Source organism: Gossypium arboreum, chromosome 3, assembly GCF_025698485.1.
Source record: "Gossypium arboreum isolate Shixiya-1 chromosome 3, ASM2569848v2, whole genome shotgun sequence".
NCBI classification, from domain to species: domain Eukaryota; kingdom Viridiplantae; phylum Streptophyta; class Magnoliopsida; order Malvales; family Malvaceae; genus Gossypium; species Gossypium arboreum.
Window position 1 is genome coordinate 8,204,354 of NC_069072.1, and position 144,179 is coordinate 8,348,532.

The 144,179-nt window shown below is 31.9% G+C and overlaps 11 protein-coding genes and 1 long non-coding RNA gene across 15 annotated transcripts; 5 read left to right on the plus strand and 7 right to left on the minus strand.

The window, feature by feature from the left end:
- The first annotated feature begins 10,258 nt into the window (after positions 1–10,258).
- LOC108476095 (reticulon-like protein B17) lies at positions 10,259–12,458 on the plus strand. Its single transcript, XM_017778174.2, has 7 exons — positions 10,259–10,947; positions 11,041–11,194; positions 11,294–11,504; positions 11,620–11,689; positions 11,787–11,852; positions 11,941–12,063; positions 12,155–12,458. Exons 1-7 carry the CDS (start codon positions 10,389–10,391, stop codon positions 12,292–12,294), a joined length of 1,323 nt encoding a protein of 440 aa, XP_017633663.1. The 5' UTR covers positions 10,259–10,388; the 3' UTR covers positions 12,295–12,458.
- A 123-nt stretch (positions 12,459–12,581) lies between these two features.
- On the minus strand, positions 12,582–15,189 carry LOC108476098 (protein NUCLEAR FUSION DEFECTIVE 6, mitochondrial). 2 transcript variants are annotated; one of them, XM_017778179.2, is made up of 3 exons: positions 14,898–15,189; positions 14,686–14,807; positions 12,582–12,791 (listed from the first exon to the last, which is right to left on the minus strand). In XM_017778179.2, the coding sequence occupies exons 1-3, from the start codon at positions 15,041–15,043 to the stop codon at positions 12,784–12,786; spliced, it is 276 nt and encodes a 91-aa protein (XP_017633668.1). In that variant the 5' UTR covers positions 15,044–15,189; the 3' UTR covers positions 12,582–12,783. The 2 variants fall into 2 exon arrangements, with proteins under 2 accessions (XP_017633668.1, XP_017633667.1); XM_017778178.2 differs by lacking the exon at positions 12,582–12,791 and adding an exon at positions 13,247–13,680.
- A 76-nt stretch (positions 15,190–15,265) lies between these two features.
- On the plus strand, positions 15,266–17,815 carry LOC108476096 (nuclear cap-binding protein subunit 2). The gene is made up of 8 exons (XM_017778177.2): positions 15,266–15,442; positions 15,544–15,767; positions 15,860–15,998; positions 16,178–16,211; positions 16,459–16,569; positions 17,136–17,189; positions 17,278–17,384; positions 17,466–17,815. The coding sequence occupies exons 1-8, from the start codon at positions 15,425–15,427 to the stop codon at positions 17,538–17,540; spliced, it is 762 nt and encodes a 253-aa protein (XP_017633666.1). The 5' UTR covers positions 15,266–15,424; the 3' UTR covers positions 17,541–17,815.
- A 2,747-nt stretch (positions 17,816–20,562) lies between these two features.
- Positions 20,563–25,524, minus strand: LOC108474464 (uncharacterized). 2 transcript variants are annotated; one of them, XM_017776394.2, is made up of 16 exons: positions 25,190–25,524; positions 24,998–25,109; positions 24,853–24,880; positions 24,560–24,658; positions 24,358–24,427; positions 24,210–24,244; positions 24,028–24,102; positions 23,842–23,937; positions 23,097–23,160; positions 22,762–22,815; positions 22,478–22,563; positions 22,333–22,393; positions 22,175–22,239; positions 21,982–22,087; positions 21,259–21,347; positions 20,563–21,003 (listed from the first exon to the last, which is right to left on the minus strand). In XM_017776394.2, the coding sequence occupies exons 1-16, from the start codon at positions 25,343–25,345 to the stop codon at positions 20,841–20,843; spliced, it is 1,359 nt and encodes a 452-aa protein (XP_017631883.1). In that variant the 5' UTR covers positions 25,346–25,524; the 3' UTR covers positions 20,563–20,840. The 2 variants fall into 2 exon arrangements, with proteins under 2 accessions (XP_017631883.1, XP_052881455.1); XM_053025495.1 differs by having other exon boundaries at positions 24,998–25,114; positions 25,190–25,329.
- Positions 25,525–30,483: 4,959 nt separating this feature from the next.
- Positions 30,484–31,440, plus strand: LOC128290254 (uncharacterized). The gene is made up of 2 exons (XR_008279929.1): positions 30,484–30,607; positions 31,250–31,440. It is a non-coding gene; the product is annotated as an uncharacterized LOC128290254 (long non-coding RNA).
- Positions 31,441–34,927: 3,487 nt separating this feature from the next.
- On the minus strand, positions 34,928–35,982 carry LOC108475526 (protein E6-like). Its single transcript, XM_017777497.2, has one exon. It carries the CDS (start codon positions 35,903–35,905, stop codon positions 35,138–35,140), a length of 768 nt encoding a protein of 255 aa, XP_017632986.1. The 5' UTR covers positions 35,906–35,982; the 3' UTR covers positions 34,928–35,137.
- A 16,720-nt stretch (positions 35,983–52,702) lies between these two features.
- Positions 52,703–56,897, plus strand: LOC108476421 (receptor-like protein kinase HSL1). Its single transcript, XM_017778641.2, has 2 exons — positions 52,703–55,604; positions 55,790–56,897. Exons 1-2 carry the CDS (start codon positions 52,958–52,960, stop codon positions 56,182–56,184), a joined length of 3,042 nt encoding a protein of 1,013 aa, XP_017634130.1. The 5' UTR covers positions 52,703–52,957; the 3' UTR covers positions 56,185–56,897.
- Positions 56,898–59,161: 2,264 nt separating this feature from the next.
- LOC108461309 (uncharacterized) lies at positions 59,162–60,328 on the minus strand. The gene has a single exon (XM_017761113.2). The coding sequence runs from the start codon at positions 60,015–60,017 to the stop codon at positions 59,325–59,327; it is 693 nt and encodes a 230-aa protein (XP_017616602.1). The 5' UTR covers positions 60,018–60,328; the 3' UTR covers positions 59,162–59,324.
- A 2,967-nt stretch (positions 60,329–63,295) lies between these two features.
- On the minus strand, positions 63,296–64,399 carry LOC128290537 (zinc finger protein NUTCRACKER-like). Its single transcript, XM_053026228.1, has 2 exons — positions 64,395–64,399; positions 63,296–64,172 (listed from the first exon to the last, which is right to left on the minus strand). Exons 1-2 carry the CDS (start codon positions 64,397–64,399, stop codon positions 63,296–63,298), a joined length of 882 nt encoding a protein of 293 aa, XP_052882188.1.
- An 820-nt stretch (positions 64,400–65,219) lies between these two features.
- On the minus strand, positions 65,220–67,014 carry LOC108463066 (zinc finger protein NUTCRACKER-like). The gene is given in 4 exon segments (XM_053025496.1): positions 65,220–66,017; positions 66,020–66,174; positions 66,397–66,793; positions 66,887–67,014. Coding segments are annotated over 4 exon segments (1,386 nt in total). The 5' UTR covers positions 67,002–67,014; the 3' UTR covers positions 65,220–65,298.
- A 30,158-nt stretch (positions 67,015–97,172) lies between these two features.
- On the minus strand, positions 97,173–98,112 carry LOC108462087 (glutaredoxin-C9-like). Its single transcript, XM_017762085.1, has 2 exons — positions 98,003–98,112; positions 97,173–97,596 (listed from the first exon to the last, which is right to left on the minus strand). The coding sequence occupies exons 1-2, from the start codon at positions 98,110–98,112 to the stop codon at positions 97,173–97,175; spliced, it is 534 nt and encodes a 177-aa protein (XP_017617574.1).
- Positions 98,113–120,226: 22,114 nt separating this feature from the next.
- LOC108461123 (prohibitin-1, mitochondrial) lies at positions 120,227–124,120 on the plus strand. 2 transcript variants are annotated; one of them, XM_017760831.2, is made up of 6 exons: positions 120,227–120,413; positions 121,261–121,448; positions 121,711–121,827; positions 122,627–122,797; positions 122,887–123,099; positions 123,435–124,120. In XM_017760831.2, the coding sequence occupies exons 2-6, from the start codon at positions 121,272–121,274 to the stop codon at positions 123,624–123,626; spliced, it is 870 nt and encodes a 289-aa protein (XP_017616320.1). In that variant the 5' UTR covers positions 120,227–120,413; positions 121,261–121,271; the 3' UTR covers positions 123,627–124,120. The 2 variants fall into 2 exon arrangements, with proteins under 2 accessions (XP_017616320.1, XP_017616319.1); XM_017760830.2 differs by having other exon boundaries at positions 120,228–120,417.
- Positions 124,121–144,179: the final 20,059 nt, after the last annotated feature.

Consider the following 144,179-nt stretch of genomic DNA (forward strand, 5'->3'; position numbering starts at 1 on the left):
CAACCTTTGTGTCAAATATTTCCATACTTTTCTTTCATACACTTGTGAGCTTCATTGTTATTCTAGTAGCTCAAGTGTTTTTCTTTGTAATTGAGCTTAATTTGCAAAAACTTTGATTTTATAAAGATTATTTCTTTGTTTTCTTCTTTGTATCTCTTTAAGAGGGTTTGTATCTTAAGGTTTGGATAGAAATATTAAGAGAGTTTGTAAGGTTAAGCCTTGTCCTCAAAAGTTATCAAATTAGTGAATTTGGAAAAATCCTAGTTGTGAAAAGCTAAGGTAATGGAGTAGGCAATTGGGGCTGAGCCACTCTAAATTCTTATGTTCAATTTTCTATCTTTTCTCTCTAGCGTTGACAAAACTTTTAAAAGTCAATTCACCCCCTCTTGGCAATTTTGATTTGATTATTTGAGCTAACAATTGGTATCAAAACTAGTCTATTTTAGACGGTTTAACAACCAAAGAGGAGATCCTTAAGGTAGCTCAACATTCAGACAATCAATCTCCAACCAAAGAGGATATCCTTAAGGTAGCTCAACATTCAGACAATCAATCTCCAAAAGATAGTGTTTACATCTGATTTAGTTTTTTTTGGAGAATCACAATCCATCTCCAAGCCTCCTTACTTCAACGGTGTCAACTACTCTTATTGGAAGAGAAGAATGATGTTATTCATACAAGCGAATGATCTTACCGAATGGGATATCATCATGGACGGCCCTCCATACCTCTTAAGCAAAAAAGAGTGGAATAAGGAAGATAAAAGAAGTATTCAGTTGAATGCCAAGGCTATGCACACCTTATTTTTTGCACTTGGCCCAGAAGAATATAGTAGAGTTTCATCTTGTTTCAATGCTAATAAAATATGGGATAAGCTCGAAGTCAGACATGAAGGTACCAGCCAAGTAAAAAAGTCTAAGGTTGACATTCTTAAATTAAATTATGAAACCTTCAAAATGAAACCCAAGGAAGATATCAAGGCGATGTTTGATCGATTTCCTATCATCAATAATAGATTAAAGTCTTATGGGAAGACATATCCAAATGAAGAGGTGGTAAGGAAGATGCTTCGAAGCTTGTTTAAATCATGGGAAGCCAAAGTAATTACAATTGAAGAAACAAAGAATTCAGAAACATTGACTTTGGATGAGCTCATCGGTTCTTTGCTTACACATGAGGTGAGGCTTAATGAAAAGGTTGAAGAAGCCAAAATTGAGAAGAAAAAGGTTGGTGTTGCTATTAAATCCACCACAAATAAATATAGTGAATCAAGTGAAGAGGTGGATGAAAACAAAGAATGGTCATGTTTGCTAGGAGATTCAAGAAGTTTATGAGGTCCAATAGAAGGAGAAATTTCCAAAAGAATGAAGGACTCAAGCTTGACTCTGTTGGGAAATGTACCCGTATTATGGTAAACATGTAATTATTTTCTATATATTTGAATGATGAATAAATAAATAAAGTTAATTTCACATTTCACTATTATGTCTTTTGTATTTATGTCTTTTATATTTTGCATGCATAGCAAAATTTTTACAAGCAAATATTAGCTTATTGATTGTCTAAAGTTCAAAGTAAAGATAAGCGGCATTATAAAAAACGTTTACATTGCGAGAAAGACAATTTACTTCAATAGATAATCTAAATGAGCCCATAATCCCGTAAAAGAATCAAAGTGAGCATTTGATTCAAATACTGAGAAGGATTATTATGTCATCTACAGTTCCAATTTGGGAGATGGCTACTTGGCTATCGGAATAGTTGACTTCATGAGCAGAGACATAGATGTATTCATTGGTAGAATGGTACATTAGAATGGACCCAAGATGAATTAATTCTAGATTCGTTTGTGATTTAATTCACTTGTGATGTTCATGGTGTGATTTACCTAAATCTTGAGTTAATCACTGATCATACATATGCAACTCGTGTGTTTTGATATAAGTGGAAGCTTATGCTCTAAAGATGATCAAGCCCATAGCCGGTATGTTGGGTACATAACTTGTGTATGGCATGACTTGACTAGCAAAAGTGAATTTCATAACTCAATTAAAGAGTTAATGATATCCTTTCATTGGCATTGTGTGGATTGATAAATATGGAGCGTGGTAACGGGTTGCTCGTTTGAGAACGAGCAATTTATCACAGCCATTTGTTGACAGTGATCATATTAATTATTAAGAAGACGCAATTGTGACAATGAGACAAAATATGATTGTATTGAGTGAATGGATTTAACTCAAAGGAATCAAGGATATCATATAAGGGTAATACACACATAACAAGGTCATTGGACAAAATAGTTGGATAAATTACTTTCGTAAAGAGTATACAATAAGGAGTTTTCAATCACGGTACTTCTTGTGGATAGACTCTATGATTAAGTAATTGTGAATTATCGAAACGATGCTTCTGGACATAATTGTAATCACTAGAACCTAATTGTATATTTCTAATTGGTCCATCCGCTAGCTCAACAAAAGCTCGATCGAACTGCATTTGAATCAAAAGAAAATTCTACCGCTTTGAGAATAAATTAATTGAGTAAATTTATTTAATGTGAAATTAAATTAGGTGGTCATAAGAATTCAACTAGAGAATTTGATTAAAGAATTTTCTTGAAAACTTAATTTGGAAAATCTAATTGATTTTTGGAAAAATTAATTTTTGGAAAAATTAATTTTGATCAAGTAAAATTAAATTAATCAAATCAATTAAAATTAATATGATATTTTTGGAAGTTAATTTTCAAGTCAGACAATTGACCCAATGGGTAATTGAACTTGAAAATTAGATCTAAGATCGTAAATTGGGCCCGGGAGCCCAAAATCGAAACTAATACCCAAAAACTGGTAGAACCGAGCTCGGTATGTGAAACTGGACCAATAGTCCAACTGGTGGCTAGACCGGACCAGTCGGGTTGTCATTGACTCAAACTGAACCAACTCGGGGTGTCATAAGGGTGTCGCACCTGCACCACCGGACATGGCGGTGCCGGTGGCTGCAACGGCAGTGTCTCAGTGGCTGGCGATGGTTGATCATCAATGGTTGAGCAGTGGAAGAGTTACACTCGTATTAGGACTCTACTAAAGAATTTAATTTTAGATTAATTATTCCAAAAATAATAGTATTTTATTAATTTAATATTAAAGTGATTATCTTAATATTAAATTCAATTTAATATTTATATTGCAGATAAACATTATTCTATTAATTTAATACGGTTTAATATTAAATTTAATATTAAAGTGATTAAGTTTAATTATAGTTGAACACCCCAAACTTTCCCTCTATAAAAAGAGCATTAGATCATTGTTTACACTTGAATTCAAGAGAAAGTTGTAGAGAAAAAAATTCTCTAAAGAGATTATTCCAAAAAAATTCTAAAGATATTTTTTTATTTACAGCTTGACCCAAATGTTTAGAGAAATTGTAAAATTACCCACTGGTAATTTTTGTGAAAATTTTTCTGATTCAAAGCGAGCCCACACTATGTGAGCTTGAGGGTAGCAGAGAAGACTACTCGATCGAAGTGCTCATCCTAGACAAATCGAAAAGGTATAATTTTGATTAAGTGCTTATTACTTTAGATATCATAACTAAAATCTTGTTTTGAAAAAAAATTTAAATCTCTGGTTTTTCCCAAATTTATTTTCCGCTACGTTTTTCCAACAGAATCTACCAAGGAGAAGGATCCTATCATATGCTATTAATGCAAGAAGCTAGGACACATCAAGTTCAATTGTCCCCAATAGAAAAAAAAGGGATCAATCAAACAAAAGCTCAAGGCTCATGTTACTACTTAGAGTGATGAGGATTGAAGATCAAGAAATAGTCAACCTTTACCTTATGGCCATTGATGATATTAAGTTATCTTCTAACTTGTCTAATTCAATTTCTTATTTATTTGATGAGTTACAAGATGCTTATGATAAATTGAGTTTGGAGTTTAAAATTATGGTTTCAAAATTTAAGAAAAATGTTTCAAAATTAAAAGATGAAATAGTTCACTCTTCAAAACCAATCATGAACTTGAATGTAAAATTCATGATATGCAAGCTATCATAAATAATTTTGAGAAAAAGAACCCAGACTTGCATAATTTGCTTTCAAAAGTTCATGATGATAATCAAAAGCAACTTGAGTTACTTAAGAGCGAAAAAGCTCACTTTAACAAAGTTTTTCCAAAAAGGTTTGAAAAAGGAGAAATTCCAAACAAAACTTTGTTAAAAATAACTTTAATCACTATAAACATAGAGGTCCCTTAAGGTTTTATAAAGGAAAAATTGTTAAAAGTATATGGGTCCCTAAAGGACTTAGTGTTACTGTAACACCCCTTAGCCCGTCTAGAATCATGGCGTATAATGCTTAGCCAAAGAGACCAGCTAACTGACTAGGGCGTTACCAGCAAGTTCAAAAATTTCGACTCAACTTAAATATTTAGAAAACAGTTTTGATTATTTCCTTTCTTTGTTGAATTCTATAAATCTTCTTTCATTCCATGACACATTTTTAGTAAAATCATTAGGGATTATAAAGGAAAACTCTATTATCCATTTGTAGCACTGATATGGCATATACATATAACTGGTAAAATTTATAATCAACCTTTCTTAGAAGGTAAGCATCCATTATCAGAGTAAAGGGGTAATTCCTTTGAAACAGAAACGATATAGACAAAGAAATTACAAATGTTTATTACAGAAAAGATTTATACGCCACCTGCTAAAATTTCCATGCATAATACAAAAATGGACAAATGGCTCACTCGCAAACGTAGCTCTAGCGTAGTTCCCTTCTACTGATCTTCTTCTACAACAAAACGCCTGAGAAAGAAAAGTAACGGAGTAAGTTTATTTGAACTTAGTGAGTTCCAAATAAACACAAAATGAATACAAGAACACTAATAATCCTTAAGCAACAATACTCATGAGAAAAATAGACGTTTTTGTAAGACTCGATCTTACAGACACAATACGTCGATTTATCAACCGCGGCCTTTAATAGTAACACTTCACCAATTTAAACATAACACCCATAATGTCCTTGTTAAATTGAACATGTGTTCTCCCACAAGGTCAGGCCGTGATCTGTCAGTCTTTTTTGCAATATAGATGACTTATCGGAGGCATCACAAATAGATTTTTTCCTATGTTTTCGCATATCACAAGTTGACTGGTACTAGGCTCGTGCAACAAAAAGGGTACTTTACATCGACAATGATCATACTCACTCATACACATTGGTTGACTACACACATAACCAGACACAATGCATTGACCCATTTAGAGGAAAGACAACTTACCGTACCCAACCCACATATTATAGAATTTTCATAACTCAAAAGAAGTAAGAAGGAACTTATCAGCAACTTTAAAATATAATATACTCAACTAGTCATTTGCCTCAATTTCTAGGACATTTACTAGCTTATTGAGCTAAATAAAAAACAATTATAATGATTAGACTGTTTTCCTACTATAATTTAATTATGCATACACTACTGCAAAAACGTAAATTCCATCGATGTCATCCTAAGGGTTTTCTAGGAATTACCAATAAGCTGGTACTTATCAATGGCATTTTACTAGCTACTAGAAACCTTTCTCGTCTTTTTTAGCGAAGACAACTTAAAAATTTCCAAACACATAAGGAAGAACTCAGAGAAAAACAAAGGCGAAACATGTTGATTATCGACATCCTTATATAGCACAGACAGCAGGGACAAAGCTTAGTGGAAGGGTCAGAAAATCCTACTATAGCCATGTAACCTGAGAATAGACTTGCCTAATCATCTACCAAACATAACTACTACCACTAATCAGTTTAGTAAGTAATAAAACGTTACTTGTACACTAAAACAAGTCAACTAAACAAGTCATTCAATTACCTAAACACATCAAGTTTACATCAACAGTATTCTAGTTCAAATTTAACTAGGTCTCAACTAAACTCTATTAAGCAGTTATTTTCTTACTAAAATACGAAAAAAAAATTCTAGTGCCAAAAACTTGACCGCCTCTGAACATACTAATGTCTAGAGTGTAATTCCAACAACTAAATTTAACAGTTAGGCTATTTCCACAAGTATACAAGTCAAGTTGTAATATGGTTTATACAAAAAATATAGAAATACTTTAAGGATCATACCCAAGAGAGGCGAATACTAAATTAATTATAACTTCGACGTTAATAGATCTAATTAATATTTTAATTAAATTTTATTATGATAAAACATAAAGAGAGAAAAATTTTATTAAAGAAAAATATATAAATTACATTAAAAGAAAAAAATAAAAACTAATTTGTTGAGTCAATCAACTAGTCGTTAACTTAGTAAGATATCTCGATCTTCTACTAAACTAATGAGTCAGCAAGAACTACTTACCTCTCAACCTCACAGCTCAGTCCAGATTAAGGTAAGGTGTTCATGGGTAAGCAATACCAATTTTGGGTTCATTCCCACTTAGATGACTTCTTAAGGTTGTCAAGCCTAGGGTTTAAGTTCTTTCTATCCTAACCAGCTGATCCGCTAAGAACCCTATATAGGAATTAATTACTTCCACGTCCACTCGCTAATCCCCCATAAGTGGATTAGTTCCCTATGGATCTCATAAACAAAATAAACTTGATTAAAATGATGAACATGAAAAGTAGATCAAGAATATGGGTTTAAGAGAAATCTTAATTTGTATTGAATATTGAAAACACATAAATCCACAAAGAGTTGATGAATCCACAAGTTGGATTCTCTGAAGAACAAGAATGAAAATAAATTTGAATTACAAATAGAAATCCTAACTACAAAAGAAACTAAAAACTGAAAACTAAATAAAAGATTCAACCTAAACTAGAATAAAAGATTAATGATATAAAAAAGATGTTTATAAAGTGTTCAGTGAAGCCTATTTATAGATTTAGGGTTAATTGACATCTATTGACCTAATTTAGTTGGCACTTCCTCGTTAAAGTTTGTTATGCAGACCAAAATGCCCTCAACTCATTAATTCTTCATGTCAAGGCAGTGTCGTGACATCCATATGTCACGACACTGGTGGCAATTTACAGGCTCAGGCTTGGATTCAGGGTTGTGTCACACATACATAGTATGTCATCCACTCAAGATTTAGGTATGCCACACTATGAACGTCACGAGTGAATAAATCCACAAACAGATTCAAGATCTATTCTGCTTGGGTCCTGTCTGATGTATTATCAGCTACATCTATATCTCTATCTTTTGGAAGTAATACGCTCTGATACCTAAGACAAGGCATCTCTCCAATTGGACTTGATAGATAATGCATCTCAAGTCCAAAAATAATATTAACAGTTCATAAGTCTAATATTGAAATAATGATAATAATAATTGTAACTATAACCCACATTGTCTTTATTTAAAGTGTCCAAAAATCATAAAACCACCTACTCGAATGTTATACCTTGGATGGATCAACGCTTGTCCACTTCACACTCCTTAAATATACTACTAGCCTGTGAATTTTAGGGAACGAGTGTGAGCTTTTCCAAGCTCAATGAATGTTTGAAATTACCGCAAAGCATACACAATAATATAAGTTAAGCAAGAGCATACTAAGGCACATTCACAACCATATACTCATGAAATCAAAATAATGTATTCATGTTTCATTGTCTCACAAGTTTAGCATATACTCTCACATGCATTTACACACAGCATAACTCATGTATATATATATATATATATATATATAATTCAAATAATGATAATTTGGCAGCTTGAAATTATAAAACATAAAAGTAGATTTTATCACCACACATTAGATAAATAAATTTCCATCACACTAATGACTTAAAGAGTCTAGCATGTCATATCAATGTAGCATAAAGCTAAACACTCTCCAACACACCAACATGTCCCGATGAATGGAGCATAGCCCGACATTCACTAATCTCTCTAACATTTCCCAGGGCCTCAATGCCTATATCACATAACACAAAGGTGAGTACTCACAATCTTATGATATGTCAACTATATCCAACGATTTCAAGATATCACAAGGCCAAAATATTCATCATTACACATATTTAATTATTGTTTTAATGTATATAACCTCTATTCGTATTCATTAATTCACATCACAATCTCATACACAATGCATGCTTATCGAATTCGCATTTAATCACTTTAAGTGCCACAATAATGCTCATTAAGCAATCAAATCTCAAATCTCATATGTGCACGTTAAAAACAGTATATCCCATATTAAATTCACATATTTTCACATATTACCTGTTGTAATAGCATCACACAACACAATCCAACTTACTGAGGCATAACTTTTTGACACAAGCAACAAGTTTAGAAAAGACTTACTTTCAGAACTTAGGATAGGGACTTAGGCTAATATTAAGCTCTCAATTAACACTACAAATCACGCATACCAACAACGACTCCGGGCACTCACTGATCAAATTTCCACTTACTAGCTAAAGGCTTAAACAAGCTTTTCCTTGCCTTTAGACTTGCTCATAGTGACTCTCGATTGATCCAGCACTTTGCACACATAACAAATGCATTTTAAACTCATTAAAAATAGCATTGAATACAACCAAACAGCAAAGAAAACATAATTCAAGCCTTTCATTTCTCAATATCGAAAATAGCTAGCTTCACCAAAATTGAAGTTTTGACATTCTAATCTTGTTTCTAATCCTTAATTTTGAGTTCAAACATCCTAAATATCATTTAATTTCATATCTAAACCATTAATTTTACCTAAATCTATGGTTCTAAAATTTTCGAAAAATTGAAGCTATCAAGATAATGTAAAAAGGGAAAATGTTTGATTCTTAAATATCCGGCTATGAATTATCAAATTGAAGTGAAATACCTTCTAATTAGGTTAGAATGAATCAAAAATCACTTTAAAAATGCAGGTTTACTCAAGATTTCGTGATTTGCCATTTTTGAATCCAAGCTTGCTTTAAAAATATTAAATCTAAATAAATCTTCATACAATCTTTTAAAACTTAATTTGAATTAACAACACTCTTTATTTAATCCTAAAAGTCATAATATTACCTTAATTTGATGAAAATGATAATTTACAACTCTAATTCGGGGTTTAAACTTAAGAAAAACAAAAATAAAATTGGGGAAAAAACGTGATTTTCTTTTAAAATTGGGGGTTATTTTGGTGTTTGGGAGGTTACTAAATCTAAAAGGATAAGTCAATTTCGAAAGAACTCTCTAATTTAGGTTTAGGGAAAATTTGAATGAGTTTAGGTTTTAAGAAGGAAGAAGACGGTGGTAGACTCCATGTAGAAATCTAATTTTCAAAAATTGCTCAAGTTTACCCTTTTGGTCACTCATTGTTTCTTTCCTTTTTCAATCAAGTCCTAACTCAATTAAAACCCACTATTTTCAAATTAGACCTCGTAATTAAATTTCATTTTAAGTCAATTAATAAAATAAAAATCTGATTATACTATTTTGATATCTCAACTAATTATTTATGACCATAATTTTGGTATCCGACTTGAACCCTCGATTTAATAACCCGATTCTACTACCTCGAAACTACTAGGCTAAATTTTGAGATGTGACACTAACATATTTTTTAGGATTAAATCATTATTTGAGACCTGAAAGGCATAGATTTGACCAAGGGCGAAACCAGAGGGCTGGTAAGGCCCCGACCCCCCTAAAATGAAAAAAAATCATTTAGGCCTTTTGAAATTTTTAAAATTTTAAATCAGTAAAAGTAAAATTACACTTTAGCCCCCCTTAAAATGATAAAAATTTGATTTAATCCTTTAAAAATTTTAAAGATAGAGACTATTAAAATAATGAAATTGTATTTCTACTATCATAAAAATTACAATTTAATTTTGGCCCTTAAAAAAGTTTTCTAAATTCACTCTTAAATTTGAACTGGCTCACGAGCGCCTCTAAATAGAATCTAATCTAAAATTGATTGAAATTTAATTTTGACTCCTAAAAAATTTTCTAACTTCATCCTTGAATTTGATCTAACCCACGAGCATAGAAGCCAATCTAAAATTGATTGAAATCCAAAATAAGGAGGCCCAAAAGATGGAGTTATATATGGTTATGGACATTGGCCTTGACCGGTAAAAAGGAAAAGTCGGTTTATTTAACCGTTGCAAGAGTGGAGGTCCCATTTCCTTTTGTTAAATAAAAATCCAAAAGAGAACTCAAATCCCTCCCTTTTCTCCAACGGCTATTTCCATTTCTTAAATAATTTTGGCCCCAAAGTCTCAATCAAAACCCCCTCTCCAGCACTACCTCCAACATCATCTTCCTCTTTTAATTCTCCTAAATTATCTCTCGCTGACTCCCCCCGGAAATCTTGCTTGCAATTAATTCCAGCTTTGCTATCAAAATGGAACCAAGTTCGACCCCACCTTCACACCGCTCAAACCCCATTTCTCACACTAAATCTGCTTCACGTCTAGCAAGAATCGGCTACTCTGTTGTTGAATCCGGAGAACGAGAAAGACCCACCATCCCCCATCTTTCTTTGGACCACATTTCGCCTTCCCCCAAGAAACTAACTACTCCAGCTTCGCCCTCCCCTCTTTCTCTCCGATCATCTACCAACTCTCTGCCTCTCCAAGAACTTTTGCTTCTCTCCCCTGCATCTCCTCTGAGGAGATCAAGAACCCGACTCGCCGATAGGCTCGAAATGGTGGAGGAAGTTGGTGCGGCGGAGCTAGGTGGTGGTTCTCGTAGGAAATGCAAAAGCAGGGCTTCTCAGACGGGTGTTTTGGGATGTGGGACCCCTAGGAACAGTAGAAGGTCGAGGAGGAGAATGGAGATGGAGTTAAGAGAAGATAGGGATTTGGTTTTGGGAGAGGAGATGGGGAAACCAAGGAAAAGGCGGCATAGTGGGAAATCAAAGAAGGAGAAACTCAGTCTGGTCCCTGCTCTTCCTTCTTCAAGTATGCATTATGTTTTTTTCTATGTAATCTTGTTTTTGGCTCTCTTTTTTACCTTATTCTTGATCTTTCGTTGATTTTTTTTAATGGTTCTAGAAGCCGATGATTGTGAAAAATGTAATCTTGATCGAATGGGGGAGATGATTAGTGATCTGGTTATGTGGAGGGATGTTGCAAAATCAAGTCTTTGGTTTGGATTTGGATGTTTATGTTTCTTATCCTCTTGCTTTACCAAAGGTGTTACTTTTAGGTAATATGCCAATGGCCACCTGCTTTTGATCTTCCATTGATTTTCACTTTGGAGTTCTACACTTTTACCTAACTCTCATATTGTTGTTCATGTCTGTAGCATTTTCTCGGTGATATCTCATATTGGTCTTTTGTGTTTGGGGGTTTCCTTCTTCTCCAACTCCATATATCAAAATGTTGACAAGATGAATGAGTTCAAGCTAAAGGAAGAAGATTTTCTCAGACCAGCTAAACTGATTCTTCCAGCTACAAATTTTGCAATTTCAAAGATGAGAAAACTCTTCTCTGGGGAACCATCCATGACCCTCAAGGTGATCCACCAAAGTTCAAATGTCATTCCAAGACTTAGGGTTAGGATGATGATGATAACAAAATGGGAGAAGGTTATATGAGGCATGCTTCTTTTTTTTTTTTTTCTGCCTGCAGGTAGCTCCATTGCTCCTCCTTGGAGCTGAGTATGGCCACATTATAACCCTGAGGAGACTATGTGCATTTGGTATATATACCCAAACTATCTCCCAATGCATCTTTATTAATGAAGTTTGTGTTTACCTAAAAATTCTGAAGTGGAATCATTGTTTGCTTTGGAGCAGGATTTTTCATCAGCTTCTCCGTGCCAAAACTGTACTCTCGCTACTCTGGTCTGATAAACAAAAAGGGTATACAGTAATAACCTCTCAAAATACTTGAATATTTGTTTTTTGGTATCTGCGAATTAGTTATGGAAGTGAATTTGTGGGTGTGCAGCTGAGTACATGAAAGAATGGGGCATGGAAACATGGGGAGCTTGCTCTCATAAAAAGCTTGTGGCAGCTTCAGCAGCAACAGCCTTTTGGAATCTCTCTAGTATTAAAACCCGTATTTTTTCTGGTAAGTTGAATATAACAGTGACCTTGGGTACGATTTTTTGATATCTCTTCTTCACCCTTGCATTGGCTAACTTAAATTATTTGTCTCGCAGCATTCATAGCTATGGTGATAATCCGGTATTGCCGGCAACATCTAGTGCAAGACTCGGTTGAAGTGGAGGCCGAAGAAGTGGAACGAGAGCTGTCACAGAAGGCCTTGGTGGTAGCAGGAGAGGAATCAAAGAAAAACTAATTTGGTTTTTTTCCCTTGTCCTAACACAAATAAACTACTGTGATAATGTTGGATTCTTTTTAATAGGCTGATCAGATTTTTAACAGAATAAAAACAATAAACACCAACAAGATGTTTGATTTTGACATGTATAATAGAGAAGGAATTTGTTTCTTTTGTTCTCCTTTGATCATCTACATGTTCATGCCATTGACACTTGGGCTTGCAAGGTGGTGATTTTACTTAATTTGGCAGAGATTAGCCTCTAAATGAAAACTGGCATTGAAATGATTAAATAACACTGCTAATTCATCCAAAACACAATCATTTTTCTCAAAATATATATTTTATGGAACAAACAACAGATCAAAGTCCCATGACCAGGTGGGGTTGCAGTTGTAGTCGGAAGAAGATTTTACTAAAATGTTTGAGAACAAAGTTATACAGTAAAATTGACAAGATAACAAGAATATCTCCTCTCAGCTGGAATTGTCATACATTAAGTGGATATTACAGCCCTAAGAAGAAGAAGAAATTGTGTCAGTACTGTCAAAGAAGTCTTTGTTTTTCCTTGAGCAGAAAAGAAAAGTTACATCAGCTTTGACACCATATGAGGTCCATAGCATAACACGAATCAACCAAAAAAAAGGTATATACTAGGATTTCAACCCCAACAATAGCAAGCATGTTAGTGGGGCAGCAATGAGCAAGCATGCCAATGCATTAAATGTTATTTAATTTATTTCAAAGGGCTGATCCAACCACTAAGGACAAGAGTGAAACAACCCCCCAAAAAAAAAAAACCCTGGGGTAAACTGAATCTGGAGAGTTATCAAGTTCAACCAGACAATACCAATGAGGGCAATGCCAGATATATTAAGAACCCAAAATTAAGAAATGTGTCAAACAAACCTTAAGTTAAAACACACTGTTTTGAAACAGGAAAATAACGATATGACATATAAGCACAATGTAACCCAAACAACCACTTCACATTCCTTCAGCTAAATACAACAATGAAAATGCGAAATTATAAGACGCTTCCAGAATGGCATCGTCTGCTTAGCCAGGTCAATGTGTTTTTGCACCATTTGACATAAAAGATGAGCATGAATGTGATACATTAAAATCATATTATCAATAATCTATGATTCATTTCACATTAATTGTCTATGAGCTACAAAAGACAACACAAATAACTGACAGAAAGTATTAGCACATTTTAGGAACTAAGGCGCAACGCCATCTACTGGTCCATCTAGGTTTGAAAGACTAGGAAATTCAACTTGGCTCCTCATCAGCTCATTGAAAACTTCTATGTTACCGCAGACACTCTTAGAAGGGAGAATTGAGTGCATTAAACTTGCTCCAATCCTCTGAACATTAGTCACACATCATAATTGCAAGCTGATTGAACAGAAACTATCAGTAAGCTCCTTATTGATTGCATTGGATTTATTCTTATATCAATTCCAATCAACTGAAATGCTTACGTCAAACATTTGGACTATATATCTGAAACTTTACAAAAAGATGTAATCTGGGCTAATGCATGAGTTTACAATTATATTTAGATAAAGAGTGAGTTTTTTTAGCTGTTTGACCAAGGCTACTTATGCAAAAAGAAGCAAGTTTTTTCTAAGATGGAGCACATTAAGCATGTGAAGAACTCCATGAATAGCATTCATGAATATTTAGGGGCTACAAAATATAAGAGATGCATACAGTTATATCATTGTCATCTTAAAACAAAATAAAAGGTCCATGTGGTAAAGAACCAAGGAGCTTCTTATCAAAAAAGTTAAACTGAAACTTCTTATTGAAACAGATAAAGCAGGTAGAGGAAAACAGAATATCTTTATGAGGAAGCATTCAACTGAAAGCCTTAAACGACTAGAGAAAAACCACAAAACAAATATTAACCCTCAATTTATGTTTTCTTCAATCACTTCTTCGAAATAAAAAGCACAGTAGGTCTAGTCTAAGAATGATGCAATGCCTAACTCAAAAGCTTGAAGTTAATTGAATGTTGTCTCACTATTTATGAAATAAAATTCATGACTCAAATCACAGGAAAACTGAATTAAGCATTCGCTAAGACCACTACTGCAAACAAGTTCCTTTATTTTTACTAGGACAACACTAACAAGTACCTAGGAGATGCTACTTACCAAAAACCAAACCAAAGAAATGGAGGTAATAATAATATCCCAGATAACAAGTCCATGGTTTAGACAAAGTGACAAGACCACTTCTCTATTGAACACAAGTACACAAGGGTCGACGTGGTTTCAAAAGATTGAGCAAAATACAACGAGGCAAAACAAAAAGATAAAGCAAATCGATTCTCCTTGAAGCTCATAATAAACAAGCCCAGAAAGCAAATAAGGAAACAGATTGAAATCTTAATACCTTCCGAGAGCCAAACATAGCTTCGGCGAGAAATGGTGAGCATCGAAGTCATCAAAGCCGAAGCAGTCGCCGAGTGATACGGCAGCATCGATTCCAAGCAGAAACTCGCTTCAACCGGACACCTTTCGACCCCCAAAAACAAGAATCACTTTTATATACTGTAAAAAGCTTTGATTTTTTTCCTTTTTGCTAGTTTAAGATGAAAGGGGTACCTGCAAATGCAGTTGGAAAGAGGAATCCTGGAGGAGACACGAAACTGCGATGGTGCAGCTTTCGATTGTGGGGCGAGCCGAGCCGCAGCGTTGCGAGCAGAACTTGATCGGAGAACTACTCTTGTGGCGGCGCCAATCGATGCCATTGGCAACTTTGTGGAATGAGATGAAGTCGATATATTCTAGATAACCAAAAATATTTCTTCTTTGTTCTTTCTGCTGCTGCAAGGATTTAGATTCGGATTCGGAAGCCTTTCCAGAGCGGGCGAAGTAGAGAAGCCAGCTAAGTTGGATAAGTGGGTAAAAAGATAATGGGCCAATGGCTAAAAAAACCCCTTTTTTCTTTGTAAAAGCTACGGCCCAATAAATACTTAATTCGCCTGCAGAAGGCATCGTACTCAGCTGTACTGTTTATCAAGGGCAAAGGCAAGGGCAAGGGCAAGGGCAAGGTCAAGGGCAAAAGTTTCGACCTTTATAATTCGTTATATGCAGGCAATACGAATTTTTGGGAGCTTTTGAAGAAGGCAATGGCTTCTCTGTTCAAGGTATTTTATTTGCTTCCCAGCTGCTTTCAATGTGAATAAGTTAAATGATAAATTTTCTCTCTTTTTTTTTTTTTGTGGTGGGGGGGTTTGTTAAATTATAGGACCCAGCTAAGCTTTCAGCATACCGAGACAGAAGATTCAATGGTTCGCAAGAGGAATTCGAGCAAGCACTCCTCACTTCGACAACCGTCTACATCGGAAACATGTCTTTTTACACTACTGAAGAACAAGTTTATGAGCTTTTCTCTAGAGCCGGTGAAATCAAGAAAATTATTATGGGCCTTGACAAGAACTCTAAAACGCCTTGCGGCTTTTGCTTTGTCCTGTAACTCTCTCTTCTTTTGTTTCCCTCCCCTAAATCATGTTAATATCTATTTTAAAGCTCTTAATTGGTTATTGGGTGTTTTTTTTCTTCAGGTATTATTCTAGGGAAGATGCTGAGGATGCCGTTAAATACATTAGTGGGACAATCCTTGATGACCGCCCGATTCGTGTTGATTTTGATTGGGGATTTGTTGAAGGAAGGCAATGGGGCCGTGGTCGAAGTGGTGGCCAAGTGAGCTCCCTGCAATTTTCTAAATGCTTGCCCCGATTTCATATTTTAATGAAATTTTGCATTGTTTTGGCTTTTTGAATTGGATGTATGGTTATGGACTTGTGTAGTATGGACCTATGATATGTACAATGGGATGGAGAGAGTGTTGCTAAACTTCAGTCTCTCATGTGTTTATGCAGGTGCGAGATGAATATCGAACTGATTACGATCCTGATATCCTTTCTGTTGTTGGTTTGGAATTTAATGCTCTGAGTTTCTTATCTTATTCTGAAACTAACCTGCCATGTATAAGTATGTTGATACTGAAAGCCTAAAATCGATTTACAATTTTGGATAAGCACTTGTTTCCTATCTTGTGAGATCTTATGCATAGACAAATATGATTGTTGAAATAAAGCATTAGGGTCTCTTTGGAATGTCTTCTTGTCCATATATTGTCTTCTTCCTTAATGTGCTATACGCAGAGGTGGTTATGGAAAATTAGTTCAAAAAGAGTTGGAAGCACAAAGACAGCTTGTAGATTATGGAGCTGGGTCACTGGGCTCATTCCCACCGGTTATGGCCCCTCATTGTGAGTTCCTACAGACTTTTAAATATAGCTCTATAGACTCTCTAGTTTTGGTGGTGTTGGTTAACATTATTTCTTCTTTTGACTCATAAAACCATGATGTTGCTTATCGTTTTCTCCTTGTTTTAAAATGCTTGAGTGGGAAGAAACAGGCTGTCACTGGTTAGTTTGGTTAAATGTTGGAAACCTATTTATTTTAGTTATGATGCTTGAAAGTAAGTTTGGATGGCATGGGATTTGTCATGCAAGTAGGCTTAATTACCCTCTCCTATAGTAATTTATGAACATATTTGGAAAAGTAGGCTTAATTCATATTCTTGATAGATAGTTCGTTTGCTTTTGGCTGTGAGGTCTTATTTTTTCCCCTTGTTTCTCGGTTTATATAAATCTCATTACTACTTATCATTTGATCCCTGCATAGTTTAATCCTTTGTTCCGAAGCAAATCTCCTGGATGGAACTTCTAATGTGTTCATGGGCTTCTCTGTCCATAATGTGCATCTCATGTTGTTTCGGGTGGTAATATGCTCAGAGAAAGGATTTAAACATACTGACATGTTATAATTTCAGATGGTAGGCATGGTGGGGGCCATGGTCATGGTGGTTCTTATCGTCATGGGAGAGGTATTACCTGTGAATTGCACTAATTATTCTTGTTACATTGATATACGCTTGAGCCATTCATAGACTTGATTGATTGTTGGTGAAGCAGATTACCATCGGAAGCGACACCGAGATGATGACCGCTATGCACGTGAGTCCTCAAAGAGAAACTCGGATCATGAATCCAGGAGAGCCTCTGACCATGACGCTAGACCGGTAATGCTTCACCTTTTATGATAATTTCTACAATCCATCCTTTTTGTTGCATATTTTGAAACCATAATTTTGACTCAACAGGAGAAGAATCCACGTTTCCGAGAGAGCGGTGATTCTGATGAAGAAGAAGATGATGATCGTAAACGACGATCTTAATAGATACATTATGTTTTAATTAAGTGTAATATGTGAAGTAAGTTTTTGGTGTTTTTATGCATTTGTTAAGAGGGGCTCCAGACGCAGAACAATGAGGAGTTTTCTTGGTACAATTGGTAGGACACCAAATGCTGCTTTAGCGCTTCAGTTGTTATGTAGGGCAGTATGCTGCAGCTGTCTTTTAGATTAGATGTTGGTTTTGGGCATTTGTTGCATGTTTAAAGGTGAAGCATTGTATTTCTTTTTTTTTTTAAATATTTTTTTTTTACAACTAATCTGATATATGTTGTTATATCGTCCTTGATTCTGCTTTTCAATTGAGAGCCATGGCTAGAAATGCTGTTTTTCAACAGATAAAATGGGATGCAAGTGTAAGACAGCGAGCCATTCTTATTCTCTGCATGGAAGAGGGAGTTGGTTCACTGGTTTACTATTTGACCGGTGCGAAATTGACTACACTCAGGGTGGGTTTGGGATGACAGTGCTGTGCATTTAGTTTACTTTTTGTTTCACGTTACAGTATCGTTACAGTATTTAATCTCACCGTCACTGTTATTTTTACACTAATCACAAGTAAACATACTGCCTATCTAAATTCACCTTAAGTTTAAGACTCGGGGTCCCACAAAGGATGGGTGGTAAGGGAAAATTGTGTTAGGCATGGCTACTGAGTCTCGTGTACAGGTGGTAAGGGAAAATTGCACCACTTATCCCAGACAAACTGGTATTTGTATGGAATAGTTTTTGCTACAGAATCACAAATGTTGATAGATAGGAGATGAATGGGGATGATAATGTAGTAGATTAGGCGTGAGCCTGAGGATTGTTTTATCCATCTTCGCCTCCCTTTCTTGCATGGATCTCAAAAACATCCATTTCATACATATCTAAAGCCGCATCATCGATGGTTTTTAATTGAATATTTTAAATTTTATATATTTAAACATAATTTTAATATATTTTAAATATTCACCCACTTAGTATTTTGTATGTATCTATATTTATACTATTATTTAAAAGTCAATATTCACCCACTTAGTATTTTGTATGTATCTATATTTATACTATTATTTAAAAGGTTGACTAAGTTGATGTCACCAAAAATTTATTCTTTTATTAATAATAAAGAATGGTAGGGTAAATCAACCATTTTATATTTTATGTAAAATATAGAATGAAAATTAAAGTTGAACCCAAAACACCGTTATATTTAACTATAACTATCATTTTAACTAAAACATAATTTATTTGTTATGTTACTTCCTATAATTTATTTTTTATTATATATATATATTAGATAATGTTACATTTGGTGCCTGTACTTTCATAAAATGTTCAATGTGGTACTTATACTTTGAAAATATCTAATGTGATATCTAAATTATCAATATATGTTTTATTATGGCTTGATGATAAATTTGGCCACTAACGTTTATATGTTCTGTCAAAATAGTTTTAATTGTATTTTTAAGTTTTTCTTTTGGCCATCAACATTTGTTCTTTTTATCAATTTGCTTTTTCTAACAGATTTAATGAATAATTTGAGGTTTCAATTTTCCTTTTTCTTTCAAAATGTTTCAATCTTTCATACATTTGTTTCTTGTGAAGTTTTTCTCTTGAGTTTATTTTTTTAGATAATTCCATTTATTTTCTTTAAATTAAGTTATTTTTTAATTTAATGTATTATTTATTTATTTTATTATTTTTCACATGTAATTATTTAATTAGGTTATCTAAGTAATAAATTATATTTCATTAAAATATTTCACATATGAAATTTCACATTATCCCGTTAACTTTTTAACGGTAATGCGATTGAAAAAAGAACAAAAGTTGATGGCTAAAAAAGGCTCAAAAATACAGTTAAGGCCATTTTGACAAAATATGTAAACATTAGTGGTCAAATTTGTCATTAAGCTTTTTATTATTATATATGTACTTTCGTAAAATGTCTAATTTTGTAATACTTATACTTTAAAATGTCTAATGTGGTACTTGAATTATCAATGTGTTTTATTATAGTACATGGTATTAACATCGTTAGTGAATCGCAAAACTAATCAATGAAATTTGACACGTAGAATTTTTTCTAAATTAAATCCACATGAATAATATAATATTATGTGAAAACTAAATAAAATTAAAAATAATTAAACATAGGGTTAATAAAAAAGATAATACTAATTTGCATGAAAGTACACTTTCATAGATAATAAAATAATATTATTTAAAAATCAATTAAAATATTATTTCAAATTGAAAACTCTTTGGAAATGACTATTTATCAAAGTTTAGTTTTTTTTTTAAGTTTTCAAATAATGTTATATTATTCATGTAGATTCGATGATTTGGAAAAAAATTCTACTATTAAATTTTATTGATTGATTTAATAATTCATTAATGTTGTTAACATTAGCAACCATAATAAACGCATATTGATAATTCATTAATCATATTGGACATTTTAAAGAATCACTACCACATTAGACATGTTATAAAAGTACAAGTACAATAATAAAACACATATTGATAATTTAAGTATCACATTGAACATTTTAAAGCACAAATACTATATTCAACATTTTGTGAAAATACAAACATTGCATGTGTACCATAATTTAGTGTGTATATGTGCTTTTAGAAGAATATATTAAAAGATGCACAGAATATTTCAGGGTAAAAAATAAGTTTAAAAGGCAAAGTAGAGTAAAACGAAGCAAATATTTACCCAAAAATATCCGTCCCGTTAGAAGAACGCCGGTGCAGAATCCTTATATCTAGTCTTGCCATTCCTGAATATAGGGCCAATGTCCTGAGATGTTTGCCTTGACTCGTAGTTGTTTACTATAATCTGCAGCAAGTAATCATCACTTGTTTAGGTCATTTACTCTTTCCTATTGTTATTTGCGAGTCTTTAAATGTAGCGACCTATGCCCAGCTCCTTTGGATGGCTGAAATTTTAGTTTATCGGAGAGACAGAACATCGATGGATAACAAAATGCCCAAAAAGGACCAACTGCAATTAAATGAAGCCCAGTATCCATTTTTTCATTCGTTAATAAGCCTTAAAACCAGATTATAATATTCATTACAATTACAAATACATCTATCAACTTTTTGTGTGACAAAACTGTTAATTGAAACAAAAAGAAGCTGCCTCAGCTTACTACAGCCTACATTTAGTTGAGGGTCGAGCACAAAAGTCACGAAATTCAGGAATTGCAGTCAACTAACATTCGGCTACAGAGAACTGCAGATATGCAGTGCTGATGCTTGTTCAAGGAAGTTCCTCAGGACAACTCACTCAACCTCTTTGATTATTCTTCTTTTACGAACCGGTTCAGTCACAATGCTTCCAGGGGCACTGTGAGCTTTCCTTCTTTGTTCTTTCCTTCTTTCTGCTTCAATCATAGTGCGTCTAAGGTTGGCTGCCTTATAAACTGGTCTTGGCAAGTGCCTGTGCCTGCATAATCATAACCAATACAGGAGCATTAAGAACTCACTACAAAATCACTACTAATTCTCTTGTGCCCAAGTTCATTTATCTAAGTTGATAAAATAGGGCTTAACATATAAATTTCCTAGTGCATAGTTTTTAAAATCCTTAAAATGTCCACCCTAGGGAAACTCCCTAAAGAAAGGTAGGGAAATATGGGTATTTTATTGACATTGCCAGAAGTTTATAAACGTGAACCAAGTCTCTTCAGTTTCAATTTACCTCACAATACGCTTAACTTCAGGCAGATGCTTGTAACGATTCTTAACAGCTTCAAGATACTCATGTTTCTTTCTTTCCCTTGGAAGTACCTGCATAAGGCAGAAGAATGGATGAGATATTTAAGTGAGAGATAGAATAAGAGAAATTACTTTTCAGGCAGAAGAATGGTGTTCGTTGGTTAAGTGGAAAAAGTAAAAGGCTAGAAGGAAGCAGTGAAAAGAAAATAATTTTTGAGTGTGCTTGGTAGGAAAGAAAAGTGAGAGGCAAAAGTTAGAGAGATGATCATTTTCCATTTTAATGCATAAAACAAACCATGCCATGATAAGAAAAAAGAAAATAAGGGATGTATGTTAGTTAAGATTTATGCATTTTTCAAAGTTTATTTTTCTTTTCTCTTATTTTTCAACTCTACCAAGCAATGAAGGGAAGAATTACTTTTTCTTTCAATTTTTATCTTTCCTACCAAGCGCCAGATGAAAAGAAAAATGTATATTGTCTATCTTTCTACTCCGTCAATTTTCCATCTTTCCAATTTTCTTTCCACTCTACGAAGCAAAGCCTAAAGCTACATCTCAAAGTCTCAGAGCCTAAATAGACCAAATATTCTCTGTTATAAATGTTGATTCCATTGATAAGACAACCTCAACAAATTTCTCAGTCGCTAGGAAATATGACCTAAATGTAGAAACCCCAATGAATCATGTGAAATGAATAGATTCTTACCACTCCCAATTGTTCTGATGCTTTAGCTTTCCAGAGCCTAAGGTTAGTATCATCACTTCCCGAAATGACATAACTGGCATCACAGCTACACTTCACACAGAATACCCTAAAAGGAGAGGAAAGTTGATCATCAAACAATGACAGATTCAAAAAACAGACAGACTATTATTATCTAAATGATTAGAAACTAAACCTTTGCATTCTCTTCGTATGGTAGATTTCTCGACTGTGACCACCATTATACTGGAAAATTCTGACCTGTAGAAAAAAGTTCGTTTAGACACTAACAATGGCCCTGATGAACAAAAACAATGCTGCAATTGAATTAGAAATGAGAAAAGAAAGACTCACTGTTCTATCATAAGATCCAGTTACAAATTCCCGACCAGTTGGTGAGAAATCAATATCCATTCTGGAAGAAAAAAGGAAGAACTTAATATTTTCAAGAAAATATATTACTTGAACATAAAGTAACAAGACTAAAAATAGGTCATACACTGCAGAAACATGATCTTTGTGCACACACTTGGCCTCCTCCAGCTTTCTGGCATCATAGCTGTAGCAATTGCAATCCTCATTTGCCTGCACTTAAAAGAGCTCTTCAGAACAAATAATTCGTTCCTTTTTCCTTTACTTTCTTTTTCTCATTTTTGTTCTTTTTCGATGGGTGGAGTAATGCTGCCAAAATGATCAACTAACAGACAAGATTTGGCAGAAATCTTACAGATCAAAGAAGGTTCTATAAGTAAATGGAAGGACACTTCAACTTGTCACACTTACCGAAGTGAAGTTCATAGGCTCCATTGGGTTCCAAGCAATAGAATTGGTTTTCGTCTGCAACAAAATAAAAGTCAGATTCCCTTTGATGAATCACTGATTTTACAGTATTACTGAAAAGCTATCACTAAAAGCAAAGTTACAAATATTAACCACTAACAGAAAGTATTCTGCTGAACTCTTCCGAAATCTACATTTAACAAGTTATACATCTCTTTTAAGGAAAACTACCACAATTTATAATTAGATAAAAAAGGACCAAAAAATTATCCGACTTTTATCCTCTCAAGCAAGAATATCGGTTCCATGTTTTCATATTCAATAGTGTCGAGAATTACCCTCATAATAACTTTCCTTGCCGGGGATGACATTCGCAGATCATACAATGTTATGCTCCGATCACTAAAAACAGAAAAAATATATGCAAATAATCATATACTCTTTATAATACATACTAGAACATTGAAAAGGAGAAAATATGTTTTCAGGATGCCAAAACATGGGAAACATTTTCAACACCACACCACTGGCTGGAAGCATATTTCAAAAGTTAATGACATAACATCACCCATAAAATTCCTTAGATTAAAGAATACCATAAATCATATCTAAATTAACTAAAAGGTCATACATTTTCAACTACCTATTTTGATGGAAAGCATCAATAATAGCAATATAAAATGACACTATCTCAGCAGCTGTCAGAGAAAGAAATAAACAAGTACATAGTGTGTCATGGAAACCCCATGGTAGATAAATATGTTATTAGAAGACTACATTACACTGTTTTGGTGTCTCTAAAAGCCAAGCTAGTTGACGTTACAGATCTCACCACTACACTGTAGCTCCCTCTAATTTCATCTTTAATTTATACTTAAAAGCAAGGAAGGCTGAAACATGAGTTATATTTAGTATAACTTGATTTATCCATATGAACATCATCATTCTGTTTCAATCGCCTATTTTAACTTTCTTGGGACAGAACATATGAGATTTGAAAATTGAAAGGTTCTAGCATTACATGCATTTTCCATTTTCATCAACCATATAATATTGTAACCAGAAACAAGCATCTACACATACTTAGCTGATGTTGCCAAGATATTCGGCTCTCCTGGATTAAATCGAACAGATATAGTTGTGTCTGCTCCCCAATCAAAAGTGTTCACTGGCTGAGACCTAATTAAAGAAAGGCATATTCTCATAAAATAAATATATAAATCAGCATATAGCAGAAGGAAAAAGATTAAGATAAGTTGAGATCAAAACCTATTGTGATTCCATATATCTACTTGAGCACCAGCTGTGGCAAAGAGGTCACCATCCCATTGGTGATCAACAGCCCTGAAGAAAAATAAACATTACAATTTACACCTAAGAAGGAGAAAAGAAAAACGCAAGAAGAAAAGGCTGAAAGAATATTGATAATTTCTGAATGTCATGATCCTTACCGGAATGCATTCTTCCAAACATAAACTGCTACCGGCTGAACAATACAAGTTGTAGATATTTTAGAATGATAACAATGAAATTCTTGATCAAACAAGATAGAAATCTTTGCTTTCGTAGAAATATGAAAATATTGTAAAAAAGACATACCTTAGCTGAATTATCAGAAAGATTATCTGAATCTGCAAGATTAGCATCAGGAACATTCCAGAGCCTAACACTGAAAAAAGAACAGAAATAACAGTGAGAAAATTTAGGTGATACTTAGAGATAGTGCATGTGTTCAAGTTCCAGGTTAATCAACCGTCACTAGAGATCAAAAATCAACTTCAGCTATCAAAATTTGTCTTACGTGCAATCACTTCCACATGATACAAGAACGCTTCCATCTGTTGATACTGTCAAACCTTGTACAGCACCTTGGTGACCAGGAAATTGACAAACTGTTCGCCTTCAAATCAAAATTTCAAAAATAAATGCAAATTGCAATGCATTTTAAATGATAATGTAACAATATAAAACCTACCAAAAATCCATCAAAGGAGAAGAATAAAATAAGTTAATAAAAATGATATTTGAAACCACTACAGCTACCAATCATTATAATACGACATTAAATTGTAAAGAAAAATGTACTACGAATACCTGGAAGCTAAATCCCAAAGTCGGATATCTGCAAAAAGATGGGAGATGAGAAGTTAGAATCTTTTGCAATAACTTAGTCTTACGACGGCATTAAAATTTGGTACTAAAGAGATGAAAATAATATATATATATATATATAAATTACCTCCGTCGTCAGAACCAGAAAAAATTGCTTTCAAGTAATTTGGGTTCTTTGCCATACACTTAATGGAATCTCTATGCCCATCCATAGCTCCAATAAAGGGTCTTGCAAATATCTAAACTAAGAAATCAAACATTGAGTGAAACTTCAAATTTTAAAAAATCAAACTAATTCAATCCGAAATTGATAATTTACCTTGTCCAATTTGGCTGCGTTAAGAGCTCGGACGTACTCGACGGCTTTCTCTTGGGATCGTAGGCTGGGGTCGAAATTACGAAACACCCTCTGCAGATCTTGGCTTCGTTCTCGAGTGAACTCATCTGTAGAACGTGATATTACTTTCACCTTCATTTTCTTTCACTTCCTATTTCTCTCTCTCTTTCTTCGGAGAATCTCGGTCCTCAGAAAGCAAAACCCTTACGGAATGGAGAGTCAAACTAAAACCCTAGAACTAGAAGACAGAGAAAAGCAGGGCCAAACAGTGAGAAGATTTCACTTTAACTAGATAGGCAGGGTTCACTTAGATAAAAGCCCAATACGAGCAAATCTGTTTTATTTTTTTTAGGTCTGTATAGACAGCAGAGTAATTAAACAAAAATTATAATTAATAGGTTAATAATTAATAAATATTCACTTTTAATTACAAAGAATTATAATTATATGTTGGACTAACAAGAATAATTACATTATAACTTTTATATCATGTTTAGTACTACAAATTATAATTACATAATTTATACTCTTAAAAATATTAATGACTATAAAATTATTAGCACAATAAAAAAATTATAAACAAGTAACAAAAATTAAAATCAATTTATCATGTACATCATGTTAATTAAAAGAGTGGTTGATAATACTATTACTAATAAAAATAATAAGAAAAATAAATAGCATATACACTTTTATCTAATTGTTCTAGTGTTACATATTTGTTGGGTCATTCCCTCTTTAATATTTACCATAAGCTCATTTTTATCAAATGTTGGTCTTTAACTGAGTTCATCATCATCTGAATTTGAATATGTATTATTAAGATTATCAAAATATTTTTCTTCCATGTACTATTTGAAGTACGAATCATCTCAAATCCACTTATAAATGAAGTTTTGAAGTATGAAACATGCTAGTAGCATCCAACCTTTTTTTTTTATGCTATACTAAGGTGACATTGCCAGTATGGGAAATATTTTTTTTAGAATAACAAATGTTCTCTCAATCATATTTGGAAGCTTTAAATGTCTCATTAAAGAGTTCGAGAGCCATCTTTGATACTTGTGTTTAGCTCTGTTCTCTCAAATGGTATAATACCTTACGATATGTTCAATAAAACCTTTTGTATTTGAATAATTAACATCTATCATATAATATTTGAATTCATGGTTTAAATAGTATATAGCTTTAATCATAAAACCTTATATAAACTTAGTGTCTAATAACATTCATAAGAAAGGATTGTATGAAACAGTGACGCCACGTCATCTGTATCCATTTCTAATAGTTTTATGCCACGTCAATATTCTTATCCTGAATTTCAGGATTTTATCCTGAAAAAAATCAAATCCAAATTAAAATATTGAAATTCAGGATAAAATCCTGATTTTCGGATAAGAATCTTGATGTGGCATAAAACTATTGAAAGTGATCTGAATGACTCGGCCACCGTTTCATCAATCCTTTCCCTACACCGTAAATAATTTTTTTGTCACAAAGTATTTTTACAAATAAATTATGATAAACTATAATATGTTTTTTTTACGAATAATCATAATTTTTTATATTATATAGTATGGACATATAAATAAGTTATGTCCATACTTCTAAAATAACTTCTATTTATAAATAAATATATTATAATACTTTATAAACAACAATAAATTGTTTTTATAGTATAATTTTTAGTATATATGATATAAGAAATCTTTGGTCATAATCATCCCAAACATTCATACCTATTCATGTTTATAATATAAAATTTATAACTTAATTTAAAATTAAATGGTGTAATTAGTTGCATAATTACTTCAATTCTTATTCTCCCCATAAGAATTAGAGAGTGTCTCCAATTACACCCGATCCAATGAAATCCACCAATACAATAGCTACTCAAACATGTCACGTTTGTGTAATTATACACAATTAAATTCAAATTCAATTTTTAGGTTGCTTTCTAAACACTTCCGTCTTTTAGATCAATAAAATATAAATCAAAATTAATTAATTAATAACCATAATTGAGAATAATTTAATGAAAAATTGACTAAAATATAAAAGAAAAATTATTTTAAAATTAATATTATAATTAAACTAGTTTCTAAAGTCACTTGCTTTACATATTATTTTACACATTTAATTGTTTAATTAGATTTTAAAATAATTTTTAAATTATTCTAATTAATTTAAAGTAATAATTATTATTTAAACTTTTAAATATGATTAAAATATATTAATTTATTTAAAAAATAAAATACTTCAATAATAATAATAATAACTTCAAATAATAATTAAAGTATTTTTACCATATTCAATGTAGAATATAATTTTACGCCATATAATTAATACAAAGTAAAATTATTTAAAATAAGAAATAATAAACATAAACAACATATATATCAATTATTTTTATCATTCAAATATATTTTGCTACTAAAAATTTTCTAATCATTATTAAAATATTTGTACAAACTAGAAAAATAATATATAATAAATTAAGCTCTTCCTTATTCAATTATTATTTTTGATAGTGAATAAATTTATCATAATAATTCATAGATAATATATAATTAATAATATTATATTATATAAATGTATTATTTATAAAATTTTATATGAAATATAAAGTTACCTGTTGTATAAATAATTAAAATTTGTTATTTAAAATTAAAGTAATATTTTTCGTTAATGGAAATATATTAATTTAAATATAAATTAATTCAATGTAAACTTTAATTTTTTTATTATTGTATGATTTTTATACAATATTGGGTATGAGATGCGGTCAAACGATTGAAATCATATTTTTAGTTATTTTTAAATTTAATTTGTTTTTTTATTTAGTTTCTCACATAACCTTATATTATTCATGTGAATTTGATAATTTAGAAAAGAAAATTCCACGTGTTAATTTTTCACTGGCTCGTTTAGTAATCTATTATCGATGTTAACACCAAGTACCATAATAAAGCATATATTGATAGTTCAAACACCATATTGGATATTTTCAAAGTGCAAATATTATATTTGACATTTTATGAAAGACCAAGTACCATAATAAAACACATATTGATAGTTCAAATACCATATTGAACATTTTCAAAGTGCAGGTATCACATTTGACATTTTATGAATGTACAGGTACCATAATAAAACACATTTTGATAGTTTAGATATCAAATTAGATATTTTATGAAAGTACATGTACCAAATTTGACATTATCTCATTTAATATTATTTTTGATACAATGAACTATATCTTGGAAAATTTTGATTATGAAAAAAGTTTATTGTTATAGCGGAAGTTTAAAAAATTTTAAAATCAAGTCGATTTGTGATATTTATAATAATAAACTTTCTATCGAAAGGTACTTATATTTTGTGCGAGATAGATCCAAAATGTTCTTGCTTTCAACCGAACAAACTTCTTCGCTCTCCTTATATTGCAAATTGCGTCGAGTATGAGCTTGGACAACAAGAACCAAAAACAATTTGTTAGTTTCATTAGGAAAGTAATTCACTCAACAAAATCGGTAGAAATTATCATTTACTAAAAAAAAAAATTATTCTAAGAAAATAGTTTCCATTACTGTAACGCCCCAATTTTCGGGAATTCTGTGAATGTTGGCATAGGTTTAATTATGTTAGTGGGCCTCTAGAAGGCCCAAGCTTAAGATAGAACCCGACAATTTTAGTTAATTTTTTTCCATAAGAAAAAGGGGGTGAAATTATGAAATAGGACCTATGTGAAAATGTTTGAAAATGCTATAGGCTAAATTGAAGTGGCCAAATAAATAGGAGTGCAAAATAGGAGGATTTGCATGACAAACCTCCCATTTTACATGAAGTGGCCAGCCATCATGTTGTTGTAGACAAAATGTGCACTTGATATCCATAATTTATGGTACAAATTGATACAAATTGATAATGGGTTAGGTAAATGTTCCATGATAATGGGTTAGGTAAATGTTTCATGATAATGGGTTAGGTAAATATTCCATGATAATGGGTTAGGTAAATGTTCCATGATGGGAATTTTATGTCTTTTGTATTAAAGAATTAAATGGATGAAATATGAAATTTTATTAAAAAAAAAGGGGTGAAAAGAACAAAGTTTTGTCCATCTTTGTTCATCATAGCCTAAAGTTAGAGAAGAGAAGGGAGAGGAGAAAGCTCTTGAATGTTCAGTCACTTGGGGAAGAAAATTGAAGGTAAGTTCATGGTAGTTTGCTTTTATTTTGAGGTTCATGAGTTCTTCTTGATTCTACCTTAACTCTTGAAGCATATTTTGGTTTTTGGTTGTGTTGTGAGCATTTGGTCATGAATTAAAATGAAGGAAATGGTTGTTGTTTCATGTTCTTTTGATGAAAAATGGAATATATGTGAAGTTGAGCCAAACAAATGAGCATGCATGTGCCTTAGATGCTAAGGGGAAAAATCGGCTAACATGTTGTGCTTTAAAATGATGAAATGGAGATTATACTTAAGTAAAATCATAGATATGTGATGATTGATTGGTGATATACATGTTTAAATAACAAGTATGCAAGTTAGGTGTGAAAGAGTGATTTGGTAATAAATCTGCTTGGGACAGCAGCAGTAACGTGACTTTGGAAAATCACCATAAATTGTGGGAGATGAGTTAGAAGCTGCATAAATTATGTAATTAAAGCTTAATGAGTCTAGTTTCAAATGGAATAAACGAGAACATATTTTTAATTCTGTACAATAAGAAATTTGATTCGTAATGAAGAGTGGTCAGATTAGTCAAATAGTGAAACATGGGAAATTTTGAGAAAAATCTGGTATTGATTGGCTAAACCAAAAATTCTGAAAATTTTATGGATAGAAGATATATGAGTCTATTTTCAGGAAAAATTAACGGCACTTGATTTGGAGTTTCGTAGCTCCAGTTATAAATGATTTAGTGACTGTTGCTCAGGAAGACAGCTTGCAGTGAAATTATGATTATGTGGTAAACATTGACAAAAATTTGTTAATGAGTTGCTTATTGATTTCTTATAAGCTTACTATGACCTGTAGGTGTGGTTGGCCGAATATTGTAAGGGGTTAATACGTAGTTTGTATTTGAATAGTTAGATTAACGTGTTAGTAATCCAATTGTAGGCGGTTTGTATGTGGATCTCACAAGATATCGTCGCAAACAGGTGTGTAACTAACACCCTCTTTCTTAGTCTAGATCGGCAAAAGCCGAAAAGCCGAAATGCTGAAAATCGGTATTTTGTAGATTTGTGAGTGTGCGAATGCTCGTGAGGTAAATCGATTAATGTTTTTGGTAAGCTGCAAAATTTGGACTGCAAAGTGCATGATTTCTGTGCCATCGATATTTTTGGGCTTAATGGGCCAAAATTGGAATGATGGGCCAACGGGCCTAATTCGGTAAGAACCCTCGGTACGTGATTCTGTTAGTACGTGAAAAGTAAGAATATGCATGAAAAACCCTAAAATAGATAAATTACTGAAATACCTTTAAAAGTGGAAATTTACAGTTTTACCCTTAGTAGATAAATTACCGAAATACCCCTAGGGTTAAATTGACCTAAATGCATGTTTGACTGTTGTTATTTACTGCATGCCATGTTGTTATTATCTGATGCATGGGATTGGGATATTGACGGAGGAAGTACTGAAAGTGGCTTGTCCACGTCTTGGAGGCTTTGCCTCAATTTTTGATAACTAAGACAACAAATGTGGAGTGTTGGGTGGGTGGGTTGAGCTATTCCCCATATGGAGTGTAGGGCTGGTGCGGTGGAGTGTAGTGGTTGGTGGGTTGAGTAGTCTCCCAAATGGGCTTGCATATGTTATTGATGTTGCATGTATTTTGAAATGGGCCTATGGGCCATCTTATTATCTGAATAAGGGCTAAGGCCCGGTTTATTGTAATGAAAAGGGCTCGGTCCATTACCCTTTATTACTGAATGGGCTTAGGCCCAATAGGCTTGAGCTGACTTGGGCTTTGAATGGGTTTTCCTTACACACTGAGTTTCCCCAAACTCGCCCCTTTTATTTTCATCCGCGCAGGAAATCCCTAACCATAGTGGGCTTGGAGCTGTGAGAGAATTTGGAGTGGCCACCCGTTCTGAAAGTTTGGTTTTCTTCTGGTGAACTGGACATCCTATTATTTACGTTGAGGTTTGGGTTTTTAAATGTAATAAGACCGCTTAATTATTTTTGATGGTTTTAATATGTATTACTAAGATAGGTATTACTTATTTTAACTGTTGAAATTGGATAGCTTTAGGGCGCGTTTTCAAAAAAAAAAAACAATTGATTTCAAAATAATATGACAACAAGCAAAGCTTCCGCAATGAAAGTATTTTCCAAAATTAATCACTTTTCCTAAAAATACTTAATCAAATCGGTTTCCTAGAAATATACATGACGTTAAGGTGTGGCAATGGCGGTGTGCATGTCTAGGATTGGATTCGAAGGGAGCTTGGTACTTAAATAGTCCGATAGACTCACCTTCTTTTTTCCGGTTTCTTACCTGGTGCACAGCTTCCATTCACTTTAACCTATAATGAAATTATCTTTTAAAACACTAAGTAGGTTTTTCTGGATCAACAATATAAAATATTTTGAACGCTTCGATGTGGCATGTCGGATCCGGCCATAACGTCTGGGCCGGGTATGGGGTGCTACATTTACTTTCTAGCAAAATAATAATGTATGAATCTTATGTGTTAATAGTTCTACTTATGTTATCTATTTATAATGAGATATTAGAGAATCCTATTAGAATAAGCATAACACAAATAATATTTATTTAATAGCATAACACTCTTTTAGTCTAACTAGAATAAGGCAGAAGCACACCCTAGATAAAAACACTAGGGTTGTCGCCCTTGACATGTAAAATGAGGAGAATTAGGCCTCTCATGTATTGCGTCTAATTATATGTATTTATTAAACTTTTGACTCAACACTTTATAATTTAAGTCAACCCAATATTTGTTTTCTATTCACAAAATAAATATTATTAATTTAAATAATTTATCAATTAAATAAATTTCTCAACCAAATCGTATTTCCATTAAAGTCATGACGACTTTAACCTAAAAGAATCTATGATGAAATATATTTAATTTTAATATTCAATGGATTCATAATGACTAATTAATTTAAATTCATTTTCAAACTTCAATTATTTAATTATAATTAATTAAATAATAAATTAAAAATCTTAAATTAGTTCTCAAGTAATTTCTATATTTAGTAAGAAAACACATTTATTTGTGAAAGCGATTCATTTCTCGACTTCATCATTTTTGTTCATTTAGTTCTATATGTAATTCATTTTTGTTTCAACGAGTTAGTAGATGGACTGATTGGATATATATCATTAGAGCTCAAATAGTTTCTAATTAAGTTTTAGTCTTTCGTCAATTAATTATAAACTTATTTAGTTATGAAGTCATTCCACTATATATAGTAATTGCATATTGTTACGAAAGCTACTCAAGAAATGCTTGTCCAATGACATTTTCATAAGTATATTACCCTCATAAGATATCCTCAATCTCTTTGAGATAAATTTGTTTTCCTAATATGATCTTATTTTATCTCATGGTGACTATTACATCTTTCTTCATGAAAAGTCAATTACTATCAAATAGTAATTAAGTCATTTATCACAGTGACAAATGAACCATGACCACATTTACTTTTTATATATAATGTAATACTAATGAGAGGATCATTTACCCATTAGTTAGACTATGAATTCCACTATTGTAAATGATGCTACGCACTACGGAAGCCATATGCCTAATGCATCAACTTTCATTTTTTTATCTATTCGAACTCAGATTTTTACTTACATTAAAGTATATGAGTCACATATATATAATCCATCATCCACACAGTATTAAGGTATGTCACACTATGAATGTCACAAGTGAATAAATTTATAAATAGATTTAAGATCTATTCTACTTGAGTCTTGTCTGATGATCAAGATAAAGCATAACCCTAATTGTACTTGAGAGATAACATATTAATTTTTCAATCTGTTTGCTCATTTTTAGTTAGACTAATGACGTATTTAAGTTCATCTACTAATACAATTTTTTTTTTGTATTACAATCCGACCATGTAATATCGCTTAATATTAGTTAAATGCTAGATAATCAGTGAGTCAATATTTGCTTCCATTTTGCTTTATATGCAAAAACATCGAGGACAATATACATAAGGTATTAATGTAATTAATAAATATTTAATTAAATTAAATTGTTTGAAAAATACAAGTATATACTTAAACGAAAATACTACATTACTAGCATTAGATCTCAACACTATAACTTCCCATAACACCCTAACATTTAAATAAGAGGATAAATACATTTCAGTATGTTCAAACCTATACACTCTTGCATTACCAACAATGTCGGTTCCAGTCGAAATAAGATTCAGTCAACATCCCATTTAATATTGTTTAATGATACATTTATACCTTTGTGCTTTTTTTTTTACTTGTTTTATGTTAATACTTAATCATGATATTTAAGAAAACAACAAAAAAGGAAAAAGAAAATTAATTGAATGAAACAAATATATTTTTTTAGACTGTGGAACAGAACAAATTATCCTTGCATTGTGGGGTTGGTTAAAATATTCACAGGTGTTCCTACTTCTTCTAAATTTGAAATTTAGTTTTATATTTTCAATTTTAGAAATTTAATTTCTTTATTTTTTAGATTTTAAATTTTAGTTCTAGTTATTATCACTCTTAATTGTTTTTGTTAAATTTATTAATTGATGTTTTAAAATAAGAAAAAAATTCACTTAGTAACCGTATAACTAAAAAGCGGTATTCTAATGAACTTGAATTTAATAAAATAATAATGACATATTTTAACCATTCTAGTTCCTACACTTTGAAATCAAGCTAGCTTTCAATAGGAATTGGAGAGTAGATCATGTCCTTTTACATCCTATTAAAATGAGGCGCGACTTTGTCTATTGAGCATTAGTTTGGGAAAAGTATCATGGAAGTCATTATATTAGGAGTTAAATTGTATTTTGTCTCATCTACTCAAAAAAATAAGCAAATTAATTTTTATATATTAGATCAAAGAGCTTTATGTTAAAAATTTCATCTATTTATACTATTAAAAATTAACGTGGTTGATAGAATAATCAGATAGTAACATATGGTATGCCACGTGTACCTCATGTTGATGTACAAAAACCAGTTTTTAACAACAAAAAATGGATGAAATTTTTAACAGAATGACCAGTTTGCTCTTTGATCTAATGTACATGGACTAATTTGCTCATTTTTTAAGTAGAGGGGACAAAATGCAATCCAACTTTTAATATAGGGGACTCTATGATACTTTTACCGCATTAGTTTATATGTTTAAGTAGGTGCACAAATTTTCCTTTTTCTTCTTATAAATTATAATATATGTTAACCATAATTTTTTCTCCAAACATTTAAATTAAATTTGAATATTAAAATTATCAGTTGATAAAATTTTACTTAAATACCACCCCACCTAAATAGAATAATTCTTGAATGGTAGCCCGGAACTGGAATGGAACAGAACATGTGTGATTATACCAATATTCCTTATTCAATTTACCACATAATAAATTTTGGGGTCACTTGGATTCTGAAATTTTAGCAACACCAATGATTCTTTCATTTGAATCAGACCAAATAATAGTTAGCTCTTGCAAGAATAATTAAAATTAAGTCCAAAATGTGAAACTGTATAGTCTTGGATCCATTTTGATTTGTAAAGCATGAACTATTGTGCAAACACAAGTGAAGGCTATAAAATAATAAAACACAGGAAAGACTTCATAAACTTCAATCTTCCTCATCTTTAAATATATGAACCACTATATATGTCAAACTCCTGTTTCCTTTTTCATTCTTGAATCATGATAATCAAATATCTAGGGCACATACTCTTCTTGCCTCTCCATGTACTGATCTTCCTTGTTCTGAAACTCTTCCATGGAGTTGAACTCATTGGAGTTCTCTGTATTCCCATAGTAACCTTCATTTTTAGTAGTTCCCTTGCTTGATGAAAACTCATATCCATTAGGGTAGTACTTCTCATTCTTCATATTGTAATAATACTTACCACCTTCTACAAATCTGGTGTCACTCATTCCTTGTCTCTCTGTCTCATACCCATTGTTGTTGTAGTTGTCATTGTACCCATTGGTGTTGTAGTTCCCGCTGTAGCCATTGTTGTTGTAGCTGCTGAGAGTGTAGCCATTGTTGTTGTACTTACTTGTGGTGTAGCCATTGTTGTTGTTGTTGTTGTAATTGTAGTTGTTTTTCTCGTAGCCGCTCTCGTATTTTTCATCCGCAAGTTCCTCGGCGAAAAGATCGTTTTCAAAAGCGGTGGGAGTGTTGCTAGTGGTGACACCCTCTTTTGCAGGGGGAAACATGCCAGAGCCATGACCATAGAGGCCATAATAAGGATCTTGGATACCAATGTTAGCCGGTGCCGTTGCAGGTGCCACTGTCGGTGCTAGTGCCGGCGCCGATGCTGGTGCTGGTGCTGGCGTTGGTGTAGGTACCACTAGAGGAGAAATTTTGGCCCCAAGGTGGAAGATCTTGCTAAAGAACTTGCTCTCCCTAGCTTGAATCTGGACAGAAGAAGAAAGCAGCAGAAAGAAGAATAAAACAATGTGGTTTGCAAAGGAAGCCATAGTAAGAAAATTAGAGGAAATACGAGTGTAAGTTGATGGTGGGAAGCTAGCATTAGTGACCAAGTTTGTTTTATAGAGATGGTTGGCGTGGTGATGGGCGGGAAATTATGCGCCGATTGAGGAAAGAAAAAGAAGGGGGGGAAGAAAATAATGATGACAAGTAGGGCATGGAGCATGTGAATGTCCGGCAATTGAGACACCTAAAATCTTTGATTTTCATCGGTCAATAAAGAGATCATGCTTCGTATAACTTTCTTTTATTTAGGCTCCTTTTCCTTTTACTTTCATCAGAGGGTAGTGGGAAAGGAAGATTTGGAATGTTTCAGTTAAATTAGTTAAACATATTTATGCTACATTTTTAAATATTTGAAGAATCAATTGATTGAATTTTAGTTTTCGATTGATATTGACATTATTGTCAGTACAAGAGAACATAGATTTGAGTGTGTTGAAGCGTATTATCTTCCTATTTAAAAGTTGGGAAAGAATTATGAATAGTTTTAGGTATTGTATAAAAAAAGAGAAAAAAATATATATTTAAAGAATAAAATTTCAATATTTATATTAAAATTTTAGCATGATTGCATGTGGCAAAGGTTAAGAGGTTGATAGTAATGAGATGAGATGATTAGTTAGTTAGGAAGACATGGCAGTGATTACTCCTTTGTTTTAAGTAATGTTGAAGGAAGAATTTAGATGTTTAATGGTCGGAAGCTTGAAATTCAAGGAGCTGGGAAGCTACGCTTTTCGACCTTTTAAAACTCCGCTCCATCAGGAAACACATAATTCAGCACCTACCAATTTTACATTCAATAAATTCAATCAATTTATTTCTTTCCTCAAAACCGCTTAATACAAAATAAATTTAATTATTTTTTTATTCTATTTCACTTAAAATTATATCATTTTTTATCCAACAATTTAATTATAATCAAGTAATACATCAAATAGTTTTTATAACTTAATTTCAACATTTAATTTTTCATTTTATCAAACATAGTCATCATTGATGTTTGAATCGGACTAACCAATTACTTGAATTGAGAATCAATCCAGAAAATGACATTGAACCAACTAGACTGAGAATCACTTCGAATTGATTGAACCAATAATTAAATCGATTAAACTTTGATTTCTTAATCAGACCAATCAAACCGATTAAAAAATTGTTAGAACCATGTCAAAGTTAATTTAAATATTTAATTTTGTTGTTATAATTTATAAAATAATTGTTTATGTTGTTGATTATAATTTGTGTTTATTTACAGGTATGATGTCACATTTGGTACTTATACTTTTATAAAATGCTTAATGTAGTACCTAAACTATAGAGTCATTCATGGGTTGAGTTGAAGCTCGGTTCTAAAAAAAAAATTTCACGCACAAGCCTGTGTTAGGATTGGCCCATCCAAAAAGCACATTTCACTATTAAAAAATAAAAAAAAATTTAATTGATATTTCATAATTAAATTTAAATTCTAAAATATTTTTATTGTTTAAATTGAATTGGGTTGGCTCAAGATCTACTGAACTATCAATATATATTTAATCATGTTACCTGTACTTTTTATAAAATATTCAATGTGATACTTGAATTAACAATATGTGTTTTATTATAATATATAGTGTTACCAGTTAATGAATTGTAAAATCAACCAAAAGTTCAACACATTAATTTCTTTTTTCTAAATGAAAATTTTAATTTATATTTTTAGTAACTAAGCTCATTTCCATTTATATTTGGAACTGAACTTTGAACAGTTGAAGGTTGATGTAAATGAAACCAAGAAAAGTTGTCAAAAGTTGATAGGAAGAGCGTATATGTGTTCGTTTTGGGCAGATCAGAGGTATTTGGGTTGTTATTATGGGATATGGGAATGGGGTGTGTTCATTATTGGGTCACAGTTGTGGGTCATTTATGTATTAGGTTGGGTTTAGATGGTGTAATTCGGGTTTCATATTTTGGTTTCTAAATTTAACATAAATTTCTAATTTTAGAATTTAGTTTATAAAACATAATTTAATCTTTTCACTTTGTTAATCCATGTCAATTTTTGCTTAAAATACCATTTCCAACTCATCATGCTAACATTTTTTTCATTAACATTTTAATTAAAATATTTAACAAGACTAATTAATTAATTATTATATCATAAAATAAAAAGATTAAATCACGTTAAATTAAATTTCAAATTCAAAAATAGTAAAAGAGTGAAATTTATAATTTTACCTAAATTTAAAAGCCGCTAATTGTCCAGTTAAATGCCTTAAAAGACATAGTGGTAGATTTAGCCTTAATATTTATATATATATATATATATATATATGATCAATTTGACCCTTGTTCTTTTAGTTAAATTTAATCCTTAATTTTTAAAACAGTCAAATTTAATTAGAAATATTTTTAAAAGAGTCAATTTTTTGTTAACAAAATACTAACTACAATGTTCAATTTTTAAGCATGATAGCTTTCATGCTAATCCACGTATATTTATGCTCTTCTTTTTTTTTTGAATTTTTATGAATTTTTATTTACTTTTAAATTATTTGTTGGGGTAGCATATAAAATAAATAGTGTCATATTAGCATAAAGTATACATAGATTGTTACACAAGTTGTCATATTAACGTCGTTAAAATTAATGTTTTAATCAGTATTCTCATAAAAAAAAGTTGATTTGACATTTTTTGAAAGATCTAAATTTAACTCAAAAAATTAAAGATAAATTAACAAAAAAAAATATTAATATTAAACTTATTAACCAATAAAAAAGTAGGGTCAAACAAATCAAACTAAATGTAACACCCCTAATCCGAATCTATTGCCAGAATAGGGTTACAGAGTATTACCAGAGTTTATAAATCAAACAGATAGAAAATGCAAACATTTTATATCATATAGCATTCATGTCCAAAAACCAATCAAAATCATACATATTGTCCCTTATACGAGCCCTCAAGGCTCAAATAACGCATTGAAAACAAATCGGGACTAAATCAGAAACTCAAAAAATTTTTCGAAAACATTTATAACTTTCAACACCGTAGGGGTCACACAACCGTGTGGCCAAGCTGTGTGACTCACACGACAATGAGACACACCCATGTCTTAAGTCGTGTGGGTATACTGACTTGGGTTACACGACCAAGCCACTCGCCCATGTGTTAGGCCGTGTGAACATACTGACTTGCAAACCTTTACAAGCTACAAGGGACACACGGCCGTGTGCCACACACAGTTGAGACACACGCCCGTGTCTCTGCCCGTGTGAACGAAAACAGACTATTTTACAAGTCATTTTTCTCACCTAACAAGGCATGTACCTACAGTTAACATTATTCATATAAACAAACCATATTATGGTATCCAAAACAAGTAAAATCAAGCCTTAAACATGTAGTATATTCACATAAAACCAATATGCCCTTTGGCACTTCCAATGACAAATATAAACATGTTTAACCATGTAATTCATGTAACCAAGTAATCAACCAACTTTTATGTATAATTGCATTAATACACAACTTGTAAATCATTTATCAAAACTTACTGTTTGGTACCAATTGTACCACTTATTCAATAGCATTAAATATATATACACTTACTATAACATACTACCAAATCACACCAAGTTTTAAAACATATTTCATATGCATATTCAACTACTATTTTACCTATCATCATTCAACCACAATTCATTCCACACATCTACATTATAAGGCAAATTATGGACATATCAAAATACCAAAACACAAGCCAAATAAGTGACTAAATCTCAACAAAACACATATAGGCCAACATTTAGCCAAAATAACCTATACATGCCATTATAACCAAAATCAGACCATCTGAAAGTATCGATAGAACCTATGGATAGTGTGATATAGCTCTAATAAGCTTCCAACCCGATCGAGCTTCCGATAATCTGAAAAATAAAGGAAAACAACTACATAAGCAATGAATGCTTAGTAAGCTTGTATAAAATTTAATCATATCAATTCATTTCAAATATGAAATTTATACATATAAAGGATATTTCAATATCGATACTATAAGATTTGTGAAGCTATATTTAACAACTCATAAGGTGAACAAATCCATAGCATACTCTTTCACGAGCTCAAGTATATTTTCATTTGAGCATCTACCATTTCAATGCAACTTATAATTAAACATATTACCATTCAACCAACAGTTTGGCACTTGCCTAAACATCAAACAACAACATTTGTTAGCATACTTGAACATATTTCATATAAATTCAACACCGATAACCTTATTATCTCAACATGTCACACTTGAGTTTATTACTTGTCTCAACTTACGTAATTTCCATGTATCAACATATCAAAGATATTCATATATGTACATGTCATGATACATAACATTCTCTTACTGTTTCTTCATATACATATATCATCCATTTCAATATATCAATATATCATGTACCATCATTTCCATGTATTTTATGTATATACTTGTATTAGTTTGTATTGAACTCATATTGTCTCATAATAGTACATTTCTCGTTGAACCATTTAGAATATCATTGGACACACGAGTAGTACACACGAGGCGTACTGAACTATAATCCGTCAATTCATGTACATGTATGCTCATACGAGCTGTAAATTATAAGCTTTTTCGAGCTATAAATGGTAAGCTCTTCCGAGCTAAATAATGGAAATCTCATGCGAGCTGAGTATCGGTAACCCTAATGACATATCATTTGTATTCTACGAATTCTTAAGGTTCAAATAGGACTTGGTAATCGTCGTACGTCTTTGGATTTACGTCGTTTCGTAACACAATAAATTGCATACTAACATATATATATTGATTTAATCACATATTAACATTTTAATCAAAATTATACAGAATACAGTTCATACGAACTTGCCTGGCTAAATTACAGAAATACCAATATTTAAGGGCATTTTGGTAGTTTTTTATTTTCCTCGATTTTCTACTCGATCTTGAGCTAAATTAATAATTTCATTCAATTTATTAATTTAAACTATAAAACAATTCATTTCATGCAATTTGGTCATTTTTGACAATTTTACAAAATTATCCCTAAAGTTTTACTTTTATTCAATTTAGTCCCTAAACCCAAAACATGCAAATTAACCATTTTTAATACAAACCCAAGCTATCTGAATGTTCATAGTATTCGAAAAATCTCATTTATGCAACAATTTTACATTAAATCATTGTATTTTTACTATTTTAACAATTTAGTCCCTAATTAGAAATTTCATCAAAATTCACTTAATAAAATATTTTTAAATAAAATTAATATCTCAAATTCATCATTTAACATAAAAAAAAATCACAAGATTCATCAATGACAACATTCAAAATCTTTAACAGTTTCAAAATCGAAGGTACGAGCTAGCTGGACCTAGTTGCAACAGTCTCAAAAACATAAAAATTATAAGAATTAAGATCAAATATACTCAGATGTAAAGGAACAAAGCCAGGACCAAAACCCCATCCATAGCTATGGCGTTCGATGGAGTGAAAAAGAAGAAAATGAAATTAAAGTGTTTTAATTTCACTTTAATTACAAAATTGCCATTGAATATATATTATTTAATTCATTTTCAACCATTCTGCCGACCCACTCATTATTTATGGCTTAATTATCAAATAATCCCTTCCTCATTTATTAATAAACCATCTAATCACCTAAATGTACTAATTAACAAGTTTTTCACATTTTTTCAATTTGGTCCTTTTCTCTTAATTAACTATCGAAATATTGAAATTTCTTAATGAAACTTTAATACCACCTTAATGACACTTCGTAAATATTTATAAAAATATTTACGGCTCGATTTATAGAAATGAGGTCCTGAAACCTCATTTTTTAAAACCACTTGACCTTAGGATCAAATCACTTAAACTTAATAAATTGTTTATATAACATATATTATCATATCAAAAACCCTTTTAAAAACCATATTTTACTCATAAATATTATATTTAATATTTACGAACTTACTCGTCGGATTTAGTGGCCCCGAAATTACTATTTTCGACATCACTAAAAAACGAGCTACTATATTAAATGAATTGAGTTGCTTCAATTTAGGTTTTTGGATTTTTTACACACCCAAGCTACATAGAATTGGGTGGATGTCAAAGCTGAGATATTAGAAAGCACCATTATTGCTCTGCTGGCTTCTTTTATGCTTGCCTTAAAATGCCCAACACGATTGATAATGCTGTTTTAGTGTTTATGTAACGCCTCAAAATTTCTAATTTCGCTATTATGAAAATATAACATGAATATTTGTTAACTTTAGTGGTTATGTGTTTTGGGAGTGTTTGGGAGGTCCCAAGTTCAAGTTTTTGCTTGGGCAAATTTTGGTATTTTGAATGAATTAGGCCTTACTCTTATTCAGTAGGCTTTTATTTGATTGTTGGTAAAAACATATCAAAATGGGCTTGCTGGTTTGGTGGTTAAACGGAGTGTTAGTGTGTAAGAGGTCTTGTGTTCGAGTCTTTACATAAGCAGAGGAATTAATTTTTGATTGAGGCGTGTGCCGTGGTGGAGTTCAAATTAAACTAAACTGCTGAGTAGTTGTGTTTTAGTAGGTTAATAGGGAGTGTTTTTAGGAGATAATTGGGGAGAAGTTATCAAAATAAGATTTTCTTCTTATTAGTTTTCTATTTTCTTTTTTCCCAACAAATTTTCTAACGTTAGACTTTTGTTTCCTTGATATTTCTTCTCCCTTCTTGTTCACTTTTGGTTTTTGTTCCCCTTTGGCCGAATCTTGTTTCTTCTCTTTCTCCTCTCTTTTCGTTTTCTTTTACTCTTTTCTTTTACTCTTCTCTTTTCTCTTTTCGTTTCTATATTTTTTGCGAGTCATCTTTTTGGGTGCAACTTTCAACTTCATCTGTTTCGGTAAGTGAAATTTTCCCCCTTAGTTATTGTATTTCGATTAGGCAATTAACAAAAGGTTCGTTTTACTCTCGTTTAGGTGTTGTTCAAAGGTTTTAAGTGGATATTCTAGTGTGTGGAGATGACTGGTTATCGGATTCGTCGTGATAAGTTTTCGAATTGTTGTTGGTTTAGTTTCTTGAGTTTTATGTTGGGGATATTTAGTTTCATTGACGAATCAAGTGATTAATTAAGGGATATATTGGTCAAATATAGGTTTTTGAAGGCTCGGGTTACTTTGTACAGCGAATAGATACTAGGTGTGTGTACCTGAAACGCAGAAAACGAGATTCAGTGAAAAGCTAAAATTGTTTGCTGTCGAGAAATAAAAGAAATAAGAGAAAATGATGTGAAAAACTGTAGAGAAAGGAAATAAGAGTGTTATAAACTTGGAAATCAACATTTTGCATTAAAATAGTTTTGGACAGCAGCAATAGTCTAATTTTGAAAAATCATCAAAAATAGTGAAAATTGAGTTAGAGGTTGAATAAAATATGAAATTAAATTCTATTGAGTCTAGTTTTTCATGAAAGAAACAGTGTAAGCAATGAAATTGTAAGTTATGAGATATAATAAATTTTGTGAGACAATGCCAGAATGATTTCGAGTTCCCCTGTTCTGACTTTGGAAAATCATAAAAAATTGTAATAAAATAATTAGGGGCTTAAATTTATAAGTTTAAATCCTTAACGAGTCTATTTTTAAGAGAAATAAATAGAAACATCATCCAAATTCCATACTAAGAGATAAATAATTTTTAGTAAGGAGAGGTTGAAGCTGTCAAACAGTAGAATAATGATAATTTGAAGATTTTACTATACTTATTTGATCTATAAATTCTTAAAATTTTATAGTAGAAAGGTATTTGAGTCTAGTTTCAAAAACATCAAACGGATCTTAATTTAGAATTCTGTAGCTCAAGATATAAATAATTTAGTGACAATGACTCAAGTAGACAACTTTGAATGAACATATAAGTAAATAGTGAAAACATATATGAATATTTAACTAGCATGGGTTACATTAAAAATGAATCACACAGCCAAGGCCAGTTTGGGCCGTGTGGGCCACACAGGCGTGTGAGCCCTTTTTTTTTGAAAAGTTGTCCAAGGTTACACGGGTCGCCCAAGCCGACTGTGGACTTACTGAAGGGGTAGTAAGCCCTACTTAAACTCCTATATGAGTGATCTGTCTGTTTGATTTCTGTACCGAGCATGAATTATGATATCTGAATGTATGTATTGTAATTGCATAATAGCATGACATCTTTTGTATGTTGCATTACTTCGGGGTGGGTTATTGTTATCTGGAGAAAGTGTCTTAAAGGCTATTAAGACTGTTATCTAGTGGCTCTGCTGCAAATTTCTGATTATGTGCCGCATTTCGGTACAGCATGGAGTGTAGGGATGGGTGGGTTGGTTTAATCCCCACATGGTGTGTAGGAATGGACGAAGATGGTGTGTAGAGGCTGGTGGGTAAGATTCTGATGTTTCTGCTATTGCATATTGTATCTGAGATGGGCCAAAGCCCTAAATTATATCTGAGACTGTATCTGAATGGGCCAAGGCTCAAACTGAATCTGTAATAGGCTCAGGCCCCATTCTGTAATTGATTATTTTCTGATGTGTATCTGTATTATGTTTTCTGTGAGGATTAAACACAGAGTTTGCGAAAACTCACCCTTTTTTCTATTTAATTTGTATAGGTAATCCTCATACTTAGGCGGATCGGTGCAGTGGAGGGCTCGACGGTGACCACCACTACTGAACTGCTTTATTACAGCTTTTGATTTTATATTACCTTTGGGTATTTATTATTGTAATGTTGGGACTTTGGACTGTTTGGTTTAAATTGGGATTTTATACTGTTTTTATGGATTTTTAAACTGCAACTCAACAAAACATGATTTTTTTCTAAAAACTAAGATTTTCAATTTCGTAAAATAATTGGTTTCAAAAGCTTCTGTTTAAAAGACATGTTTTAAGGCAAATCAATGAGTTCACGTTTTTTCTGAATTAAATAAAAGCTAATTAACTGGAATGGTTTTAACTTGTCAATCTCGATTTCAAACCCCATTCCATGTGACATTGCTAGATTCGGCCATAACGTTTAGGCCGGGTTTGAAGTGCTACAGTTTATCCTTCATCATCTTAACCAACTGATTTATACAATGGATAAACTACTAAAATAGTCATTTTTGTTTGCTTCAGATTATATTTTAGTCACTTATATTTGAAATGTTACGTTTTAGTTACCTATGTTATCATGTTGTAACATTTTAGTCCATGAGCTGGTAATTTCCGTCAATGGTGTAATGGTAAGCTGATGTGGCACGTTAAATCATCATTTCAAACGAAAATTTTAGGTTAAATTCTACAATTGGTCCCTATGCTTTTTTATTTGAGCAATTTAATTTTTTTTCTTTTAAGTTCTTTTAACTTCCATTTTTTTCCATTCTTTTCTGCTTCTCCCTATGTTTTTCTCCCTTTTTCATTTCTTTTAATGTAGTTTTTCTATGTTTTCCATTTATTAAAACTAGTTCACAAGCTTGCCTTACTCGAAAAATTTAAATTGTTCAAAAAACAAAAATAGTATAGGGACTAGTCTTAACAAATGAAAAATATAGAAAAATTACGTTAAAAGAAATGGAGAAGGGAGGAAAACAGAGGGAGAAGCAAAAGAGAATGGGAAAAAAGAAGAAGTCAAAAGAACATAAAAGAAAAAAATTAAATTGCTCAAAATAAAAAAAATATAGGGACCAATTGTATAAATTAACCTAAAATTTTTATTTAAAATGATGATTTAACGTACTACCTTAGCTTATTGTTACACCGTTAATGGCAATTAACGGTTCGGTGACTAAAATGTTACAATACGATAACGTAAATGATTAAAACATAACATTTTAAACATAAGTGACAAAAATGTATCCTGAAATAAATAAAAATAACTGTTTTGATATTGGTAGAACTAGAACATTTTATTTTTATTAATCATGTTAAAGTTTTATTATCAAATTATTATAAATATATTTAAGTATTACAAACATTAAAATGGATAATTAACTCAACAACTAACATGCAATTGATGCCACCTTTTATTGGCAAAAGAAGAGACAAAAAAGGAAACGAAGAGAAGGGCACGTGCAATATTAGTTATTCTCGGCCAAGAAAATTTGAGTTCTTGCACAAGCCGAAAGCTTGTCTTGTCCAATCTGTTTACACTACTGTATGATGAAGAAATAGAAGAAATCAAATTAACTTGGTTGGTTGGTTTTATCACACACATTTTTCCACAGTTGAGGAAAGTTTTGACTTTTGACCAATGTTTTTTATTTATTTATTTTTCTTATTAAAAAATGAATAAAAATTCCTGATTGGCAGTTGATTGGTTGCAAGTAATATTAGGGGATATGCATTGTTTAAAAATTAAAAAAGGTGTAAAATTCTATTTCAACACTCAAGAGAAAGCTGTAAACTGCCCACAGATCTGGTAGCTGCTGCAACTGTAAACAAGGGTTTGTCTTATACTTGATGTAACATGTACTGTCAAGGAATGCAACTTATTCATCATCATTGTCTGAATTTTGATGTTTTTGTCCATATTCATTTCTAACTATTCAAGTTTGAAATTATGGTTCTTCATTAAAACATAAGTGGAAAGTGTCTTTTTACTTTCTGATGATGAAATGTGTCTTCTGGATAATGTAAATTTAGAAATCTTATGAGTAGAGAATAACAAAATTAAAATTAAACATTTTTATTTCCATTTTCTAATTTTTATTTCTAGAAAAAGCTTTTATTTTATTTTTAAATAAAATATAATTTTTTAATAATTAAAACATGAAATCATGTTTAATACCTATTATTCTATAATAAAAACATTATAAATAAAATAAAAGTTTTACACTTTATATGGTTTTGAATGAAGGTAACGAATTTAATATTTAAAATTTATTGAAAAACAAAGAAAAAACATTTTATATTTATATGAGGTTTAAACCAAAGTAAATTAATTTAAGGTTAAAATTTTTGTTTTCATCATTTTATTTTTACAAAACATTTTAGTGAAAATAATGAAAATGTTTCTTTTATTATTTTATAATTTTCACATATTTTCATTTTCTAAAAATTATTTTTAAAATTTTCAATAAAGTGTTTTTTATTCTTCTTTTCCTAAAACCAAACAAATAATATTTTTCTTACAATATCATATTATATTCAAAGACATGATGTCCTCTTATTTCACTTGAAAAATAAGTTAAAATTTATGTCATTAATGTTGATTCAGATTTGATTTTATTCATTTTTAATGTTGAAAAATTTATTATAAATTAAAATAAAAATTGAATATTTAATTGAATGAGACGAAAAATATTTTAAATTAATTAAGTTGATGAGTCTTATTTTATTATTTTAATTTAATTTTAAAAATTATAAATTGAACTAAGTGAAATAAAATTCAAATCGGGTAAAATTAAATAAATTTATTTAAGTTAAATTTAAAAATAAACAAATCAAATTAAAATATTATTGACAATATAAATAAATTTCAAACTATAACACATAAATCTGTTACCATAATATTCTGAAATATTTGGAAAACAAAATAAAAGAGAAACAAGAGGTTTTGAATTTATCATTTTGGAAAAGAATTATAATTTAATGTTGTTATAAATGGGTGAATTATTAAAAATATTTATTTTAACCATAATTATTGGATCAGATCGATTTTTCCGAATTTAATTAGATTAAGTCGATATTTGGAAAACGCATTCAATTGGATGTGTTTTTAGTGGATATGGTTAAGGGTGTTCAAATTTCAATTAAAATCGAATTAACCGATCGAACCGATCTAATTTGGTTAATCGGGAGCTTAATCAATCTAATTCAGTGGGAAGTTGGTTAATAATTTTTTGGAAGTTCGGTTATCAGTTAATTCGGTTCGAAATCGGGTAATTAATTGAATTAACTTAACTTAATAATTAATAATACAAATTATATGTAGCTTTTATTCGGTTAATTCGGATAGATGAACATTATTAATTTATTTATTTATTTTATATATTTTATACTTGTTTTAACCAAAAACCAAAAACATATAAATTTCGATTAACCGATCGAATTAATAGAAATAATTCAGTTCGATTAATTTTTTTGAAAAATTTCGATTTGGTTAACGATTAAAGGATTAAAAAGTTCGGTTAATTTGGTTAATATTAATTCAGTTCGGTTAACCGTTTGAACACCCCTAGGTATGGTATGAAAAACTTCCAATTGAATGTGTTCTTAACTTTGTCTAGATGGTTAAATGTTAGTGTTCTTATCCTTGAGTCTCAAGTTCAATTACTCTCTTATTCACATTTGTATTTTTCATTTCATGTTGCTTCAAGCTTTTTAAATTTTTAATTATTTTTTTAGCATATTAGTTCTTTGGTTTGATGGTTAGATAGTTGCAATTACATCATTGAGTTTTGAGTTCGATTAATCTCCTACTTGTATTTATATTTTTTTTCATGTTGTTTGAAGCTTTTTATATTTTAATTAATGTTTTTTAACATATTAGTCCTTTTGTTAGATGGTTAGATAGTTGTAATTACATTATTGAGTCTCGAGTCCAATTCTTCTACACATTTGTATTTTTTATTTCATGTTGCTTCAAGTTTTTTTTTTTTTAACATATTAGCTCATTTTATTAGATGATTAGATAATTACGATTATATCCTTAAGTCTGAGGTTCCATTATTTTTATAAGCATATTAATGTATTTTTTATTTCATATTATTTCAACCTTTCATAAAAAAACTATTCATCCTTAGTCACTCATCATTAGCAAGCCCTTTATTAGGCCATCTGCTTTTAGAGGCTTGCTCTTATTCCTCAATGGGTGACCATTATGGGATTATTGAGGACAATTACAACCTTAACAAAAGAAATGTTAGAGTAAATCTTTCTTGATGACAACCGATATATAGTGAACTTGCCACATAACAAACTTCACGAGCAAATTATCACCCAAGACATGATGATGAAAGAATCCTTTTCCCCGAACTCTCAACTCCCTTAAACATGGTACAACCTCCTCTCCTCCTTGGTCCTCTACTTCAACTCTCAGTCTAATTCAAGTGAACCGATTTCCTAATTATCACCATCGATTTCTCTTTATCTCTTCCTTGATGATAACAAATGTTAACATTATTAAAATAAATAAATTGTATGCATTTATTTTTAATAATTTATAATAAAAAATCAATCAACTTTAAGTTGTTTGAGAGTCAAAAAGTGGAGCGTGGAAAAATGAGTGGGGGTGGGTGCTGCCTCTATTTTGAGGGCATCAAATTCTCTAGTATTTTACCAACCCAATAAAAACACAGAACTTCTGAAATTGGAGACAGATAGATTGATTGATTGGTGATGAGCATTTAGCCTTGTTCTTCAACTACTTGGGCTGGCTAATTCACCTGCTTAAAAATTATTTAACTTCACTTGCATTAGCTGTACTTTCATATATTCCATATAATGAGCTTGTAGAGAAAGTGATGGATAATAACATGGTTAGGAATCAACTGTTCTATCATCTGCATAAAGGAAACCAATTTCTACACTGAAAAATCAAAGCCCAATCTTTTTGACCACTTCAATCACCTAAGATTTGATTTTGAGCACTGACTCGTGCAATGCTACACGTGGTGGTGGTTGCACCTAGTACTATAACACTCAATATAACTTTCTATTTTTGGAGTTAGAAACATTTTTGAGTAAAATTTTTGAATTATAAGCATGGCTGATTTTATGAAACTACTATAATTTCATTTATGAATAACATATCTTGAAGATAGGATAAAATTAAGTCAAACAATTGAATTTTTTGAAATAAATAATATTCTTACATTATCTCGGTATAGATAAAATATAAATAAAAGACATTTTATTTTTTTAATTTAAATGATGTATTTAAAGTTTTAGTCTGGTGCACAAGCTGAAATCAGATATGTTTTTGATTCATTATGATATATATATATTTTTTAAATCTAATTTAATTGTGAAAGTATTTGGAATTTTTTAAATTGATACAATATTTAGAACTATCCATTAAGAAGAAAGATAAACACGCTTCAGCGCACTTGAACCCATGTTCTCGTGCAATATCAATACCAACCGAACTAAAACTCAATCGACCATTATGATAATTTTAAATGATAGTTTTAACGAGTTAATCCATACAATTACTCACAGCTTGGTAAGTATTACTTAAATTATTTACTTAATGAGATTGGTTTATATTATTGAAAAGGTTTGCTAATCATCTATTCTTGTTGTTTCCTTAATTTTCATAAATTCCATATTACATTATAATTTTTAATATATTTTTATTAGTATTATGTATAATTTATCACATGTATTGTATAGGGATAAAGTAATTTTGTCCCTTTTTTTTTATCACATTAATCTAAAACTTGACAACTTTTTTTACCTTTAGTCTATGTGATAATGTGCCGCTCTGATATAAGTGATAATGCGGCAGAATCTCTAAGTATTACATATCACATAATTCAAAATTGAAAAAAATTTACCAAATTCATGAATTAATGTGAACAGAAAAAAATCTAGAAATCAAGTTGAAAAAAGTATCAAATTCAAGAATTAATTTTTACCTTATCCAATTGTATATATAGTTTTATATTATGATTTTATTTAAAAAATCATATTTTCATGTTGGGTTCACTTTATGTATTAATTCATGGCATATTTTCTAAAATGTGTAAAATTAACTCAAAATTTAAAATTATTTTTGTTTGTTTTGTGTTGTTTAGGTTAATGTCTCAACAATTAGTTTATATAAAATTTTGTAATTAAGTTGATTTTATGCAATATTAATTATAATTATTAGAGCTTGTTTCTAGATTTATCTAGATAAAAGATTATAATATTGAAATAACATAATTAAAATTAAATTATATCATAAGTAATTATTTAAATATTAATTTAATAGTGAAAGTTAAATATATCTAGGCATTAAAATAAATGAAAAGATAAATGTGAACGTAGAAAATTCTCTTATTCTATAAAAGAAAATATGTGGACAGCAGGAGCAGGCTATGAATGAAGGATTTTATATCATAAAGTTAAAACAAAATTATATCCCTTTCACATTGACTCCAGAGTAGACTTTTAACACTGATTGTCATTATGCTTTTTATTTCCATTGGCCTATACTTTTAGTAATTATTATACTTGGCCCCTCCCTCCCATCATCACCTCGTCTCATTATGCTTCTTTTTTTTCCTTTTATTCGATTACGTGTAAATTCATTAACAGTTACTCAACTTTGATGCACTCGACAAAATAGTTATTTTGAGTTCAATTCAGTTACTTAACTCTTAAAAAATAACAAATTAGCTACTATCATTATCGAAAAGTGACAAATTAGTCACCCATTAACATTTTCCGTCATAAGCTTAGCGAGACAATTGATGTGGCCAATTAACTTACCACGTTGGAAACCTAATTAGCTGACGTGACAAATTGATGTGGAGTTTGCCAAAAAATTACCCAAAATTAAGGCTCGAAATGGGAAAAAAGAATTTGGGAAAAAAAAACGGAACCTGGAAAAGCTCTTTTGTGGTAGTGAAAATTGAAAATCGATGGTGAAAATGTTGTGGCTGGCATCAAAACGGTTGCTTGAGCTATCGCCAAGGGAGATCCCATCACAGCCCATTCAGATTCTTCCACATCTTTACTATGAAAACATTATCAAGCACTACAACAATCCTCGTAATGTCAATTCCTTTAATAAGAATGATCTAAACATCAACACTAGTTTGGTCGGAGCTCCTGCTTGTGGCGATGTTATGGAGTTTCAAATCAAAATCGACAACAAAACAACAAAAACCAGCAAAAAAAAAAACCAAAGAGTAAGCATCCAAAATCAAACCAACAAAAAAAAAGAACAAGAATCCCAAATTGGTGTGCATCAAAATAGAGACGTAAAAAAAACTAAAAAAGAAGATAATCAAAATAGAAGAAATCCACACCTATTTCGGGTTTTACGGGTTGGAGAACTTGGGCCACCATTTTGATGATCCGAACGGTCAAGAGTCATGGTTGGTCGAAGAAAAGCTGTGGCCAGAATATTGTGGTGATCCAATGGTGGACGGCGGAGATCCGTTGAAGCCTTGTTCGAAGCTTTGAGGTATTAATCTTAGAATTTTGAAGGCCTATTGGGAAATCTGAAGTGAGATTTGAGAGGCAAAGATGAGGCATTTGGTATGAATGACAACGATTAGAGTTAAAAATTAAAAAAAAAAAAAGAAAAAGAGAGGAGAAGAAGAGAAGAAAAAAAGGTGACAGAGATTCAATGGATATCAACGAAATGAGTGGTGGCTCCACCTTGGAGAAACAAAACGGTCGTATATCTCCATTTTTTCTCTTCTTTTCTACTGTCCAACTAGGGTTATGAGGCTGTTTAAATGACAACTAGCCTTTTAATTGGCCAATTAATGACAAAAAGGAGTCCGTTAAATGCTATATCACCTTTCCGTTATGTCTGTAATGAAAATGGTTAAAAAGACTATTTTGTTATTTTTCGAAAGTTAAATTACTAAATTAAAATCAGAGTGATTATTGAGTGAATGTTAAGTGTAATTATCTTGTTGGGATTGAATTTAAAAGCAATGGAGTTATTATCTTAATTCATTATTCTTTTTTTGGATCTAATCAACTCCATTCTTTTCCAAATGGTGGGTTTAAATAATCAAAACATTGAACTAAAAATTGATATTAAACCTTCATTAAATAAATGTCGATTCTATATTAGAAGCTAAATTTAGATTAGATAGTGTAAACAGTTACATTACCTGAAGATGTAGTGGAGTTAAATTATTTGCCAAAAGCACTGTGATCACTACTGAACTCTTTTGACCGGGAAGTTTCCTGTGTTCGTCTTAAAGTTTCAATCAACTTTTGAAAATTGATCCAAATTGCGCTTCGTCTCTTGGGTTCAACACACTTCACCATCTTCATCTGATGTAAGACCCCAGTAGCAAACCAGGACCCACACCCACCTTTTCTCCCTTAAAATATCCAAACGCTTTGCCGTCTTCCATGCCTCCCTCCTTCACTCTAAACAACGCAACAACATCCAAATACAACCACACTCCACTCTCTCTGACCCAAACCATGTTTCTGGTATTCTTGCTCCTATTTTTGAATCCTCTGCCCTATGCCTTTGCTCTAAACCAGGAAGGTCTGTACCTGTTGCAGGTCAAGCAAAGCCTTTCCGACCCAACCAACGCCCTCTCCTCCTGGAACCGCCGAGACGACACCCCTTGCAATTGGCAAGGTATTTCTTGCCACTCCCCCACTGCCCGTGTTCAGTCTGTCGACCTTTCTGATTTCCAGCTCGTTGGGCCTTTCCCGCTTTTCCTCTGCCGTCTCCCTTATCTTCGCTCCATCTCTCTCGCCAATAATTCCATCAACTCTTCCCTACCCCTTGATCTTTCCACCTGTCAAAATCTAACCACCCTCGATCTCTCCCAGAATCTCCTTGTTGGCTCTCTCCCTCCCTCCCTCCCCAATATTACCACCCTTGAAAATCTAATCCTTTACGGTAACAATTTCTCTGGCGAAATTCCCGCGACTTTCGGACAATTCCAACGGCTCCGGTGTCTCAACTTGGCGGGAAATCTCCTCGACGCCACCATTCCTGCTATTTTGGGTAATATTTCCACTCTCGAAGAACTGGATCTCGCTTATAACCCTTTTTCTCCGTCTCATATACCGAGCGAACTAGGTAACTTAACGAACCTTGAGCAGCTTTTTCTTGCCGGCTGTAACCTCGTCGGCCAAATTCCGTCGAGTTTCGGTCGGTTGGTTAGCCTCCGAAACCTTGATTTGTCCCTTAACCAGCTCTCTGGATCCATCCCTAGTTCAATTTCCCAGTTGAAAAGCATTGAGCAAATTGAGTTATATAACAACTCTCTATCAGGCGAGTTGCCGTTAAATATGGGAAATTTAACCACGTTGAAGCGATTCGACGCGGCTATGAACGAGTTAACTGGGACAATTCCAACCGGTTTATGCGGGTTACAGCTTGAGTCATTGAATCTTTATAATAACCGGCTTGAAGGGACTTTACCAGAGAGCATAACTGTGTCGAAAAAGTTGCAAGAGCTGAAACTGTTCAACAACAAACTCAGTGGACCATTGCCGAGTCAACTTGGTGTAAACTCGCCACTACAAAGTTTGGATGTCTCTTATAATCAGTTTTCTGACGAACTTCCAGAGAATTTGTGCGCAAAGGGGCAGTTAGGGGATATTATTCTGATTTTCAATTCATTTTCGGGCGAAATTCCGGAAAGTCTAGGAAAATGCCAGAGCTTGGGCCGGGTTCGGTTCAAGCACAACCGTTTCTCGGGTCGGGTTCCAGACGGGTTCTGGGGGCTGCCCAGAGTATTTTTGCTCGAGCTTGCTGAAAATTCCTTTAGTGGGGAAATTTCAAAGTCGATTTCAAGTGCTCATAATCTCTCTATTCTGTCAATTTCCAAAAACCGTTTTTCCGGGTCGTTACCTGATGAAATCGGGTCCTTGGAGACACTGGTAGAGATGTCTGCTAGTGGAAACGAGTTCACCGGTCACATTCCTCTATCTTTGGTAAAACTGAAGCAGTTGGTCAGGCTTGATCTCAGTGAAAATGAGATTAATGGAAGAATCCCCGAAGGAATTAAGGAATGTATGAGTTTGAATGAGTTAAATTTGGCTAACAATAGGCTATCCGGCAGTATTCCTGGTGATATTGGTAGCTTGCCTGTACTTAATTATCTTGATCTTTCAAGTAACTCATTTTCCGGGAAAGTCCCAATTGAGTTGCAGAATTTAAAGCTGAACGTGTTTAATTTGTCGAATAATCAGCTTTCAGGAGAGCTCCCTCCCTTTTATGCCAAGGAAAATTACAAGAATAGCTTCTTGGGTAATCCCGGATTATGTGGTGACTTGGAAGGTCTTTGTCGGAAGATAAGTCGATCTAAGAACCAAACCAATATGTGGATTCTTAGATCCATTTTTGTACTGGCTGGCTTGGTTTTTGTTGTAGGGGTTGTTTGGTTCTTCATGAAGTACCGGAGTTTCAAAAAGAACAAGAAAAGAGCGACTGTAACGAAGTGGAGATCATTTCATAAGATCGGTTTTAGTGAATACGAGATTACAGATTGCCTCAAGGAAGAGAATGTGATAGGAAGTGGAGGTTCTGGCAAAGTTTACAAAGTTGTGCTGAGCAATGGTGATGCAGTAGCTGTGAAGAAACTCAGTGGAGTTAAGAAAGAAGATTCTTTGAGTGCAGCCGATATGGAGAGAGATGAGTTTGAAACTGAAGTTGAAATGCTGGGAAAAATTAGACACAAGAATATAGTGAGACTGTGGTGTTGTTGCATTACAGGAGATGACAAACTTTTAGTTTATGAGTATATGCCGAATGGGAGCTTGGGGGATTTGTTGCATAGCAGCAAGGGGGGCTTGTTAGATTGGCCCACTAGGTATAAGATTGCTTTAGATGCAGCTGAGGGATTATCCTATTTGCATCATGATTGTGTTCCTCCAATTGTTCATCGGGATGTGAAATCGAACAATATATTGTTAGACCACGAATTCAGTGCCAGAGTTGCGGATTTTGGAGTTGCTAAGATTGTTAAAGGAGTCGGGAAAGGTGCTGAATCAATGTCTGTGATTGCAGGCTCGTGTGGTTACATTGCACCAGGTTTGTTCCTTGTTGATGCTTATTTATATTAATTCCCCCTTTTCATTTAGAATATACAATACTTGTGTTGATTGGTTAAGCTTAGACATGGATAAATGGCTACATTGGCCTGTTAACATGAACTTATCTGTCCTGTAAGATCTATATTACCTCTTATTATTCAATTTGTTTTCATTTGCATGCAGAGTATGCATATACCCTAAGAGTAAATGAGAAGAGTGATATCTACAGCTTTGGAGTTGTCATCTTAGAGTTGGTTACTGGTAAACCCCCCACGGATCCGGAGTTTGGGGAGGAAGACATGGTGAAATGGGTCTGTGCTACCTACAACCAAAAGGGAGTGGATCAGGTAATTGACCCGAGACTGGACTCTACGTACAAGGAAGAAATTTGCAGGGTACTTGATATTGGTATCCTTTGCACTGATGCTCTTCCCATTAACCGCCTGTCAATGCGGAAGGTGGTCAAATTGTTGCAAGAAGCTGGTGGGGAGAACAAACTCAAGGCCAATCAGGATGGAAACCTCTCACCGTATTATTGCTACTACGAGGAAGCCTCTGATCAAGCTAGTCTAGTCTAGTTTAGTGTAGCTTTAAGTAGTTCAAATCTTCAAGTGAATCACACTAAATTTAGACTTTCAATTTCGCCAAGCTGGTGGGTTTCATGGGGTAGCGGGAATGGTGCAGTAACAAGAGAGGTGCCCGCTTTGACAAGTGCACCAAGTAGTTAGGCCTACCTTAGAGCAGCCTTGCGTAGGACAATTGTACAAAGTGTGTGAAAATTTTGAAAATGATCCAAAAGGATCAAAGCGAGTCAAGAGTGGCTTTCATTTTGAATCATTCCTCTTCCCCTTGTTTTAAAATGCTTGGCAGCCATGGCTTCAAGTACAGCTCTGCTGGTTGAGTGAAAGGATAGGTTAGCTGTAAGCAAATAGAAGATAGCAGTGTGGTCAAACCGCAGTTGCCGCCCTTCATAAGTGAATTGGGCCCTTTGTTATTCTCCTTCATGGCTGTGGTTGTCACAAGAAAATGATAGGATGCCTTTTAAAATTTTGACAGTACACGTTTCTAATGAAGGATGGACCCAACCAAGGCCTGTATCTGTGTCTTGGACTGCTTGGGGTTTGCCAAAAAGTCTACTGATGGTGAGAGCGACATTGCATGGACATTTGGTTATTGTAGGTCTGCCTCATTTATTAACTTTATAAATCAATAAAGTAGCTTCATTTCATCCCAACCATGGTGGTGGTGGTCAATATTTTCATATAAACAAAGACTTGCTCATATTTTTCTACATTTCTTTTTGTAGAATATTTATTTGGTGTTTCTACATTGGATCCATAATTAATTGTTAGGCATATCTTGAGTAGGTAAATGTAGTTCAGAATTGCTACCTAATTCTCACCCTAAATTGCAGAAGAGATTTATTAATTTTTTTAAAAATGTTCCTATGGTCTCATTAACATGATTTAATAATTTTCATAATTTTAAATTTTTATATAACTTTTAAAACATCTTTTGCTCATGTGAATCATTACATTAGCATAATAATAATAATAATAATAATAATAATAATAATAATAATCTAATCAATTCTTAACAATCTTTAGTTAAAAAAATTTAATTGATGTATTTTTTAGTCTAGTGCTACACTGAGTGATATGTCTTTTGTAATGGTTTTATTTGTATTTTTTATTTTGGTAAGTTTGAATAAAATTATTAGGTAAAAAATTAAACCCGTTTAATTTAAAATAGATCAAGTTCAAACCTTGAATTGTAAGTTTGCAATGTATATTTTATTATATAATTTATAACACAAAAAATTAAATCTATAATAATATATAATATTATAAAGCATTAAAAATTCTAAGAATATAAACATTTTTAAAAATTTAAAAACTAATATAAGTAAACCTAAAGTGAGATTCAACAGGTCATTTACAAATATAAACGAGTTTACATGAAATTTTAAGCCCATATTTTATAATAAACTGAATTTAAACAAGTGTAAAATATATTAATATCACTTACGCTACCTCAAACCCACTCAAACTAGCCCATAAACATCTCTAGTAACATATACCTAAAGGCGTTCATAGGCCACCTAGCACAACCCTTCGAAACAGTTTACATTAATAAACACTAAAATAATAGTGACTTGAAACAACTTTTTAGAGGATAAAAGATTAAAAATACTCTTTGTTTAATAAACTTATGTTAGATGTTAGTAACTACTCTTATCAATAAGCAAATATTCTCATTGGGAACGCAATATCCGTTTTTCTTGTACGGTGGACTATTACACAAATAATCCATCATATGATTCTTTTTAGAAGTTTTCTATGAAAGAGTTTAAATTAACATTGGCTTAGTGAAATCCAGGTTCAAGAATGGTGAAATAGGAACCTGCAATGAAATATTCCTTTCAATACTCTGCATAGTGCATCTTAAATTAGCCTCCACAAATGCATTTCTGGGTAGCCCCGCATCCATTTATCTATTTAAGAAGCATCAAAGTGATATGCAACGCCCATGCTACACAAATTGAATTCAATTTCATGAAACTCAGATTTGTAGAACGGAAAAAGTGAAAGAAATAAAAACGAAATGAAGCTTGATGTGAAAGAAAAATAGAAATCAATTAACAGCAGGAACACGTATACCAACCAAGCATAAGTGGAGGGCACAAAATTGAGTTTCAGAATGCTCAACAATCAATAGAAGAAGAAAGCTTAACCCTGCCTGCTTTTAAGCAAACTTTGCTTGAAATAGAGTTCCCAATATGGTATAAAATTTGCTAAGGGGGTAGCCCAGAAAGGTCCCAAGCCTTGCTGCTGGGCTGAAACACATCATACATCTGGCAAAGATAAGAGACAGGTCGAGTAGTAACATCCGGGTATCACTGGTCATAATTATTAAAAGATGCTGTAGCATTTTAACTATGATATGAATATTGGATGTTAATATATGTTTGACATGGTAATGTTCAATCCTTTTAAAAGGTTCTGTATACGTTTGAAAGATTATATCTTATATCTATATAACCTGAATATAAGTTCGTTCAAACAATTATACACAAGTACTTTAAAAAAACATATATGGTTGGGAGTTACGCACCCTGAACAAGTCTGGTATGGTCTTATCTCTCGACTCTACCGAAAGCTCTAGATCTAGGGAGAGAGTGAGAGTGCTTCAAAGTGCAATAGCAGGCAAAAACAAAGTAATTAAAGAGTAAGCACATGGTTGGACTAGACTCCATTACCCATAGCATATAGATCATTTATGGGAGAGAATGCTACCATTTGAACTAACTGTTAGTAAAATAGGGTGATAAAAACCTGATCAAGAACAACGCCGGACTTGTTGAAGATCCGACCTCTCATAGTGCTTAAACAGGTGAACCGTAACAAAAATTGGACTTGACCAATGACTTATGACATAGAAGCATTCTTCAGTCATCATGCGTTACTCAATTTACTTGTATTCACCAAACAAAATTCAATGCAGGAACTGGCATAATTAAATAACAAGATCAAGTGAAGATTGCAAAAGACAACATTTCAATCCAAGCCCACAATTTTGCAGCAAACAGGCTAAGCAACAATGACTACAAGTTCAATTTTATCCTTATATTGGCATTCGCTATAGAAAAAAGGACAATTTCCATACCCAATTGCCAAACTTCATTAGTATATATATAATCGATCCAAAACTTACCCTGCTAATTGTTATTGTTCTTCTTCTTTCTGAAAACATAAACATCGGTCTCCTCATAAGCATAATCAGGGTGCAAATCCTGATGAGGAACCTTTTCGATCACGAAAACCTTTTCACACATTTCCCAAAACAACTTATCAGCTTCCGGTGACCTCAGCTGGTACCCTAACAGAATCACCCCATCGTCGGAAACTAACGCCTCCATAGCCCCAACTAAATGACCCACCGATTCCTCGATGTAGACTACATCTGCCGCGATCACCACATCGAACGGAGGATTAACGCCCCTGATCTGATCCTTGTTGTTCCAATAAAGAATCGAGGTCTTCATGTTCTTACCCAGAACGGGTTTATTACGTTTGAGGTTATGCTTGAGCGCAGGCATAACAGGGGATATATCGGTGAGGATGATGTCTTGGAGACCCAATAGGTGGAAAGTCATGCCAGCAGCTCCACAACCAGTTCCCAATTCGATGGCGCGACGACGGCGGGTGTGAAAATCAAGGAGGTCGTAATAAGGGTTATCGCTGGTGGTGGTGGTGGGCCAAGATGGTGCCCAGCGCTCTACGAATTTGGCTAGAACCAAAGAACAAGGCCAGACGGAGGTACCAACGTGGAAGGAGCCATTGTCTTGTTGGATAGAGAGTTGGGAATCACGCACTTGAAGCTGTATCACCGGTGAGTCCGTGAATTTCATATTTGCTTCGTTCTCTGCTTCAATTCAGTGAGTCTGAAAGGTATAATTTTGTTGTTTGAATATGATAGGGCTGGGTGGGGGTTTAAGCTTCGTTAATTGTGTTAGGTTTGTGACCCAATCCAATAGGATTGATGTTGGGCTCAATCTCCTATTCTAAGAGAAACAATATGATTTCCAGCAATGGCTACTTTTTCAAGGGTCTTTAAGGGGGTGATTGAAAAAGTGTAAAATGTTTTGCTTTTGAGCACACAAACTTCTTTCTATCTTTTTTTCTTGGCTTTTACCTAAAGAAAAATGAACACCCATTTTCACTTTGCTATCATATCATGTAGTATTTCATTACCAGAATCAACTCCTTTTCTTTTTACCTGCCTTTTTTCTCCTCTTTAAACTTGCTCAGAAAACAAGAAATCATCATGTTAATGCATTTGTATCTCTTTACTGGAAAATATGAGCAAGTAATGAGCAAAATAGTTCATTCCTTAAATGCTTCTTTTGGTTTTATGTTTATAAGGTATAATAACAAATTTAATCCTTGATTTCTATACTTTTATTCAATTTTACCCTTACTCTTTTATTTGAAGCAATTTGGCTCTCAATATTTCATTGCTGATATAACACTATTTTATCTCATATGTTGTGGTAGCAAATAATTCAAATATTATTAAAAATTAAAAGAAAGCTAAAAATCATAGATGAAAATTATAGTTTCAAAAATTATGAAAATAGATATTAAAATTAAAGAATTGAAAACATAAAGAATGACAAGGTTTGGACCTGTGTCATTTAAGCACCAGACACAAGCTCTAACTACTATTTCAAGCAAGTCTTGGCAAAATTAAATAATTTGGGATATATTTTTAGGAATTTTAACTTTTTTTTTAAAAAATTGAATAGCTATATTTTTATAATTTTTTATTTATGATTTAAAAAAATATTTTTTTTGCTGATATAGTATATAAGACAAAATAGTGGCATGTCAACAATGAAAAGTTGAGGGTCAATTTGATCCAAGAGTAGGGGCGAAATTGAATAAAAATGTAAAGATCAAGGGCTAAAATTACTATTATTCCTTATACATAAAACACTAAAATAAGTAATTAGTAGTACTTGTATTATTTTACTTGTTTATCTAATGTATAAAGATTAATTAATTCACATTTTCGGTAATATAAAGAATTAATTTACTCACAAGACCAAAATAATTGTGGAAGTTTTAAGCTATAAATGCATAAAATAAAAGATGAATATATAAGTTTAAGTTGGTTAGCCTAGAGTCAATAGCTCTTTTAACTTTCTCTAAACCTAGTATAATGAATGAATTAATTTAGAGGAAGAATGTATATTTTTATCCATTGACTTATGACTGAAGTTTTGAAGAAAAAAAGATAATGAGTCAGCTGGATTATGAACCTTCATACTTTTTCTTTTAATGGAAATGCAAAAGTTGTTATTGGGAAGAGTGAAACTTTCATCAACTCATCTCTCTTTTGGGGATGAGGTCAATCATTCTAGGACCTACCCTTTCTCTATCTCAAACCATGATTTCCCTACCTACCTATACACTTGTTCAATGCTTCACACAAACCATTCCAAATGGAAACTAATATCTTACCTTTACTTCTCTTGCTTCAGTTTGTTTGAAAAGATTTATAAACTCCATTGTAAATTTCTATCAAATAAAAAAAACAAAATTAAAAGATGTATAATTGGTGCATGCATTATTATTTTTATACATATTTTATTTAACATTTTCACATAATTAATTATGAAGTTCATTAATCTAATAAGTTTAATTAAATCAATATGAGTTTATTAACTTATCATGAGTTATTAAATTTAAATAATCAATTTATAAGTTAATGCTGTTTTAAATTCATAGTTTATTGAATTGATATATTTAATTCAACTCATTAAAGATCATTTTCATTTAATAAAATATGATTAATAAATTTTTCTCACCTAAAATTTCAAAATTTTATTAAAATAATATTTTAATTAAGATTATGTTTTACTTAATAAATTAAAATCAATAGGCTTGCTTATATGAAACAATTATAATTTAGAGAAAATTAATTTAATAATTATTGTTATAAGTGAAAAGTTGTCATAAAAATTACAAGAAAATATAAAAAATAATTTTATTAAAATTTGATTATTATAATAAAATGGTTTTACTCTACAAATATGTAAAAATGGAATATGTGGTACAACTTGAGAATGTAAGCAATAGAGGTCAAAATAATATGGGGCCACAATACTATATATATTATCAAGTATCAATATCCTGTTAAGAGTCAAATAAGCCACAAAGTTAAACTCTTAGCCATTGTCCACTTGTTTTCCATGTCTGCCTGACCCCATTCTATTGTGATCATCGGGAGAAAAAAAGCAGACAAAAGCAGGAGGAATGGTGCACGCTTGATGACAATTTTATTCTTTTCCCTTATATATGAATATGACTCTGTCCCTAGCTCAAGTTCTGGGAAATTGGGTTTTTTCTGCTGCAATCTACCCTTGTTTATCTTACTGCTTCAATATTTAGTGACACTTTAAATCAACATTTGAGTTTGAATCTCTTGATTTATGATTTGTACGTATCATTTTCTGTTTTCCATAAAATCCATAATATGCTCTCAAAGATATAATTTTAAATATAAATTACAATTACTGGGAAAAAATATTGAAGCTTTTAATTAATGCCCTTCTTTCCATTTGTTTTTGCATGTTATAGTGGTAATCTTGACGAGGGAAAAGCTATAATGCACTGTACACATGCATGGTTTGATGAGGGGAAAAGCTACATTATATTATTTCCAATTAACAGTTCATAGCTTGTTGTTTGTATTAGGTAGAATAATGAAAGCTTTTATTTTATGGATACGTAATTACTTTTTTAAAATCTAGTATGACAGGACAACAACAACCATAGAGATGAAACAATTAATGCAATAATGGAGCTCCAAAGTTTTTTTTTTTTTTTTTGCTTTGCTTTCCCCCCACTACTTCATATCCCCTTTTATCAAAGTTAAAAAATATAAAATAAAGGCATAATTTTTAAAAGGGATTGTTGGGCTCTCAAATGTTGAAGAGAATATGCATGGATCTCATTATTCTTAATCTCTTGAATAATTCCCCTAGGAGCACTGTTAACCTCTGCAACTTTTCTTCTTTGCAAAGTCATTATGTCGTCTCTCCCTTTTCATCTTTAACTCCACTTTTATTATCCATCACCCAAGCTTTCCATAAAGAGAAATAGGTAAATTTCTGCTCATTTTTCATATCCATCCATTGATTGAAGATGGGTGACAGATGGCCTGCTGTACTCCCACACCCAAAAAATCCCTTGTTTGTCCTCCCCCACTTTCTTCATTCTGCAAGTACCGGCGTTTTGCTGGGTACATTTGCAATTGATTCAACGTGGAAATATCGTTTGCCGAATTTTCCATGTCACATCCTAGGGTAGTCGTTTGTGTGTTTGACACATACAGATCACTGTATTTACTCCCATCTTGAACTTGACTGTTGCTACACTTGGTCCCGAAGCTTCCTAGGAATGAAGTGTCAGTTGAAGTGGCACCAATTTGGGCAGCTTTTTGTAATAAAGCTGTGGCAGACATACTGAAAGATGGGGTTTGCTGAGACTGGTGTTGGGTGCTAAATAATGAAGGAATGCTCACAAGTTGAGTTCCATTTTCCTTGACATTATTGTTCAAAGGAAGTGAAGTGCTGGTTAGCTGATCTTCAGCATTACCGGATGAGACCTTGTTGCCAAACACCCAGTTTAACTGATAATCTGATGCCGGAGGATTCGATGTCGAAACCAGGGGATCGCTGTACATGGATCCCGAATTCAAAGAACCAAATTGTTGAATCTCTTGGAGACTTTTGCCAATTGAATCATGGCCCTGAGGTGCTTGGCCCATCCACAAGGAAAAACCACGTCTAGTTTGATCTATGGTTTCATCATTGCTTGAAATTGTTTTGAAGATAGAGGGAAAATGTTGTGGCATCCCAGTATCTAATGGATTCCCCATAAGTTGGTAACTGAAATTGGTGGTGGCCAAGCTGTGCATGCTGGAAGCTGCATTTACTCTAGCTGTTTCCTCAGCCAAAGCATCACAGAAAGCCCTGTGCGTGATGAAGCTATCTCTTCTGCTCAACGAAAAATTTCATACAGTCCATGCATCAATTAATAAAAGTATATTTCAGTAAATACGAAATGACAATATGTTCTTTGTCTTTACTTCCACTTTTATTATTTCAACTCCCACAATACTATATATATTATCAAGTATCAATATCCTGTTAAGAGTCAAATAAGCCACAAAGTTAAACTCTTAGCCATTGTCCACTTGTTTTCCATGTCTGCCTGACCCCATTCTATTGTGATCATCGGGAGAAAAAAGCAGACAAAAGCAGGAGGAATGGTGCACGCTTGATGACAATTTTATTCTTTTCCTTATATATGAATATGACTCTGTCCCTAGCTCAAGTTCTGGGAAATTGGGTTTTTCTGCTGCAATCTACCCTTGTTTATCTTACTGCTTCAATATTTAGTGACACTTTAAATCAACATTTGAGTTTGAATCTCTTGATTTATGATTTGTACGTATCATTTTCTGTTTTCCATAAAATCCATAATATGCTCTCAAAGATATAATTTTAAATATAAATTACAATTACTGGGAAAAAATATTGAAGCTTTTAATTAATGCCCTTCTTTCCATTTGTTTTTGCATGTTATAGTGGTAATCTTGACGAGGGAAAAGCTATAATGCACTGTACACATGCATGGTTTGATGAGGGAAAAGCTACATTATATTATTTCCAATTAACAGTTCATAGCTTGTTGTTTGTATTAGGTAGAATAATGAAAGCTTTTATTTTATGGATACGTAATTACTTTTTAAAATCTAGTATGACAGGACAACAACAACCATAGAGATGAAACAATTAATGCAATAATGGAGCTCCAAAGTTTTTTTTTTTTTTGCTTTGCTTTCCCACTACTTCATATCCCTTTTATCAAAGTTAAAAATATAAAATAAAGGCATAATTTTTAAAAGGGATTGTTGGGCTCTCAAATGTTGAAGAGAATATGCATGGATCTCATTATTCTTAATCTCTTGAATAATTCCCTAGGAGCACTGTTAACCTCTGCAACTTTTCTTCTTTGCAAAGTCATTATGTCGTCTCTCCTTTTCATCTTTAACTCCACTTTTATTATCCATCACCCAAGCTTTCCATAAAGAGAAATAGGTAAATTTCTGCTCATTTTTCATATCCATCCATTGATTGAAGATGGGTGACAGATGGCCTGCTGTACTCCCACACCCAAAAAATCCCTTGTTTGTCCTCCCCCACTTTCTTCATTCTGCAAGTACCGGCGTTTTGCTGGGTACATTTGCAATTGATTCAACGTGGAAATATCGTTTGCCGAATTTTCCATGTCACATCCTAGGGTAGTCGTTTGTGTGTTTGACACATACAGATCACTGTATTTACTCCCATCTTGAACTTGACTGTTGCTACACTTGGTCCCGAAGCTTCCTAGGAATGAAGTGTCAGTTGAAGTGGCACCAATTTGGGCAGCTTTTTGTAATAAAGCTGTGGCAGACATACTGAAAGATGGGGTTTGCTGAGACTGGTGTTGGGTGCTAAATAATGAAGGAATGCTCACAAGTTGAGTTCCATTTTCCTTGACATTATTGTTCAAAGGAAGTGAAGTGCTGGTTAGCTGATCTTCAGCATTACCGGATGAGACCTTGTTGCCAAACACCCAGTTTAACTGATAATCTGATGCCGGAGGATTCGATGTCGAAACCAGGGGATCGCTGTACATGGATCCCGAATTCAAAGAACCAAATTGTTGAATCTCTTGGAGACTTTTGCCAATTGAATCATGGCCCTGAGGTGCTTGGCCCATCCACAAGGAAAAACCACGTCTAGTTTGATCTATGGTTTCATCATTGCTTGAAATTGTTTTGAAGATAGAGGAAAATGTTGTGGCATCCCAGTATCTAATGGATTCCCCATAAGTTGGTAACTGAAATTGGTGGTGGCCAAGCTGTGCATGCTGGAAGCTGCATTTACTCTAGCTGTTTCCTCAGCCAAAGCATCACAGAAAGCCCTGTGCGTGATGAAGCTATCTCTTCTGCTCAACGAAAAATTTCATACAGTCCATGCATCAATTAATAAAAGTATATTTCAGTAAATACGAAATGACAATATGTTCTTTGTCTTTACTTCCACTTTTTATTATTTCAACTCCTAGCTATAGTTGAAGAGAGGGTCAGAGGGCGGTGTTTGTTTAGCCTATCACTCGGTCAAAAACTATGAGAACCACAAAGATGAATTAGGTATAGTAAAGGATTACCTTGAAAATAGAGTACCACAATCGCATTTGTACTCCCTGGTGCCGCAGGTCTTTGAGTGAGCTTTCCAATCTGACTGCACAGCGTATCGCTTTGAACACTTCTCACACTTCCACTTCTTCTCCCCGTGCTTCCGATAAAAGTGTTTCTTTATGCCAGTCAGGTCCCCGAGAGCCCTGGAAGGATGGTGATGGACGCAGGTCTTTTCAGGGCACACATACACCCGCTTTCTCACTTCCTTTGTAGTCCTTTGCTTCAACTTCCATGGAAGGTTATGGCCTCGCCTATGGAGTTGAAGGTTTTGGTCTCTTTGGAAACCCTTGCCGCATATTTCACACAAAAACCTGTTGGTTGCCATCAGAGTCTTTGGGGACAAAGCTATCACTTCAGCTTCAGGATCTGGTACAGTAATTAGCTTGATTAATTACTTTGATTATGTAACATAAATACACCCATGAGACCACGAAGAAAGAGGAAACTATATATACTTGCCTGGTGTTCCTGGTAGGTTTCTCTTCCTCTTTGCAACAGGAGGGTTATTGGATCCAGGAACAGGATTCTGCATAAAACCATTTGAAACCGGTTCTTCTGCCATCGTCTCTAGCATCTATGTTGTTAAAGCTTATTAATGTGGTGATTAAGAGAAAACTCATGAAGAGGTACAGCTCGGTGTTTGGTTATGGTTTCTCAACATAAACTGATATATGCAAAGGAATGGATCTGCTCTCTCTTCTCTCTCAAATATGCACTGATTTAATTATAATTAATCACTTTTGGGTGGAATATAATACTAATATATAACATATTATTTTTAATGAGAGGCGGTGAAAAGTTAAAGTTGGGAGGTAAGGAAGGAGGTTGAAGAAAGAGAGAGAGAGAGAAGCCCAAAGGTGCATAATGACACATATGATGAGGTCCGTAGAAAGCTAATCTCCATGCTTTTTCCATTTGGAATGATTATCTCATAATTTGTATGCTTTTTCGTTTTACCATTTTTCTATTCTCTGCTGCCTTCCGACCTGCAATTTTTTATTTCTATTTCCCAATATGTAAAATAAATCAAAGTTACTACTATTTATGCAGTTCCAAATCTTCTGAAAAACAAAGCTTGAGCAGATGTCTGAGAACCAATCCTTCGTCTGTAAGCACCACTCAATTATATTTTACCATCAATTGTAATTAGAGCCATATATATAAATCATATGAGAATTAGTAGTAACATTATAATATTCAAATTGTATTTTTTATTTAAAAATTGAGTAAATTAGTCTTTAAATATTAGATCAAAGACCACACAAATCATCCATTTCTATTGTTAAGAGTTAATTATTTGTATATTAATATGAAATAAACGTGACACATAATATATTACTTTTAATTATCCCATCAACCATTTTAAATATTTACCTAGTGATATGAGATGGGTATTTAACTAGTACTTTGGGTTGCTTTCTCTTGAATTAGTTAAAAGCTTTTCCTTTAAAGTTAATAAGAAAAGCATAGTGAAAAGGTTTTTGATTTATAATGAAATTCTAAAACAAAAAGCTAGGTGGTTCGGTATACAATGGTCCACTTATGATCACCGACTTATTTAAGATTAAACAATAATAAAATTATATATGTGCTGTTTCCGTCAAAAAGATGAATTTAACAAGAGACCCTAATTGAAATGACTTGCAAAAAGAGATGCCAAACTTGTCATCAACCCTTCATTTTTTTTGTTCCTCATTTCCCACGAAAACTAAAAATCTTTTTTTTTTTTCAGTCCTTGGATTTAGCTAAAGTTGGAGCCATTTGCCCTTGTTTTAGTCTTACTCAAATAATTCATCATTGGTTTTAACTTGAATGGTAACTTTATATTATACACTTTTTAGCTTACATGTAGCTTTGCTTTTCATTTGATGGTTTCTTCTTTGGGGACAAAGCTATCACTTCAGCTTCAGGATCTGGTACAGTAATTAGCTTGATTAATTACTTTGATTATGTAACATAAATACACCCATGAGACCACGAAGAAAGAGGAAACTATATATACTTGCCTGGTGTTCCTGGTAGGTTTCTCTTCCTCTTTGCAACAGGAGGGTTATTGGATCCAGGAACAGGATTCTGCATAAAACCATTTGAAACCGGTTCTTCTGCCATCGTCTCTAGCATCTATGTTGTTAAAGCTTATAGAACAAAAAAAAAAAAAACCCAGAAAACCAAAAAATGGAGTGTTTATATTAATGTGGTGATTAAGAGAAAACTCATGAAGAGGTACAGCTCGGTGTTTGGTTATGGTTTCTCAACATAAACTGATATATGCAAAGGAATGGATCTGCTCTCTCTTTCTCTCTCAAATATGCACTGATTTAATTATAATTAATCACTTTTGGGTGGAATATAATACTAATATATAACATATTATTTTTTAATGAGAGGCGGTGAAAAGTTAAAGTTGGGAGGTAAGGAAGGAGGTTGAAGAAAGAGAGAGAGAGAGAAGCCCAAAGGTGCATAATGACACATATGATGAGGTCCGTAGAAAGCTAATCTCCATGCTTTTTCCATTTGGAATGATTATCTCATAATTTGTATGCTTTTTCGTTTTACCATTTTTCTATTCTCTGCTGCCTTCCGACCTGCAATTTTTTATTTCTATTTCCCAATATGTAAAATAAATCAAAGTTACTACTATTTATGCAGTTCCAAATCTTCTGAAAAACAAAGCTTGAGCAGATGTCTGAGAACCAATCCTTCGTCTGTAAGCACCACTCAATTATATTTTACCATCAATTGTAATTAGAGCCATATATATAAATCATATGAGAATTAGTAGTAACATTATAATATTCAAATTGTATTTTTTATTTAAAAATTGAGTAAATTAGTCTTTAAATATTAGATCAAAGACCACACAAATCATCCATTTCTATTGTTAAGAGTTAATTATTTGTATATTAATATGAAATAAACGTGACACATAATATATTACTTTTTAATTATCCCATCAACCATTTTAAATATTTACCTAGTGATATGAGATGGGTATTTAACTAGTACTTTGGGTTGCTTTCTCTTGAATTAGTTAAAAGCTTTTCCTTTAAAGTTAATAAGAAAAGCATAGTGAAAAGGTTTTTGATTTATAATGAAATTCTAAAACAAAAAGCTAGGTGGTTCGGTATACAATGGTCCACTTATGATCACCGACTTATTTAAGATTAAACAATAATAAAATTATATATGTGCTGTTTCCGTCAAAAGATGAATTTAACAAGAGACCCTAATTGAAATGACTTGCAAAAGAGATGCCAAACTTGTCATCAACCCTTCATTTTTTTTGTTCCTCATTTCCCACGAAAACTAAAAATCTTTTTTTTTTTTCAGTCCTTGGATTTAGCTAAAGTTGGAGCCATTTGCCCTTGTTTTAGTCTTACTCAAATAATTCATCATTGGTTTTAACTTGAATGGTAACTTTATATTATACACTTTTTAGCTTACATGTAGCTTTGCTTTTCATTTGATGGTTTCTTTTGGTTCAAATTTGAGGCCATCCATCCATTGGGTGGTATAGGATTTTGGGACTATGGATGTATTGCATGCACTTTATTTAGTATGAAGAAAGTATTTTCTTGTATACCATATTTAAAATCCAACCTACCTGTCTAATCATCTACTCTTACACATTATTTTCAGATATTGTCTTTTCCACCCAAAATTAGAAATAGAGAATTTTAATTTTGCATCCCCATAGTTTGATCCAATCCTAACTCAATACTTCATTTTGCTACATATTTAAAATAGCATATTAAACCTAATAAATGGCCTCCCCCTTTGGAAATATATATATATATATATATATATATATAAGTGTTGCAACGCTTTTATTTAACCCCACAATTTTTTTCTGAAAATTCTGATTAATTTTTAAAGGATGAAATTGAAATTTTGGGATGGGAATGAGGAGTAGATAATAATAAAAAAGAAAAAACTGCAGTATTTTAAAATGAAGAAGAGGGACAGAGAGCAGTGAATATTTGGAAGGGAGAGCAGTGGTCAACTTGTGGGCTGACTTTTTCTTTTTATCATAATTATGTAATCATGTTATGTGATAGCATCCTGTCTTTATTTAGAATAAAAGTTTTGGAGTTTAGCTGTTGAACTGTGGCGGCACCAGAATATTCTCTCCTTCTCCAACACCCCCTATCCTTCTTAAAATAAACCTAATGCTTCAACTTTCAAGGTTTCATCCATTCATAGATTCCTATTCAAACATCTCTTGGTTTGTGTTTACAAAATAAAGAAAAATAAAACCTGACAATTATATGTTAATTAATTACATTTGTGTGTTAGAAAACCATATATAGACAGGGTTCTTGAAATGTTTGGGGAAGACCAAAATGTTGTAACCAAGGCCAAGCTGGGCATGGTTTTTTTTTTTTTTTTTAAACTTTGAAAATCAAGGTCATGACATTAATTCAAGCAATCATCCCTATGCTTCCCCTAATTCGAGGCATGCATATGACTCTTTATAACCACTTGCATTCTTCTTCTTTTTCATTTGCATCCTCTTCATTTTTTATTTTTATTTTGCATAATGGTGCATAATTTTGGAACATTCAACGTATCATATTTGACGGTAAAAGTGTCATCAAGGCTTCTGTATTAATACTTAAATTACATTTTATCTTTTCATCTGGTAAATAATTTATTGTACTATTAAACATTAGCCAGTCTAATAGAATAACCAGCAAGTGATACTTGGCACGTACATGGATTAGTTTTAAACAACAGAAATTGATGGAATTTTTAACAGAATATTAAATTTACTTTTTGATCGCCAATTTTTTAAGTAGAATGTAAAAAATATAATTTAACTCTTAATACGAGAGTTTTCATAATATTATTACCCAGATCTAATTTGTGATTTTAGGAAGAAATTTATGGAGGGGTAATTAAGTTAACTTTAGAAAATAAATAAAAATATGATACACTTGGCAGATTGGATCTAAGAATCCATTACAGAATTCCACATGCTTTGGCTTATAAAAAGTTGGAGAATATATGCCTTTTTTTCCCCAAACACAGTTTTCTTTTTTTATCATTTATTTATTTATTTTCTTCTTTCTCTTTATATATATATATATATATATATATATATATAATTTGCATAACCTAGATGGTCTCCTTACATTTAATCTAACCTCTTTATAACACAAATATCTGAATATTCTTGGATGCTTAGTGGCTGCTACTTTATGTTATCATAATTTGAAACAGCTAGAATAATCTCCAATACAAGTCCTTTTTATAAAATTTTAATTAAAATTATATACTCCAATGACATCAATAATCAAATTAAGATGATTTATTTTAATTTTTACTTTTTAAATCAAAAATTATTAATATTTAACAAATATATATACCATTACAAATTTATATATGAATGGAATTTAAAAAGAAAAAGGAGAATTATATTTAATATTGTGTCTATAAATTTTAAAATATAATATATTTATAATATTAATGATTTAGAAATTTAATATATATGATATATGATATATATTTTTATCCGTTAATAATTAAATATCATTAAATCATTTTAAAATACATTACTATTAAAAACACTTACACTTCATATAAAATTTCAAATATGTTTTTTATTGGTTTTTAGAAAAAAGAAATTCATTGACTGTTTTAGGATTTAGGTTTTTTTATAGAAATTTTAAATATTTTATAGAGTATTTAATTAACTAATTAAACAATATTTATTTTCGACAATTTTATATTCTCTTTCCTTATTAATTGTTTTTAGCAGTATTTAAAAGAAATTAAAATTTTGTATAATTTAATGATATATCTATAACAATATTTTAGGAGTTTTTAAAGGATAAATTATTTTAAATCATTTTTATTTAAAATTTTAATGATATAGCTACCATTTTGATTTTATTAAAAATAAATTTAATGGATAATTAAAAACTAAGAAAAAAGAGAACGTCACTTATTGTACAATTTAATTTTAATTTTTGTTCATGTTAGTCTTTAAACTTGTCAACTTTTTTCAATTTTGATTTATATGATGATGTGATGTTCTAATATAAGAAGGTTATCACATCATCACATAACCCAATTTTTTAAAAAATCAAATTCAAAAATTAATGTGGGTTAAAAAATTTAATGATTAAATTAAAAAATGCAAAATTTAGAGACTAAATTTTGCATTATCCCAAACTAAAACAAAAGAGGAAAGTGTATTGTACCAAATGCACTACATTGCAGCAACCTCAATATTTCGAAGCAAGCATGCTGCAACTATTGCCATATAGCCCGAATTTAGAATTTGGGGCATTGTTGTGCTTAGGAAATTTTTAGATGGGTGGTGAAATTAAAATAGTAGTGGTAAGGTTGAAATATTATAATAAGGTGAAAAATATATTTAGATTCAATTGTAGTTGTAGTTGTAATTATAGTTGAAATATAAAATTAAAAATAATTATTTGAATAATATTAAATTAAGTTACATATATAAAACAAACAATTATATTATATATTAAATAATAAAATATATATTAAATTCTTATTTGTGTTAAAATAAATTTTTTGGGTAAATAATTAAATTTATATTTATTATTTTATCATTCATATATATCTAAATATTTAGAATTAATTTTACAATAATAAAATTTATATATTTATTAAATTATTATAAAACCAAATGGTTATAACCTTTGTTTATTATTTTAAAACTATCATTTGTATATCATATACAAATTAAACTATCATCCTACTTGTTAAATTTGTTGATTGAATGTGTTTTAAGTAGAACTAAACTGCAGAATTATATATGAAAGCATGTTATGGTGGCATGTATTAAAACAACTTCACCTTAATTTTCTAGTAACACATACATACATACATACATACATACATAGTTGGCATGGAATTAGTAGCGGACAATGTAGTGGTGATAAAAAGGGCCTTCCTTTAGTCCGCCATTAATACGAAACCATATTTGAATATAGAAGATGACAAATGGCTGCTCACTCTTCTCTCATAAAATGAAGACTAAAGCAAATCATAATGTTTCACCTTTTACCTAACTGGATGATATATATTATGAATTCCTTTTACTTTATAATCTATATATATTGACCAAGCCATTAACTTCCCTTCAACCATCCTTTCACTGCTGTCTCCTCTTGCTATAGATATCATGTTTTGAGGAAAAAAATGATTAAATTATTAAATCAATGTTGCTGCTGAGGGAAATACATACATATATATATATATATATATATATACACTTTACAAATCAAGCAGCTGTCATTTTGTTGAATGTGCCAAATTAAGATATATATGAAACAAGGATAAATGCAGATACAAACAACAACATAAAAACAACTGCAATAATTTCTCAAAGTGCTTCTTCAATTCAATATCTATATGCAGGTTTTATATGATTAAGTGTGTAATAATTATTAATTAGGGTGAGTTGTCGACACAATATATCACTAATCTATTCTATTATCTTGTTTGCTTGTTGAGTGGAGCTAAGGTTTTGCATTCTTGTTATCAACACAAAATTTTATTGGAAAAAGCAGTATAGAGACCCGGAATTAAATTAAATTTTACAGTTAAATTTTTGTCCATTGAAAAAAAAAATCATGTATACTCATGCAATTAATGCCATATATATATATATGAAGATCAAAGATTCTCTTTTTGGGTTTGGAAAGTAAAGCTAAAGCACACACCCCTCCACACACACTCTCTCTCTCTCTCGTATAAAGGACCATCATTTGTAGATAGCTATCTTCCTTTTTTATTTATATATATTAATTAGAAGAGAATAGGTAGGGACCAACTCTCCATTTCATTTTCTTTTTAATTTAATACATGCACCATTTACATGAGCAAATAACACCTAGCTAAGACTTACTAAATAATATTGAAGTAGTGAGCATATACCAAGATTATTGAATTAATTAAACAAGGTCACCATCAACCTTGTGCACTTAAAAGTTCCACTAAGTAAATTAAAGAAGGCATGATGTGATATGGGAAGAAGATATTTATGTTGGGAAACTGTACTTGCTCTAACCCTATAAGTGGATTTTTAGATATAAGGAAGAAAGGATTTAACACAATTTCATTCAAAGTCTCTCCCTTTTACCAAAAATGAGGCCCATCTTACCACTCACTCTAACACCACCAATTGCATAAAGTGGAACAAAAGCATGCACTAATTAATATTACAAAGGTAATTTGGTGGAAAAGTGATTGATCTTTCTTATATTTTATTATGCAATATGCAGTGCAAGAATAATTAACTTCATTATTTGTATTTCCTCCATATCTCTATTATTTCAAAATTTTTACATGTAAAAATAATCTATAATATTATGTATAAAAGTATATTTATAAAATCTAAAAACTCTATCACAAGTGTACCAAATTATTTCTCTTTAATTTTTATCTTTATGTTAATGAAATAATAATTTTAATGATATGCATATCTAAAGTCTAAAAGAAAATGAATAATTTATTCAAAAATGAATAAATCAAATATTATATGTTGATTTTTTATTAAATATACTAATAGTTTTATTTATTTATTGTTATACCATTAGCATTGAAGTTTTATTACATTAAATATTAATTTTATATGTACTTAATATTAATATTTTCATTATTATATTAAATATTCAAAATATATAATAATACGCATACTTATCAAGATACTATTACCATGCTTTGGTATGTTGAAAAATTATATATATATATATATATATATGTGTGAAGAAAAGTTTAAAATTTTTAAAATCACCAAACATTTGATACAATAGGGTTTTGGATGAATTATTGAAAATAAAAAAATTCATAAAATTTTTAACAAAAATATTGAATGAGATAAGTTGGTAGGTAGTACTTATTATTTAATATTGAAAATAGAGCGAAATCAAAAATGTTTTTAAGGGTAAAAATTAAATTGTAATTTTATGATAGTAAAAATACAATTTAATAGTTTATAACTTTATAATTTTTAAAGGATTAAATCAAAATTTTATCATCTTTAGGGGGCCAAAATATAATTTTACATTTACTAATTTAAAATTTTAAAGAGCCTAAATGAATTTTTTTTTCATTTTAGACGGATAGGAGCCCCTGCCAGTCCCCTAGCTACGCCCCTAATTGAAAATATTAAGACACATTTGAAAAGCCACTTGATAGTTGAATTTGAGTGTAATTGATTGTAATTAAATATCTACATGTTTGAGTAACTGATGTAATTAATAGGTTTCACTGAATTGAGTGTAATTGGAGCATTTCAATTACACTCTTCAATTCTGAGGGAGAGAATTGATAATTTGATTAATTACACAGATAATTAAAAATAATTACACTCAAATCTAACTACCATGTAGCTTTCCCATCATGCTTGTACATGATTTAAGTTTTAAAGGTGTGTGTAACACCCCAAAACCTAGTCCAGAAGTTTTGACCGGATTCTGAGATCACATTGGTCATCAAAATGGACTAGAGTAAAACCCGTTTCCAAGAAAAAATCCAATTTTCTTCTTATGCTTAACAAAATTTGATAAATCTTATTTTACGTTTTGCAAAATGTGGTTTAATAATCGTTTAAATTAAATTAGAACAAATTGATATTTTCCAGGTCGGTTTGCAACCATTTCAGACTAATCAATCTGTTACTCAAAATTTCAAAAACATCATTGCAGTAGAAGAAAAATCGTAATTTTGTTGTATTTCAAAAATTTGTAATAGTAACACTTAAGACTTGAGTGTTTATTTAACGAAAAAGTCTCAAAATCAAAGTCCATGCAAAGAATTTCTAATTTTGTTCTAAACCAAAATAAAACCAAAACTCATACTACAATCCGTAAAATTTTCTTAGAGTTCAAATGAAATCAGTTTATCAAAACTTATGAAAGTTTATTTAAATCAAACCAAAATGATTATTTCCGAGACCTTCGGTTAGCTGAGTCGAGCCCCTACTCTTAAGGGTTACTTGAAAAGGAGAAACTAAGGGAGTGAGCTACGTAAGCCTAATGTGATCTTAAACAATGTAATTACACAGAGTCAAATAGTTAACTAAAAATTTACAAGATCACCAAATCGAATCATTAACGGAAATCATATATCAAATTGGCATATCACATAATTATAATACTAAACAGATAGGTGAATCATGTTCCCAGTGAAATTACTCAAACATACACAAAAATTGAGATCATCTCATACCAAATAGTGCATGTGAAGTATTTACTCAAAAGCAGATCATATGTAGTTCATACACACATGCACTTGTCTCAATACCATCCTATCCAACCTCTACACACCATTCTCATATATCCCACACACACTAATAAGGGTAACCGAGACCCTTTTCAACCTCTACAAACCACGAAGGGGTCATTGCCTCGATAGTTAAGCAGTCAAGCTGCTAACATAATTGTGATTTTATCACTTAAATATAATAACTCGATTTAACTGCCGAATCAAACTTCCTTCACTTCCAAAATCAAATCCCAACCTTGAATGCAAATACATAGAGAATCAAGCTTACAAATATACAGAGTCGGACAAGCTCATTTTTTATTTCTTTAATCAATACTTGTATTAATAAATAGTTTAGATTAGCCTAATCAAATTTACCCATACTCAAATTTCAGTATTCCACACATACTCATAAACAATTACGAAAACTCTGAATTAATAAGATGCACGATTTCAATTAATCACATCTAAAGCAAGATCGTATATTACAATTGCATAAAACACTCCAACAAAAATACGCCCTTCAAGGACCATATACAAGCAATAACGATATCCCAAATACTCCAATATAATAAGATTCATATATATAAACCCACTCATATATATTTTAAAAAAACCCAAACTCACGCATATATATATATATATATATATATATATATGTTTAACACCAACAGACCCCACTCATATATATTATATTTATGACTCCAATCTCACGTATATATATATTTAACACTTACTGACTCACGCATCTATATTGTGTATATATTACTTACCTTTTATTTCTTCAACAAAATTTTCATGTTTGTTCATCCACACACGCAAGAGTTAATACTCCAACCACCCGATCAATTCAAGCAGCAATAACAAGACCAACTATGCATATACGTATCGTGTATACATACATACTTATTCAAGTTCAAACTTCTCCTTCTCTCAAAAGGTTAAGATAGGATTAAACATGTATAACCTCAAAAATGTATTATTTATCTCCACCTTTCATAATTATCAACTACATTACCAAGTTGAATGCACAGCTCAAATTGTTGCTCTTGCTCAGTGAGTCTACTAGTCACATTTTACAAATATTTTTATAAATAAAGACGAAAGATGATTTTAAAATTCCAAGGCATTACCAATGAATTCAAGGAAATAATGTAAAACAATCTTTCAGATATTACGTTTGATTCATAATAAATTGAATTAAAATCTCAACTTTTAAAAACATCAAAATTATTAAAATAGAACTAGAAAAATTATTATCTCAACGCATACAATTGTTAAAACGGAATAAAAATACTCATACAACTTAAAACGAATCAATTACAAAAAATAAAAAAAACTGCAAAAATTAAACCACAATATTCCTCCCTAATTACGAGTCGTCTCGATCTGAAAATTTCAAAACTTTGACGAACGAAAATGCTAATCGTTTAGTGATAAAGTTTAAATGCCAAACAAGGTTGGTGCAAAACTACAAAGATTTAATAGTCTAACAGTGAAAAATTTTGAACCAAAGAAACAAGAGAATAATGGCGCAAAGAAAATTCAATGGCCAGCAAAATGAAAAAAACTTGAAATTGAAAAAGGGAGAAAGAGTTAGACGTGAAAGAGAGAGAATAAAGGAACGTGAGCCAATTTTCTTGGATTACTCTCCTATTTTTTTTAATAAAAATAAATCAAATAAAGTGAAACAAATTAAAAACTTAACCAAATAAAATTAAAAGGATTTTTTTAAAAAAAACTTTCACCTATCAAAATTTTCAGAATTAAAACCAAAGCAAAAAAAAAAATTCTTACCAAGCATCTTAAGGGATTCAAACACGGCATCTAAGAGATAACTAACGCCTAGCCACTAAACCACTAAACTTGAAGTTAACTCTCGAACACAAAAGAAAACATAAATTTCTAACTGAATCCTACTTGACTCAACCAACAGATTTAAAACTTCCAACCCTAATTTCGGAGTGTTACAGTGTGACTTGGGTTCAAGTCACGCTAGTTGTATTTGTTGTTTAGGCTTTGCTTTTTTATTGTAATTCACCAAAATTTTTTTTTTTACAATACTTATAATATATATTTTTAAGATATATATTTTATTTTTAAAATATATTTATATGTAATTTAACTAATCTCATTTCAATAATCTAAATTTTTTTATGAATGGGAGATAATTTTCAATATAATTTGACCTACTAAATAATTAACTAAATTACATAATATTTATTACGCTTAATGTTCACTTTGCCCCTCTCTCGAACTATACATATTTTCCTTCTTTGGTACCTAACCTTATCTTCTTCTCACTTTGGTACATCATTTTGTTATTTAGTTTAGTCTAATTTTTATAACGGTGTTAAAAAACCAGTGGACATGTGACGCTAATAAAAATGTGCCATGTGGGAACCAACCTAATCAAAATATGTCACGTGAAAATCATATTTATTAAAATTAAAAATAAAATAAATATTAAAAATATTTGTTTTTAAAAATACATTTGATATTGACTAACCGTTAATCACCGTTGACAAATGATGACAAATTGTTGACAGTGTTTTCTTCAAATTTTAAATATTTTCAAAATTTTATAATTTTTTAAAAATATGTACTTATTTTTTCAATTTTCAATAAAATATTATTTTTTTCTAAAATTTATATTTATATTTATGTTTATCTTTATTTTTAAAATTTTCAATTTGTTAGTTAAAACTTTTTCAAAATTTTAATTTCTAGATTTTATATTTTAAGTTCTTTTATATATTTATATTTTTATTTAAATTTACAAAATTTTAAATTTATTTATATATTATAATTCTTTATATATTTTTCAAAATAGTATAGGTTTTTTATTATAAAATGCATATTTGTAAATAGTTAGTTCAAACTCGTTTTAGGTTAGCTCTGTAGACACTCAATTTTGTCCGGCCCGAAATAAGTCCAAAACAAAATAATAAACCCCAAAAAATGAAGTCCAAGTTCAGGTCGAATTACAAATATAATTTGGCCCGATCGAATGGTCCATTACTTGAAAAGATTTAAGGTCCATCTACAAGCTTGACTCATATGGAAATATAATCTTCAATGATATGCAATCTTAGATATGATACAATCTTAGATATGATTGCAATCTTAGATATGATATGTAATCTTAGAAGATATGATTTTGTAATCTTAGAGATTTAATTTGTAGATACCTTTTAATCTTAACTGTTGATGTAATTGATTTGTACCGTTGGATTTGAGGAGGTTCAACTATAAATAGAGGTCTCTTCCTTCATTGTAAACACACTGGAGTTTTGGGAAACAATAAAAAATTTTGAGAGCTTTCACTCAAATTTCTCTCCCTCTTACGTTCTTATTTTCTACGGTTTGTTCTTATTTTATTCTTTGTTCATCTTCGTTTTTCAACCCTTTTTATTTTGATTTAATCCATGTTTCCCTGATTTTTTTTATATTTTAATTTTTTTAAAATAATTTTAGTATCATATCAAACTCTTTCATTTTTTAATAATTTTTTTTAGTATTACTCTTAGTAAATTATTTTTTTTAAATTTTACTCAAATCATTATTTTAAAAAATATATTTCATTTAATTGTCATATTTTATCCAAAAGTTTTTCTAAAATGAGGCAATGTTTTTCGTATTTAGGAATTCGGGAAATAGTGCCCTAACATGCTGGTTTGCGATTTCCCGTTTGTCTAAATGCCTAAAGTATCCTTCTAAATAGATTTTGTAAATCACGAGATAATTTCAGTTACGAGAGTCTAAGAATATCGTGTCCTATCATGCTGGATGTGATGTTTGTATTCTTTCGGAGCTAAAGAATCTCGATTTTTCAACTTAAATAATTCCGGTTTTAAAAAAGGGATATTTTTAAATCCTTTCAAATTTTTGACATTAAGACAAAAAACTATTCAATTTGGTACCAATTTTGGGCGTTGCGAGGGTGCTAATCCTTCCTCGTACGTAACCGATTCCCGAACCTATTTTCTTAATTTTCATAGACAAAAACGTTTTATAAGGTGATCAAATCACACCTAAAAAGGTTGGTGGCGACTCCCATTTTCGTTTTTCAAAAGTCGATCCCTATTTTTCAAACATCCCTTTTAAAAAATGGTTTCGACAGCTTGGCGACTCCACTGGGGACTTAAGAGAGTCAAGCCAAGAAATTGAGTATTTTCTGTCTTAATGTCGGAAGTTTGGAAAATTTAAAATTGGATCATTTTTACATGTGTTTGCTGCATATGTTTGTTACCTTATTGTTGTACATTACATTTGCATGACCGTTGTGGTCACACCCTTAAGTGGGAGTGAGAAGCTACGTTTTCATAAGGTTTTCACCTTCGTATGAGCTAGTGGATTGCTTCCGAGATACTGTACTTATGTCTTCGTGAGATTCTCATCTCCGTATGGCCATAGAGAAATGTGTCCCCCTGAATTGAACTTGGTCTATATGAGTCTATAATGGGTGAAGACCAAAGAATCTGCTGGTTCAAGTACCCTGGCTTTAGAGCTAAAACTCATATAGTGAACTTTAAAGAGTTTAGGAAAGATAGTGATAGCCTTTAGTAAGCTACCTTTGTAAGTACTTGTTTATCATTTTTTTATGATACTAACCTATTTTTATTTTGTTTTCATTGCATGTCATTTAGCATTTAACGGTGTCAATTCACGGCTCGATTTCTAGATTAGAAAGTTTTGTAATGAGGAATGAATACCTTGATAGAGTGGAGGACAATGCTTCTGTCTGTACCTGGTCAGAAAAAACCCAGTTAGAGAAAGGAGATAGTGTCACTGAGGGATATACGTCAGAGTTATGGGACTTCACCCATATTAATTCGACGCAGAATGAGTTTCAGGAGCTGAGAAACATTTGGGCCTAATAGGATGACGAGGCTAAGCAGCTTTTCTATCAGAATTATAGAGACCTTCCCTATTTGCTAGACGTCAAAGTAGATAGGCACTTGTTTCGAGCTATGGTACAGTTCTGGAACCCTGCTTATAGTTGCTTTACATTTGGTGATGTTGATCTTGTACCTACTTTGGAGGAGTATACGACTTTACTGCGTTGCCCGATGATTCAAGGTCACAAGGCTTATGTTAGGCATGCTAGTCTTCTAACTTTTGCAAAGAAGTTGGTGATGATTACTGGATGAGTGAGCAGTGGGCTGTAGCTCGTATACAGCAAAAGGGTGATAGTAAGTGCATTCTATGGGCCGTTTTGAGAGATTTGATATCGACACATCCAGACGTAAAGAAAAGGGTTGACGTCTTGACTTTGAGTATTTACGGCATGGTGATTTTCCTAAAGGCGTTGGGGCACATAGATGAGGCAGTTGCGGATTTGTTCGATCGCGTTGGTAAGTAGAATACACCAGTACCAGCAATCCTAGCTGAGACATTTAGATCTTTGAGTACATGTCGGAGAGCCGGCGAATGTAGATTCATTGGATGTGCACAGTTGCTGTTGGTTTGGTTCCACAGTCATTTTTGGAAGCTTGATAAAGTTCATTGCCGAGTATTCTTTGAGGGTTATTCTCCCTTAAAAGAAGCAGTAGACATGTCGAGGAGAGATGACATTTCAGAGGAGAGGTGGATAGACATTCTTCAGAATATTCGAGAGGAAGATGTTATGTGGAAGGCTTCTTGGTTGGTTCCTAGTGAAGTCCTTTATCGCTGTGGCAGTTTTGATTGGGTCCCTTTGCTAGGAATTTGGGGAGTTGTTGGATATGCACCATTGCTTGTTCTAAGGCAATATAGAGTGAGGCAGTTCATACCGGTTACACAGGGTCTAGCTCAAATTGATTTCTCTTATAAAGGAGATCACTATAAGAAGAAGATGCGAGAGATTTCTGAGGCTTGGAAGAAGCCTTTCTGTATGAAGATCTTGACCGAAGGCTCGACGTCAATCCTTGAGTATAAAGGGTGGTTTAGTAGGAGTCAACGATAATGTCCCTAGGCCAATTTTGGGAGTGGCTCGATCATTAGAGGAGAGCTTACGAATGATTCCATTAGAGTTGGAGGTTATGAAGCAAGAGTTCGAGAAAAAGAATTCGGAGATTGAAAAGAGGATTGAGAAGCTTGAAGAGGAAAAAATGTGCTTAAGTCTCGACGTCGATGTTCAAAAGATGAAAGTCGAGAAGGTGAAAAAAAAAAGAAAAAGATTGAGGAAGATCAAGATGATTTAAAGACGCACTACAAAAAGGCCTAGGTAACGTTGAAAAGGGTCGGATTAGGGAGATTTCCAAAGCAGTGGCAGCAAGAGATTCAGGAAGAAAGAGTCAAAGCCGAGTATTGGGAGAAGAAGTTCCAAGAGATGCAGTCGCGTAATCAGGCCCTAGAGAAGGAAAATCAAGGATTAAAAACTAAGGTGGCTGAACTTGGACGATCTCTTCATCATCACTGAAGTCGTAACCTTGCAATCGAGTTAAAGGCAAGCTTGAATAAGATCAAGGAAATGAAGCACGATATTGAAAGGTTGGAAGCAGCACTACAGGGCTGTGAGCTATGGATTGAGTAGCTCGAGGCAAGAGAAGAACAGTGGAAGGGAGAACTTCACCATCTTCAGGATCAAGTTGGAAATAGGGATTATCTCATGAGGGAAGCCTTAGTTCAGATTCGAGAGGTTGCTGAACACTTGTAGGATTTGGCAGTACAAGCTAGAACGCTGAGTATAATGTATGAGTCATCGTCAGACAGAGGACGAGAGTTAACATTGTTATTAGATAGGGTTAAGACTCTAGGCCTACGGGCGAAAGCGTATTTGTAATCCGTTTTATGAAAATATTTTTGTTCCTTAAATAACGTTTTCTAAAATAAAATTGAATCAGAATCGACATCTTTTTGCATTCATGCATTTACATTTCATAGCATCTCATTGTATCATATGCATTCAAGTTTATAGAAAGACCCTAATTAGTTAAAATTAATAGGGAGAAAGAGAGTAATACACGACAAAGGATCAGAGCAAGGAAACCTTGAGGGCATTCGCCCTTATGAACAGGGAAGCTCTCTGAACAATTGGACTGTGGAGGAACTTCATGTAGTCTTTAGGAATTTTTCAGAGTAATTCTCGAAACATTCTTGTTACTTTAGAGCCTAGGAGTAATAGGATTTCATTTGTGAAATGGGCTTACAATCATCTATTATTTTTTAATAAAGCATAACTTTTATCAGTTTGAACGAGTATTGTTTCATTTTTATCAACCAATATTCCGTTAAATTTTGGCAATTCTTATTCTTTCATTCATAGCACATAAATAATCATTCTTAAATTCATTCATTCTTTGTATATTCTTTATACTTCACAAATCCCTAGATATCAATGACATGAGCATTGATATTACAAATCCTGATTTCTCTCGTGAGCAAGACATGTGTTTAGAGGAATCACAGGATTTTGAAGATGTCTAGGATTGTGATGTGTCTCTAGATCTTTTGAGAATGGTGAAATAGGAGGAGAAACAAATCACGCCACATAAGAAAGAGGCAGTAGAGAATGTAGCCCTAGAGGAAGGGAAAGAGGTGAAAATTGGCACGTATATTGCTGATGATATAAGGCAAGGACTGATTGAGTTGTTACGTGAGTTCAAGGATATCTTCGCATAGTCCTATCAAGATATGCTAAGGTTAAATACTAATATTGTGGTGCATCATTTTCCAATAAGACAGGATTGTAAACCAGTTCAATAGAAGTTACGAAGAATGAGGCCAGATATCGTATTAAAAATAAAGGATGAAGTCAAGAAACAGTTCGATGCAGGATTCTTACAAGAGGTGAAGTATTCTGAATGGGTAGCTAACATTGTACCAGTTCCTAAGAAGGATGGGAAGGTACAAATGTGTGTTGATTACAAGGATCTGAACAAAGCTAGCCCAAAAGATAATTTCCCTCTGCCTCACATAGACACTTTGGTAGACAACACAGCGGGATATTCGTTGTTCTCCTTCATGGATGGTTTTTTTAGGGTACAATCAGATAAATATGCATCCTGAAGACATGGACAAAACCACCTTCATAACCTTGTGGGGGACTTTCTGTTACAAGGTAATGCCCTTTGGGCTAAAGAATGCAGGGGCAACATACCAAAGGGCTATAGTAACCTTATTTCACGATATGATGCACAAGGAAATTGAGGTGTATGTTGATGATATGATTGCCAAATCTCTAACAAAGGAGGAACATATTGAGTTTTAAAGAAACTATTCTTGAGATTAAGGAAGTTTCAGTTAAAACTTAATCCGGAAAAATGCACTTTCGGAGCCAGGTCGGGGAAGTTACTAGGTTTTGTGGTCAGTAAAAAAGGAATAGAAGTTGATTCAGACAAAGTTAGAGCCATACAAGATTTGCCTTCACCGCGTACTCAGAAAGAAGTTCGGGGTTTTCTTGGAAGGTTAAATTATATTGCTCGGTTTATTTCAGAATTAACTGAGAAATGTGACCCTATATTTCACCTCCTTAGAAAACACAACCAAGGTACTTGGGATGAGAATGCCAGAGTGCTTTCGATAAGGTTAATCAATACTTGTTAAATGCTCCTGTGTTATCTCCACCTAATCTAGGTAGACCATTAATTCTGTACTTATCAGTGTTTAGCAATTTTATGGGATGTGTGCTTGGCTAACATGACGAGTCAGGAATAAAGGAGAAGGCGATATACTACCTCAGTAAGAAATTCACAGAGTGTGAGATGAGATATTCACCAATTGAGAAATTTTGCTGTGCTTTAATCTGGACGACTCGAAGGTTGAGGCAATATATGTTGTATCATACTACTTGGCTTATTTCAAAACTTGATCCTCTGAAGTATATGATGGAGTCAACAGCTTTGAATGGAAGAATGGCGAGGTGGGAAATTCTGCTTTCAGAGTTTAACATAGTTTATGTGAGCCAGAAGGCTATAAAAGGAAGTGCAATAGCGGAATTTCTGGCTAGTAGAGCTCTAGAAGACTATGAGCCGTTGAATTTTGATTTCCCAAATGAGGAGTTGATGTGTGTAGCAGCTACAGAGGATTATCCTTGGAAGTTGAACTTTGATGGGGCATCCAATGCAGTGGGAAATAGAATTGGGGCAGTCTTGGTATCCCCAAATAGTGATTATTATCCATTCACGTACAAGTTGGATTTTGATTGCACAAACAATATGACTGAGTATGAAGCGTGCATCATGGGACTCTGAGCGGCTATAGAGCGAAGAATAAGAAGCTTGGAAGTTTATGGAGACTCCACGTTGGTAATTTACCAGCTTAAAGGTGAATGAGAGATAAGGGATCCTAAATTGATCAATTATCGAAAGGTAGTTTTGGGGTTACTTGAGGAGTTCGATGACATCACTTTCAATTATATCCCACGAGACGTAAACCAGATGGCAGATGCTCTAGCAACCTTAGCTTCAATGATTAAAGTGAATAAAGAGGAGGAGATGAGACCCATTCAGATGAGTATCTTCGAGGCTCCAGCTCACTGTTGTAATATTGAGGAAGAAGAAAAAGATGATAACCCTTGGAATCAAGATATATTGCGATATGTGAGAGATCATAAATACCCAGAACAGGTAACTGAAAATAATAAGTGAACTTTAAGGAGATTAGCCTGCGGCTACGTTTTGGATGGGGACATCTTGTACAAAATAAGAAAGGACCAAGTACTGTTGAGATGTGTTGACACCGTGGAAGCTAAGTTAATCTTAGAAGAAGTTCACGAGGGTGTTTGTGGGATGCACGCTAATGGTTTCACGATGGCTAGACAAATCATGAGATTTGGATATTATTGGTCTATTATGGAAGGGGATTGTATCAACTATGCCAAAAAATGCCATAAATGTCAGATTTATGGAGACAAGATTTATGTACCACCTTCACCTCTACACGTTATGACTTCTCCATGGCCTTTTTCTGTGTGGGGCATGGATGTCATTGGGCCAATATCACCAAAAGCTTCAAATGGGCATCGCTTTATTTTTGTGGTCATTGATTACTTCATGAAGTTGGTAGAGGCTGCTTCTTATGCGAATGTTACTAAGTCGGTTGTAAGTTGTTTCTTGAAGAAAGAGATTATTTGTCGGTATGAGATGTCTGAAAGGATCATATCAGTCAATGCACTGAACTTGAACAACAAAACGATAGCAGAAGTTTGCAATCAGTTCAGGATTAAGCATCATAACTCTTCACCATATCGCCTAAAGATGAATGGGGCAGTAGAAGCTGCTAAAAAAAACATCAAGAAGATAGTGGGGAAAATGACTGAAACCTACAGAGACTGGTATGGGAAGTTACCATTCGCACTCTTAGCTTACCGAACGTCTATCAGAACCTCTACCTGGACAACTCCTTTCTCGTTGTTTTATGGGATGGAAACAGTGTTACCCATTAAAGTAGAAATACCGTATCTCCAAGTCTTGTCAGAGATAAAGTTGGATGAGGCTGAATGGATACAATCGCGATATGATCAATTGAACTTGATTGAGGAAAAGAGGCTAAGGGCCATTCGTCATGGTCAGATGTATCAGAAGCGAATGATGAGAGCTTATGACAAGAAAGTGCGACCAAGAGAATTCCACGAGGAGGATCTTGTGCTGAAAAAGATCCTTCTCGTTCAGAAGGACTTTAGAGGAAAATGGATGCCGAATTGGGAAGGGCCGTATGTCGTGAAAAATGCCTTCTCTGGGGGTGTATTAATTTTAACGGAAATGGATGGGAAGTGTTAACCCAATCCAGTAAATTTAAACTCAGTCAAAAAGTAATTTGTCTAAAGGAGAAGAGAATCCAGGGTGAAAACCCACAAAGGGCGCCTTGAGTTTTCAAAAAAAAAAAATAGAGAGGCCAGTGTGAAAACCCGCAAATGGCGCATTATGACCAAAGGGGATTTTGAGTTGAAAACCCGAAAGGGCAGCTCAAATTTTGAAGAGCACACGGTAATCTTGTTATATCTAATTCAACAAGAAGTGAAGCGCTTGCATATCGGGGCATCAACAAAATACTGTGGATCTTTTAAACACATGTTGAACTCAAGAAAGTCTTCATGGAGCTGGCGTATAAACGCTCAAGCGGCGATATCTAGGGCATCTAACTTTTGTCCTGTTTGCTATCTTTAGATTCTTTTTCTTCTCAAAGATAGGCTTTCAGATTAACTTTCTTTGTATTTTTGACAAATTTATTCAAATCTAATTATTCTCAAGATTAAATTCATCTTCCATTATTCTTAAAGTATGTTGCATTAAAATAATGATAGATGAACTAAATAATTTTCACAAATGAAGTTTTGCTCATTACTCTGGAAATTTCTAGATAATACAAGAAACTAAAATAGAACAATTGTTCGAAGAATTCAAGTAAATGAGGTTTGAAAGAACTCGAGGAAATTCTTTTTTTAGTCCAAAATGATGATTGGACAAATCAAACGATTTGATCCTAAGAGAGGATCATCTTACAGACATTTTTGGTGGGTCATAGCGTTTGAAGAATGGTACAAACCCACAGGCTGAGTAGGAATGATACTTCGAGAGAAATAAGGATAAACTTCGACGAAAGAATGAGTGGTGACGTCTGAAATAGGGGTCATATTCATAAACATTTTGCATTATAACAGGTTTAATTAGGAGCATTTGACTCACTTCGATCATAGCATCCTAATCATTAGGCATGAACTCATACACATTATACAGGTTATGTCCTTCAAAGGACAATGAAGATTGATGCGCCTTAACCCCCTAAGCAGTAGGGTAACAGGCTAAAGTATAGCAGATTTGGCCTTCAGGTGTTTACGCTAAAGTAGATCCAAGATGATTTAACATATCTGTATTGTCAGAGAACAAATCGAAGAAACAGATTTGGTATCTCCATATTCGAAGAGAGCAGATCGAAGACATAGCAGATGTAACCTTTGGATGTTTTCACATCGAAGTAGATCCAAGATGATTTGGCATCCTTGCGTTTACAAGGAGCAGATCAAAGACATAGCAGATTTGGTTTTCACGTGTTTACGCTGAAGCAGATCTAAGATGATTTGGCATCTCTGTACTGTCAGAGAACAAATCGAAGAAACAGATTTAGCATCTCCATATTTGACGGAGAGTAGATCGAAGACATAGCAGATCTGACATTCATTGAAGCAGATCCAAGATGATTTGGCATCTCTGTATTAGAAAGGGAAACAGATCGAAAACACAGTAGATCTGACCTTCATTGAAGCAGATCCAAGATGATTTGGCATCTCTATATTAGACGGGGAGCAGATCAAAGACATAACAGATTGGACCTTCATTGAAGCAGATCTAAGATGATTTGGCATCTCTATATTAGACGGGGAGCAGATCGAAGACATAGTAGATCTGACATTCATGTGTTTACATCGAAACAAATCCAAGATGACAGATTTGGCATCTCTCTATTAGACAGGGAGCAGATTGGAGAAGCAAATTTTGTGTCTCTGTATTAGACGGGGAGCAGATCGAAGATAACAGATTTGGCATCTCTGTATTAGACGGGGAGCAGATCAAATATAGCAGATATCGCCTTCCTGAGTTGCAGTGAAGCAGATTGAAGCCGTCAAAAGGCCATTTAGAGAAGATTAAATATCAAGAACTCAAGACTCGGCGAGCCCGGGCAAAATTGGTCTTTTATAGTCTTTGCTCTATTCCTGTTACACAGCAATGAGCAAAGAGGGGCAGCTGTAGACACTCAATTTTTCCCGGGCCTAGAAATAAGTCCAAAAACAAAAATAATAAACCCCCCCCAAAAGAAAGTCCAAGTTTAGTCCAGAATTACAAATATAATTTGGCCCGATCGGAATGGCCCATTACTTGAAAAGATTTAAGATCCATCTACAAGCTTGACTCATATGGAAATATAATTTTCAATGATATGCAATCTTAGATATGATATGCAATCTTAGATATGATACAATCTTAGATATGATTGCAATCTTAGATATGATATGCAATCTTAGAAGATATGATTTTGTAATCTTAGAGATTTAATTTGTAGATACCTTTTAATCTTAACTGTTGATGTAATTGATCTCTTGTTGGATTTGAGGAGGTTCAACTATAAATAGAGGCCTCTCCCTTTATTGTAAACACACTGAAGTTTTGGGAAACAATAAAAATTTTTTAGAGCTTTCACTCAAATTTCTCTCCTCTTACGTTCTTATTTTCTACGGTTTGTTCTTATTTTATTCTTTGTTCATCTTCGTTTTCAACCCTTTTATTTTGATTTAATCCATGTTTCCTGATTTTTTTTATATTTTAATTTTTTAAAATAATTTTAGTATCATATCAAACTCTTTCATTTTTTAATAATTTTTTTAGTATTACTCTTAGTAAATTATTTTTTTAAATTTTACTCAAATCATTATTTTTAAAAATATGTATTTCATTTAATTGTCATATTTTATCCAAAAGTTTTTCTAAAATGAGGCAATGTTTTTCGTATTTAGGAATTCGGGAAATAGTGCCCTAACATGCTGGTTTGCGATTTCCCGTTTGTCTAAATGCCTAAAGTATCCTTCTAAATAGATTTTGTAAATCACGAGATGATTTTAGTTACGAGAGTTTAAGAATATCGTGTCCTATAATGCTGGATGTGATGTTTGTATTCTTTCGGAGCTAAGAAATCTCGATTTTTCAACTTAAATAATTTCGGTTTTAAAAAATGGATCCTATTTTGAAATCCTTTCAAATTTTTGACATTAAAACAGAAAACTATTCAATTTGGTACCAATTTTGAGCGTTGCGAGGGTGCTAATCCTTCCTTGTATGCTAATCTTTCCTCGTACGTAACCGACTCCCGAACCTGTTTTCTTAATTTTCGTAGACCAAAACGTTTTATAAGGTGATCCAATCACAGCTAAAAAGGTTGGTGGCGACTCCTGTTTTCGTTTTTCAAAAGTCGATCCCTATTTTTCAAACATCCTTTTAAAAAATGGTTTCGACAAACTCATATTATTTTCTTTTTTTGAAAAATATGTATATTGTTTTTATTTTAATATTAATAGTTTTTCATTTATTAAAATTATTTAGTATGTTTACATTATAATTTTATTTATTCATAAAAAAATAAATTTTACGTGGTAAAAATGAGTTAATGTTTGTAGTTGGAGCAGGAGCACCAATATGCATGAAGTTGCGAGAGTGCAAACCGTATTTTCAGTAAATAAGTATAAGCGAATTTACCTGATTAACATTTACAAACTTGCATGTTGGCTCACACACCCTCATCACAATACTCCTCTCTTAAATTATAAGTCGAAGAGGTTGACTCCATCTTCTCAATCTTGCATGTTATACCACTTTGAAGCATTATCCTCAAAGCCTTTAAATTTTTTAGTGATATACAATACAAACTTATGAAATGGGTTAGGCTTATGTTTCAACTTTATCTTAACCCATATTTTAAACAAGTCTAACATTTTATTTAGAATGAGTACAACCCAGTCCATTAAAAGGTCTGGTTTTTACTAAGCCTTTGGGATCCCTTTGTAATGACCTAATTTCAAAGTGGTGTCGGAACAGTGATTCAAGATCACTAAATCCGACAAATGAGTAGGAAATATAATTAATTTAGTGAGTATATGTTAAATGTAAAGTTAGGAAAAATTTGAAATAGTGAAATGTACAAAATATATATATATTAAAATAATTAGAATTGAAAACGAGGTATCGAGACCTCGGGAATTTTAAATCGAGCCATAAATATTTTTATAAATATTTATGGAGTGTTAATAAGTTAGTATTAAAGTTTGGTCAAGAAATTTTAAAGTACTGATAGCTAATTGAACAAAAAGGACTAAATTGTATCAAATGCAAAATTGTGGAAAATGATTAAATATCTTAAATGATAAAAGAAAGAGGGTTTAAAAGGAAAATAGACCCAAGGTCTATTTGGGCTGGACGGTAAGAGCATGAAATCACCAAGAAAATAAGGGCAAAATTGGAAAATTACAAAATTTACTTAATAAAGCTAGGACTAAAGTGGAATTATCTAGATTTCTCTTCATTTTTCTGCATTCTCATCAGTAAAAACACCATGGAAGAGTTCCGTTAAGCTGGTTTTTCATATTTTTACTGCAAGTAAGTTCAATTCTTGATTATTTCTTGAAATTTTTGTGTTTTTGTGACTTTTACAACTAGGTCCATTTGTTGAATTCATTAGTTCTTGATTCTATGAAAGAAATTGAAAGTTTCTATGAATATGTGCTGGAAGTATATGATGATTTGATAAATAAATGTAATGCCCCTAACCCAAATCCGTCATCGGAATAGAGTTACGGAGCATTACCGGAGTTACCGATTCATTTATCAGATATTTCATTAATCCGATATCTTTTCTTTTCCACGTTCAAGTCTCGTATTCAAGTCATCCGGATCTTTATAAAGAAATTTGATCGTCGTTTTCATTTATTTCATGTTATAATACATTCAACTAATGCTCTAAACAAAATTATCATTTTACCCCTAAACTTTTAATTAATGACGATTTCATCCTTAGGTTAAAATAAAATAAAATTATGGCAATTTAATCCTTATTTCCAGCCGTTATTCTTACACAAATTGATAACAACCTATGAATTCTATAAAATGTCAGAATTTTCTGTAATTTCAACACTTTTCAATTTAATCCTTAAAACATGTTTTTCCCTGATATTGAGCTAAATTAATAATTTCATTCAATTTTGTAATTTAAATAATAAAATAATTCATTTCATGCAAATTGGTCATTTCTAACATTTTCAATCTGCTCCATTGCCACTTCAGGGATATAAGATCCTCAATCTTCAGTCTGCTTCCTTGCTACATCAAGAAGATAAGACTCATTCTTTATCCTGCTCTCTTGCTACCTCAGAGAAATGAGGTTGGTGGTAAAATCTGCTCCATTTCCGATACACGGAGATAAGATTCACCATCTGCAAAGATCTGCTCCGCTGCAATCTTAAGGAGATAAAATCTTCAATTCTCAGCCTAATGTCACTGCACTGTCTTCAGGGGAACCTATCCTGTAGAATCCATGGGAACCCAAAGAGGCTATGTGAAAATAGTGCCCAAATCTTTTCACAAGTAAGATTTTCGGGGACGAAAATCCCTAAAGGGGGGGAGAAATGTAACATCCCGAAATAGGGCCTAAACGGAACAGTGGTTGCGAAACCACAAATTCAAGGTATAAAAATTTATTTTATTATTATTTTGAGGTTCATGATATGATTTCATGATTGTGTGAAAATTTCGTGATGAAATTCTATGCATAAAGTGCTTAAGTTGAGATTAGGGACTAAATCGAATAATTTGCAAAACTTGCATTCTAGAAGTTTTTAGTATGAAATTGTTTTGGAATATTAATTAGGAGGGTTTAAATAAAAATTTCACCAATTTCTAAGTTCATGGACAAAATAGGACATGGATGGTATTTTTGAAAGTTTAATAAGGAATGCCATTTTGGTCATTTGGATATTAAATGAAATAAAAAGGGAAAAATAACACAAAATTCATCATCTTCTTCATTAGCACGAAATTTCAAGGGTTCTCCATAGATAGGGTTTGTTTCAAGCTTTCAAGCTCCATAGTAAGTGATTCCAAGCCCCGTTTTTAATGTTCTTTACGTTTTCGGAGTCCTGGTAGCTCGATAAAGCTTATGCTAGCAATAATTTAAGTTAGGGTTCATATTTGGAAAAATACCCATAGGTGAAAAGTGTTTATTTTGATGTTTTCTGATAGAATATGAGATTTTAAATTATGTTAGACAACTTGTGCTACTCGGTTTTAAGTGAAAACGAGTAAAAGGGCTTAATCGGTAAAAATACCTAATAGTCATAAGTACATGTTAGAGTGTGAATTTGATGTTGTCATAGAAGGGAAAAATGATCAGCATGTCATAAAACATAAGAAAATGGGATGAAGTTTAAATTACGAGCCTTGGGGCAAAAGTGAAAACATGTGAAAGTTTAGGGGCAAAAATGTAATTTTGCCAAAGTTTGGGTCAAGGACTGTTTTGATAAATGTGAATATTAAATAAGTTAAATTTGCTATTATAGATCAAGAAGAGCGAAATTTGGGAGTAGATCGAGGAAAAGAAAAAGTAAAGGACTAAATTGTAAAGTTTAGTCACATTTTGTATCGAGGTAAGTTCTGATGAAATAAATGCAATATTCTTTTATTTTACATTATTATTGTCAATTTTAGCATTTATATACTTATTTTCTTTGAATATTTAAAGTCGAATTAAAGGCGAAATGATGAGAGAAAAAGTATTAGGAAGCCCGTTTGAACCTTAGGAATGTTAGGATATTGGGGTTGTGAGACGGGACGGAGACGAAATGAGCCATGTAAGTCCATATCAGTTATATGGCTTTGGAGACGGAATGACCCATGTAAGCCCATATTATATATATATATATATATGGCATTGGAGACAGAATAATTCATGTAAGTCCATGTCGAAGACATGGCATTAGCGAGATATTGATGAGCGAGAACGACCTAGTATCCTTAGTATTCCGAGTGGTTCAACGGGTCATTGTACATGTTAAATTACAGTGAATTATCAGCAAAAGGGAAGGTAGATTATATTTATGAATAGTGAAAGGTCAGGTAAGATAGAAGGTAAGGGAGTAAAGAAGAAGGTAGAATATGAGAAGTAAAGAAAGTTTATGAGGCTAGGTGACATTATGTATAATTATTCATTATGTTGAATGTTGTAATTTATTTACTTGTAAGATTACTAAGCCTAGTGCTTACTCTCTTTATTTTCTTTTCTTATAGTTTTTATCAAGCCACTCGGGGATTGAAGGAAACGTCGGAGACCCGATCACACTATCGAAGAAATCATATTGGTATAGTTAGACGTTTTGTTTTGTGTATGGCATGTATAGGAACTTGGTTTCGTTTGATATGATATGATCAATGAATGATGTGTAAATACTTGCTAGTGATTAGCTAATAGAGTGGCTGATGATATACATGTTTAATAGTAAGTATGATTAAGTAGTAAGTATCACATGAAAACTAAGAAAAATGTGAAAGTAACTTAAAAACAGATTCAAGTATCAGAAATAACGGGATTTTGAAAAATCACAAGAAACTTTAGATACATGGGTTGATGGTGAATAATATATGAAATTAAAGCTCGTTGTGTCTATTTTCATATGGAATAAGCAAAACAGGTAAAGGTTTTGTATTTTATAGGGTATCTGAGTTTTGGTGAAATAGTGCCAGAGCGATTTCTGGATCCCCTTTTCTAACTTTATAAATTCACCATAAATTTTAAAAAAATAATTAGGTGGTTTACTTTATATGGTTAGAATCCTTATTGAATCTAGTTTTAATAGAAACAAACGGTATAGTCATATGATTTTTGTACAGAGAGAAAAGTGGTTTGTAGTAAGTAGAGGCCAGTGCAGTCGAATTCTGAAACAGGGATAACTTTAACTGAGAAAATTATTAATTGAGAAAATTAGTTTAATTGAGGGGTTAATTAAGTAAGGACTGAATTGTATGAACTGTGAAATTTGGGGCAAAATGAAAATCAACATTTTGCACTAAAACAGTTTTGGACAGCAGCAATAGTCTAACTTTGAAAAATCTCCAAAAATTGTAGAAATCTAATTAGAGGATGAATAAAATATGACATTAAAGCTTATTGAGTCTAGTTTCTTATAGAAGAAATGGTGTAAGCAATGGAATTGTAAATCATGAGATATAATAAGTTTTGTGAGACAATGTCAGAATGATTTCGGGTTCCCCTGTTCTGAATTTGGAAAATCATAAAAAATTGGAGAAAAATAATTAAGTGATTAAATTTATATGTTTAAAATCCTTAAAGAGTATACTTTCAATAGAAATAAGCAGGAACATCATCTGAATCTTGTACGATGAGATAATTAATTCTTAGTGAAGAAGGGTCGGAACTGTCAGACAGCAGAACAGGGGAAACTTTAAAGAATAAAATGTACTTATTGGCTAAATCAAAAATTCTGAAAATTTTATGGTAATAAGGTAAGTAAGTCTAGTTTCAGAGAAAATTAGCGGATATTAATTTCGAGTTCTGTAACTTAAGATATAAATAATTTAGTGACTATGATGCAAATGGACAGTTTTGAATATACATAAGTAAATAGTGAAATTATTGATAATGTTACTTTTTGCATGTTATATAAATTAAGGATGTGGAATAGAGAGGAGGAGGAGGAAAATATGTATGAATATTCAGCTAGCATGGCTAATTTGTATGTTTTAGGCTCATGGACTAAATTGAATAAAAGTAAAATTTTATGGGCAATTTTGTAAAAAAAATGTTAGAAATGACCAATTTCCTTATACTCACTAAATTAATAATATTTCCTACTCATTTGTCGGATTTAGTGATCTCGAATCACTGTTCCGACACCACTGAAAATTAGGCTGTTACACATTTTACCTTTCTGATGAAGTTGTAAGGACGTTTTTGAAAAAAAGAAGAGGTTATTCTTTATTTTAGTGCTGAATATGTTGGTTTTCAGCTCTTTTTTGAAAAAAAGAAGAGGTCATTCTTTATTTTCATGCTGAATATGTTGGTTTTCAGCTCTTCTGCCTATGTTGTTTTATTATAATATGCTCGTTGCTTGGTATTTTTTCACTGTGGATTCAAACCACGACATTGCCGCCACACCAAAAGTTTTTGGTGGCATTTGAGTGTGGCCTTTGGAGTTTTGGCTTAGGCATCCATATTCATTCATGCAAATACTTTGAACTCTACCAATTGGAAGAATTGAGATGATGCAAACAGAGGGATGTTGAGTTCCTAATCCTAAAATCCGTTCATAAAAACTATCATCTACCACCTGGTTTTGGAACGAGTCCCATCAAAAACCAATTGAAGATCTAGAATCATCTCTATCGGAAAAGGATTTTCCCTACTAAAATACCACTGAATACAAGCTTATCTTATGTTATGTTCTCAATTTATTCAAACATTTGGCTATCCATCCGCCAGGGGACTAATAAATTGGTCCATCCTATCAACATGACCGAGTTTTTTCATTTTGTCTTGGGATAAATTAGGATTTAGGTACCTTATCCTATGTTTAGACTGACAGGAACACGACATCTGCACATGTGCTATCGCAATAAGAGTTAGGTGTTATGTCATACCAAAAACAGAGAGGTATCACTAACTTCCATGTGATACGAAGACCATACATCTCATCTTTAGCACCAAACAAGAACACAAAAGTCTGTAACATTCAAACAAAAAAATATTCATTGAAGAAATCCTGGAAACATATTACCAACACTGATCAATAAAAAAGAGGTCTTCCATTTCCTTAATTGAGAATCATTGTAATAAAATCAAGAAACCCCATTTTGATTTCTATATTCATGTAACAATGTTACATTCCCAATTGGGTTAATTCTGAAACCAAAACCTATTTTGATTTCTATATTCATGTAACAATGCTACATTTCCAATTGGGTTAATTCTAAAACCAAAACCTATTAGAGGAGGGAGAAAAATACAAGATGAATCAAAGTCAAAGTCAAAGCCACAAGGCACCGGCATCTTTCAGCACCGGAATCAAGTCGCCGCTAATATGAGTAGCCATGACTTTATCCAATCCCCCAAACAACCTCCCACCAATAAACACAGCCGGAAGCTGAACCATTTTATTGTTTTCAGTACCTTTGCAAATCGTGCCTAATTCATTCAAAATACCAGCCTCATTCTCTTCATCAATCTCATGAACCGCAGGGTTTACGCCCAGTGTCAGCAGCAAACGCCTCACTACATGGCTCATACAACAACCTTTCCTGGCCAACACTATCACAGCGTTCTCCGACACTATATTAAGCACGTCTTTCCCGCGTCTGTTGTTGCCAAGTGTTGTTGTTGAACGGGCACGATGGGAAGTTGCGTCGATGCATGGCAGCGGCCAGGATTTGTATGGAATTGCTTGTTGCATCCTGAAAATTTTAAAAGAAATAGCAAAGAACTAGACACTAGTAACATGAGCAAGAAAGCAAAAGAGAATATATCTTATACATATGTAGGTGTGCCTGTATATATATAGAAGCAAGTACGGGTAAAGAAGGGGATTTTGAAAGGGTCAGGCGTCAACGGCAGTTAGGCTTACGCAGTTGGGTTGTTTAGCTTAGTAGGTGACGTAGATCTGGTGTAATTTTTCGCAATGTCCAAATACAAACAACTAAATAATAATGTGTTACCGAGTCTTTTCTTTTTTTCTTCAGATCCAATGTATAATGAAGAAATTAAAATATTTATTGGTTATGAAGAACACTGTTGCAAGCCGGGATTTTAAGGAAGAAAACAGGGGAATGACGTTTATCGAAATTAAAGAAAACAATGTACGTAGACAGAAGAGAAGCTTCTTGATTAGACAAATCCCATGCTTCTTGTCTGCATAATCTTACGCCATCATTGCATTTCATGACCAACATTCCATCATCTGATGGATGCATGTAACAAGTCCTTCGTTTTTAATTATGTCATTGTGACCCACACGCCTAGTCGGTGAGTTCAATGATGAACATTAAGAGAGAAAAGGTTGCCGGCGGACGATGCGGGAAGCGTAGGTCAGCCAAGTGCCAGCCCTGGCCTGACTGACTCAGGCCAACTTACGTCAACAAATGTGTTTTATTGTATCACGTGTGGGGCCCACCACGTGTGAAAGAGGAGAGCAAATGCCGGTTCTTTTTCAAAAATAACTCAAATAAATTAATTATTTATAAAAATAATCTACTTACCAAATCATGTACGAAAATGATTCGTTTTGAACAGTAAATTCTTATATCATCGTTGTAATTGACGGCATCACCTTTCATAATCGGCCAATTATTGACAGGTTTTTTAAAAACAATTTTTTTAGATGTTGTCGTTGCTATTGACAGCATCAGACTAAAATGTAATTATATAAAACGTTTAGAGACCTAATGAAACAGTTACTCCTTTTAGATAGAATAAAAAAGAGTAGCACCATGACTTTCGATTGCACCCAATTAAATGCTTTTAAAATTTTAGTCTAATTATCTTTTTTTAAAATTAAATTTAAGGGCGTAGTCCTTAAAAATATAATATTCACAAAATTAAACTTTTTTATTTTTAAAAAATAATCTTAAAAACTATATAAAATTTTATTTAAAATTACTCAAATATATCCTAAACAATTTTTCTCAAGTTATAAAAAAAATTTTGACTTGAGCAAAATTTTGAGAAATATATTTGAATAATTTAAATAAAAATTTTATATAATTTTATTAATTTTAATGTTTAAAAATAAAAAAGTTTATTTTTTCTTATTATATTTTTAAGTGTTATTTAAATCTAATTTTAAAAGGCACATACCTAATATACAAATAGATCAAAATATAAAATCATTTAATTGAGTGCCCCAATCATTACATCACCTTTTTTTCATCCAATCTAAAAAATTATTTGCTTCATCAAATCTTTAAATTTTATATAATTACACTTTAATCCGATATCGTCAATAGTAATGATGACACTTAAATTCATTATTTAAAATAGATATTTTTATACATAATTTTACAAGTGAATCATTCTCATAAATAAATAATTTATTTAGGTTATTTATGAGAAAAGGTTGCAAATGGCGTGGTTTGGGGGAAAATAATAAATAAACAAATAATAAGACGTGGAACTTCCCATCCCCAACTGAAAAAAATGGGGAAACTTGACGTCATAAGAAATTGGGGTTTTGCCAGCTATCCCCTTTTTGCCTGTCGTCAGGTACTGTTGTTATTTGCTGCTTCAGTGTGTAGATCTCTGTTGGGACCCAGCTGAGGTGGAGCACCGTCTCAGATATTTTTCTTTATTTTTAGTTGCCTTGCTGACGTGGGGTTCGGACTTCTTGGATCAATTCAAAAACTCATAGCGTAAAACCAATGTAAGGCCTAAGCTCACGTGGTTGATGGATAAGGTAAATGTGTTATTCTCACCATCCATTATACAACTAATTTTGTTATGTAATAAATATAACTTATTTTATCCTAACAACTGTTTAAATTAATTAAAACTTTACATTTTAGTAATGATTTTTCCTTTTAACTTTATAAAAATTAATATTTATTATGTCAGTAATTAATTAATTTTAAGTTTAAAATTTATAAATTTAGTAATTTTATTTTTAAAAATAATAAAATAAATAATTAATTGGCGATGTCTCAAATCGAAACCTGCACTCCTATTAAAAAATAATCCAAATTGTATTTTTAATATTTTTTGTTTAGGAAAAAAATCCTAACCAAAATCTTAATCCTAAAGTAGTGTGATTATTACATCATAAACTACAAAACAAGGAGACGCCGAATTTTGGGGTTTTAGGATTTACACAATTAACAAACCTAAGAATTTGGATAACAGACGTCACAACCTTTCATTTCATTTAAGACCAAAATTCTTCCGCCCAAAAAAATGTCAAAGTTTGCATATTTTAATGCCATACGGTAACCCTATCAAACAAGTTGGCATGAGCTATGTATTTACCCTAGTTTCAAGTTTTCTTCACCCTACATCTAGTTAGTTATTGACCAGATTTGACCCAAATATAGGGCAGAAGACAAAAAAAATAAAAAATTTATTTGCTTTATTTTAAAGGGTAAACTATCTATTTGATCATTCAATTGTTAGGGTATTTTTATTTTGGTCACTCAAAATGAAATTCTTACAATTTAGTCATCCAACTTTTAGGGTACTTTCATTTTAGTCATACAAGTACTAAATTTTTAACGACGGTTAACTATACACAACACGTCATTTTTACAATTTTATTTTAATCACTCAACTTTTAAGTCGCTTTTATTTTAGTCACTCAAATAATGTTTTTAAAGTATTAATTAGGGAAAAAATTAAGTATTAAAGTGAAAAAGTAATAGAAACTAAAATAATACACAAAATTATCAAATTATACTTGCTTATCCCATTGTGAAACTTTAAATATTTTTAATATTGAAATTTTAAATTTCAAAACATCACACTATATTGAATAATTTGTTGTAATATTTTATCCATTAATAAAATCAACCAATTTGCTACTATAATATTAAAATTAATTTAATATCCTTTTAATTTTAGAATTTTATTTTATGTTTCTAGATCATCCTAAACAAGATCAACTCAAATTATTCATATTTAATAATTGTTTATGAAACTTAAATTTCTTTTGATTATATAATATCGAATCTTTCAGGTTAAGCTAAAAGTAAAAATAAATATTGGCAATTAATTAATTAATTACTTGATCTTCGTTTGGGTGAAGAAGTGATGAAAAAATTATGAGTTTTGTTTGAAGTGGGAGATAAAGTTTGTTAGGACCAAAGTTGTCCAAGCATTGAAGATTCGATGTTTGATCAGTTAGTTGATTAGTCAAGAACTCGATCTTTAATCAGTCACTTGATCAATGAAGACGTTAGGACAACCTGGGTGTTTTGTTGGCTTATTTGACTTGGGTTTTTTCATGTTATGTTTCCATAAGCAAATGAACTCATAGGACATGATTTATGGATGAGATCTATTGTGCAACATAGTCATGGTCAAATTTGGAGTTTTAAAGAAGTAGAGATCAACTTAAATTTTTTGGATAAGGCTTGTGTTTATCCTTTATCCTTATCCTGATAGAATTATAGGTTGATTTTAAGGAGATTAATCTTACTTTATCTTGATGCAACATCCCTAACACCCTTAAAGATGAGAATATTGTTATTTCAAGATTTGCACGTATTAGAATCTTTGAAGTAAATAAAATAGGAATCATTAGTGCTAGTAGAGAAGGTACTTGCATACCGTAAGGAATTAAAAAGACTTGTGAAGCGAGGGAAATTTATTTGAGGTATTGACTAAATCGTAATAGTGTAAAAAGTGTTTGGAAAAGTGTGAATATTAAAAGTATAAATGATTGAATTAGATTGATGGAAAAAACAGAAAGATGAAGGATTAGAAGTGCAATTTAACGAAGAGAGTGTTATGAAGTGTGAAAGAGAATTGAAATTGATTCTGGGCCACTAAATGAATATGATGATGCTTAGATTCTTTTTAAGTTAAATATTTTAAATATTAAACCAATTTTTTTTTTACTATAGAAAAATTTAGAACCATCTTCAATTTTCATCTCTTTTCATGTCACCCCATTTCTCTATTGAGCCGATTTTTATTTTATTTCATTTTAGTCATTTTCCACCATTTCCAATCATTTTAAGCTTAAAAACTTCAAATTCTTGAATGGATTTTTAGTAAAATCAAAAGAGAAACCTCATAGCAAGCTTAGTGTCTTTTAGAGTTAACTAATGGTCATATTGGTAGAGAGAGAAAAGTAAAGTTAAGGTTTTGGATAAAAGTTCAAGGTAAGAACGATAAGGTTTTTTTATGAATTTCATGTTTAGTTCATTAAAAGTGCATGAAAATTATATGTGATTATTGTTTTGATATTAAATCGTGTATATGTGTGATATGTTAATGAAGAAAAAGAGAAGAGAGGTGATCAATAAGGTCTTGATAAGGGAAAAGGGTAGCAAAAAAGTTAAGGAAAAAGAAAGAAGTTTATCCAAGCACTTGATTCTTAGTACTTGAAGAAGTTTACTTTACTTAATAAAGCCTAAGTGAAAACTTGTTAAATTGGTTATAGTAATACTTATGGGATTAATCTATATAAGAAAATGCTGATGGTTATTATAGAATTTATCTAAAAGTAAAGTTGATTGAAGGTGAATTTAAATAACAAAGTGAATAGCTTATCGTAGTGTATTTGAAGTAAAATGACTAAATTGTAAAGTGTATAAAATTAGATAAATAAAATAAAATAATTATATATAAAACTTAAATTAAGTGTTAAATAATAATGAATTAAATGTCAAGTGATATTTTGATGATTCTTGACTTTTATATAAATAAGGGCTAAATTGTAAAAAAGTGTAAAGTTTGAATTTCCTTTAATTGTTGAGTGAAGGTAATGAATTTAAGTATGAAATACCATTGTAGAAAATATTTGAACTAGTAGGATATAAATAGAAGGCCATTAGAAAATTTTTATGTACGCTAATGATAATGACACTTCGATGCAGTTCATTAACTCTATATTTTGGTGTAAGAAAGTGTATGCAAAGCCTCTTTTTTAATGGTATCAGAAACGATGATTTCAGAACTCCATTTTTTAATGATCGAGTCCATGAGTATTGTTAATTAATAGTTATGAGGTAAATATTGTAATTTATATTGAATTTTAATTTGACAAAATTGTTAAATGAGATAGTTAGTTAAGGTACAAGTGTTTAAACCTTAAAGTCAATGGTGTCAAAAATAGTAGTTTCAGAACCCCATATCCGATGAGTGAGTCCGTAAATATTATTACTTAATATGTTTGAAGTTAGTATGAAATTTAATTAAAGTTTGGTCCATCGATTTTGTCATTTAGATAGTTAATTAAGGTATAAGGACTAAATTGTAAAAGTCATATAAGTTAATCACTATAGATTTTTAATTGTTAAATAACTAATCTTGTAAAGCCCTCCACGTGACCTAATTCACCAAGTCTAGTTTTCAAGTATTAATTAAATTTTCGAAATAGAAGACAAAAAACTCATTAGTAAAAACATTTCTTATTAGTTTGATTAAAAACTTCGTACTTATAAAACAAAAGAAGTATTTGCAAAAAACATATCCTATCAATCTTGCTAAAACTTTACTATAACACATAAGTTACAAAACATAGATTCAAATGGCGTAGTCCTACTAAATGTCAGTTCTTCCTATACGCTTACTATATGCATAATATCCCCTTAAGTTGCTTCTCTGACACAATCTTGGCATCGTCTCATCATGAATAGTATATTGTATCTTAGGAAATGAAGAGAAAATAAAGGCAAGATAAGTGGGATATAAGATGGTGTGTAACAACTCGGTAGTCACGGGGGTCGAAAAGTGCATTTTCAAGACTCTGTTTTCATAAATCAGACTCGTAAATATTTAAAATATTTACGAAGTTAGTTGTGTAGTTAATTAGGTTTTGGTTAGGTGAATTTGTATGAATTAAGAGTAATTAGGTATGAGGACTAAATTACATAAAAGGTGAAAGTTGAATTATAGATTAAAGAAAAAATATTAAAAGGACTAAAGAAGAAATTAAACCCTATTTCAACAAGTGGATGGTATTAGTCATTTTTCTTCAGTAAAATTGCCATAGGAGAGATTTTTCAAGCTGGTTTTTCATATTTTTGATCATGTAAGTTCAATTCTTGCTTTTTCTTTGTAATTTTTCATGTTTTGTGACCTTTACAATTAAGTCCAACTATTGAATTCATTTGTTTTTTATTCTATGAATGATTTTGAAAGTTATCATGAGTGAGTACTAGAATTTTATGATGAATTATCATAGATTTGAAGCTTTAATTTCATTATATTATGATTTTATTAAGTGATTTTAGTAAAAATAGATTTTTAGGACCTAATTGTGAAAAAAGCTAGGAATTGGAGTTTTGTACTGAAATCCTGAATATCAAAGGCTGAATAAGAGCCTAAAATTATTAGATAAAGTGTTATTTGAGGAAAAATTAGTTCAATTAAAGTGTTGATTGAGTAGGGACTAAATTGTAAAAATTGTAAATTTTGGGGTAAAAGTGTGATTTCAAAAATTGAAGGGCATAAATTGTGAAGTGAATTAGTATTGAACTAGATGCTAATGAATTGAAAATTTTATATTATAGATTAGGAATCCAAAGATAAACGCGGAAAAGAGAAAATATCAAACTAGTCCCTAAATTTTTACAAATTCTACTGATTGGTTCAGGTAAGTTCATATGATTGAATTTTTATATTCAATTGTTAATTTAGGAATGGTACAATATTCATAATTTTTATTTTTGCTATTGAATTATGAAATTGAAATAATGTAAAAATCGAATTGAAAGTTCAAATCAAGGATATGTAGGATTGAGTACGTACGTTCAGTGACAAGTGATGAATTAACAGATAAGTCCATGGTTGTTCCATGAAAAAAATGTGGAATGTAGGTATGGTTTTATAGTGAAAAGACCATACTGAGTTATAACATTATGAAAGTGAACGTAAGTCAATGGTTAAACCATGACAGTTATATATGTATAAGTGTAAGACCATAGTTGAGCTATGGCAAACTGGCAAGTGTGCAAGACATGGCAAGGCCATGGCAAAGTGTGTGGAATCAAGCAAATGACGTACTCAAATCCGTAAGACGTTCTCTAATTTGATGAAAAATGGTAAGTGACATGTTAACTAAAGTGATAGAAATTGAATAGTTGTTAATATTGAGCTCAATCATGTGATATGTATTGACTATGATTGTGATTGGCAGGAAATGATAGTAAATTATATGGTTTATGATTTACTGTAGAATGCTTGGTAAGGTTTATCTTTACATCCTATGAACTTACTAAGCTTACATCCTATGAACTTACTAAGCTTACATAAGCTTACTCTTATGTGTTTAATGTTCTTTGTAGATTGACGTGAAATCGGTGGATCGGATCAACACATTAGGGCACACTATCCAGATTACTTCGGTAAATTTTATTGTGCATCTTAAGATTTATAAGGCATTATAGGGTTTAATGGAAAGGAAGTGAAGGTGTTATAAACTTAATTATCAACATTTTTCACTAAAATAGTTTTGGACAGCAGCAGTAGTCCGAATTTGAAAATTCACCAAAAATTGTGAAAATTGAATTAGAGGTTGAATAAAATATGAAATTAAAGCCTATTAAGTATAGTTTTACATAAAAGAAACGGTGAAAGCAAAAGAATTTCATTTTATGAGATATTTAAATTTTTGAGAGATAAGGTCAGAATGATTTTGGAATCTTCTATTTTGACTTTGGAAAATAATTAAAAATTGTATAAAAATGCTTTTGGGTTTAAATTTATATTTTTAAATTATTAATGAGTCTATTTTCAAGAGAAATAGATGGGAGCATTATCCAAACCAGTATTAAGAGATAATTAATTTTTAGTAAAGAAAGGTCGAAGCTGTCAAATAGCAGAACGGGGGTAAATTTAAAGATTTTACTGTACTTATTGGCTAAACCATAAATTCTAAAAAAATTTTGGTAGAAAGATATTTGAGCCTAGTTTCAAAAACATTAAGCAGATCTTAATTTATAATTTTGTAGCTTAAGATATAAATAATTTAGTGACTATGACTCGAGTGGACAACTTTGATATGAACATAAGTAAATAGTGGAATTATGTGTAATTATTCTGTAAACTCCAGTAACATCCTGTAACCCTATTCCGGCGACAGATGTGGGTTAGGAGTGTTACATCAAATGTGTATTTTGGGCCTTGAAAGCTTGAATAAAGGACAGTATGTATGAGTTTAATTGATTTTTTACCTGAATATCATATGACACAAAATGTTTGAAATTTATGTTTGTTTGATCGATAAACTTCAGTAATACTCTGAAACCCTATTCTAGCAACATATATGGGTTAGGGGTGTTACATGGTGAGCTAAGGGATATAATTAGGTAGCATTAGGGTCAAGATAATGTGCCAAACTATTCTCGTGATTAACCCGTTTTGTAAAGTGAATTCTTCAACTTAGAACCAACCTAAGCCGTAGAATGTTACAAGCTGAAAAGTCTTATGTGACCTAAGTGATACGACTCATGGATGCAAGTTAAACTAAATATTGATATTTTTGATAGCTTGTATTTTTCGAACATTAATTTATACTTGTGTACTTTTTTAGATGGAATAATATGCTTAACAGTCTTAAATTTGTTTTCGTTGTAACCTATTGTGCTAATGTGTTTGATATTGAAAATCAGAAGTCAACTATATATCATGTTAGAATTATGTGTTTAGCCACATTATCTTTTTTATATTTTTTTAAACCCGTCTTGTGTATGATGCATGCTCAAGCACTGTTTAGTTTTGTTTTTTTTCGTATTTTTTGTGTTTTTGTTTTGTTGCTTGAGGACAAGCAACGAGTTAAGTGTGGGAGGGTTTGATCTACCACAATTCATTATGGTAAATTATAGTTTTTTTCGGTACTTAACGAGCTTGTTTTCTAGCTCTTTTACAAGTTTTTATTATGCTTTTCGTTTTTATTTGTTTATGTTTAATTTTTGCAAAATAAGCATTTTTACACAATTTTTAGCCATGTTATGACCTAATAGGCCAATATGAGTCTAAGAATGAACTAACGAGATAGTTAAGTGTGTAGGACACTAATTTCGAGCTGAGACAAATAATTCACTCTCAAAAGGTAGTGTTGTGACATTGGGCAATGAACTAGAATTTTTAAGTCAATGATCATGTAACACCCCTAACCCAAATCCGTCGTCGAAACAGGTTTATGGAGTATTATCGAAATTTACAGATTGAATAACAATTATTTCATATCATATAGCATTTATATCAGAAACCAATCAAGGTAAAACATAATGTCCTTTATAGAAGCCCTTAAAGCCCAAAATACACATTAGAAACAAATCAGGATTAAATCGGGTTCTTAGAAAATTTTTCGCAAAATATCAAAATTTTTCCAAGGTATAGGGGACACCCACTCGTGTGGTTAGACTCTGTGGCTCAGACGACTAATAGACACGCCCGTGTCATAGGCCATGTGGGCATTTGAAATAAGGCACACGACCATGTCCCAGCCCGTGTTAGTACCTGTGTAACTCTCTGACTTGGGTTACACGGCCAAGTCACACGCCTATGTGCTAGGCCGTGTATGTAACACCCGTAACCCTAAACCGTCGCCAAAACAGGGTTACGAAACATTACTAAACCTTTCAGACAAATTACGAACATCATACAAATAAATATCATACATATTATAAAATATTAATAGTGCCCCTTTAATGGACCCTCGAGGCACAAAATACGTGTTAAAAGTGAATCAGGACCAATTTGGGTGCTTGGGAAATTTTCGTGAAATTCTAAAATTTTTCCTAAGTACAGGACTCACACACTTGTGTGCCAGGCCATGTGGACTCAATATAACCCCTTTACAATAACCTAACCAACCCTGCAAATTTTAAATCGCAACCAATTCAAACCAATAGCACAACCAATACAATTTATTTACAAATACACCTAAATTATGTTAAAAATTTTAATCTCTAAAACTTACTAAATAATCATTCATAATTATCTATCAAAGTAAACTTAGAAAACTTCATTCAAATTCAATCTAAATTTAGTACCAAATGTGCTATATTTATGACTTATCATTCCTCATAACCAATTTCAAAACATTATATATATTAAGATACACAACCAAAACTACATTGATCCATATAGTTAACCTAGGTACATGCAACCTTTACTAAAAGAAATATACATCACCAAGTTTCTAAGGTCGGGATCAGTTCTGGATGCTGGATTGGATCGTTTAACTTCTACTAACCTGCGCATGGAAAACAACCGTATGCTGAGTATGGATATACTCAGTGGTATTACTATAATTTAAATTATTTAAGTAAAATAACAAATAAACAAATCAAATTATATAACAATTACTTCATAAATAAACTAATTTATTCTTAACTTTCATTTCTCAACAATAGCAACTCAATTTGGCTATTCATCAATTTAATATCATATAACATCTCATTTGAACATCAATCTCTTCATGAATCTTTGATTCATTCTTTTCATTCTCATTTCTCAATTTCAATTCACTTTCCATTTCATGAACAAAGTTGATCATTTTCATTCAATTTTTGCTATTTCATTTATTTGTCCCTATTAACAAGGCTCGGACTTTGGCGGATACATGGATCCAACCAAACACACTAGAATGGCAACCAGTGCCTCATTGGATAGTTCGAAACAATAGTTGACACCCAGTGTCTCATCGGCCAAGCTGAAGTAAGTTGGTACCCAGTACCTCATCGAATAGATCCAAAGTAATATAGTGACACCTAGTGTCTCATCGACTCGAAGTTGAAGTGGTCCTGAACACTTCCAATCCTATGGCATGCGAACTATTTCCTTACCTAGCCGGACTAGTTAATATGGTATTTAAATCACATATATACCTCAATTCAATCACAATTTCTCAACATTTTCAATTCAATTATTTTCCACCTTTCAACCAATATTCAATTCACAAATTCACACATTTGCACAACTTAATACATTTTTTCATTCAATTTAATATCAATCACAATTCGATTCAAATTCACTTTCATTCAATATACAATTCAAATACCAATTCATATCAACTATTCAATTTAATTCTCACTAATCTCAATAATAATAATAATAATAATAATAATAATAATAATAATAATAATAGTTACCTCATATTTCATTCACCATACATATAAATTAAAATATAACAGTTAATAATAAATAACTGGAATTATAGTAATACAAAATTTTCCCGAGTTACTCCCCGTCTGCTTTCTCTTTTCCCTTTTTGGCCTATGTCTCCGGTTCGATGTTAGCTACGAAAATTAAAGTATCTTACAATTATTAATACAATACTATTATATCTAATAATTAGATTTTTCTATTGAACTTTTACCTTAATTTCAATTTAATCCCTAACCAAAAATCATTTATTTTTCCATCATCATTTATACCTTATTCCTACTTCATATTCATCCAAACTCAAACTTAACTCCCTAATTTTCATCATAAATACCTAATTTCAAAATTCTTACAATTTAGTCCCTATTACACAAAATTTATAACCTATTCTACAATTAAATCCTTCTCCCACTTCTAACTTGAAATTTTATTAATTCAATCCCTAATTCACACTTTTAATCAACAAAATTTAGTGTCTAAAAATCTAATAACTTCCAAAATTTCAACATATACCTAGTAGTATTTTGTTCTAGGATCATAAAAACTCAAAAATTACAAGAAAATGACTTAAATTGACTTACCAATTCAATTTGAAACCTTTAAAACCTTATTTTCCTTATTCTTTCTTTTCTCCCTACTATCCTTTCTTTTTCTTTCTGTTTCGTCTTTGCTTAATGTTCTGTTTCTTTCTTTCTTTTATTTCATTTACTTTATATATATATATATATAATAATTTCTTATATTATAAGTAATTATATAATTGTATTACAAATATATGCATTTAATTTATTACACATATATTTTATAGTTACCATACAATTTTCAAAATCTTTGATTTATTTTATAATATAATATTATGATATAATTAATATAATTTACAATATAATAATATAATAATATAATCTAATTAAATAATATATTTAAAAAAATCTAAGATTTTTATCAACATATGCCGCCTCATTTCATACATTAGGTATAATTCCCTATTTGGTCCTTTTTATTTTCTTTTAATTTACAATTGAACTTTCACACTTCATTCAATTTAGTCATTTTTGATAATTACTCCTAATTAAGTGAAATTTACCTAACTAAAACCTAATTAAACACACAACTAGCTTCGTAAATATTTTTAATAAATATTTATGAACCCGTTTTACTAAAATGAAGGCCCGATAATGTACTTTTTCGATGCCGTGAATTTTGAGACATTACAGTGTATAGGTGTAGGGGTCACACGGCCAAGCCATACGCCCATATGTCAGGCTGTGTGATAAATTCTGAGCATTCTGTTTTAAAATTTTAAAGATGTAGGGGACACACGGCCAAGTCACACGCTTATGTGCTAGGTCATGTGTCACACACGGCTAAAACTTACGCCCGTGTCTCTGCCCGTGTAGACAAAATAAGGTCATTTCCAAGCCTTATTTCTCACCCAATTGGTATTGCACCTACATCAACACTTTAACACTTTCATAAGCTAATATAAAACATTGTAAATTGAGGAAAAACTAAGTCATATACATGACATATCAACTCACATGTTCAATTATCCAAAGTTACCAGAAAAACCATACATACATATGGGCATATTTTGCCAAATTTATACTATCACAAACCAATCATCAACATGCTTATACAATTTCCATCATTTATTCATTTCAAACATATATCAACATATTAAGTCCACTTTTTACATATCAAAACATACCAATTACAAGCCATACCAAATAGATAATTTCAATCAAACACATACATACCATCCATGACCACTTTTAGCCTATACATGCCATTATAACCTAAAATTTAATTTACTTTTTATACTGAAACAAGCTGATGGATAGTATGAGATCTCCACCAAGTGTCCAACCCAGCGAACTTCCAAAGTACTATAAAACAGAGGAAATAAAACAAAGTAAGCATTTAATGCTTAGAAAGTTCGTATAATAGGAAATTAACTTACCATTTAATTCACATTTAAGGTAAGCAAATAAACATGCTTAAGCCAATTTGACCATTTGCCTAAACACATATCATCATCCAGCATGTTAGTCATGTAATTCACATAAATACCAAAAAACATGAATGAGCTCATTAATATTCAATTTCCACATACATGTATTTTTCACTTTAAGTGTCCATGAACATGTACATATCATATCTTTGTATTTTAAGTATTTCTCATAGTAATTCATCTTGAATTCATATACTCTCATATCGAAACTTTACCCGTTGAATCATTTAAAATATCGATGGATACATGGGTAGTACACACTAAGTGTACAAAACTGTAATCGTCATTTCATGTATTATCCTTCAATTCATATTTAGGAATGCTCGTATGAGCACAAAAATGGGAAGCTCTCTCTCGATCCACATAATGGGAAGCTCATGTCAGCCATGTAATTAGAAGCTTATCCAAGCTATATAATGAGAAGTTCATAAGAGTCATAATCAGGAAGCTCATAAGAGCCATAATTAGGAAGCTTATATATAGGGATGCTCATAAGAGCTGTGATGTGTCCACAACACATACAGAATCACAACCAATCGGGATGCTCCGAAGAGCTATTAATGGGAAACTCGCAAGAACCATATAGTGGGAAGTTCGAGAGGACCATATATCGGGATACTCATGAGAGCTAATAACGGGACGCTCTTGAGAGTTATGGTGTGACCACAACATATGTAGGACCACAACCAATTCGAGAACCCTGTATCCATCAAATCTCATTTATCCAAACGAAACTTATTATTTATCAGGTATCATCGGATATGTGATCAATTTCATACATATGGCATTTGTAGAATTCACATATACAACATCCAATTCAAACATATAGATATACACAATTTAGTTACACGAACTTACCTCAAAAAGTGTTCGTGTACGAAAAATCTACTAATCTGACACTTTTTCTTTTCCACCATTTGACTTCGTATTTGATCTACCTGGATCTATACAAATGAATTTAACACAATTTACATCTTAGGCAAAAGTACTATTTTGCCCCTATACTTTTAATTAATGACGATTTCGTCCCTAAGTTCGGAAAATAAAATTCATGCAATTTAATCTTTATTCCAAGCCTAGCCGATTTTTACATATAACATTTACAGCCCATGTATTTCACAAAATTTAGATTTTTTTCCTTGAATTTTACATCTTTTCAATTTAGTCCCTAAATCATAATTTCATCAAAATTTCCTTTACAAAAGTTGTTTATTTATCAACAACCTTTCATTTTCTACCATAAACTTCAAAATTTCAACATACTCATCCGTGGAAAATTTTTAATGCTTTAATAACTTTACAAATTAACCCCCGAGATAGCTAGATTAAGTTATTACGATTTTGGAAATATAAAAATTACTAAAAGCGGGACAAGAATGCTTACCTAATTAGGCCAAATAAGTTTCTCTTTCTTCAATTCTCCATGGCTAGGATTTCCATCTTTTTAACTTGGGAAAGATGATATAAAATAATTTAAAAATAATTTTTCTTACGGATTCGGATTTGTGGTCTAGAAACTACTATTCTAATTTCACTAAAAATGGGCTATTACAGATCATCTGTACAATGAACATTTATTAGTTTTAGGGCTGTTAATTAACCTAATTAGGTCAGACCATTTTGCCTATAAATAGATGTGTTTAGCCCCCCTTTGGTGGGCTTGGTCGAATGAGCCACTTAGTTTAGTTTTAGGTTTTTATCTTAGTTTTTCTTTATTTCAATATATTCGTTTTATGTTACAAAATAGAATTTCTTTCTTTGTTTAACTTGGGTTCGATTTCGATCCAAGCTTTAATTAAGTAATTTTTATTAATTTCTTTTCAGTTTTCAATTGCAATAGGGATTGTCTTCACAACTGTCAAAGGAAATCATGCTTTTGCTTGCAAATCAATATCGAAATAGATCAATTTCTCTATTCCCTTTTTCTATTTAATTTTTTTGCTTTGCATATTGAATATGAAATTAGGGGAAATTGCATCTAAATCCATGAGTGGTTAGTTTTTTTAGGGAGGTTAATGATCGAATGTGGGAATAATTAACAAAAGATTTAGAGTTTGAGTTTGGGTTAGTTGACTTAAATTATGTGCGATTAAACCCTAGGATTGACGACCTTAGTAAGTAATTTAAGATAAACGAGATCAAAAGATATGTTTTCCGAGTAAATCGTAATTTATCCTGATCAAGAAAGTGAGGTTGAAAGATATGTGTGTATTGGTTGATTAGTTAATTAGTTATAGGCCGAAAGGTAATAATTGGTTAATTAATAACCAACTCAATAAAACTTGAGTTCTGAAGTTAACTAGGAATACTGAAGTGAGTTAGTCTTTTGCTTGGTTAATTCGAGTAATTTCGATTGTTAATTTGTGTTATTTACTTTTAATTAATTTATGTTATTTCGGTTAATTAATTTTTATTTGATTTTTCATACTATAGTTTTAAGTTATTATTGTTTAATCCTGTTAATGTAGAAAATGAATTTTAGTTTAATTCAACCTCCCTTGGGTACGATCCTCAGAATACTTCCTGAAGTATTTCGTTGTAACACTTCATTATATTATAATTTGACCAGTATACTTGCGGATATTGTTGCTTTAATATTTATCTTTTTGCTGTAGTATTTCCAGTCCAGACGTTTGCACGTCTGGTGATGGTTAGTGTTACACTTAGGATAAGATTGAAGGCTATTTATCCTGATTATTTATTGAAAAAGAAGAGTTTATCTTGGACTATGCTGATTGAATAAATTGTCATATCAAGCTTATAAATAGACAGCAAATAAGCATGGAAGATAGATCTTTATAAAGGAATGTTGTACTGATTAGATTAATTTATCTTCATTATTTTCTCTTGTATTTTTGCACTTGATTAATAGGCATTCTTTGTGAGAGATTGAACATTTATATGTGAGGTTTTGGTTGAGTGGTTGTAACAAGTTGGGACTAGCTATTGGGGCTTAAATTACTTATTTGTTTAAGAGTATATTGGGCTTCAACTAATAGGTGGTTAGATTAATTGTGGAATGAAACCATCTACTGAGCGAAGCTCTGCAAAGTAGGATTGTTTCTAAATTGCGTTAATAAACCACTGTGTGCAAATCTCTCATTACTTTCTATGTTTTGCGTTAGCATGGAAGATTCAATATCATATAATCAAAATAAATTTTGATTTCATAGAAAACTATTAAAAACAATAAATTTCATTTTGATAATTTTTAAAATAATTTCAAAACATCAAAAAAAATAAATTAATTGTTGAAATTTTTATCTATTAATAATGTCAATTGAATTGTTACTATAATTTGGAATCTTAATATTTAAAATTTATGTTTCAAAATCCAAATTTAGAATTTTTGGTAATAGGATAAACATGTACAATTTGATAATTTTATGTATTATTTTAGTTTTTTTTGCTTTTTCACTTTAATCCTTGATTATTTTTACCCTACCCAATACCTTAAAAGATATTTTTGGGTGACCAAAATGAAAGTGACTTAAAAGTTAGGTGATCAAAATGAAAGTGTAAATATGATGCAGCGTGTATAGTTAACTGTGATAGATTTAACAGTTGAGTAACTAAAATGAAAGTGTCCTAAAAATTAAATGGTGAAATTATAAAAATTATATTATAATCACCTAAAATGAAAGGATTCTATAAATTGTTTTCAAAACAAAGGGTATATGTTTCAAAATAGCTTTTTGGAATTCAAATTTGAATTTTAAATGCTTAGAAAGATTCACCTTTTAGTGTAGGTGACATGATTAGTAGCTTCGTAGGTAAGAATTTCAAATCAAATCAAATCATGAATATATACAAAGTTAATGGTATATTGAACTTTTTTCGTAATTTACTTGAAGAAAATAAAAAATAAAAAAAGTAGTTTAAATAGATTTTCGGCTCACTTTGAACATCTACTAGATTAATTTATTGACGGACGGGCTCTTTTCAGAAAAGGTAGTATATATGATAGTAATTTAATTTTGAAAGAAAATAAAACTTTTTGTTATAAACAAATAAATATCAAGCAAAAGAAATAAAAGAATTTCTCCTATATTTTTCGTGTCACTTACAAGGCTTTATTTATAAATAAAGATAATTTTTTTATTATTGGTTTTGATTATATTTACTCTTTTTTGACACAATTTTTAAAATTATTTATAGTCTCTTCTCAACCCATAAATAAAAGGGTAATGTGGTTCAGCACACTCGAACCCACATCCTCTTACATTGACATTAATACCCATACCAATCAAGTTAAAACCGAATCGACAAATAAAGAATCAGTTAATGGTTTCATTGAAACATACATTAAAATGTTTTTATACTTATATCATTCATTCTCATAAATGTGTTAAAAAGTACAAATTTGTCTAGTATTATTGATTTGGAATTAGTACCATAATATATTATAATTGATGTTTACTATTATATTTTGAGAATATGGGCAAAATTTGTCATCAAATTTTTATGTAATTGAATTTTATCACTAATTTTAAATTTTATTGAAATTTGTTATTAATTTTAATTTTTAATTTAAAATTTATTACTCAATATTAATTTTTTATTTATTTAATAATTTTTAAATATTTTATTTTAATAGTTAGCAGGAAGTTAATCTGTAAAATATTAAAATTTAATAAATTAATTTAGAACTTTTGTTTAATGAAAGAAAGACTTGAAAAATAAATATAAACTAGAAAAACTTAAGTTTAAATTTTTAAATGTATCTTATTAACATTATATTAATTAATTATTGCTAATTATTACAATACATGTTGAAAATATTTTAATTAAATATACAAATTATTTTAAAACAAATTTGAATAGAAAAATTCAATCAAAAATCAAACTTGACTAACAAAATTTATCAAACTAAAGGGGAAAACCCAATATAGAGTTAAAATAATGAGAGTGTAAGAGGACGTGAGTTTGAGCATGCTAAAGTACATTTATGTAACACCCCTATACCGTATCTACCGTCGAAATAAGGTTACAAAGTATTATTAGAGTTTCCATTCCAGAACAAATTTTTTTTTAAACATTTTAATTCATATCATTGCTCATAGCAAAACCAATTAATAACATACCTACTGTCCATTATACGAGCCCTCAAGGCCCTAAAAACACATAAGAAACAAGTCGGGATTAAATTGAAAACATGTAGAATTTTTCAGAAAAAGATGAAAATTTTCAAACTGCAGGGGTCACACGGCTAAGACACACGCCCGTGTTTCAGGCCGTGTGGACATTCGAAGTAGGGACACGCACCCGTGTCCCTGTCCATGTTCGAGCCCGTGTAACTCTCTAATTTGGGTCACACGGCCAAGCCACACGCCCATGTGTCAGGCCGTGTGTTAGGTCGTGTAACTTTCTGACTTGCAACCCTTAATAAGCTATATGGGGCACACAGCTGTGTCGCCTAGCCGTGTATCACACACGGCTGAGACACACGCCCGTGTGAACGAAAAATAGGACATTTTCAAGCCATTTTTCTCACCCATTCATGCATATACCTACAATCAATTTTCCACATATAAACAAGCCATCAAATTGCACTAAAAACATGCATAATCAAGCTATCCAAATAAAGTACATAATCATACAACTAATATGCCCAAAAGGTACCTCAATCACAACAATTAGACATGTATAATCATATGTACAATTTGGCCAAAAGTTCAACTAACTTATAACTAAGTTTATGTCAAAACTTACCACTTTGTTTACCTATCAAATTTCACACCAAAAGTACCAAATATGCCATTTGACATTTAGCACCATTAGCCATATATGTCCACTACCCAAATACCAAAATGACCATATTCAACCATGTCAAAGAACATTTCATTACACACATTTTAAATACCATTTCAACTTCCATCATTTAAGAATCACAAAGACTATAAAGTCAACCATCATAAGGTTACATATATATATCACAATTACAAGCCAAAACATAATGGCTATAACATCAACCAAAATACCTATACATGTGCATATTTAACCAATTATCACTTAACTTGTTTTCATGCCAAAGTATAACATAATTGATACATAAAAACCATACTAATTTTGGTTATTTCAAAACATACACCAATTTGACCATATTAACCACAAACAACAAGCTATCAATAGTACCTCCAATCCAAGGCAACATTTCATGCCATAATCATCAACCAAAATGACATATATATACCAAACTCATCAATTAAACATTAGACATAGTCCACCTATACATGCCATTATAACCACGACCAAAGCATAGAAATCTACTGATAAAATAGATGGATAGTGTGATGGATCTCTGACTAGCTTCCAATCCGATCGAGCTTCTAATAATCTAAAAAGTAAAGGAAAAACAACTACGTAAGCAATGAATGCTTAGTAAGTTCGTGTAAACTTTAGTCATATCAATCCATTTCAAATATGAAATTTATGCATACCAAGAATAATCTTATACCAATACCACAAGATTCATGAAACCATATTCAACAACACACAAAGTGAATAAATCCACAGCATCACATATACATATCATTCCTAGCATAGTAGGATTTTATAAAACTTTAAACCCTTTCAAATTTTCTTACTTTCCATTGTATTCACTTTCTTTAGCTTAAATAACAACATCAATTCAATTCATCATTCCCTTTTTCATCATTTACACTTATGGTATGAACTTACTATTTCATTACCTTTCTACACCCATTTCATATGCATAACACACAAGATATAAGCATATCATCAACTATAGCTACAAGCTAATGCATTTAAACATAGCTCTTTTGGAATTAACCACATGATGAACCATTTCATAAGAAATTACATAATTTAAACCTTACCACTCTTTCATGAACACAAGCATTTCCATTTGGGCACTTACCATTTCAATGCATAAGTAAGCAAAATACACTCCAACCAATAGCTTGGCACATGCCTAAGGATCAAACAACAACACATGTTAGCACTTGAACATATTTCATATGAATTCAATATGGATAACCATTATACTTGAATATGATTCAATTGGTACATATATGTAAAGCAAGCTTCAAAGATTCAAAATCTATGAAAATTTTGAAGAAAAATCATACCTTAAACTTGAATTTGAAGGAAACTAGTTAATTTTTTTTCTTTCCCCTTTTGTTTTCTTGAAAAGAGAGAAAGATAAGAAAGATTTCATCTTTTCTCTTTTTATATATTATAATTTTAATTAATAAAACATTATTACTTGTTAAAATATTATTATTAATAAAAATAAGATTTAAAAGCCATCATGAAAATGAAATATTTGTACTTTATTCTGTTAAGTATGACTCCTATTTCAGTCAAATTTGAAAAATAATCTTCTAGTTAAACTTTGTTTATTTATTTCAATTAAACACTGATTAGTTTAGATTATTTTATTATTATTTGACCTATGAATTTAGCTTATAAATAGGCTCTTTTACAACCTTAGAAAAAAACACGCATTAGATATTAAAACTCATAACACATTTAGAGAATTTTGTGTTTACGTTTTGAGGGTTCTTTATTTTCAGGTTTTCGGGGTTTAATTTTTATCTTCATCTTTTTTACTCTTCGTTCTTTTGCCATTATAGTAAAATTATCTTTGCCTGTAATTTTTTATCCTTTTCGGAGGGGTTTTTCCACGTTAAATTTGTGTGTTCAATTTTTCAATTTATTCAGCTATTTTTTTTACTTGTTGCTTAATCGGGTCGATCCCAGCAAATTCCTATACTTTCCCAACTTATTCAATTTAGTTCCTAAACTCAATAGCAAATTTTTAACTTAACCATATGCTCCTACTAATTATTCTCTATATTTTCATGTCTGACAGTTTCCTCTAAAAACAATTATAATTTCTTATACTACTATTTATTTATAGATTATTTTTTCCTTCTTCTTCTTCTTCTTCGTCTTCCTCTCTCTCTTTCTCTCTCCCTTGCTCTCCCTCCCTCCCTCTCTCTCTCTCTCTCTCTCCCTCTTTCCTTCCCTCCCTCCCTCCCTCCCTCCCGTTATCCAACTTGAGCCATTTCGTTAAAAAAAATTAAACCTGCCATGTGGCGTTATTAAAATGCGCCATGTTATACTTGTTCATGGATCAATCTACCTAATTAGGTTTTAAGGCCCATCTGAAATTTGGGAGGGCTTAGGCAAAAATATTTTGACCAAAAACTGAGTTTAGGAAAAAAAATTAAGTTTGTTTAAAATATGGACCCATTTTTAAGTTTGTAATATTTTATATTATATTATTTATCAAAAAATAATTTATATTATATTAATTTTATATCTTATGTAATTTATAACACATAAAATTATATCTATAGTGTTAACATTAAAAATGTTAAGATAATTAATTATATATAAAATTTAATAAATAAAATATATAAAATTATTAAATATTGTATTAAAATAATATAAATATATTTTAAATATTTTTCTTAAAAATAATATGGTGGGCCTAAAATGGGCTTGAGTTAACCATCTGCAAATATGAGCAAATTTGAATAAAATTTTAAGCCTATATTCAGAAATATGGGGCTTGTGCAAGCATAAATTGTGTTAATATCATGCTCAGCCTAGCCAAAACCCTACCAAACCTATGAACATCTCGTGCCATGTCATGCCATCTTTTTTTTTTTTAGTTTTATGTATATTATATTGATTAAAAGGTAAAATGTCATATATGTAATATAAATAATTCAAAAGTTTTATAAAATAATATTTTATAGATTTCTAAAATATATAAATATAAATTTTAAAAGTGTAAATAATATATAAAAATTAAAAATTTTATAAAATTAAAATTTATTTTATACATTAAATTAAAATTTCAAAATTCGAAAAATTCAACTAAAAAAATATAAAGTCTATAAATAAAAAAGAAAAAGAAAAGTTGAACATTAAAAAAACGTATAAAATTTTAAAAATTGCAAAGTATGTATATTTAAAATATATATTTATGAAAAATATTTAAAATTCAAAATTAACTATACGTCAACGTAGGTCAACGACAGCAATGATAAATTAAAGTCAAAGATATTTAATATTTAAAATTTTAATTTCTTTTTTTTTCTATTTTCTACTTCAATTTAATGTTATTAAATTTTAATAAATTTGAATGGCAAATGACACATTTTGATTTGTTAAATGTGTTATACGGTATATTCTAATTTGTCATTCTGTTTATTTAATGTTGTTATAGAGAATAGATTAAATCAAATAAGAGGAAAAAGGTTGTTAAGTATAGTTTAGATGAAATAGAGGCATTAAGCCAAAAGTAAATTAAAAGAAAATAAGATTAATTAGCCCAAGAGCATATCGGATCGACTGAAAGCAAAACCCAAAATATAAAACCCTAAACCCTACCTTTCTCCTTCCTTATTTTTTCGCTAACCCCGGAATCCCTCTATTCCTCTCATCAAAGGTTGCCATTTTGTAGGTATTTCCATCTGCATCTTCCTCTCTCTCTCTTTTTTCCCAAAAGAAAAGTCTTAGATTATATTTGCTGCGTTTGTTTGCTTAGAAATTTTGAGCGGAAGTTATCAGCCTTTCGGGTGCTAAATTGAGCGGCTTCGTTTCCCCTCTTTGCATTTCTTATTGTTAATTCGTATCTCTTGGTCAAGGCAGTGCTACCCGCCACTGTTAAAAGCGGCAGCCTCTTTTTCTTGAGAGCTAGATTGTTAGAGCTGTCAGCTTTGAGGCTCTTAGGGTCCTACTCTTTCTCTTTTACTTGTTTTGCGGTTTGATGAAATGACTGGGTTTTGTTGTACTTTTCTAAGTTGTTGAGGGAAGCCCATTTGCATTGTAATTAAAGATAGAGATTTGAGACATGATCATGCTGGAATATATAAATATATATATGATTATGTGTTTGACTCTGTACGATTGAAATGAACGGAAAACTTGTTGAAATATTGTACCTTTATAGATTGTTTAGCAACATATTGTATGAGTCGACGTATTTTGGCTGTGTTATGTTCTTTGTGGAGGCAGTATATTGTATTTTCATGACAAGGAAATAGTTTGGGTGCTTAGACTCCTTTCTGCTAGATATTGCTTATAATTCCTAATTATATGGGGGGAGGGGGCCGCGGGAATGTTTGGGGCCTCTTCTCCTATACAGAGTGTAAACATGGATTGTCATGTGTGAATACGTATGTGTTTGGATAGTTTCCTTTTCTGAGTTAGAGTTGCTTAAGCTATTTCTCTGACATCTCACATTGGGTTTAATGTTGACCTTTGGGGTCTTCTGCAATTTGACATCTAATGTTTAACTTTTCAGCATTGAGTAAAATGAATCTCAACAACCTCAAAGTTCCTAAGATGCCTGGAGGTGGAGCACTTCCTGCTTTGCTTAAGATTGGAGTCATTGGTGGGCTTGGCCTCTATGGAGTTGCCAATAGTCTCTACAACGTTGACGGAGGTCACCGAGCAATTGTTTTCAATCGGATATTGGGCATCAAAGATAAGGTCATAATTTTACTGGTTGACATGTTTTCTAGAATGCATCTCCTTCCCTATATCTGTTGTTTGTGGATATTATAGCGCTTTACAGAACTTGCATACTATGGCTTCTATATGGAATTGATTAACTAGTAGCCTTGTGCTGTCCTTTCTTGAATGACCAGATTTTTTTCTGCTGTCCTTTTGACATTCTTGTTTACAATTTTTTTCCTTTGGGCTTAGCTTCTGTCTAGCAGTATGCCATAAAGTTTAATGATTGGCTCTGCAGGTTTATTCCGAGGGGACACACCTTATGATACCATGGTTTGAGAGGCCTATCATCTATGATGTCCGTGCAAGACCTCATTTAGTTGAGAGTACTTCTGGTAGTCGTGATCTCCAGATGGTAAATGCTACTTTTCAATTTTCACTTAAGACTTTTGTGCTATCATTACCTCGTTGCTTTTTAGTTCTCTAAATCTAAAATGATACTAACCAGGGATTCAAAAATTAAAACACACAAATATCCTTATGAATTTCAAATGCACAACTAAACATGCATCCAACAAATCCACGAATTTGAGAAATAACCATAAATGCTATATTTATAGGTGTTTTATCTCACAGCTACACTATTTTTTAATCTAAATTTCCAAACACAACCTAAGCATGGGGTTTAAATCCTTAAATTATGAATTTATGTTCTCAGTCAATCAGATGAATATTTCGTTACTAGTTGGTACATCAATTCTTACTAAACAAACAGCATTAATTAGATTTATATATTAATTGCTATATTTTGCGTACATATTAATTGTAACTGTAATCATTTCCTTTCCTTCTATGTCATACCTCCTATCAAGCTTTTAATTTTTGAAAGTTATGTAATGGTTGTTCCATCTTTTAAGAATTATTTGTTTGTGTATATTCAACCTCTGATATGGACATATGAGCTATGAATACAATATATGAAATTTACATTCTATTTACGCTAGATGAAATGCTTACATTTCATCTAATCATTTTAAAAGGCTCCATAACAGAGTACCCATGAGGCATTTTTATGCTTTTCCCTTTCTTGTTGATGCTACAGCTTACATTCATTTGTAGAGTTATATTAGGTAGAAACTTAAAATAGAAAAATGTTGCAGGAAGTAATGCCTTAATTAGACACTAAACCTGCTTCTGAACTATATCCTCTGCAGGTCAAGATTGGGCTTCGAGTTCTCACTCGCCCTAAGTCAACTCAGTTAACTGAAATTTATCGAACCCTTGGTGAGAACTATAATGAGAGGGTCCTGCCTTCAATCATTCATGAAACTTTAAAAGCTGTTGTTGCTCAATACAATGCTAGCCAACTCATTACTCAGAGAGAGGTAGATATCCTGTCATAGATTTTAGATGCCCCAGTAATAGCATAGATGGTTTGGATCAATTGTCTGAAGTTGAACTGTTGTGCTTTTAGAATGTCAGTAAGGAAATCCGGAAGATTCTGACTGAAAGGGCAGCTTACTTCAACATTCAACTTGATGATGTGTCCATCACAAGTCTGACTTTTGGGAAGGAATTCACTGCTGCAATTGAGGCGAAACAGGTGGCTGCCCAAGAAGCTGAGAGAGCTAAATTTATTGTGGAAAAAGCTGAACAGGACAAGAAAAGTGCTGTCATCCGAGCACAGGTGAGATACATAAAATAGACCCACACACTATGGCCTTGGTAGTTATGGATGTAAGGGGGGAAATGAGGAAGTAAAATTAATGACCAAAAAAGAAGCCAAGGTGGTGAAATGGATGATTTTTTCTATAATATTAGATGATAAATGCAGCTCAATGGGAATATCAAGTAGATCTGGTAAAAAGGATAGATCCTTTCTTATAAAGGGTAGAAGATAATCTGAAACATACTTGAATGTCAGTTTCAGCTTCTCTCAGAAAATTCTGATATTTGGCTTAATATGATAAAATGGATCATTTTTCTCTTCTGAAGTAATTTATTTGTTTTTCTGGTTTACAGGGAGAAGCCAAGAGTGCCCAACTCATTGGTCAAGCAATTGCAAAGAACCCAGCATTCATTACATTGAGGAAAATTGAAGCCTCTAGAGAGATTGCGCAGACCATTGCAAATTCAGCCAACAAAGTCTTCTTGAACTCAAAGGATCTGTTGCTGAACCTTCAGGAGATGGATCTTGAATCCCACCCAAAGTAAAATGGTTACCTTTATTTCACACTTGGTTCAATAACTCCATTGTGAGAACGTTAAATACAAACTTGAAGGCTTTGCTGTCGTCATGGATTTTTGAAGGATTTATTGTCTTAAAGGATCAGTGTCCAAACATCATATCAGTTGATCCATATGGGGCTGTTTATTTGAGGTAGAGAAGGGCTATTGGATATATGATAGTGGTCAATTCTATCTTTTATTCAAATTAATACCTTACCCAATGGAACTAATGGACCTGTTGGATGTGGATTTATGTAACTTTTGGATTAAGGTCAAGGTCGAGTTGTGGAATGATAGGAATCCCATGGTGTTTCGGCTTTGTCTTATGTAATTTGCTTCAACTATTTGACCCTGCCAAATAAACCTGAAACGGCATCAGATAGTTTGATCCGGTTTATGGTTTGGTTGGCCACCCCTAGCCTAGACCTGTACTCCATTGTTTGTTCTTGTTAAACTAGTTTGAATTGCTTCAACTAAAATTAGCTCCCGAAATATCTGGCTGAGGCTACAAGAATAGTGTGTTAATACGAGCAATCTTGGCGGCGGCAGCCAAAATCATGTGTCTAACAATGTCGACTCTCGCAAGTTGTATGATGTCTCCTATTATTGATTGACATCGGCAATGAAGTCCCACATTTCGTTTTAAGATTAATTTAGATATGGTGTGATTAGTTGTACATACGCAGTAAGGAAAGAGCTTCTCCCAAAATTTCAAGTTTGATCTGTGTGGTATTGTTGAAGAAAATCAGTTTTTGAGGATTGAATAAGCAGACTTTATCCATAATGCTATTTTGACACAAGGTAGTCAATATCGTTCCAGTATTATATTTTCAGTGTTCCAGTATTATATTTTCAGTGCTACTGGTAACCGTTATTTTTTATATAATTACTAGTTAAACTTTATATGTAATAGTAAATATATCACACTACGTTTCATACTATTATTTTTTAGAATAAATTACTTAATTGATGATTAATTTTTTTGATGCTTTTATTTTGGTCACTTAAATAAAAAAAAATATTAGTAATTTAGTCACTATTGTTACTATAATTAAACATTTTAGTCACTGTTACATATTTTTGACTATTTTTTACCCCTGGTTACTGTTCATCTTTCTTGACCTTTTTTCTTCCTTCCACGCCACCCCTGTTTCCACATTCTTCTTCTTCCTTTGCTCCCTGCTTCCAGCTGCAATCTCTTACCCTTAATAATGGGTTTCGCCGACAGTCAAGGTTTATCAGGTACTGTACCAAATACTATCAAATATTTCATTTTCTTTCTTTTCTCTGTTCTTCATGTAATGTTTGCCTTGTTTTCTCTACTTTTCTGAGAACATCGAGAAAGATTACATGATAAGCCTCGTTAATTTTATGATTTTTTCACAAAAGCAAATCCATTGTATTTGAATTATTAGAAGCTAAAATTTCATCTTTTGTGGATAACAAGATGCTTGGTTTTAGAATTTTATATTAAGTTGAATTGTTTGATCACTTTCAGTGGAAAAAGAATTACTTTCTTACTAAAAATAGCCAAAAGTAAAAATCAAATGAAACTGTACCAAGTTTGAAATTTCTCTGCAAGGAATTAAATTATGGTCTTAGACTTTTATAAGGGTGTCGATGTTACTATATTTTACAAGCTTAGTAGTTGGAACTCAGTTGCGAGTGTCCAATATGTTTGACCTTGTTGAAGATTTTCCATGTCACTAGAAGATTATATCCCATTTCGAATATGGGTATTTCAAAAAAAGAAATAGTTGGAGCAACATAGCGATGTAGTTGCTATTTGGAACTTTTCTTGTCTTGGTGACACCGATACTTGTTGGATACATCAAGTTGCTGCTTTGGTTCAGTATTTTTATTGTTACGAGTTTTTTTATTTGGGTGATTAAACGTCAAGTGACCAACTAGGTAGTTTAACCTATTTCTTACTAATAATAAATACAATAATATTTTAGGTAAATTACACCAACAGTCACTCAACTTTGGAGTAGCTGACAAAACAGTCACCTAGGTTTCATTTTAGTCACTCAACTTTCGAAAAGTTACAAAACAGTCACTAACGTTATAAAAAAGTGACAAGATAGTCACTGATTAATTTAGGGTGTTAACGGGATGTTGACGTGGCAAGTTAACTAGCCGATGTGGCAAGTTAACTTGCCACGTTGGTGAAGCGGCTAATGGGTTTTAGTTTGGGGGCGAGTTTAGGGAAAAAAATTAAAGAGTTATGGGTTTAGGGGTAAAAAATTAGAAATAGATTAGGATTAAGAGGATTTGGGGTAAAAAAAAATTGATTTGGGAAAATTTTGATTGTGATTTGGGTTGGTTTAGGGTTGAAACTAATTCGAGAATCAATTAAGAAGGGTTTAGGGTTAGAAATCGACTCAATAATCGATTAATAAGGTATAAGGGTTTAGGGTACGATTTTTTTTTTGTTTGGGGATAATTTATTATAGGGTAAATTACACCAACAGTTGGGTGACTATTGGTGCAATTTATCAAAAAAAAAATGAAGAATTGTGTCATTGGCTTTTTGTTTCTACAATCTGAATTTTCAATGAGCATATATGGCCAAAAAAGGTTATAATCTTTGTTTGAACTGTTTTGGAGAAAATATTTTCTTAGATTCTGTTTTTTTTTTAACGCCTCTGTCTCTTTGTTATCAGCAGTCAACCACATTGGTTTTTGGGAACAATTTGGGAAGGGAAGAGCTTTGCTGAACTGTTAATTTTTTTTATATCTGTTGATTTCTTGGCCAATATTCTTAGTGTTCTTTGTCCAAAGCAAATAATTGGGTGATTAACTTCGCTACTAAATTGCCATAGCAGAAAAAAACTCTTTGAAAGGAGAATCTTGTTGGTGGTTGAGTGAATGAGAGGGTGAAAGGAAATGAGTGAGGTGTTTGAGGTTGAATATAAGATACAATGAATGGAGGGTCATTGGGTCTACGAACAGGGCATCTCCATTTTTCCTCTTCTCATTCATCATCTTCTTCTTCTTCTTTAACCTTAAAATGGTGCTGGTAGGGTTGTTAAAGTGAGAGTAACCAGGCAACTGGATGGTTTTTTTACACCAACGACGCCGTCACCTGCCATGTCACTTTGCCGTGACGTCTGTGACGGAAAACGGTAAAAATGACTATTTTGTAGCTTTTCGAATGTTGAGTGACTGCAATGAAACCTAGGTGATTGTATTGTCAGCTACCCTAAAGTTGGGTGACTGTTGGTGTAATCTACCCTAAATTTTTTTTATAAAAATAAATTTTATTTATTCATTTATTAACATTTTTAACTATTATCAATATAGATATTTTTTAAAAATAGAATATAATTCTTATTTAAATTAAATTTGTAGATTAAATTAAAATTATTTTTGAGCTTGTGAAAACTCAAAATTTATCCGACGTGATGTTTTGTTTTACTTATTCATTTCAACTTTTTGAATGTTAAGACTTTTTTCCATACCTCAATTTTTGAGATTTTAATGTTTATTGTATTCTCTTTTTTATTTTATTTTCTCTCTTCCTTTTTTTTTTTGTTCTCTTCTCACAGCTAGTTCATTTTCTTATATAGTTCTTTTTCTTTTCACTCACAAGTTTTAACTCAAATTTTCACCGATACATCATTTTTTGAAAACAAGTCGAAATATGTCAAATACATGTGGGATAGGTCGAAATTTGAGCCGAAACAAAATCTATATTGTATTGCTTCAGTTTATGTCCGGAATGAAGTGTACGAGCTGATACAATTGGTATTGGAACAAAACCAACCACCATGCTTTGACCTCTCTTCCATGCCATTTGAATGCTAAAAGAGTTAAGGCTGTAAGTAGTGCCTCTATTTTGATTGGGGGTTGTATCATGAGCCGCGAATCAAATCTCATAACCATTGCGTATAAAATCGCCGTTAAAGGTCAACTAATTAAATGTGGTTCATTTAACCCACTTGAACTAGCAGGATTTGTGGAACACATGAAAAAGTATATTTACTTGAAACATTGGTGGTCTATTGAAACACTCCAATAAAACTAGAATTGCTATGGTGAATATTGTAAAACCTAATGGATAAGATTGTATAGTGTTGTAATATCCTGATTTTGGGCCTAGTCGGAATAGTGGTTTTGTGACCACAAAATCCGAGATAGAAATAATTATTTTATGATTTCTATGATATGATTTCAAGATTGTGTGAAAATTTCGTGAAGAAATTTTATGCATAAAGTGCTTAAATTGAAATTAGGGACTAAATCGAATAATTTGCAAAACTTGCATTCTAGAAGTTTCTAGTATGAAATTATTTTAAAATATTAATTAGGAGGTCTTAAATAGAATTTTACCAATTTCTAAGTCTTGGACAAAAATTGGACATGGATGGAATTTTTGGAAAGTATAGTAGTAAGGGCATTTTGGTCATTTAGGGGTAAAATGAATTAAAATACAAAATTAAAAGCCAATTTTGCTCATCTTCAACCTCATGGCCGAATATAGCAAGGAGAAACCATGGCTAGGGTTTTTCAAGCTTCCAAGCTCGATTGTAAGTCCGTTCTAGCCTCGTTTTTAATGATTTTTACGTTTTTGGAGTCCCGATAGCTCGATTTAGCTTATGCTAGCAATAATTTAACCTAGGGTTTATATTTGGAAAAATACCCATAGGTGAAATTTGTGTATTTTGGTGTTTTATGATAGAATATAAGATTTTAAATTATGTTAGACTTGTGCTACTCGGTTTTAAGTGAAAACGAGCAAAAGGGCTTAATCGGTAAAAATACCTAATAGTCATAAGTACATGTTAGAGTGAGAATTTGATGTTTCCATAGAATGGAAAAATGATCAGCATGTCATAAAACATAAGAAAATAGGCTGAAGTTTAATTTACGAGCTTTGGGGCAAAAGTGTAAATATGCAAAAGTTTAGGGGCAAAATTGTAATTTTTCCAAAATATGATTTTGGGTCAATTTGAATAATGTGAGTCCTAATTAGACTATATTTTAAATGATAGAGCAAGGAAAACTGAAATTAAAGCTAAAATGGGGAAAATACCAAGTTGTGGACGAAATGGTAAAAGTAGCCATTTTCGCATACGAGGTAAGTTCATGTGTAAATGTAGTAACATAATTGTCATTTTAAGCAATTTAATGTTGTTTATATGATATGATGCCTATTATTATCATGAAATATTATGCTTTGTGGTTATTGTTGAATAATATGTAATTATGTGAATTACTTGATGAGTATGAACTATCACCGAAGTATCGATTTTGATATTCCGTGGAAGACGGCAAAGATGTGAGATCGAGGAAAAAAGCCCGTTTGAACCTTAGGAATAGATTAGGATACAAGTGACATGTCACTGGGATATTTGGGCATCCGAACTCGTTGAGTTGAGTCCGAGTTCATTTATGGATGCGAGCGTCCGAACTCGTTGAGTTGAGTCCGAGTTCGTGAGATGTAACTAGGCATCCGAGCTCGTTGAGTTGAGTCCGAGTTCACTTATGGATGCGAACACCCGAGCTCATTGAGTTGAGTCCAAGTTCGCTTATGGGCGGGTTACATGGTAGCTTGGCTACATATGTGGCACTTATGTGCAAACTTTCCATGTATCCGAATTATATTCCGATATGTTCAATGGGTAAAGTTCTACTGAAATGGAGGAATACTCAAGATGAAAGGGACGTATTGGTAAGTGTTGTGAAATGGGTACTTTGAACAGGTATGTACTTAACCCTCGGGTTGAAAAATCGATATAACAACAATATGGTAAGATGATAAATGAAAATGTGATATGAATGTCTTGGTGATGATTATGCAAATGATGTTTTATATTTGCTTATATGGTTATGTTACTTGCTATTTGCATGTGAACTTATTAAGCATTTATGCTTACTCCCTCCTTTTCATTCCTTGTAGTTTTGACAAGCCAGCTCGAAAATCGGGAACGGTCGGAGGCTCGCTCACACTATCCGTATACCATCTTAACATAATGGCTTGTATATTTTGAGTATGGCATGTATAGCATTATAATCATTTTGTATATATGGTCTTATGATATGGTTATTGAGTGGTATGGAAATGCTTGGTAATGATTAGCCATTGGAATGGCTAATCATGATCATATTTGGTGTTATGTATGTCAAATTACTAGCTAATCCATGGAAACCATGAAATAGGTAAAATTTACCATAAAATAGAATAAGACAGCAGCAGTGACGTGAGTTTGAAAAATCATTAAAAATAGTGGAGATATAATTAGATGATGAATAAAATATGGAATTAAATAATTATGAGTCTATTTTCATATGAATGGAACAAAACAGGTATATGAGTTATATTTTATGAGATGTTTAAATTTTTGTGAAACAGGGCTAGAGCAATTTCTGGGTCCCCTGTTCTGACTTTGGAAATTCACCATAAATTGTAAAAAGGTAATTAGAAGTCATACTTTAAATGTACAGATTCCTTATTGAGTCTAGTTTTATTAGAAACAAACGGCATAGTCATTGAAGCTCTGTACAGGGAGATATCTGATTCGTAATACACAGAGGTCAGAGTAGTCGAACCCTGAAACAGGGGAGACTTTAACTAATAAACTGTACTAATTGGCGCGACCAAAAATTCTAGAAAAAAATTACTAGATAGATATATGAGTCTAGTTTCAGGAAAAATTTACGGAATTGGATTTTGAGTTTCGGAACTCGAGATATGATTTTTAAAGCGACTGTGATGCAGTTAGACAGCTTGTCTGGAAATTTTAAAATAAATTGTATGAGCTGTTTAAGTAATGAATTAAGTCCGTTAACACCTCGTGTTCGACTCCGGCAACAGTCTCGGTGCAGGCGTTACATTTAGTGGTATCAGAGCTGGTTTAGTCGGTTCTCGGACTAACCTAGCATGTGTAAAAGTTTAGCTATACATGCCACTGATCTGTGATAGTGTGATGTCTTCCGACGCGTATGAGTACCGTCTTATTTAGACAGGGTACTCTCCAACCGAGCTGCGCCGACCATGTTCAATGTTATGTGAAGGTATTTGAGTAAAATTATGATTATGATAAGTCTCGGTTCAGAAAAGTATGAATAAAAGTTTATGATACATATGTGATAAATATCCATATTTGCTTAATGCTCATATGATGTAGTGTATGTGGCTTACTTGATAAGATGAACGGAATAAATAGAAAGTAGTAGAGGTATGAATAAAGGTCATAATATTATGATACGAATGAAAATGTCCTTGTTTTGATTGGATGTCGAATGTTGATGAATGTTAATGGTATATAATTTTTATGAGATAAAGGATTATAATGAAATGAACTTATCTATGTTAAATTGTTGGACTGAATTATATGATTGTAATGATATGTACATGATGATGCACGAAATGAAAGTTGTGATTTTGATGCAAATATCTATGTTTGTTTGGCCTTATATGATGTCATGAGCATGAATTAATTTAATTAAATGAATGGATAAGTAAAGCTATCTAGAAAACATAGAATGTATGCATAAGTATATTGTCTAAATGGGACAATAGGAAAATTTGTGTAAGCCAACATGAATGTTGCATTGCCTGAATGAATGACATGATTTTGATGATGTTGCTATGATGATGGAAGTTGTGTCATATGTGTATGTATAAGAAAGTCGAGTCGAGGTCCTACAACCCTCTCCTCATCAAGTGGTACTTATAATGGAATTTCATGAGATTTGTATTGAATAAGTTTCAGTTGAGAACCCAAAGAGTTCAAATGATAGAATAATTATAAGTATGATCGAGATTGAAAATGAGCTGATAAGTAAAGTTAGAGCCAGTAAAGTATCGGATTGATATAAAGATTATTGGAATTATGCACTGTCCCAGTTAGAGAAGGAATTCTCTTTGGTAAATCAAATTACTCAGGCGCAAGGTCGAGACAAGTGTAAATCGAAATTTATTTGAATCGGCCTTCTTTAGTGAATGGTTTAATATGAAATTTGTGACGACGTAACTAGTTGGGGAAATGATATTTGAAATGTGAACTATCCGAGTGTGACAGTTATGATCGGATGATTTAGCGATCTCTTTTGAGATGTTCTTTGTGTTTACCCGTTCTCGTAAATATTTCTATGGCTATTGATCTTTGAAGAAATTCTTGTTATATGGGAATGTCTTCTAATTCGTGTTGGATGAAAGCATTGGTAGTCTGATGGTCTATAATTTATATTGCTCTATTTCATCGGGTATTCTATTTCATTTCGTCGATAAGAATTGATGAGAGAATACGTATGATATTATGATTCTGCTTTCTTCTACTTGATGCTTCATCGATATATATGTTTGGGAAGATATATTGATCTTGTTATATTTGATTTCGTGGGATTAAATGATGTTTTCTTCGGACTTTCTTTCTTTGAAGAATTATCGGGTATTCCGTATTTTCTCTATGAGTTTGGTTTTCGATTCTCGACATAGTATCGTATCTTGGGTTTCTTTATCCCGGATCTCTTTATTCGGATTTCTTTATTCCGGTTTCTCTATCTTGGATTTTTTATTCGATTTTCTTGTTATCTTTGTTCTATAATTTGTCAATTATGACTCATGTTCAAGTACGTTCTTCACTCGTGATAATCATGTCAAATATGACTATACTTCTAATTTGATCTTGGTAATGTGGTGATTTTAGTATCGGATTTTTCTAATTTCGTGTAAGGATTTGACATCGTAAAGGCATAGGTGATAAAAGCGAGTTTCAGTTGGTATGGTGAATTATTTATTTGAAAGATTTCATGTGACAATTATGTCGGATTATTTTCTCAAGTCCGATAATATAATTTCATTTTGTATTGATAAAAGAGTAAATAGTCCGAACTAGAAGTGTATATTTATTAGAAAGAGTTGGATATTAGTTAAAGTCACTACTGAATGATAAGGTTTTCGTCTTGTGAAAGCTGAAAAGTTTATTACATGTTGACAAAGTTTGGATAGATGAGAATATTGGTAACCAAGCGTCGAACTAGACTAGTCTACATTGAGTAAAGACTTCGATTTTCAAGAATGTCTTGTTGTATGAATTGTGATGTGTTTCAAGACAGTGAGGTAATGTGATAGTTTAGAGCATTCGATGTTACATAAAATCGGAGTTGTTAAAGGGGTTAAAGCCGAGCATTGGGATCTATCAAAATTATCCTTGTCAGTGTTGATATTGCGTTGGAAATGAGAAGGATTATTCTTGAGGCCATATCAAAATTATTTCTATGGCGGAAAGAGGAAAATGTGATGTATCCTATTGTTAAATGTTTGGCAAGATCTATAAATCATATCTGTATTGAATGAAGTCCTACTATCAGATTCATGGAATTTCAGGTCTCTTTGATTGTTGGATTTCTTGGAATTCCGGTCTCCATTAATCAAGTTAAGATCTGGGTTTTATGTCATGATATCATGGGAAACTGAGAAGGGTTGAAAATTTAAGAACAGTTGAGAATTGAGACTGTAAGCTTTTAGATCATATGAGAAATTGAAGAGATGTATTGGAGGTACAGTCTAAGTGCAAGTTCTTCGGCACTGAATATGAGATTAAAAGTGAAGACTACTTTTCTGGTAAGATTTTCGGGGACAAAAATCCCTAAAGGGGGGGAGAGTTGTAATATCCTGATTTTGGGCCTAGTCGGAATAGTGGTTTCGTGACCACAAAATCTGAGATAGAAATAATTATTTTATGATTATTTTAAGGTCTATGATATGATTGCATGATTGTGTGAAAATTTCGTGAAGAAATTTTATGCATAAAGTGCTTAAATTGAAATTAGGGACTAAATCGAATAATTTGCAAAACTTGCATTCTAGAAGTTTCTAGTATGAAATTGTTTTGAAATATTAATTAGGAGGTCTTAAATAGAATTTTACCAATTTCTAAGTCTTGGACAAAAATTGGACATGGATGGAATTTTTGGAAAGTTTAGTAGTAAGGGCATTTTGGTCATTTAGGGGTAAAATGAATTAAAATACAAAATTAAAAGCCAATTTTGCTCATCTTCAACCCCATGGCCGAATATAGCAAGGAGAAACCATGGCTAGGGTTTTTCAAGCTTACAAGCTCAATTGTAAGTCCGTTCTAGCCTCGTTTTTAATGATTTTTACGTTTTTGGAGTCCCGGTAGCTCGATTTAGCTTATGCTAGTAATAATTTAACCTAGGGTTTATATTTGGAAAAATACCCATAGGTGAAATTTGTGTATTTTGGTGTTTTATGATAGAATATGAGGTTTTAAATTATGTTAGATTTGTGCTACTCGGTTTTAAGTGAAAACGAGCAAAAGGGCTTAATCGGTAAAAATACCTAATAGTTATAAGTACATGTTAGAGTGAGAATTTGATGTTTCCATAGAATGGAAAAATGATCAGCATGTCATAAAACATAAGAAAATAGGCTGAAGTTTAATTTACGAGCTTTGGGGCAAAAGCGTAAATATGCAAAAGTTTAGGGGCAAAATTGTAATTTTTCCAAAATATGATTTTGGGTCAATTTGAATAATGTGAGTCCTAATTAGACTATATTTTAAATGATAGAGCAAGGAAAACTGAAATTCGGGCTAAAATGGGGAAAATACCAAGTTGTGGACGAAATGGTAAAAGTAGCCATTTTCAGCACGAGGTAAGTTCATGTGTAAATGTAGTAACATAATTGTCATTTTAAGCAATTTAATGTTGTTTATATGATATGATGCCTATTATTATCATGAAATATTATGCTTTGTGGTTATTGTTGAATAATATGTAATTATGTGAATTACTTGATGAGTATGAACTATCACCGAAGTATCGATTTCGATATTCCGTGGAAAACGGCAAAGATGTGAGATCGAGGAAAAAAGCCCGTTTGAACCTTAGGAATAGATTAGGATACAAGTGACATGTCACTGGGATATTTGGGCATCCGAACTCGTTGAGTTGAGTCCGAGTTCATTTATGGATGCGAGCGTCCGAACTCGTTGAGTTGAGTCCAAGTTCGTGAGATGTAACTAGGCATCCGAGCTCGTTGAGTTGAGTCCGAGTTCACTTATGGATGCGAACACCCGAGCTCATTGAGTTGAGTCCGAGTTCGCTTATGGGCGGGTTACATGGTAGCTTGGCTACATATGTGGCACTTATGTGCAAACTTTCCATGTATCTGAATTATATTCTGATGTGTTCAACGGGTAAAGTTCTACTGAAATGGAGGAATACTCAAGATGAAAGGGACGTATTGGTAAGTGTTGTGAAATGGGTACTTTGAACAGGTATGTACTTAACCCTCGGGTTGAAAAATCGATATAACAACAATATGGTAAGATGATAAATGAAAATGTGATATGAATGTCTTGGTGATGATTATGCAAATGATGTTTTATGTTTGCTTATATGGTTATGTTACTTACTATTTGCATGTGAACTTATTAAGCATTTATGCTTACTCCTCCTTTTCATTCCTTGTAGTTTTGACAAGCCAGCTCGAAATCGGGAATGGTCAGAGGCTCGCTCACACTATCCGTATACCATCTTGGCATAATGGCTTGTATATTTTGAGTATGGCATGTATAGCATTATAATCATTTTGTATATATGGTCTTATGATATGGTTATTGAGTGGTATGGAAATACTTGGTAATGATTAGCCATTGGAATGGCTAATCATGATCATATTTGGTGTTATGTATGTCAAATTACTAGCTAATCCATGGAAACCATGAAATAGGTAAAATTTACCATAAAATAGAATAAGATAGCAGCAGTGACGTGAGTTTGAAAAATCATTAAAAATAGTAGAGTATAATTAGATGATGAATAAAATATGGAATTAAAGAATTATGAGTCTATTTTCATATGAATGGAACAAAACAGGTATATGAGTTATATTTTATGAGATGTTTAAATTTTTGTGAAACAGGGCTAGAGCAATTTCTGGGTCCCCTGTTCTGACTTTGGAAATTCACCATAAATTGTACAAAGGTAATTAGAAGTCATGATTTATATTTACAGATTCCTTATTGAGTCTAGTTTTATTAGAAACAAACGGAATAGTTATTGAAGCTCTGTACAGGGAGATATCTGATTCGTAATACACAGAGGTCAGAGTAGTTGAACCCTTAAACAGGGGAGACTTTAACTAATAAACTGTACTAATTGGACCAACCAAAAATTCTAGAAAAAAATTACTAAATAGATATATGAGTCTAGTTTCAGGAAAAATTTACGGAATTAGATTTTGAGTTTCGGAACTCGAGATATGATTTTTAAAGCGACTGTGATGCAGTTAGACAGCTTGTCTGGAAATTTTAAAATAAATTGTATGAGCTGTTTAAGTAATGAATTAAGTCCGTTAACACCTCGTGTTCGACTCCGGCAACGGTCTCGGGTATGGGGCGTTACAAGTGTTCAAATCCCTTAGGACGTCATCTTGAAGATATGCTTTAATCTCGACTGTTGATGTAATTCAAATTGTACCGTTGGATTTGAGGGAGCTCAACTAGCATCTTCCCTCATTAGTAATAATTCAGTTGTAATTCTTCAAAGTAATAGAATACATTTAGAACATTTACTCAAGCACTTGGTGTGCATTTTTTTTTTTTGTGACTTTTTTGTTTGTTTCTTGCTTCTTTGCTTTTGAGAGTTTACTTTTACTTTATTTTGGTGCCTTAGAAAATTTCTTTGAGAATTCTTGATTTTTCGAGAGAGAAGTTGACTTAGGAGAATTTGAAGGAAATGAATTGCCTAAAGCTTTGTGGTTTGCTAGAGTAAACTTCTAACCTCGCGACTATTGGTATTAGGAGCCAGTGTTAGGAAAGACGTCGGTTGAGGTGATGAAAGTAGTAAATGAGTAGATTGAGCCTATGGAGACCCGTGGTCGGGGGTGGCAGGAAAGTTAGTAGATCGAGGGATAATTGTTAGCTTTAGAAGCCAGGGTTGTAATAACCTGTTTTTCAGTAGTGTCGGAAATGGTAGTTTTTGAACCCTATTTGTGAGTTAGTAAATATTATTATTTAATATGTACAAAGTTAGTTTATGGTTGAATTAAATTTTGGTTCTATAGTTTTGTTGATCAGATAGTTAATTAAGATACAAGAACTAGATTGTAAAAGTGATAAAAGTTAATCTTTATAGATTTTCATTTGTTAAAGGACTAAAATAGTAATTAAACCAAGGCCTAAAATGAAAAGTAAACCATGTTAGACATTAGTGTACAGTTTGGTAAGTTTTAAGTTAGAATAATGTTAAATTTATAATTAAATTATTATATGTATAATAAATAAAAAAAAAAAACTATAGTAAAACCTCAATAAATGAAATTCGATAAATTAATAATCTCGGTTAAATAATAATTTTTTCGATCCCGACTAGGGCCAAGGACATAAAATGATAATCTCGCTAAATGTATAAGATAATTTTAAAAAATCCTTAAGAGCCCAATGAAAATATAAAATAATAATTTATTAAAGATACTGAAAATTTTATATATAATACATAAAACTAAAGTGTTTTCTAGACAACTCTTATTTTTTTCAATTTTATTCTTTGCTAAAATATGCATCTATAGTTGACTGTTTCTTCTTTGCATGTGAATCAAATACAATTTCATCATTTAACTTTTAGAAGGGCATAAACCAAATTTGGTATATTCTTCTCGTGTTGTATTAAATAATTCTTCAAGGTATCCATAGCTAAAAAAGGCTCTTTTGGAGAAACATGTGGTAAAACACTGCTGTCATCTGGATCTTGCTCATCATCAGTTGGCACATCCATCATTCCTTGAATAATTTCTTCATTCGTAGGTGACTCCATCAAAGATTCATTTTCACTTGGATAATTTAAAATTTGCTCAACATCCATGGCATTTCTATAGTGTAAATAAGAAATTACTTATTTTAATTTATGAATGCCTTCAACATCACCAATTTCTTGTTTGAGAGGCATATCCTCATTAGATTGAATTTTGCAATGTCGGAAACAATTTGCAATAGTTGTAGACTTCACATCAATATTCCAATCAACATTAATAAAATGGATTGTATCCAATACATTAATCTTTTCGGGATTTATTTTTCCTTTCTCTTCCAAGATGCTGAAATGAAAGTGATACTGATAATAAATCTTAACTACTCTAATAATTCCAGCATCATATGGTTGAATTTTTTATGTTGAATTTGGAGGCAAAAAAAATATTTCAACGTTTCTCAAGCCTTCAATAACATTGGGATGGGCTGGGGAATTGTCTACTATAAGTAACACCTTTCTACCAATTATTCTAGCATCAAACTAGCGAACAAAATCTTGAAAAAGTAATCCAGTCATTCATACTTTTTTGTTGGCTTGATAATGACAGTTAAGGTTGTTAATATTTACATGTTTAAAGCATTTAGGATCAGTAAAATTACCAATGACCCAAAGAAACACTTTATGTGAACTATCCCCATTGTAAGAAACCACAACAGTAATTCTTTTCTTATCCTTTTTTCATCCTTCTAATTTTTCTGTAGCCAGTTAATGATTTGCTTACAAATGATAAAATAAGCCTGTTTCATCCATATTATAGATATCCTTCCAATCAAAATTTTCCAATTTAGCTCTTATTTGAGGTAAAGCATCTTCAATATTCTCCATAACAACTTAACCACTTTCACCAAATCTTCTATAAGACTTAATCTCATGTCTTGTCTTGAATTGTTCTAGCCAATCAATTGAAAAGTTAAATTCAGAATTTGTATCACCATACATTTTTTGCAGAAACTATTTTGCTTTAGTTTGAATCATGTCTCCAGTCATGTTTACTTTCGCTTGATATTGGAGAAACCACTCATACAATACATTCTCTAATTCGGGATATTTGGCTGATTTGTCCCTTTTAACATTGTTATTCTTTATCTCTTTTGACAAATATTCAGATGACCTTTTAAGAGTATTTGATATTGTTAATTGGCTAACAGAGAGATCAAATGTTTGTTGAACCCACTGTTGCAAATCTTTTTTACTTGAAGAGGGATGCTCTTTTTTGTAGTCACATAATGCTTTTCTCATCTCATCTATCAATGTAGACTTTTTTACACTTCAAATGGGAAGCCATGGAGGAAAAGATTATATGAATTACAATATTTTGATACGTACGTGTGTTTATTTATCATAATATTTTTAATCTATCCAATGAATATATACATATTGGACTTTGAAACCATTAACTCTTTTTTCTTTTTGGTTATAGTAACCAATTAATTAACTTCTTCTTTTTTTTGTCACATGAACCAATTAACTTTGATTCATTGCACCTACATGCATATTGGATTTTGATAATTAAAAAAAACCCATGCATAAAATATGAAATATTCTTTAATTTAATAAATATATATATATTAATTTATCAATAAATTAATAAAATATTCATTTATCGATAAACTAATAACCTCGATAAAATAATAATTTTTTCGAGTCCCAAGGGTATTATTTTATAGAGGTTTTACTGTAAAGGCATTGTGCTCATTCATTATTTCATCTCCCTCGCAAAAAAAAAAAAAGAGAAAAGATAGGGTTTCAATGTTTTCAATTTTAAGCTTTAAATTAGTAAGTGATTTTTAGTCTTTTTTTTATTGTAATTTTTATGTTTCTAAGATCCTGTGAGCTTGATTTAGTTGAACTGTGTATTGTTTTGCAAAACTGTTAAAGTTTACAAAAGTTTTCATTGATAATTTCTTGAAGTTTTTGGTATTAAATTGTTAGATTTTAAGCTTAGAAGTGAAAAAAGACTAATTTGTAAAGTGAAAGTTGTTAGTTTTGAACATAAAGACTAAAGTGTACATATTTCAAAATTGGTATGAAACTTCTGTACTTATTGATAATATAGGGCTGTAGAAGGATGAAATTGAGATCAGTTTTGAAATCAAAGCTCAAATTTGAAAGTTATAGTAATTTTGGTTTTAGGGATTAAATTGATTAGAATATAAAATTTTAGGGACCATCTGAAAAATTAAACTGTCATATGCATTCAATTTGAGGTTATAAGGTATTTAGAATTGATAAACTAGATGAATTATCGTATAAATTGATATTTGAAACAACCGAAAGATAATTGAGTTAAGATAATAAAATAAGACTAGATTAACTTATAAAAAAAAATTCACTTAATTTGATTTAATTTGATTAAACTCTCGTCCCGTGACAGTTGCAGGTGCTAGCGAAATAGTGCGTGTATTAACTCTAATTGCATATCGGTACTAGTGAGGCAACATCGATCTAAAAACTGAGAATTGTAACTTACCTTGAAGCAGAGGTGAATCTAAAATGCTTTCTTCATCGTCCAAGCTAGTTAATAAGTGCTTTCTTCACGATACTCCTTGAAACAACGTGTAAATGGCAGCTCAGAAGCGTAGCCTGGCTTGCTCGTTGGGACTATTTGGCCAACTATCATTCCTAGCATACGAATTTAATTAAAATATTACATTCAAATAGATGAATTAGAATTAAAATAGAATCACTATAATAAATTTAAAATACATGATGAGAAAACAATTAAATAATCGAATCATTTTACATCGTAAAAATAACACCAAACTACTTTTTTTTAATCAAATCACTCTATTATGAATTAAGATATAATTAATATATGAACACATGAGCTATTATTTAAATACTCAATATGAAAAACTATGTAAAATATTATATAAAAATAGCATAATTACGATACAAATATGTGGATATGTCATAATTTACATGAAAAATTATTATAATTTTATAATATCTTTTAAAAAATAAACATGCTGAAAAAAGCATGAACACATACTTTATTTCTTATAAAGAAAAAATCTTCCATACAACGTGGCAAGCAAAGGCAAACTCTGTTTCTAAGGTTTAAGGATTAGATTGGGATGGGGATAAAAGTTGTAGATAGATCAATCACATTTCCAAAGCAATCACGTTTTTTTTCCTTTTCTTTTGTACAACCTTAAAAGCAACAATAAACGCAAATGCAAACTTAAATGCCAATTTCAAGTAATTAACATATAGCATTTTTTTCTGTTGTTGTAAATAAAGGGGCTTATAACAGCCTAAACATTTCAACCTGGTTCATGCATCATTGAATTAGCAATCCTTGTCTTCTGCTGCTCGATATAGGGCACCACTTCACTTGGAGGGTTGTAGCAGATTATGAGGTCACTATACGATATGCGTCCAAGCTTAGTCATACCATCCGCTACTGCGTCCTGTTGCCTATTGATATTCCTGAAAGAAATCTGCCATTACCGTGCAAGTAGCTTTGAATTTCCCTGGCGTCCGTTCCTTGCAGCGTAACCCCTAGAAATGACATTGATTAAGAGAATATTATCACTCTCCTAAATCCCTTCTCCCACGCTATCCTAATACCTTCCAGAAGTGCTCGGGCTTCTACTTGAAACACAATCGCAGAACCTGTTTTTCGCATAAATCCCAGGATCCATTTACCATGAGCATCCCTTAGAACTCCACCTGTTGCCGAAATCCCTGCTTCCAAATCATCTGAGCCATCCGAATTTACCTTAATCCATCTATTACTTGGTGGTCGCCAGGAACTAGATAAACTGAAGTTGGCGGCCAAGTTCTTTTTTAAATCGGAAAGGCAATACTTCTAGCCCATGAAACACTCACTGCAATCATTTCCGGACCACTGCTATGGGAACCATTAAACAGAAAATTGTGTCTATTCTTCCATATCAACCAGGCAATAATAGAGAACAAGGAATTCCATGTAGTTCCCTCAACAGTTGACAGAACATCACTACTTAAAATTTTCCCAATCCAGTCCTATAGGGATAAAGCAAAGAAAAAGGTTCGAACCTCGTCCGGGATTATTACGTTCCAAGTACCTCTAGCGAAATTGCAGTCCCTGATAACATGCAAACCGCTTTCCCATGCAGCCCCACACCGAGGACAGTGACTTTCCTCTGTCATCCCACGACGGTTCCGCTCACCATTTGTCAGTAGCCTGTCACTCATGAGTAACCAAAGGAATTGTCAGATTCTTTGCGGAGCGGAAACTCTCCACACCAAATCCCAACATGGGTTCACTTCTCCCCACTGTCCATAACACATAGTTTTTCTCCCTCTAGGAAATTACCATATAGCATTTCTGTGCGTCCATAACTGTCAAGAGATTAAGATATAGATACTGTGTTTTAATTTATTTTAATTAATAAATTATAATAATAACTGATAATTTGATATATTTTTTAAAAAAACGATATCAAATGATGTGAATGTTTAAGCGAAAAGACGAAGCTCTCAACATTTAAATAAAGGTAAACAAAGATAAAAGAAGATGGTCAACTGTAAAGCTAATATTTATTACTTCTTTCACTGTGTACGACGCATTCGGAGCCACTATCATCTTTTATGTTTTGATCATACGTGGCGAAAATCTACGGACGATGCTGCCACAATTTCCTCAGGCTTAGCCTACTGAAATATGGGCCTAGTGTATTTTAAAGGAATGGAATATAGGCTGGCTGGGCCCACTATGAAGGTTTCTTTTTCCTTTTAACTTGCTGAACAATAACTGCTACTTATTATTATTTAAGTATTTTATTGAGTGGATTTACCTTTAATTGAATTATCTATTCGGTCAAGAAATTATGAAATTATCTTTCTATAATTTTAAAATTATTTTACTCAAGGTATTTTAATCTTCTCATTATAAAAAATAATTAAAATATACATATGTTAAGATTTAAACCCATGTCTATTGGATTATTAAAACTTTAGATTTACCTATTAACCAAAGCTTCATTTCAACATATTTTTATTTTATTATTGTACATATTTCATGTATTATTATAATTAATTAATTTTAAATCATTCGTTTCATTTTTATTGTAAGTTACTTTTTTTATGAAAAGAAAATGAACAGGATCAACTACATGAACCAACTGTTTACTTTATCTTCCTGTAGAAAGTCAATAACGTCCTTGAGAGCCTCATTAAAAACTTGTAAACTTGATTTCCAACTCAAGCTAAGTTTAGCAAGGCAATCTGCCACCAAATTTTAATTTCTTAGGGTATGTTTAATCTTCCACTTCCCTTCTGCTCTTATAATGCGCTGAGCTCTTCTGAGAACAGTAATCCCGGAGTCCTCCAAAATTGGTATAGACAAGAATTGAACGACTTCAAGATTATCAGTCAAGATCAAGATTTTTCTGTATCCCTTATTAAGCAAAATAATAATTCCATTCAGAATGGCCCAGACTTCAGCTTCAAATGGAGAACAAACTCCTAAAAAAGAGAGAACCCAACTATCCAATTTCCTTCATAGTCTCTAGCCACACCTCCTGTGACAGCATATCCAGAATCTCTGGCCACAGCTCCATTCGTAGAGAAAAAAACCCAAGAATTATCAAAGATATTTGCAGAAGTCAACCTGTGTTTAACCCTTTTATTGGTTCCCATGCGCGTTTCGTATTGATGAGCCCAACAATTAGAGTTCTTAATCACCTCAGTTGCTGACCGAGAAAGCTTCTGGAAGATAAAAAGATTTCTATTTTTCCAGATACGCCACGCAATTAAACCAAATAAACACGGCCAAGAGAGTCCACTATCCTGCAATCTTTCATGAAAACAAAGGTTAAGAGAAAACCAATAAGAAAAAGGAGAAGAAAATAACCTTTGTTTTAGTTTCCTTGGAAGTACTAGCATCCACACATCCTTCCCAAAAGGACAATCTCAGAGGGCATGAGTCAGATCTTCAATCTCATGCCCACACAAAGCGCATAAAGTACAGTACCCAATCCCTTTCCTAACACGTTCCGAATTAGTAAGGAGTCTTTGCTGATAAGCCAACTAGAGGAAGACTCTAACTCTTTGTGGTCCTGGGTATTTCCAAATATACTTCCACTGATCGTTTGAAGGATTCCAAGTAGACTCTTTTAAGGCTCAATATGCACTACGAATCGAAAAGACTCCTGAAGTTGACCGAGTCAAGGTGCGGATACGGGATACTAATAATCCTACAAATCACATCTTCAGATAGCTATGCTCGAAACATATCCAAATTCCAACTTCCATCCAAATTGACAAACTCCCTAACACAGCAATCAAGATCAAGGTTAGTAAAAGATGGAATTTTAGAGGCTAAAGAACCCATACCTGGAATCCAAGAGTCTTTCCAACATCTGACAGTAGAGCCATTACCAAGAGACCAAATTAAATTTTCACAGAATAATGGCCATATCTTAGAAAGAGATCTCCATAAGTGGGAGCATTGACTCCTGCTAATCGAATCCAGGAGCTGTTCTTTCCAATTATACTTGGACCATAGAACACGAACCCAAAGGACATCACTTTTTGAAATAAGACTAAACCCAATTTTCATGAGAAAAGACTTATTTTACTCATCCAAGTATCTAAAACCAAGGCCACCTCGAGCCCGAGGCTGGCAAATAGAGTCCCAACCTACTAAAGATATCTTGGAACGCCCATCGTTATGACCCCAAATAAATTGTCTGGCCAATTTCTCAATCTCTAAGCACACACCTCTTGGAATCATCAGAGACTACATAAAATAGTTGGGAACAG

What these genes read in the sequence shown, in the direction of transcription:
- LOC108476095 (XM_017778174.2), top strand. Translation starts at nt 10,389, where the DNA reads ATGGAACCAAGTTCGACCCCACCTTCACACCGCTCAAACCCCATTTCT. An exon ending in AACCATCCATGACCCTCAAG is followed by an intron (nt 11,505 to 11,619) that starts GTGATCCACCAA and finishes TTCTGCCTGCAG; the next exon opens with GTAGCTCCATTGCTCCTCCT. An exon ending in TGGTCTGATAAACAAAAAGG is followed by an intron (nt 11,853 to 11,940) that starts GTATACAGTAAT and finishes GTGGGTGTGCAG; the next exon opens with CTGAGTACATGAAAGAATGG.
- LOC108476098 (XM_017778178.2), bottom strand. Translation starts at nt 15,043, where the DNA reads ATGGCATCGATTGGCGCCGCCACAAGAGTAGTTCTCCGATCAAGTTCT. An exon ending in CTTTCCAACTGCATTTGCAG is followed by an intron (nt 14,808 to 14,897) that starts GTACCCCTTTCA and finishes GGGGGTCGAAAG; the next exon opens with GTGTCCGGTTGAAGCGAGTT. An exon ending in CTATGTTTGGCTCTCGGAAG is followed by an intron (nt 13,681 to 14,685) that starts GTATTAAGATTT and finishes CTGTTCAATCAG; the next exon opens with CTTGCAATTATGATGTGTGA.
- LOC108476096 (XM_017778177.2), top strand. An exon ending in TGCGGCTTTTGCTTTGTCCT is followed by an intron (nt 15,768 to 15,859) that starts GTAACTCTCTCT and finishes TTTTTTCTTCAG; the next exon opens with GTATTATTCTAGGGAAGATG. An exon ending in ACCGGTTATGGCCCCTCATT is followed by an intron (nt 16,570 to 17,135) that starts GTGAGTTCCTAC and finishes TTATAATTTCAG; the next exon opens with ATGGTAGGCATGGTGGGGGC.
- LOC108474464 (XM_017776394.2), bottom strand. Translation starts at nt 25,345, where the DNA reads ATGAAGGTGAAAGTAATATCACGTTCTACAGATGAGTTCACTCGAGAA. An exon ending in GATATATGGAATCACAATAG is followed by an intron (nt 23,938 to 24,027) that starts GTTTTGATCTCA and finishes TTCTTTAATTAG; the next exon opens with GTCTCAGCCAGTGAACACTT. An exon ending in AGCCTATGAACTTCACTTCG is followed by an intron (nt 22,564 to 22,761) that starts GTAAGTGTGACA and finishes TTTTAAGTGCAG; the next exon opens with GCAAATGAGGATTGCAATTG.
- LOC108475526 (XM_017777497.2), bottom strand. Translation starts at nt 35,905, where the DNA reads ATGGCTTCCTTTGCAAACCACATTGTTTTATTCTTCTTTCTGCTGCTT.
- LOC108476421 (XM_017778641.2), top strand. Translation starts at nt 52,958, where the DNA reads ATGCCTCCCTCCTTCACTCTAAACAACGCAACAACATCCAAATACAAC. An exon ending in GTGTGGTTACATTGCACCAG is followed by an intron (nt 55,605 to 55,789) that starts GTTTGTTCCTTG and finishes ATTTGCATGCAG; the next exon opens with AGTATGCATATACCCTAAGA.
- LOC108461309 (XM_017761113.2), bottom strand. Translation starts at nt 60,017, where the DNA reads ATGAAATTCACGGACTCACCGGTGATACAGCTTCAAGTGCGTGATTCC.
- LOC108462087 (XM_017762085.1), bottom strand. Translation starts at nt 98,112, where the DNA reads ATGCATCCATCAGATGATGGAATGTTGGTCATGAAATGCAATGATGGC. An exon ending in GAAGCTTCTCTTCTGTCTAC is followed by an intron (nt 97,597 to 98,002) that starts GTACATTGTTTT and finishes TAAAATTTTCAG; the next exon opens with GATGCAACAAGCAATTCCAT.
- LOC108461123 (XM_017760831.2), top strand. Translation starts at nt 121,272, where the DNA reads ATGAATCTCAACAACCTCAAAGTTCCTAAGATGCCTGGAGGTGGAGCA. An exon ending in TATTGGGCATCAAAGATAAG is followed by an intron (nt 121,449 to 121,710) that starts GTCATAATTTTA and finishes TTGGCTCTGCAG; the next exon opens with GTTTATTCCGAGGGGACACA. An exon ending in GTGCTGTCATCCGAGCACAG is followed by an intron (nt 123,100 to 123,434) that starts GTGAGATACATA and finishes TCTGGTTTACAG; the next exon opens with GGAGAAGCCAAGAGTGCCCA.